General features: G+C 35.7%; 9 protein-coding genes, 1 non-coding gene and 4 pseudogenes across 16 annotated transcripts; 6 read left to right on the top strand and 8 right to left on the bottom strand.

Moving 5' to 3' along the window:
* Positions 1 to 3,238: 3,238 nt before the first annotated feature.
* Positions 3,239 to 7,308, bottom strand: LOC116118349 (SUPPRESSOR OF GAMMA RESPONSE 1-like). 4 transcript variants are annotated; one of them, XM_031404334.1, is made up of 6 exons: positions 6,984 to 7,308; positions 5,860 to 5,992; positions 5,509 to 5,710; positions 4,537 to 5,033; positions 3,770 to 4,087; positions 3,239 to 3,679 (listed from the first exon to the last, which is right to left on the bottom strand). In XM_031404334.1, the coding sequence occupies exons 1-6, from the start codon at positions 6,989 to 6,991 to the stop codon at positions 3,626 to 3,628; spliced, it is 1,212 nt and encodes a 403-aa protein (XP_031260194.1). In that variant the 5' UTR covers positions 6,992 to 7,308; the 3' UTR covers positions 3,239 to 3,625. The 4 variants fall into 4 exon arrangements, with proteins under 4 accessions (XP_031260194.1, XP_031260192.1, XP_031260191.1 ...); XM_031404332.1 differs by lacking the exon at positions 6,984 to 7,308 and adding an exon at positions 6,286 to 6,359 and having other exon boundaries at positions 3,239 to 3,670; XM_031404331.1 differs by lacking the exon at positions 6,984 to 7,308 and adding an exon at positions 6,286 to 6,353.
* A 1,624-nt stretch (positions 7,309 to 8,932) lies between these two features.
* On the bottom strand, positions 8,933 to 12,752 carry LOC116118350 (serine/threonine-protein kinase STY13). The gene is made up of 6 exons (XM_031404335.1): positions 12,498 to 12,752; positions 12,187 to 12,319; positions 11,844 to 12,039; positions 10,481 to 10,605; positions 10,242 to 10,400; positions 8,933 to 9,464 (listed from the first exon to the last, which is right to left on the bottom strand). The coding sequence occupies exons 1-6, from the start codon at positions 12,626 to 12,628 to the stop codon at positions 9,150 to 9,152; spliced, it is 1,059 nt and encodes a 352-aa protein (XP_031260195.1). The 5' UTR covers positions 12,629 to 12,752; the 3' UTR covers positions 8,933 to 9,149.
* Positions 12,753 to 22,904: 10,152 nt separating this feature from the next.
* Positions 22,905 to 24,508, top strand: LOC116118338 (annotated as a pseudogene).
* A 1,614-nt stretch (positions 24,509 to 26,122) lies between these two features.
* Positions 26,123 to 37,561, bottom strand: LOC116118339 (annotated as a pseudogene).
* Positions 37,562 to 38,355: 794 nt separating this feature from the next.
* On the top strand, positions 38,356 to 40,295 carry LOC116118351 (biogenesis of lysosome-related organelles complex 1 subunit 1-like). Its single transcript, XM_031404336.1, has 3 exons — positions 38,356 to 38,525; positions 38,623 to 38,828; positions 39,926 to 40,295. Exons 1-3 carry the CDS (start codon positions 38,372 to 38,374, stop codon positions 40,013 to 40,015), a joined length of 450 nt encoding a protein of 149 aa, XP_031260196.1. The 5' UTR covers positions 38,356 to 38,371; the 3' UTR covers positions 40,016 to 40,295.
* A 3,282-nt stretch (positions 40,296 to 43,577) lies between these two features.
* LOC116118348 (ribosomal RNA-processing protein 8) lies at positions 43,578 to 46,740 on the bottom strand. Its single transcript, XM_031404330.1, has 8 exons — positions 46,524 to 46,740; positions 46,364 to 46,425; positions 46,197 to 46,248; positions 45,549 to 45,663; positions 45,313 to 45,407; positions 44,319 to 44,425; positions 44,131 to 44,245; positions 43,578 to 44,058 (listed from the first exon to the last, which is right to left on the bottom strand). Exons 1-8 carry the CDS (start codon positions 46,683 to 46,685, stop codon positions 43,957 to 43,959), a joined length of 810 nt encoding a protein of 269 aa, XP_031260190.1. The 5' UTR covers positions 46,686 to 46,740; the 3' UTR covers positions 43,578 to 43,956.
* Positions 46,741 to 47,507: 767 nt separating this feature from the next.
* On the top strand, positions 47,508 to 51,478 carry LOC116118369 (fatty-acid-binding protein 1-like). The gene is given in 4 exon segments (XM_031404357.1): positions 47,508 to 47,826; positions 47,927 to 48,170; positions 48,274 to 49,494; positions 50,870 to 51,478. Coding segments are annotated over 3 exon segments (744 nt in total). The 5' UTR covers positions 47,508 to 47,651; the 3' UTR covers positions 48,599 to 49,494; positions 50,870 to 51,478.
* An 8,116-nt stretch (positions 51,479 to 59,594) lies between these two features.
* Positions 59,595 to 60,757, bottom strand: LOC116118340 (uncharacterized mitochondrial protein AtMg00810-like). Its single transcript, XM_031404322.1, has 4 exons — positions 60,691 to 60,757; positions 60,248 to 60,576; positions 59,892 to 60,119; positions 59,595 to 59,684 (listed from the first exon to the last, which is right to left on the bottom strand). The coding sequence occupies exons 1-4, from the start codon at positions 60,755 to 60,757 to the stop codon at positions 59,595 to 59,597; spliced, it is 714 nt and encodes a 237-aa protein (XP_031260182.1).
* An 11,720-nt stretch (positions 60,758 to 72,477) lies between these two features.
* On the top strand, positions 72,478 to 73,683 carry LOC116118355 (annotated as a pseudogene).
* Positions 73,684 to 73,799: 116 nt separating this feature from the next.
* LOC116118354 (putative glucose-6-phosphate 1-epimerase) lies at positions 73,800 to 77,623 on the bottom strand. 2 transcript variants are annotated; one of them, XM_031404341.1, is made up of 9 exons: positions 77,493 to 77,623; positions 77,096 to 77,242; positions 76,320 to 76,394; positions 75,650 to 75,706; positions 75,410 to 75,567; positions 75,180 to 75,311; positions 74,875 to 74,977; positions 74,429 to 74,528; positions 73,800 to 74,302 (listed from the first exon to the last, which is right to left on the bottom strand). In XM_031404341.1, the coding sequence occupies exons 2-9, from the start codon at positions 77,171 to 77,173 to the stop codon at positions 74,085 to 74,087; spliced, it is 921 nt and encodes a 306-aa protein (XP_031260201.1). In that variant the 5' UTR covers positions 77,174 to 77,242; positions 77,493 to 77,623; the 3' UTR covers positions 73,800 to 74,084. The 2 variants fall into 2 exon arrangements, with proteins under 2 accessions (XP_031260201.1, XP_031260202.1); XM_031404342.1 differs by lacking the exon at positions 77,493 to 77,623 and adding an exon at positions 77,356 to 77,436.
* A 29,697-nt stretch (positions 77,624 to 107,320) lies between these two features.
* Positions 107,321 to 112,503, bottom strand: LOC116118341 (putative pentatricopeptide repeat-containing protein At3g01580). Its single transcript, XM_031404323.1, is given in 6 exon segments — positions 107,321 to 107,911; positions 109,771 to 109,970; positions 110,419 to 110,521; positions 110,523 to 110,884; positions 110,887 to 112,336; positions 112,339 to 112,503. Coding segments are annotated over 6 exon segments (2,871 nt in total).
* Positions 112,504 to 120,191: 7,688 nt separating this feature from the next.
* Positions 120,192 to 124,465, top strand: LOC116118347 (OVARIAN TUMOR DOMAIN-containing deubiquitinating enzyme 2-like). 3 transcript variants are annotated; one of them, XR_004126138.1, is made up of 5 exons: positions 120,192 to 120,480; positions 121,056 to 121,242; positions 122,922 to 123,005; positions 123,097 to 123,277; positions 123,570 to 124,458. XR_004126138.1 is itself a non-coding variant. In XM_031404327.1 (5 exons), exons 2-5 carry the CDS (start codon positions 121,181 to 121,183, stop codon positions 123,593 to 123,595), a joined length of 261 nt encoding a protein of 86 aa, XP_031260187.1. In that variant the 5' UTR covers positions 120,192 to 120,480; positions 121,056 to 121,180; the 3' UTR covers positions 123,596 to 124,465. The 3 variants fall into 3 exon arrangements, 2 of the variants coding, with proteins under 2 accessions (XP_031260187.1, XP_031260188.1); XM_031404327.1 differs by having other exon boundaries at positions 123,097 to 123,185; positions 123,570 to 124,465; XM_031404328.1 differs by having other exon boundaries at positions 121,061 to 121,242; positions 123,097 to 123,185; positions 123,570 to 124,465.
* Positions 124,466 to 125,546: 1,081 nt separating this feature from the next.
* Positions 125,547 to 131,195, bottom strand: LOC116118342 (annotated as a pseudogene).
* Positions 131,196 to 140,628: 9,433 nt separating this feature from the next.
* On the top strand, positions 140,629 to 140,735 carry LOC116118375. Its single transcript, XR_004126140.1, has one exon. It is a non-coding gene; the product is annotated as a small nucleolar RNA R71 (small nucleolar RNA).
* Positions 140,736 to 144,179: the final 3,444 nt, after the last annotated feature.

Below are 144,179 nucleotides of genomic sequence, written 5' to 3' on the forward strand. Positions count from 1 at the left end.
AAACAAGAATTGAAAATTTAATTCAACAAAAATATGATACTTACCAAAGAGAACAAGAATGGGAAATTTAACAACTCAAAATTGCCACTTCGTTCTTTTTTTTTTTTTTTCGTTTTTTTTTTCTTTTGTAGAACAAAGATGGATTGAACACAGAAAAATAAATCACAAGAAAATTTAATTTTTTTTTTTTTTTTTTTTGAATCAAGAACGCAAACAAAGAGTGTTGGAGATAAATAACTTGTTTCAGCAACCAAAGCTTTGATGCCAAATGTAGATAGGAACAAGTTGTTTGTAGGAACGTGTGAGGATGATCGAATTAGAACCTAAGGAAACTAAGTCCTTAAAGCCCTAATCTTGAGATGCCACAAGGGTGATCATCCTTTGATAAGTCGAGATTCAAGCATTCAATCAAGAACACAAGATGGCAAAGCAAATAGCTTCTGAAATAAACTTCAATTGATAATAATCTGTCCCCCAAAAATAACATGGCGCCCCTTTTTATAACCAGCAAACCCTAAAAAAAAACCGTAATTGAAAAAAACGGGTTGGGCTTAAGAAAAACAAATTGGGCCTAAATAAACCTTAAATAAATAAAAGACTAAAGAATTAATGATAATTAAAACATAAAAAAAAAACCCAAGATAAAGAAACGAAATAAGTCTCCAATTAATCCTCGCTTCCACTGATCTTCCAAATCTACCCTTACATAAAAAGATAATAGATCATCCTTGGTGCTTTAAAATCTTCGAATTTAGTCTTAGAGTCTTCTAGTACAGCCTCTTTGTATTGCACTTCCATGATCAAGCCTTGCAAAACCTCTCTCATCCTCTTTGTCTTTGCCCTCGTCATTGGACCGCCAATTCCTTGCAAAGGATCTTGGGAATATTTGGGAACATCAACTTGGTCAGCACCTCGATCTCCATTACCCTTGGGTTTTCCTTGCACGTTTCAAGCTTTTTTGGCTATTCTCGACACCGAAATCCCTCCTAACACTACTTTTAAACCACTGACACCTTCTCTCTAAAACCCCTAACAACCTTGGCGCCGATTACCACTGTTCGTAGCCTCCACTCACCCCAAGGTTGGTTGGGAAAAACAACAATCAGGTGGTGAGCAAGCTAAAAGGGAGGTGATCGGTGGTGATTGGATGGGATTTTTCGGCAAAAAACAATAGCAAAAACACTTCAATTAACTAAACAAACCAACCTCAATTCAATTTAAACAACAAACCACACACAACAACAATTTCAACAAACACACAAAAAAAAAAAAAAAAACCCTTATGAGCAGCAAACAACAACAATGGGTTGCCATGGGCGAAGAGGATAAGGGTTTTGGAAGGGGAGGTGCAAATGAGTCATAGGGTGGTGGTGGAAGGAGTTGTTTTCGCCCAAATCGATCAAAAATCAACAAGGATAGTTGCACAAATCAGTGGCTGGACGAATAAGGGGAAAAGGGTGGGGTTTTGATGGTGGGACGCTAGGGGTTCTTGTGGTGGTGACCGGGGAAGGCTGACGGTTTCTTAAAACGGAAAAATCAGTTGAAGAAAGAAAACATTTGGTTAGGGCAAGGAAAAAAAGAGAAAACGAAATCAATTAATTGACTATTCTATCCTTACTTATAAAGACTTTTGACCATTCTCCCCTTCTCACAACGAAATTATTAATGGAATCGTGTTTTCGGTAATATATATTTTGAAACTTTATAGATGAGAATTTGTATTAGGCCATTATTTTGATAGAAAAAAAAAAAAAATCTTTTACACTATTAAATTACTAAATATAACCATAATTAACCAGTTATGTATGAAAATACTTTTATATAATTTTTTCATAAAAAATTACTCATTGAAATATTTTGTACATAATCTCTCAACGTATAACAAAAATTAAATACTCAAAAAAAAAAAAAAAAAAAAAAAAGGCACATATTAGGCAGAAGAATACTTTCAGAACTCATGTTGATTCTATCTTCTAAGGGGGCGTTTGGTTGGGGGGTATATCAGATTACTGGGGTTATGTCATCTTATATTATTTTGATTACCACGTTTGGTATTGTGCCTTAGATTCCGGTAATCTTTCAATACCAATAGTAGTTATCGTTGGTAATATTGGAGGTAATCTGATTAGCTTAATTTTCTTAGGTATTGTAAGATTATCAAAGTAATCTTATTTTTGTTACAATTTTATCTCTTATTAATAAAAATTTTGGACAATAATGCCCTTGTTTTAAAATCAATTTACATTAATCCACCATTACAATTTTACCCTTGTTTAATTAAGTTTTTGGACAATAATGCCCTTATATTTAAAACAAATTACAAACCACCACCACCGATAGCGGGCCAACCACTGCCAACCGCCGTTGGAAAGTCGCCGGAGTCGCTAAAAATGACCGAGAGGCTCCAATATGGTCGTTTCCGACCATATCATACTTGATCTGGCCAGATCAATTCTGGCCAGATCAATTCTGGCCATTTCTAGCCAAATCGATGGGTCTGGCCGTTAATGGTCTTTATCGGTCATATCTGGATAAGATATAGTTGTTAACGACCAAATCTATTCCGGCCAGAATAGATCTAGCCGTTAACGGCCATATCTTATTCAGATATGGCCGATAAAGGCCATGAGTCTGGCCATTAACAACCAGATCTGCTCCTGATATGGCCTTTTTTACCATCAATATGGCTAAAAACGGCCATATCGGAGCCTCCCGATGATGGTGGATTACTCACGATCACTCTAGGTGATTTTCGACGACTTCCGGCAACGGCTGACGGTGGCAAGCAGTGGCTTCGGGTGGTGGGGGTGATTTTGTTATAAATTAAAGTTTTATATAAACGGGGTATTTTAGCTAAATCTTAAATGTTGGGGGTTAAAAAAATTATTCAAAAATTAATAATAAAAATAATATTATATTAATATTTAAAAAGATGACAATTTAGTAATTTAAATAATATATCTACTAATTTATTCCTTTCAACTAAACATATTAATATAACATATCCACCAATTTATTTCAACTAACCAAACACATTTTTTTAAAGATTCTCAATAATCTTCAAGATAATTTAACTTTCTAGTAATTCAATATTCCCAATAATCCAACATTCACTTAACCAAATAGACCCTAAGGGTATAGTCCATTTGTTTAAGATCATTATATTGCATTGTTTAATTTTTAAATGGTCATCATCAGTTAACAATCACTAAGTGGAACACCAAATATTTTATGTGTCAGTAACAAAGCATTAAGTTTTTATAATGTTTACGTAGTTTATCAACACAATAAAATGATCTCTGAATCTGAGCACCTCACTGGTGCATTAACATACATTACATATGCTGCAACTGATGCTACTACACAAAAGCCACCAGGAACATTTCTGCTCAAATCAAACTCTAGGAATGATCAATAATGCAAGAAAGCTAAAGCAACTACTCCATAGCTTCATCTGCCGCAAGCTTTGTGGAGTCCTTGGATTCATGAACTGTATAGAGAACTCCCTCGAAAAGAGCAATTGATTCTTTGCCGCTGAAGAAAATGTTAGTGAAGAAAACAACTTCAGCCAGGGCCGGGAAAACATAACTTCGAAATCTATTGTCAGGGCTTGCATATTAGTTCTTCAGAAACGGTCTAACCAATCAAGAATACTCTCCCCAGAAAACGTCTGTAGATCCTTCATGACATAAATAAGGAGGTCAGAGAAAATAGTACTAAATGACAATGCCGGTAAGTTATAGACATTGATGAAAGAGGGTAAACTTACGAGCTGAAAATCTGGCGGAGTATCCAGTTCTAGGTTCTCGAGATCAGAAATTCCACAGGGTGCACTGTTGTTCCCTTTCATGTTATTTGTGTCGTACCAAAGATCGGTGTATGAGACATTATTAATTCCTGAATTCTCTAAGAGAGCAGAAGAAATGTTTTCTTCCTTGCATAACAAAGATTCTTCAATGGAATTCAAATCAGGATAGTCAACATCCTGAGATTCACCCGCCAACCATGTTATGCTCCCTAGATGGTCCTCAGGCTTAACAGCAGAAGGTAAAGGGGCAGACGATGCTTCTACAATATGCTCTGGTGCCTAATCCACAAAATTCAACTACATTAAGGACCAAAATGAATAAAGCATCTAGTAAACAAACTTGAAATCAAATCATATATGTTCTGTTTTTATCAATCCCAAATGACATGAACTTAAATTGTGTGGATAATTGAAATGAGTTTATTGCCAATTCATGGTATATCACGTTGCATCATTTAGAAACAAGTTTTTGAAAAGAAAAAATCACAGTAGTGATAGCAATCAAAATGTAGAAATGTTATGAACTGTCATTGGCTCATTATCAGAAAAAATGAAGGCTAACCTTACATGATAATGATAAACATCCAATGAAAGCTTTAGCAATTCATTTCACAAACAAGATTTTTTATAAATTAATGCAAATGGCAACCTACAAACTAAAATCTCAATTCCTGTATACGAGCTGTTGTAATATTTCACGTGAGAATTTTACAAAGATAACTACCTACCTTTACAGGTGATGTTAGTATATTACCATCAGCAGCATTATCACATGTTAAAGATTTCTCTGGCCGCGGAGGAATGGGAGGATTTGTATTTGGGGTCCTTGGACTAGTTTCAAGTGCCAAATTGTCCGAATCTTCAATAACTGGACAATCTTCAGCCTTTTCGTTTTGTTTCGGCTGCTGATAGTAAATTTTAGAAACCACATATTCACCATCCTTTTCATCTTCGTCAGTCCCCAGATGGTACTGCTGCATGACCCAATTGGCCTTATCTGGTTTGCTGCCCTTCTTTGAGCTCTTATAAAGAACCATGATTTTCTTGCAGCCCTTCTGCACTCCATTTTGTATCACAGCTTTGGTTTTACCAGTTTTGTGCCAGCGCGCATGATCTTCAGTTAAACTATGTTGATTGTGGATCTTACGACGCTTCCTTTGACCAGTAGAATAAGCATTCATTGTTCTGTGAAAGAAATGGACACTGCTTCCATCTTTCTTAGCACCTGCAACAAATTCAGACATTGTCATTTTAATAGTTTATAGACTTGCAATTTCACATGCTTGGATCCATTTGGTCCAATTTGTCAAACCAAAATAAAATTCAGTGTGATCATGAATTGGCATAGAATAACTGGACAATAAACAATAAATCTGATTTACTTGGCAAAAGCAGGCAAATTAAGTTCGTTAAGTCCAGCCTAGAGGACACAGGTAACACCAAAAGAACCTGACAATAACCAAATGTAACCGACGTTCAAATGATTCAGAGCCCTCGTGTACATGGGTGGAGTAAAGAGCAGGGGTTCCTATGCAGCAGCCTTCATAACTTTCAATTTAGAGAATTTACTATCATTCAGCTATTTTTCTTTTAGAGAGAATCATCTTATTGGTTCATTGACTTCATGTTGTTGAAATAATCATCAAAAGGAAGCACGGTCGAAATAATCAAATAAAACTGTAAGCTCGGAAGATCCTCACCTGGAAGATTTTCTGGATGGGTATAACAAATTCCTTGGTCCCCCTCAAGTGTTGGAATAAACTCATCAATAAACATGTGAGGCTTCGAGTCTCCAACACCACATTTTGCAGCTAAATGTTGTACAAGCTCTACATCAGATGGATCAAACTTCACACCAACCGGTAAGCCAGGCCATTCTTGAGAGACCTGTACAAGGACAAACTGTTGTGTGATTAATTACTCAAATGAGCAGGAAAACAACAAATTGATATAAATAATTTTGGAGTAAATACATTCTCTATGATGACATGAACAAATCTAAAAAATTTAGTAAGCTAATTGTGCAAACAAAGACAAATGTTCCAACATACATCACTGTTATCAATGCAATAATGGCAATTTGGGCATTCTCGATTTGCTCCACAGTCTTTGATTAGTTGAGAAGATGATCGAGTGGCATTTCTCACTTTCTTTGCAATTGCTCTACTGTTAACTATCCAACTCCTGCAACAAACACATGCCATAATCTCAAGGTTAATACTATACTTTCAAAGAAATCTTACAATGATTTTCATATAAAGTGAAGAGGCAAAATCTGAGGAGAAACTCATTATATTCACTCTTTTGTGTAGAGATCTTTGTGTAAGTGTAAGATTACTCTAATTATAAACCACAAGCAGCCAAGAATAAAAAAGAAAGGATAAAAAAAAAGGACAAAATTATAAGCAAAGAGTTCAAGTATGCTGAAGAACAACATAAAACAAACATCAATTGAATCTAAGAATAGCCTGCTGAACTTATTGGACCATGCCGGTTTTATTTCGGCTGCCATGTATTTGAGACTTGTTTGGCATAGATCAAGAGACACCATCACTTCTATTCACTGCATTCTATTGGGGAGTTGCAAATCCAACTTGATTAACAGGAAATTATTTAATCATCTAATACTCATTGATCTTTGCAGCTATTTTGTTACTAAAATACCAAGGTAATAATCATCCATTAAACCACGAATGAGCTTCATTCTTCAAAAAGAAATCCTACATCAAAGTTTACTCCAATATTCATCTCCTACAAACTCCCTTTATTGTCAATTTACTTATGGCAGCGTACGGTTGTCAAATAAACAGGGTACCCAGAAGTTCCTTCTTTTCTTTTTAACAAAAAAGTTGGAAAGGGTTTGTCAAATAAACACCAGAAATTGAATCCAAAACATATTTATCAATAAATTTGTAACTGAGTCAGTTCATACACATAAAAAGAAAAAAGAAAAGCAACATTTTTATCAAACCCAGCCACCCAGAACAAAAATCTCAAAACAAGAAGAAAAAAAAAAAAAAAAAATCTATTCAAGGGGTTTCTCCAATCATCTTCAAACAACAATAAAAAATGATTTTTCTTTCATAAAAAAATAAAATCTTGAAGAGAGACTCAGCTCAGTTCTCAGTATAATCATATCACAGAGACACAGACTCATCCTCGATTTCAATCTTACCTTGACATGTCTAAGAAACAACAAAGATTAAGAAACAGAGAGCGAGAGAGAGAGAGAGAGAGAGAGACAGTAAATTGCTTAACAAGTTTACAGGAAGGTTTCACTTTTCTCCACTCGACTAAGTTAACTGAACAGTGTGTGACTCTCCAAGGTTAAGAGAGAGTGTAAGTGAGCGGGAAAACTCAGTTTCGGTCCTCTTATGAGAGGCTTGTAAACCGAACCCCAGCTTCGGATAGAAGCATTTCAGACAGACGAGGCAAATCTAACGTCTTTTGTGGGTCCCAAACGTTGACTGAACCTAAGTCCGAAGCTGCCTGTTCGGACACGAACCTAAATCCTGTCTTTAGAAAGTGAAGCACTTGGCAACCTCGAAGACCGGGTCAGTGGTATTTTCGTAAATCCGTATAACCAGATTGCAGTAGGGACATGAAGCTTCCGTGCCCTCCAAGCTTAATTTGGAAACAACAGTAGAGTTTAATCTTGTGAAATTCCCACTTTTTCCAACAATAATTAATAATTGACGTTTGTATAGAATCGTCTCCACTTTCCATTCTTGTTAGCCGTTAGATTGAGATCACTGTAAACTTACGCGGCTTGAGTAGACCCCGTAATTTCCCTGTAATCTCACACTTTGTATGGCTCTGTAATTACCGCAGACTTTCCTTGAAGAGTTGCTCAATTATCACTTTTTATATAGAGTAAACGACATTTTTCCACCGAAGATTTGGCTAATCTGTATGTTCCCACTATGGTTTATAAAATCTAGATTTTCACTTTTAAATTAATAAAAAACTGTTTAATCTAACTGTTAAAAGGGTAAAATGATCATTTCAAAAACGATAAATTTTAAAATAACATTTCACTTCTCAAACTCATCTTATTGGCGATTTCAGGTCATTCTGGCCTGTTCCCAACACAGTCAACCCTTTCCAACACCACCATTACAATCCCCTCAACCCGCACATCAAAACCCCTAACCTTTCTGCTTGATTGAATCCCCCAATTGCTGGCCACCGCTCTTAGTTTCAGTGGCGCGTTTCATCCAAATTCCGACAGGTCTCGGCACCAGAAACCACCCCGACACCACCAATAATATCACCGGCTTCCCCCACCAAAACCCTCAACATCGTCAATCACAATTGCTCGCTGATTGCCACCGCCTCTCCCTTAGGTTTTCGCATGTTGTCACGCCTTTCCAACCAAATTCCGGCCGAGGTGAAATTGGGTGAAAAAATTAGGGGTTTTTGTGAGGAGGATAAATGGATGCTGAGGGTGGTGTTGGAGAGGTCCAACGGTGCCGAAATCAAGCCGGATTTTTTGCTGGGCCAAGATCTCTTGTGGGGGTTATTTGAGAGAAATTTGAGATATAAGAATTATTTTGAGAGAAAACTAAAGTGTTAATTTAAGGGTGGGAATCTGGCATTTATGAAACCTTGGGTGGGTAAAGTCGTTTACTCTTCTATGTATTCATATTGAGTCATTGACGTTACTATTAGATTTTTCCTCTTTCACTTGTGGATGTTGATGGATTATGTAAAAAGTAAAATAGATGGATGTTTTTGCCTTTGGCTTGCTGTGTACAACTTATAAATGGGAGCTGTAACGAGAAATAGTGCCTGCCACTGCTGTTACAATTTTCTGGGACCAAATAGTCGTAAAACAAGGAAACTGTACTTTTGTTGGGAATATAAAATGGGTTTTTTTTTTTTTTTTAATTAAAATAACATTACTAAGTGACAATGTAGTGACAAACTCAAATCATTTGGTCAAATCAAAGTTGCTCTCTGTCCTGGTTCAGTGGTTTGGACTACACACATTCTCATAGGATAAACAAAAAAATTAAACAGGAGTAGAAGCCTTTGGATGACCTTATTTTACAATCATAATACATCACAGCAACCTCAACTCCAATTTTCTTGATGGAGCATCTGGGTCAGAGCATTGTAATATAACCGAAAAAACGAAGTTATAATAGAGACATCAGATGCTACAAAGCTCCTATGGCCACTGAACTGGCTGATCTCAAAAGATTTGATTTCTTTTTTTTTTTCTTTTCTTATTTTGTAATCTTGATGTATTCTTTTATATTTGAGGATATAGTTTATTGATCTGCTTCCTAAAATAACATGGGATACATCCAATGACAAATTTGTGCCGTTGGAAGGATCAGTAACATTGGTTAAAGCAGAAGAAGAAACCTCTTGGCTTGTCTTCCGTTCTGGTGTTTGGGGCTGAACCTGAGTCATCTCTTACAGCCATTAGAGAGCTTGTCCCAGGAGACTCTGGTGGTAGTACAGTGTTCTCAGAAGAAAATGTCCGATGAGGAACAACAGGCTCTGATGGCGAATTTGTAGAGAGATAGTGCAGGAGCATCTGGATTATTTGGGTGAAGTTAGGTCGTGCATTGGGATCCTCTTTCCAGCAAGAAGTCACGATCAAAGCTAAATCTTCAGGGAGATCCTCAGCACTGGGCCTCACATTCTGAAACAACAAAGTAAAATATCACATCGTGAAGCCCAAAAAGAAGCTGGAAGTATGGCTGAGATATAATGAACTATGAGAAGATAAAGAGTTATCAGCCATTTAATGCCATGTTGAACAGCACGATTGGAGACCCCTACAAATGTCCTGATCATCCAACCGACTGTCAGATGAGAGAGAGATATTCACTCAACCAACTTTAGATAAAACCAAAAGGACATGCATGGGCCTCGTCAAATCAATATCCTACACAATACAGTACTTTAATGTGAAATGGAAACAATTTCACTCTTCATGAATCTTTAGCGATTGGTTTCATCTACTTTAGCAATTTTGAGCAGCTAATTCGAAGTCCTTCATGAGGGCCACAAGGTCCATCCCTGCCACCCCTTGTATCTCTGCCTCTCTGGACATGGCTGCCCATTTAACAAGTGGCTTCCTTTTAAAGGAGGTCAAGATCAAATCTAGAAGGACTTGATAATGGCCGTCAAGGTTCAACACTTTTCTCAAGGAGTACCCGTCAGTAATGTTTGTGCCGACAAGTTCCAGCCCTTCAACATGTGATGTCTCTTTGGTATCTATTAATTTTGAGTGTGTCAAATGTTTCCGTGTAACTCAATTAAATGGCAGGGAAGGGGCTGTCTGCAGCTGTTCTGGAATTAAGCAAGCATCTGGGACATTTCAAAAAGGGTGCCTTTTCAACACTAACAGAGAAAAAACACCCTCAAAAAATCCATCCCATCTTCATTATATAACAAGGCGGCCAAATAAAATTACCTTAAAAGCAGCTGCATATGCTGCTTGTAGATTTGACATGCCTTCAAATGGTAACTTATTATGGATAAGCTCCCACAACACAATCCCAAAGCTGTATATGTCCACCTTGTGATTGTAGTGCTTTTTCTCTCCGCGTCTTAATGTGACTGTGCTGTAAAGCTGTCACCAAAGGTGAATCAATATTTTAATATGGAACATCTCCTTCAGTTGATCAAGATCTGAAAAATATAGCAAAGTACCTCCGGAGCCATCCACCGATACGTCCCCGTTTCAGCAGTCATCATCTCCGTTAATGACTCTTCTCTGGCTAAACCAAAATCTGCAAGTTTTACGGTTCTGTGGTCTGCTGTCAAGATCAAGTTCTCTGGGAAAAGAAGCAAACAAAGTCATAAGAATTATGCTTAGTAGTTAATATCCTAGAAGAAGCACCTACTTCTTCTTTCAACAAATTTCACTTAGGACTATGATACTGTTAATACTATGTCAATTAAAATGAATTTCAAGATCATAGATTTATGGAACAAGATAATTTAAAAAAAAAAATATATATATATATATTCAAGAGTTGCTGCACTAGATTTGGGAGATTATAAAAAATAGCATGTTTGGAATAAATCAGAAGCAGGAAGCCTTTATCAGAACCAGCTGGAGAAATCAAAGGATGAGATTTAGAACTAACCCAGGAAACAAGAACTAAGAGAAACTACAGGATAGATTTTCAATAATCCAAAACTACCCGATAAATATTCAACAAATGTTTTGTGTAAGACAAAAGTTTCAGGCTATATGCTGATGCTAATGAGATAGTTAAACTTCATGTCATAAGAATGTTTAATAAAAGACACAACCCAGTCCCTAAAATACCAAAATCTCCATTTCTCACTTGTGAATTTGGTCTTACATTATTGGGTGCAATAAAAGTAGTAATTGTTCCTTGGCAAAAAATGAACAAGCAAGCAGAGAACAGTAGGGGATAGGGAAGTCTTTAGGGCAGATACAGAGTAATGGAGCAGAAGTAATCTATTATTCCCACCAAATTCTGGAACATGAGGAAGGAATGTTCTGACACAGTTTAACTTTCACATATTTTTGTCATAGGTGGGTAGTCCCAGAAAATCAGGAAAAGAAAATCCATAAAAAAGCAAATAAACAAGAAAAATATCCAATTTGTTTACCTATCAACATGGAAAGCGAGTAATCATGCTACAAATAAGATACACACCAGCAGTTTTGGAGTCATATTACAACAACATTGAACATCCAAAGGGACAAACATACATGCTGAGACTAGGAACTCAAGTTGAATGTTTCTCAAGGGTTACACACCACTTATTAGATCCCTACATCAGCCTCAGAATAAAAGAAAAATACAAAGGCAGAGCACAGACTGATACAATCTGCTTGTGACCAAGCATTTATATTTTTCTTATAGTTTCATGAGTTTGATTAAGATGGCCACTAAACATATACCAAAAAATACTCCAAATTTCACAAACTTAGCACCAGGCCGGCTGTCCATCAAACTGCAGCAGGACTGTCACTGCCCATTCAAGCTAAATATGGTTAACTATCAAATTAAAACAATTGTTAACAAAATCATACCAGGTTTCAGGTCACGATGAATGATTCCATGAGAGTGTAAGCATTCCATGGCACGGGCAATATCAAGGGAAAAACTAATTGCCACACGCATGTCCAAGCACCTCGGCCGCAGGTTAAGCAAATATTTACGCAATGTCCCACCCAATAGGAGCTCGGTTACTATGACCATCACAGGCTCCTTGCAAGCACCTATAAACTGGCAACACAGAATTGTCACCATCTTAGTTATCGGTAATATGATTCAATGATTTTCATATGAAATCCAGTCTCAATAACCGTTGATGGCGAATATCTTTCAATGAAAATCAAATCATAAATTTCACCTATAGGCTAATCAACAAACCTTCACTAAATTCTTATGTTGTACTCTAGACAACATTGCAACCTCTCTTGCAAACCTAGCTTCTCTCTTGGCAATTTCTTCGGGGCTATCTCCTCTATTAACGATTTTAATAGCAACATTCTGATTCTTATATCTGAAAACACAAACAAGAGTTCATAAAGTCAAAGATTGGGATAATCTCCAGAAAGAACCCAACTAGCATATAAAAAAATAAATAATAGTAATTAAAAAAAAAAAACTTCACAAACTGAATTCAATTCAGTCTCTAAATCAAAGAAGCGAAATTCGTAGAGAACACAACAATGACTTACTTTCCCTCGTAAACTTTAGCATGAGCTCCCTCTCCGATCTTTGGACCAACAAAAAGCTGCTTACCATCAACCAACCACTTGGGGTCTAAACTAAACTCTCCAGTAGAAAAAAACTCATTTGCAGATCCCATTTTTCTTCTTAACTCATCAAAACAAGAACCCAACTAACATCTATGACCCAAATCAAACTTCTCCGTGTCAAAACACAGACCCCCACATTCAGTAACAGATCCAAACCAGTAAAAAAAAGAAAAAGAAAAATGAAAAAAGAAAAAAAGAAACTATCTTTACTGAGAAAGAAAAAAACAAAACCAACCCACGAGTGTTTGAGTCACAACGGAGCTATAAAAAACGCAAGAAAGAAAAAAGAAAAGAGTGAATGGATGGGAGAAGGAAGAAGGAAGGTGGAGGATGGATGGGTTGGAATTGGAGATATTAAAATAAAGACATCATGATAACGCGTTGGTGATCTGAGAATATAAAGCCGCGGAAGACACTGAGTCTTTGTCAGAGAAACAGTATCGTTTGGTGTTGTTTAGAATTTAGAAGAAGAAAGACTATAAAAACAAATCTCCGTTGCTTTTGATTCTACTGCTAATCAAATTATTAATTATTAAATTAAAATTAAAATTATTATCGCATTGATTTTACTGTTTTATTTAAAAATAAAAATTTACCATTTTAAACAAAATAAATATACATTTTTTAAAATTAAAATCCTGAGTTATTGTTCTTAAAAATATAAAATAGATTTTGAGTATATTACTGAAGAATCTTGAGTTTGAATCCTTATGACTACTAATAAAGGATAATAACTAAAAATTTATTTGATCGTTGATTTCGTGATTTCGAAAAATTAATTGAGATACGTATAAATTAGATCAAACACTTTTTAATGCAAAAAAAAAAAAAAAAATTGTAAATTTTGTTTGGATTAGTGTACTAAAATAATAAAAAAATAATTTTTTAATGGGTTTTGTCATTAAAAAATTAAATGATTTAAAAAAAGATTATTGTATAAATAAAAATAAGAAATATAAATACGTGGAAAAAGAAAAAAGAGATTGATAAGAAAAACAAATTGAAAAAGGAGAATAAAATATAAAATGGGTGGGCCGTTACTTGGGCTTTCGTCAGAGAATTGACTTTGATTGTTTCGTACATTAAAAGCCTGACACAACTCCACCGACATGTTTGACCTTCTACTGTTAATTCACTCACGTTAACCCATTTTCACCTTTTGTTGTAATCATTAATGGTTTTTAAGATAAATAATATTTTTTTAATTTTTATATAACATATTAAATGGTTATATTTAAATAAAAATTAATTAAAAAATTTCGCATAAAATAAATAATTTAAATGCATATAGAGCTTAAATTTGAATTCACTTTTGATATTTGATTTGTACTTAAGTTTACGGAAGATAAGATTTGGTTGATAAATTTTGTTGAAAACTATCAAATTATAAATAGTATAATATAAATAATAAATATTTACAAAGTCATCGTGTTGGTTGAATTACTACAAAGTTGATTTTAGGTAAAAGAGCAATAAAAATATTGATGGTTGACATTTGAATGTTATTAAAAAAATCTTAGGTTGTTCTTCAATTCAAATATGATGAACTATTTCAATACTCAATTAAATAATAATATTTGAGTTTGACGTATTGATAAGTTTGAATTTGGGTTGAGTGAGGAAATGGGGATTGAATAAGGTTTATTTTATTATAGTTTTTTTTTTTAAATAATAATAATAAGTAAAGAAAAATGTCTATTATAGAATGTGGATGTGCTAAATACTTATAGGAATTAGTTACATAATTTGGCCTCGACACTTATAGAAGAAATTGAATTGTCTATTATTGAAGGAAATTGAACTAAATTTATGGTTAGAATGAACTTTGTGCATGCCTAACGGCTAGCATGAAAGTACATGATCAAAATAGTTATCATTCATAAATGAAAGTTTGATCAACAAAAAAATACAAAAATAAATTGAAGTTGAAATCAACAACGTGAGAAGGCTAAAATCTCATCGCCTACGAATTTGTTGTCTTTCTTTATCATAAAAAAAAAAAGATCATCACTTGAAGAACACATTGCCCAAAAACTTATCACCTATAGTTAGTTCTTTCTATTAGTTTTACCTAGTATTTTTATGAACGAAAAAAGGAAAACTAGTGTACAATAGATGTAAGTTATTTTGTAACGATCTTGTACAAACGAGTTGGCGACACATAGTCCTATCTCAAGTTCTATCGAAGATTAAATGTAGAGTCATCTTATATATATATATATATATAAAAAGAAAACAAAGTATAAAAACGATGTCGGTGAGGTACAAAAAGCAAAAAGTCTGAAAAAAAAGGGAGGTCGCTTTTAAGGGTAGGTTGTGAATGATTAATTTGTTGACGTTTTGGTTAAATAAAAGTGTTGGTCTTGAGCGAGTCAATCAGGCGGCTCCTCTTTTGGTTATGGGCCTTCACCTTAAGCTTCAAAAAGTGTTAAGACTACAATTTTAACTTCACTCAATCATACAATTTTTTAATCAGCGCGCAAATCCTTGAAATCTTTGTCTATATAATCTTATACGCTACAAGAAACAATTATTATTTTCCATTTGACTTTATTGTAGTTTTAATCACATGTTGTCCTCGAGGTTTATCTATTTTTAAGATTGAATAAGTTTGTTGTCTACTTGCTTTACATGATTCATGACTTGTTTTCCCCTTTTTTTTTTTTTTTTTTTGGATTTTTTTTGTATTTGTTTAATTTTCATGGATTTTTTTTTTTTAAGTTTGACATAAATAAATGAAAATTTATTTTTTTTTAGAAAAATATTGAGAAAATACTATATAGTATATAGAAAAAACCATACCCTTTTCAAGTTAACTATTTGTATTGTTTGAAGTTTCATTTATTAATTGATTCCTTGCATAAATAAAAATTACGACTTATAAAACCTACCATAAATGTTAAAATTAAATCGGTGGCCTCTAATTAATTACTCCCTCGGTTTCAAAATAAACGTCGTTTTGAGGGTAATAATTTTTTTCAAAATAAATGACGTTCTCTTTTTTCAATGTTTTCTAATCCACATCTTCATTCTCCAACCTGCCCCTCATTTCCTCTCTCCACCTTTTTCTCTACCCTGCCCCACACTCCTCTCTCTCTCTCTCTTTATCTATCTCTTCCCCTCATCTCCTCTCTTTCACAATTTCTATCTTTATTTTAATATTTCACACACGTGTTGCAGTGGGAAAAACAAAATTTTCCCACCTTCAATATGAGGAAAAAAGTCAATTCTCTGTACAATTTTTGATTCATTAAAAACAGTGTAAAAACTTAAAACGACACGTATATAGAAACGGAGGGAGTAGTTATCTAGAGCCCACTGCCCACCAACCCAACTCATAATTGACTATTGACCTAAATTTCAACATGAAAAAGGGGATTGAATTAATTACTAAAATTATAACTAGATAATAAGACTCTGGGTTACCCAAAGATATTGTGTTCGAGTTATACAAAGTAACCATGTGAAAGCTCAATAGACCCCAAAGATTATTTAAGATACGCGCAAACTGGTGAATGTTCAATAAACCTCGAAGATTAGTTAAGTTATGCGAAAACTGACGAATGTTCAATAGACCTCGAAGATTAATTAAGGTATGCACAAACTAACGAATGTTCAATAGATCAATGATTAATTGAGGTATGTGCAAACTGACGGATGTTCAATAGACCATAAGGATTAGTTGAGATACGCACAAACTGGTTTGGACACACAGTTATCAAAAAAATTATCATATTCACAAATATTTAAAAATCGAAAAAATTGTTATTAATTTCATTTTAAAATTATCACAAATGTCTTGTCAAACTCCCACAAAATTTATCATAAACCTCTTCTAATATTGGAAAAAGATTTTTTTTTTTTTTGGTAACCAGGGTGTCTGAGCCAGCTTGCGTACACCTCAATTATTTTTCGAGGTCCATTGAACACCCTACAAGCCCAAAAGACTAGGTAAGTCACAATGTTATTGTGGTAAGTGGTCCTAATGTTTGAATCTAGGAACTTAAGGAATTGATGAACAAAGTAAAATGCAATTTGGTAAAGTGAGTTCTTATTTAATTAATGAAGAAAAACATAGTACATCCTTTTATACAAGAAAAAATAGCTACTTACTGCTAGCTAATCCTAATCTAACTAACAAACAAAATGCTGTTTTACAACTCAGCTGGAGCTATTTAACCATTTCGGCTTAACTGACTAACTAATATTAAAACAATAAATAAAATATTTAATTTGTACATCCCCACCTCAAGTTGGAGCCTGATGAAAATCATGCAAGCCCAACTTGGAAACAAACTGATGCAACAAGGGACCAGCCAAGGACTTAGTAAAAATATCAACAACTTGAAGCTTGGAAGAAATATGTTGAGGAAGTACAAAACTAGCCTTGTATTGATTACGAACCACATGACAATCAATTTCAAGATGTTTTGTGCGTTCATGAAAGACAAGGTTGGTTGTGATGTGAAGAGCAACTTGGTTATCACACCATAAAGGAATAGGAAGGTGCAGAGGAATATGAAAGTCTTTGGGAATATAGGAAATCCATTGCAATTCACATATAGTGGAAGTAAGGCTACGATACGCAACTTTAGCAGAGGACCTGGAAACAGTAGTTTGTTTCTTAGTTTTCCAAGAAATTAAGGAAGAACCAAGATACACACAATAACCAGTAAGAGATTTCCTAGTATTTGGACATGAAGCCCAATCTGCATCACAAAAGGCTTCCAAGTTAAAAGAATTATGTGTAGGGAAAAATAAACTTTTGGAAGGACAGTGTTTCAAGTATCGAAGAACATGCACAGTAGCTGCCCAATGATTATTACAAGGTTGTTGAACATACTGACTAAGTTGTTGAACAACATAAGCAAGGTCTAGGTGAGTAAAACCAAGATAAATTAGTCGACCAACCAACCTGTGATGCTTATCATGATCAGCAAGTAATTCATTCTTAGTAGTAGTAAACTTGAACTCTTTAAGTAGAGGGGTAAAAGTAGGCTTAGCACCAAAGAGCCCTGCATTTTTAAGAATGTCTAATGCATACTTCCTTTGATAAATGTAAGTACCCTGAGAAGACCTAGCAATTTCGAGACCAAGGAAGTACTTAGTATACCCAAGATCCTTGATAGTGAACTTGTCATGAAGATAGGTCTTAACAGTAAGAATGTCAGCTTCAGAAGAGCCAATAATAATGACATCATCCACATAAACTAAAAGAGCAAAAGAGGAAGAAGCTGTAGATTGAATAAACAAACAAGCATCATGAGCTGACTGAGAAAATCCATAGGCAATTAATTGAGAAGTGAACTCATTATTCCATTGTCTAGAAGCCTGTTTCAAACCATACAAGGATCTTTTTAAGCAACAAACTTGGCTGGTCCAACCTTAGTGTAACCATCAGGAGGTAACATATAAACCTCTTCATCAAGATAACCATATAAGAATGCATTATTGATGTCAAGCTGGTGAATGGGCCATAACTGGGTAGTAGCCACATCAAGAAAAATACGGACAATAACCAACTTTGCCATAGGTGAAAAACTGTCAAAATAATCAATGCCTTCAACTTGATTATAGTCCTTTGCAACTAACCTAGCTTTGTACCTGTCAACAGAGTCATCAAGGTTAAGTTTGATCTTATATACCCAACGAGAACCAATGGCTTTCTTTCTTGCAGGTAAAGGTGTTAGCTCCCATAGCATTATTTGCTTCTAAAGCATTAAGCTCATTTTTCATGGCTTGAACCCATTGAACATTAAGTATAGCTTTATCATAAGAAGCTAGTTCTTAGATACTAGACACATTTTCCAAAAAGGACATATATGATGTATTAAAAAGAGGTGATTGAACATATGGAAAAGTAATTGGTGTATGAGGTGAAGAGGTAGAAGACATAGTAGCAGTGGCAGTGTAAGTCGATGTAGAGGAAGCAACATTAGACACAAAGTTATCTAATCAAGCAGGTTTTTTTGATAATCTGGTACTATGTCATGTAGGAGGAGGAACACCAAGAGAGGTTGAGATTCAATAGGAGAAGATGTAGTTAAGGAAGATGGTGAAATTGAGGGAGAATGAGTTTGTAATTTTGCAGAAACATGAGTATTAGTAAGAGGGGTGAAGTCATTGTCTTCAGAAACAGGAACAAGAGGTAAAGATACCTCTGTTGAAGAAGAACAAACTTGTTTGAAAGGGAAAGAGTTTTCATGAAATATGACATCTCTTGACATAATTTTTTTTTTTTTTGAATGAATGTAAAAAATTTTATATGCCTTTTGACCAGTATAATATCCTATGAAAACACACTTATAAGCTCTAGGGGAAAACTTATCTTTGTTTGGATATGTGTTTGTAGCAAAACATAAACAACCAAAAGTCTTGAGGAAAAAATAATCTGGTGGTTTGTGGAAAAGTATTTCACAAGGTGTTTTCCATTATAAAATATGAGTGGGCAACCTGTTAATGATATAAGTGGCTGTAAAAATTGATTCCCGACAAAACTTTTAGGTAGAGCAGATTGAAACATAAGAGCTCTTGCTACTTGAAGCAAGTGTTTATGTTTCCTCTCTACTAACCCATGCTGTTGTGGGGAATAAATGCAATATTTTTGATGTAAAATACCAAGATCAAGGAAAAGAGTTTCACAATCTTTGCCAAGAAATTCAGTTCCATTATCAGTTCTAATGTTCTTTATTGATAACCAGAACTGATTTTTAATCATGCTGAAAAATGTAGTTAAGGTATGAACAATTTGACTTCTATGACTCAAAAGAAAAGTCCAGGTTGCCCTACTAAAATCATCAACCACGGTTAAAAAATAATGTGCACTTGTAAATGAAGCAATTTTATATGGTCCTCATATGTCTGCATGAACTAACTCAAATGCTGTGTGAGTATGAGTTGTACTAGTAGGAGAATGTACTTTGTGTTGTTTTGATAAAGGACATATATCACAAATAGAAGTATTAAAAGTAGAACACTTGGTAATATAAAGTTTATTAAGAACAACATGTGATGGATGGCCTAATCTTTGATGCCATAGAGTTGAAGTTGTGGCATCATTATTGGCATAACAAAAGGTATTATATGTATGAGGAGTATTAGATGATTCAATCCTAGATACAAACTGTGAAGAATGGGTTTTAATCGTTTCTATAGTAAAAGAAGATTTGTCTAAAATGTATAATCTCCCAACTAACTTGCCAACTACCAACACTACTTCAGTTTGCAGGTCCTGTAAAAGACAATGAGTAGGATAAAAAATAAATTTGATAAGTGTAGATTCAGAAAGTTTATTTACAGACAACAAGTTGAATTTGAAATTGAGAATTTGTAAGACCTCATTAAGGGTTAAAACTTGCTGTAAAACGAGTGTTCCTATATGTTGTACAAAACTGATTGATCCACCTGGTAGGTATACAGGGATGGGTTTATTTACTAAAGTATAAGGATTTAACATTGTAAGATCAGTACATATATGACTTGAGGCTCCTGTGTCTATAATCCAAGATCCTGAATCTAACAATTCAATAGAACTTAATGCATGTTTTAGACCAATACTTGCAAAATCAGCAACATGTGCAAAATTGATTACAGACCCATCAGCTAGTGCTTTTCCCTTTATAAACTTTGCCAATTCTTGCTGAATTAGCTCAGATAGTGTAGCACTGCATTCAATCCCATTGCTTTTTTGTTCATTTTCAGTCTAGGGTTGTTCAACGAGGCGAGTCGACTCAAGCTCTTGAGTACGGCTCTCCTCATTTGGAATCGAGCCGGTTTGGCTCTATTCTTGAGAGAGCACAAACCGAGTTCAAGCCTGCCTCGGCTCGGCTCGTTAGGCTAGCGAGCCGAGCTAGGCTCGAATTATTAGGTGCGTTTTGGGGGTTTTATTAAGTATAGGGGATTAAACTAAAATTTTTAAAACAAAAAGTTTGCAAAAATGACAAAGAACACCCTAATGTTAAAATCCCTAAAAACGCGACTAAAATCCTTTCCCCTAAAATCAAACCAAACCAAACCATTTTAGGCAAGTTGTCGGCATCATATTTGGTGGAGAGTGCAGGGAAACAAGGAGAAAGAAGGAAAGAAATATGAGTTGGTGGAGAGTGCAGGGAAACAAGGAGAAAGAAGGAAAGAAATATGAGTTGGTGGAGAGTGAGGGGAAACAAGGAGAAAGAATGAAAGAAAGAAAGAGAAAATAGGAAAAAAGGAGAAAGAAGGAAAGAAAGAGAAAATAGGAGAAACATGTGTCATTAGAGAGAGAGAAAAGAAGAGAAAGCAAAGAGTAATAAGTGACAAAAGAGAAAAGGAAGAGAATAACTTCAGAGTTGGTGGAGACTGGAGAGAGCAAGGGAAACGGGGAGAAAGAAAAGAAAAAGAAAGGAAAAAAAAAAAAAAAAAGAGAGAAATGTGAGCATTAGTTAGGAGAGATAGAGAGAAAAGAAGAGAGAGCAAATCAATAATAAATTAGAGGGAAAAGAAGTGAAAGAGAAAGAGTAATAAATAGAGAGAGAAAATCTACATCGAATTAAAAAAAAATTGCATGTTTTTTGCTGCTCGCGAGCGCTCTAACTCGGCTCGTTAAGTTGGCTCGCGAGCCAGGCTTGAAATCTTTTTCTCTCTTTACGAGTCGAGCCGAGTCAAGAAATTAGAGGCTCGGCTCGAATTCTTCTTCTTTTTCACGAGTCGAGCTCGTTAAGCCAAAAAACTCGGCTCGGCTCGGGTCGTTAACAACCATAATTTTCACACGTCTAATGGAGTATCTGTCATGTTGCATAATCTAGGCTGAGATTTTCCCTTTTGTTCTTTTAATTCTTTGTACTAGTTCTAGATAACCATGAAGCTTAAAATAGATCCTTTCGTGGGTCCACCATTGTTGCAAAACTCACAATGCCTTTCAGACTCTTCACCATGTCCTTCCTCTGTACCCATTCTTAACAATTGCTTCCTTTTTAAATTCCATGCTTAGCAAACATAACACTATTCTCAAGATTTTCTCCAAATGCTACATGACTTCTCTTTCCTTTTCAATCCTCAAGATCATTGAGTATGCTTGTTTACAATAGCAAAGGATCCACAACCAAGATTTGATTTTTAATATGATCAAAACTATCATTTAAACCCATAAGAAATGTCATTAATCGATTAAAAGAAGTTATCTCTGCTACCGATTTAGCCACACCACAAGTACACTCTGGTATGGGAATCAAACATGTCAATTCATCCCATAATTTCTTGAGCTTCTATAATACTACACACATGCTATTCCTTGAGTAATTGAACTATTATCTATACAATAAAGGTCCATTACTTCACCAAACCTTTCTTCTAACTCCTTCCACAACTCTTTAGCCGAGGTTGTATATAAAAAAGCTTCAACAATCTCTTTCAAATTGAGTTAATATCCAAGAACTAACCATACATCTACCTCACTCCATTGTTCAAACATCCAGAAAGATCTTCATTATGTCATCTCATAGCATCTACATTCCATTTATAAGCCCTAACTTCACTTTTGCACCCAACGCAATTTCATAGAACACTTAAGAAGTAATTCTTACCGATTAGTGGAGTAGAGATAAGAATCATTCCTGGATGATTAGAATTTGCAGATACAAATGATCTCCATTTCGTATGTGTTCTCCATTTGTACTTGATTAAGCACTATCTCTCTTTCACTTTGAAGATTTGAGCTCCTTATGCCATCACCTATGCTTATCGAATCAAAGATTTACCACATAAATAGAAAAGTAGTGTATTCGTAAAAGGATCTTATACTGTATACCATGAATAGAATAAAATGCAATTTGGTAAAGAGAGTTGTTATTTTATTAATGAAGAAAAACGGGAGTACATCCTTTTATACAGAAAAAATAGCTACTTAGTGTCACTAATCCTAATATAACTAAGAAACAAAATGCTGTTTTAACAACTTAGTTATAGCTATTTAACCAACTTGGCTTAACTGACTAACTAATATAAAACAATAAATAACTATTTAATTTATACAAGTGCGTAAACCTCCTGATCGCCCGCAAACAACTTAGGTTTAAATTATTTTCTTTTCTTTTAAAGTTTTATTTTCTAAATTTATATTTTAAGAATAAAGAAAAGTATTTTATGTATTTTTTATTTTCTTGTATTTTTATTTATCTGTTAAAATTAACACCAAACGACTGAAAATTATTCCTTTTTTGTTATTCCGAAAATAATTATTCCTTGGTTGATCATATATTTTTTTCTAGAATTAACCGATTTCAAATAAATAAATAAATATTTGGAAATAAACAATAAAGGCATAATTGAAGCTCACTCCCTCTGCTGAGATCAATGTATTCACCGCAGCTTCCTCTGGGCGCGTACGCGCTTGCCATTCCCAGCCGAGACAGACAAGCTCAAGCAGAGCCGGGCAGTCTCGAAGCCTCTCTTCTCCAGCTACTCCACGATCATCACCACTCCTCTCCTCTCAAACTCCGCCAACAAACGGGTCGGTTTATTTTTCTCTTTCAATTGAAACTTTTTCAATCTTTTTGCATTTTTTTTTTGGGGTGATGTTCGGTTTTTTTTGTTTTTTTCAAAACAGAGTTGCGAAGAAAGAACGATTAATAATGCGCAAAAGGGTGTCTGATTTATTGATGGATGCAATGAATGGTGGGTGCAAGAGTCTTATTTGAATGAGAAAAATTGAGCTTGAAATTCGAACTTTGGCAGCTACAATTGCCCGATTCATAAACAGACTGATCAGTGGTCTTTTACTACTAATGCTATTAACTCTGCCATAAGGTTCGTTTTTTTTTTTTTTTTAATGGTATATACTGTTGGTTTTAGTTTTGTGTAATTTGATGTTTGTTGGATTAGAAGAGATTGATTTGGAGATGTATGGTGTGATCAGGAGTACTTTAGATGTTATGTTGCAGTGGTGTTTGGGCGGAAATAGATAAAAAATTTCTGGATGAAGCATTTGGCTTATTGCTTTCTAGAAAACGGTTTTGTAGTAAGAAAAGCTATAATAGTTATGTTTCTACATAAGTGCTTTCTATGAAGTTCCTCTGTAGGAGAGACGAAGTATTAGGAATAGAATGGTGGAGGTAAGATTACTTTGTGTGTTCAGCAGAAAGAATAGAGAACGATGAATTTTGTCTTACTTTTGGGTAGTGCAGAGGAAGTTTTGATTCTTACATTTAGGGTATTGCAAGAAACTAATAAAGGGAAAGAGCCATTTGTAGTTTATATTAATGTAATGTTTTCTTTTTTTTATCAAACCAAATGGATGGAAGGGTGGTGGATGCATATCTTCTCCTTTTTCTGTTTTCATTCTTCTTCCCTTTTCTCTTCCTATTCTTATCAAATATAGTGTGAGTCTATTTCCCCCCTTTCTGAAGATATAATGTCTGTTCTTAAACTCAAATTAGGCCATTGTTTTACAATGGACCTCAAAATAGGACTTAGCATTGGGGGGAAAGAAACTCGTGTTTGGATGGAATACATAAATTCCTGTTTTAACTACATGAATTTTTGCGCTTTGTTTATGGTAGTGAAAACATAAATTAGCTTAACACAGTTTCATTACGTTAGTATGAGATTGTTTTATGATTGCGACATGGTGATACTCCATGCACATATATGGGCACGTAGGAGTACACTCTAAAATAGTTGCAATAACATATAACATTGATGCATGTAATCATGAAATTTGTATATTAAAAGATGATGCGAAAAGAGTAAGTAATACTTGTCGAAGCATGCCAGTTTACATATGAAATCCTCATTTTGAATGGCTTTCTCCAAGATGTTTCCTATACATAATATTTCTTATGATAACTACTCTATGGGTTGTGTGTTGTAGGAATTGGGACTTTGAGAACTGGATGAAGACCATGGATTTTGACTGTAAAAGCATTAATGCAGCAATCCGCAATATTTACCAAGAATGATTTCGCAGCAGTCCTCATCCTATCGTTTGTCTTTCACACACAGAGCTAACACCCTATGTGACAATGCTAATGCTTCTTCCATTATCAGACCATTGGTAGTAACTTGTGAATTTCTGTGAACACTTCTTCGGCTGTTAAACTTCAATTATTTTGGTTGCATCTGGTGTTAGCTGGTGTGTATTGAAGTGTTTGTATTTTCTGTTTAAAGAGCAAGCACTACGTAACATGTAACGGTAATATTTATATGTTACCCAGAAAATAGATTTTGTTTTATGGATATTGATCGTTCTTGTTCTTGCTCATTGTTTACTAGTTTGTGATAAGCCAATCCTTCTACGAAACTTCACATTTGGAGCGCATAATGTATTTATTTATTGCCATTCCTGTTCCTTGACAAAGAAAAGGTTTCAGTAAATTTGTCCTATCTTAGCCCGATTGGAGAATACTTAGGAATTTGGAAATGAGTGGGAGGAAAACCCTTTGAAGTCGGGTGCATAAAAACTATTTGCAGACAGGAAAGAGGTTTGTGTCAATTCAAGCATCTTTGATCAGTCCTTTCTGGCGGCCAAAGGACCACAATAAACCCCCAAAAGTTGTTAGAAAAATACCTTGTTCCTTACAGTAGAAGATATCTTTTAAAGAAATAAAAAACACAAAAGAGAAAACAGCTGGCGCTTCAATGATTTGAAAATGTGTAGTAAGAATTGGCTCCAGGGAAGTCATCTTTGGGGATAATCTCTGGTGCTTCCAAGCTCTGTACCAGTTTTTCAGCAAGTTTCTTGCTACGGTTAGTTATCATCACTTTATTTCTTCAATTAAATTAATTTTCAAGCTTTCAACTTAAATGGTTTTCACAAATAAACTACTATCTTTTTCCGCTGTGGCGATAAATTTCCAAAGGCATATGGACTAGCTCAACATCTTTTGTCTCTTGTGGCTGTAGTTTATGAAATTTGAAGACTGATTAAGTTGCAGCCCAGTGTCAGTACTGGAAAGCCACAGATGAGGCCTTTCACGTGGCTGACGGCTGAATGTTAAATCCAGATTGCAATGGACACACCCAAGGAATATTAATCCACATGTGAATATTGCATATTACCTACAGTCGAGAAGGAGGATTCCAAAAATAATATTACATATACCAACTATTCATATAAACCCTGATATACAATATGATTCAAAGAAAAAAAAAAAAAAACCAACGTAAATGAATGATAGATAGCAATCATGCATCACTGTCACTGACTATGGGTTTATATGAAAAAAATTCATTTGAAAATGCTCGAGTAACATTCTTGTTATTCTTGATCGTCAACTAACTTGCAACTCACTCAATAATTTGACTAATACAATTCTTGTAAAAAGAAAAATAGCCTCAAATTTCCAGACTGTAGATTTAGTTTTGGTAAACTTAAATAATTCATGGTAGATGTTATTGAAATTTGTTAAGAACACAAAAGAAAAGAAAAAAAATGAGAATGTTTTTTTGGCTATAAGCAGGAACAAAATTTAATGAACTTCCTCCAGAAGTTGCCTATCATTACATTACAAGTACAGAAACCACTTTGTCGGAGATTGATACATAAGCTAAAGGAGCATCTGTTGTCTTTAGTTTCAGCGACGTTTGTATAAACAAGGTTTTAACTCAGGCCATTCAATTTCCTTGCTCTTTGAATTCTTTCTTCTAGAGAGCAAACAATGCGAAAATCACGAGTATCAAAAAATTAAATGGCACTCATTTATCAGATAAATTGAAAATGATATGATAACAGAGACGTGTTATAAAATAGCTGCTAACCTTTTTCTGAAGTGTAACAAAATAAACATCTTATTTGATAAGTCCTGTAATAATGTACCAGTAAGCACGGGAAAGTGATCAATTACAGACAAATTAAAGGAAAAGAAAGTGACCTTTAACTCAGATGCACCCCAGATCACAAACTGCATTTGAGAACTCCTTTGGGTCTGCTCCTCCGGTATTTGGATCAAATCTGCTCTTCACCTCTGCTATCAAAAGCCAGCCACTGGATAAACCATTATCAATTAAATTCTGAATTGAAACCACAAAAGTAACGCAAGATAGATTGGTTACAAACTTTGGCTAAGAACTCTGTGCGCTTCCGAAGGTAACTGGGAAAGTTTGTTCCCATCAATGAAAGCAGAAGACAGCAACATCTACAGATGAAGAGTCAAGGGGTGTCTGCCAGTAAGCATAAACAAACAATTACTAGTGAGCGCATCTCACAAACTGTAAATGAACACTAGAATTTTTTTTAACTGAAATGGAAAAAGAAAAAAAGGAACTTCCAAGCATATTTGTAAGCCTCAACTTCAATATTTCTTAACCCAGGAAAAAACTTCGGAAGTCATATAGAAGTTTAGCAATTGATGTTTCTAGCTTTCAGCAATATCCACAGTCACCAAAATCATAAGTTTTATAAGTAATAGAGGACACAACAACAATGAAAACAAGACATAGTTTAAAGAGTATATATATTAGAAATAATCATTGCTCATCCATTAAATGACTCTCTATACTTATTTCTTAATCATAGGCTCTCTAACGTTTGAGCATAGAAACTAGATCACAGAGGAATGACATTTCATAAGGAATTCATGGATGAGTCTAGTTTCTGAATTCGTGCTTGAATAGGGGTGATATAATAGTTAGACACGTTGACACCTAACATGTCGGTAGGTATGAATACCCTAGAGCCTGCAAGACTAATAACTGGACATGTAAGCAAAACTATATTTTAGCACCATTTGCTGCGAGGCTTGTATATAAATATATTAAACAAAGAGGATATCATGGATTCATAATAATATACCGGTGTACAAGTTTCTCACTCTAATATAACATGAGAAAATGTGAACATAACATTTAATGGCAAGATTAATCCTGCCTCAACAATAACAACCAAAAAAAAAAACAACGTTACAAGTTTCAACTGATTTGTCTTATATCGGGAAAGTAATTAATATTACTTTTATCGCTGGTCTAAAGTCCAAATGACAATTATTCTGTATGTTATATGAGCTTTAAAAGAAAAAAGAAAGACGTACATTTGCATATCACAAGCAATTACTGAGATCATTTGAGACAAGATCAAAAGAAAAAACTTTATTCTTCACATTTTTTGCCACCGTGCATCCCCTGAACACAAGTAGCACAATGTTGATAGAGCCACCGTTAAGACATATAAGTGAACATCAAGATTCAATCACAACTAAGAGTGGTAATTATCCTTTGCAATTTAGCAGCATTTGATAGATTTCAGCAAAACCACTACCACAACCAAATCAGCAACAACTAAAGAAGGCTGTGACCTTCAGCCATTCTGCGATTTTGTTACTGGAAGCTCAGGCCAATGCACATTTGTTCTTGATATCCTGAATGATACTGCCGTTAAGAAAAAAACAAGTTAACACTCTTTTCTCCAAATACACAGTCATCCAAAGAGATATTCCATTCAACACAATGTTTGTTTGAAGCTATCTATTTAGACCAGAAGACAGTGAGAAAAAGTAAGTCAATACATACAGTCAAGTTTCGGTGGAGTGAAATCATCAATAGTTTCGGTGGAGTGAAATCATCAGATAGTCACAGTACAGAAATCTGAGGAAATGAAGTCTCGTATCTGAGGACTCTTCTATGGTCTCAAGTCCATTCAAGGGACTCTTCTAAACTTTGATGTTAAGGATATTCAAGTCGAATATATAACAGCTTAGGCAAAATTATATGTAAGGACTAGATATTTAAAGATATTAATATTATTTTGCATTATGAGTTAAGGTATAATTCAAATGCTAGACCAAACAAATCTTCTCATCATACCATAATTAGACCATGACAAACTATGACAACTTTTACATACAATTCCTGAGAGAAACTTAAATTTGCATTGGAAAATCTTACCATATCAAACAATGAAGGGTTTTCACTGAATAGTTAAGTGCTTCTTTTTCCACTGACAAAAGAGAAAAAAACCAATTGGAAAGATAACGTAACCCAATAAAAATTAAATCCTGTGGCTGTTAAAACAAGATAGTGTACTAGAGAAGAAGGGTATAATTACTTGCAATATATAAAGCTTTTCGTTAGCTCCTAAAATGGCCCCCAGATAACCTGCTCGCATCTGCTATTAAAAACCAAAACCAAACCCAATATCATCATTCAAAATATTCCGAAAACACACATACGATATTAAAAAGAGTTAAAGAGAGAGACCTTGTCGAGGAAAGCGAGGACTTGGGTGGTTTGGAAGAAGGAGAAGCAGAAGGTTGATGTTGAAGGGTTTGTTTACCATGCTTGTGATTGTCTTTGAGTGTTGATTTTGAGGTTGGCGTTGCCTCCCTCTCTTGCGCTTTCTGCTTCCTGGCTCTTTCATGGCGATTCTGCAAAAACAAAACGAAACCAAAACCCCTTCTGGGTTCAAGAGTTGACACCTGAAGAAGAGGAAGAAAATCTTTGTGTTTGTTCTTTTTTATGGGCCTAATGGTTTGGGCTTCCCAAGTTGCCAAATCCAAAAAGTTTGAAAACAAAATTTCGAAACAGATGTGACAACTATCAAGCCTATAAACAAATACAGTCATACAAAATAATAATATAAATGCTATAATTAAAGAGTACAGTATAAGAAAGTACCTCTGTGTAGACCTGCAAAACGGGTTTGGACCTATGGGTCAACCCTAAACCCGCATAAAAAATATAGGGTGTGGGTCTTTAATATTAGACCCGTTTTTCTTCTATTCGTACCCGGCCCAACCCGTTTTGCCAACGGGTCAAGCAGGTACACCAGCGAGTGCCCGCGGGCACCCGTTTGTTTTTCCCCTTTTCATTTTGCAGGGATACCCTAAATTCTAAATTGGGGTTTGGCCATGTTTTTGCCCCAAATCGCAAAATCCCTAACTCTCTCAAACTCATCGTTGCTGCTTCTTCTGTCTTCGTTTCTCATCAGCACAAAAGGACTCTGCAAATAAACCCAACAACAAAACAAAAACATAAATCACACAAATTCAAAAATCCAAAGGAAAAATCCAATCAAATAAAAACAAATATCCAAAAACCCAAAGGAAAAATTCAATCAAACCTGTCCAGCTAAAGTGCCGTCGTCGTTTTGCCCTAGTTTCCTCTTCTCTGGCTCCGTTCTTTTACCTTCAGACATCTTCGATAGTTGTGTATAATCTGAGGTGTATTTTTGTAAGTCTCTTGTATTATATCTGTGAAGAGAGAGGCGGAACTCGGAAGTTGATATTCGTGGCAGTGATGAGTCATTATGTCGATTTGAGATTTGCTCAAATATCAGTTATCCGGAGCCTGCGATGGAGGATGCGTTGCAGCTTGCGGGGCAGCAGGTGGCGTGTGGGACGTGGGGAGTGGAAGTGGAGGTGATTAAAGTTAGAGTTAGGTTTTGGTTGGGATGAAGACTGAAGAGTGGAGAATCTGCGACAGAAGTTTCAAAAACTAAACAGTAAAAGAGGATACTCAGATCTGTTCAATCTTTGCCTGTTTGCAGAGTCAATTCATTCTTAACCTGTTGTTTTTCTTCTGTAAATTTTTTATTTTTTCAGATTTTTTTACGTGGGTTTATTTGGTTGATGAGGAATGAAAGGACAATCAATAAAGTTTTTTAAACTTTTTCTTTGTTAGGTTCTAGGTTTCTGTTTGGCTGGTGAGAAAACTTGGGAGAAAACGTGGGTTTCTTTTTTCTGTTTGATTGGTGACAAATTTTGCTCAAAAATGAATATTTTAGGACGATTTGGGGGTGTAACTGCAAAAATCTAAAACTGGAGTGAATAGTACTGGCACCCGGGGGTCCACCCATACCCGTATAGGGTAGGGTGTGGGTCCAAAATATTGGACCCATTTAAATCGACCCGTTTTGGGCCCGTACCCGTGAGACCCGACTCGTACCCGACCCACCCGCCCGTTTTGCCAGGTCTATCTCTGTGTGGTCGAGTGGTTAATAAAGACTCTTGGGTGTATTACTCAAGAGATTCTGAATTCGAGTTTCTTCTCGATTGTTAATATGGGTAACCACTGAACTCTTACCCGATTGGTATTTCTAGAGTCTTGAGGGATTAGTTGAGGTGTGTATAAACTGACTCAAACATCTCGGTCATAATATATGTATGTGTATGTGTGTGATCCGATCCGATCCGATACCCATAGAAAAAGAAATACAGAAGAAAAATCATTTTCAAGAGTTTTTATTTTTATTTTTATTTTTATCGTGCATAACATAATTAAATTAATTTATAATTGAGCTTGGATGTGAATAACGTGCTTAAAGATTTTGTCAATGGAGTAATGTTGCAGTGGCGTTTGGCGGAAATAGATAAAAGTTTCTGGATGAAGCATTTGGCTTATTGCTTTCTAGAAAACGGTTTTGTAGTGAGAAAAGCGATTAATAGTTATGTTTCTACATAAAGTGCTTTCTATGAAGTTTCTGTAGGAGAGAACGAAGTATATAGGAATTAGAATGGGGGAGGGGAAGATACTGTGTGTTCAGCAGGAAAGAATGAGGAGAATGATGGAAGTTTTGATTCTACATTTAGGGTATTGCAAAAAAACTAATAAAGGAAAGAGCCATTTTGTAGTTTATATTAATGTAATGTTTTCTTTCTTTTATCAAACCAAATGGATGGAAGGGTGGTGGATGCAATACTCTCCTTTTCTGTTTCATTCTTCTTCCCTTTTCTCTTCCATTCTTATAAAATATAGTGTGAGTCTATTTCCCCTTTCCGAAGATATAATGTCTGTTCTTAAACTCAAATTAGGCCATTGTTTTACAATGGACCTTCAAAATAGGACTTAGCATTGGGGGGAAAGAAACTCGTGTTTGGATGGAATACATAAATTCCTGTTTAACTACATGAGATTATGCGCTTTGGTTAGGTAGTGATAACATAAAATTAGCTGATAACACAGTTCATTCTAGTTAGTATGAGAGTTGTTTTATGTAGCTGATATGGTGATTCTCCATGCAGACATATATGGGCACGTAGGAGTAACATCTAGAAATAGTTGCAATAACATTAATCAGTGATGAGCATAATCATGAAATTTGTATAAAAAGATGATGCGAAAAGAGTAACTAATACTGTGCGAAGCATGCCAGTTTATACATTGAAAATCCTCGTTGAATGGCTTTCTCAAGATGTTTCTATCATAATAATTTCTTATGAAACTACCTATGGGTTTGTGTTGTAGGAAATTGGAGACTTTGAGAACGGATGAAGACCATGGATTTTGATGTAAAAGTTAATGCAGCAATCTGCAATATTACCAAGAATGATTTCGCTGCTGTCCTCATCCTATCGTTGTCTTTCACACACAGAGCTAACAACCTATTGACAATGCTAATGCTTTCCAATTATAGAACAATGTGTAGTAACTTGTGAAACTTCTGTGAACACTTCTTCGGCTGGTTAAACTTCAATTATTTTGATGCATCTCGTGTTAGCGGTGGTGTGTATTGAGATGTTTGTATTTTCTGTAAGAGCAAGCTACGTAACACGTAACGGTATTATTTATATGTTATGCAGGAAATAGATTTTGTTTATTGGGTATTCCTTCGTTCTTGCCTCATTGTTTACTAGTTGTGTAAACCAATCCTTCTACGAAACTTCTCTTTGGAGCGCATAATGTACTTTTTTATTGCCATTCTGTTCCTTACAAGAAAAGGTTTCAGTAAATGTTGTCCTTCGGCTGCTACAGTTTTCAGATCTTAGCCCGATTGGAGAATACTTGGGAGTTGGAAATGAATGGGAGGAAAAAAACCCTTTGAAGTCGGTGCATAAAATACTTCCTTAAAATTTGCAAACAGGAACGAAATTTGTGTCAATTCAAGATCTTTGATCAGTCCGTTCTGGCGGCCAAAGGGCCACAATAAACCCGCCAAAAGTAGTTATAAAAATACACTTGGTTCTTAACAGTAGAAGATCTTTAAAGAAATAAAAAACCAGCAAAAAGGAAGAAACAGCTGGCACTTCAATGATTTGAAAATGTGTAGTAAGAATTGGCTCCATCTCTTCAAGGAAGTCATCTTTGGGGAAATCTCTGGTGCTTCCAAGCTCTTTTCCAGTTTTTCAGCAAGTTCTTGCTATGGTTAGTTGATCACTTTATTCTTCAATTAAATTAATTTTCAAGCTTTAACTAAATGGTTCACAAAAAACTATCTTTTTCCGCTGTGCGGATAAATTTCCAAAGGCAATTGGACTAGCTCACAATCTTTGTCTCATGTGGCGTAGTTTATGAAATTTGAAGACTGATTAGTTGCAGCCCAGTCTAGTGTACTGGAAAGCCACAGATGAGGCCTTTCACGTGGCTGACGGCTAGAATGTTAAATCCAGAATTGCAAGGACAACCAAGGAATTTATCCACATGTGAATCTTGCATATTACCTACAGTCGAGGGAAGCAGGATTCAAAAATAATATAACATATGCCAACTATCATATAAACCCTGATATACAATATGATAGAAAGAAAATAAAACCAAGTAAATGAATGATATATAGCAATCATATCACTGTCACTGTCATTGGGTTTATATGAAAAAAATTCATTGAAAATGCTCGAGTAACATTCTGTTATTCTAGATCGTCAAATAACTTGCAACTCACTCAAATAATTGACTAAATACAATTCTTCTAAAAAGAAAAATAGCCTCAAATTTCCAGACGTAGATTTAGTTTTTGGTAAACTACATAATTATGGTAGATGTTATTGAATATTGTTAAGAACACAAAAGAAAGAAAAAAAAAAATGAGAAGTTTCTTTTGGCTATAAGCAGGAACAAAATTTAATGAATTCCTCCAGAAGTGCCTATCATTACATTTCAGTTCAAGGTACAGAAAACCACTTTGTAGGAGATTGATACATAAGCTAAGAGGAGCATTGTGTTTAGTTTCAGCGACGTTTGTATAAACAAGGTTTTAACCAGGCCTCGATTTCCTTCTCTTTGAATTCGCTTCTCCTAGAGAGCAAACGATTCGAAATCATGAGTATCAAAAAATTAAATGGCACTCATTTATCAGATAAATTGAAATGATATGAACAGAGACATGTTATAAAATAGCGCTAACCTTTTTCTTGAAGTGTAACAAAATAAACATCTTATTTGATAAGTCCTGTAAATAATGTACAGTAAGCACGGGAAAGTGATCAATTACAGAGGCAAATTAAAGGAAAAGAAAGTGACCTTTAACCAGATGCAAACCCCAGATTACAAACTGCATTTGAGAACTCTCTTGGGTCCGCTCCTCCGGTATTTGGATCAAATCTGCTCTTCACCTTGCTATCAAAAGCCAGCCACGGGATAAACCATTATCAATTAAATTATGAATTGAAACCACAAAAGTAAAACAAGAAATTGGTTACAAACTTTGGCTTAAGAACTCTGTGCGCTTCTGAAGGAACTGGGAAAGGTTGTTCCCATCAATGAAAGGCAGAAGACCAAACATCTACAGATGAAGAGTCAAGGGGTGTCTGCCAGTAAGCATAAACAAACAATTCTAGTGAGCGCATCTCACAAACTGTAATCAACACTAGAAATTTTTTAAAATGAAATCGAAAAGGAAAAGAAGGAACTTCCAAAGCATATTCGTAAGCCCAACTTCAATATTTCTTAAACCCAGGAAAAAACTTCGGAAGTCATATAGAAGTTTAGCAATTGATGTTTCTAGCTTTCAGCAATATCCAGAGTCACCAAAATCATAATTTGATGATAAGTAATAGAGGACAACAAACAATGAAAACAAGACATTAGTTAAGAGTATATATTAGAAATAATCTGCTCATCCATTATATGACTTTCTATACTTATTTTCTTAATCATAGGCTCTTAACATTGAGGCATAGAAAACTAGATCAGAGGAATGACATTCATAAAGGAATTCAAAGGATGAGTCTAGTTTCTGAATTCGTGCTTGAATAGGGGTGATAATCAATAGTTAGACATGTGACTCTAGCATGTCTTGTAGGTATGAATACCCTAAGCCTGCAAGACAAAAACTGGAAATGTAAGGCAAAACTATATTTTAGCACCATTTGCTGCAGATGCGTATATAATATAAACAAAGAGGATATCATGGTTCATAATAATTACCAGAGTGTACAAGTTGTCATCTAAATATAACATGAGAAAATGTAAACACTAACATTTAATGGCAAGATTAATCCTGCCTTTACAATAACAATAACAAAAAAAAAAAAAAAAAAAAAAAAAAAAAACACTGTTACAAGTTTCAACGATTTAGTCTTATATAGGGAAAGTAATAATAATACTTTATTCATGGTCTAAAGTCCAAATGACAATTTTTCTGTTATATGAGCTTAAAAAGAAAAAGAAAGACGTACATTTGACATATCACAAGCAATTACTGAAGGACATTTGAGACAAGATCAAAAGAAAAAACTTTATTCTTCACATTTTTTGCCAGGGTGATCCTGAAACACAATGTAGCACAAAGATGTTGATAGAGCCACCGTTAAGAGCATATAAGTGAACATTAAGATTAATCACAAATAAGAGTGGAACTCTCTTGCAATTAGCAGCATTTGATAGATTTCAGCAAAACTCACCACAACCAAAATCAGCAACAACTAAAGAAGGGTGTGACCCTTCAGCATTCTGCGATTTTGTAACTGGAAGCTCAGGCCAATGCGACATTTGTTCTTGATATCCGAATGATACTGCCAGTTAAGAAAAAACAAGTTAACACTCTTTTCTCCAAATACAACAGTCATCCAAATAGTAATTCCACAAAATGTTGTTTGAAGCTATCTATTTAGACCAGAAGAGCACTGAGAAAAAGTAAGTCAAATAATACAGTCAAGTTTCGGTGGAGTGAAAAATCAGATAGTCACAGTACAGAAATCTGAGGAAATGGATGAAACATTAGATTTACTATAAAGTCTCAAATTTGGTCTCGTATCGAGGACTCTTCTATGGCCTCAAGTCCATTCAAGGGATTTCTAAACTTTGATGTTAAGGATATTCAAGTCGAATATGAAACAGCTAGGCAAATTTATATGTAAGGACTATATATTTAAAGATTTAATATATATTTTGCATTAGAGTTAAGGTATAATTCAAATGCTAGACCAAACAATCTCTCATCCTACCATAATTAGACCAGATGACAAACTATGACAAACTTTTACATACAATCCTGAGAGAAACTAAATTTGCATTGGAAAATCTTACCATATCAAACGATGACGGGTTTTCACTGAAAAGTTAAGTGCTTCTTTTCCACTGACAAAAAAGAAGAAAAAAACCAATTGGAAAGATAACGTAAACCAATAAAAATTAAATCCTGTAGCTGTAGTTAAAACAAGATAGTGTACTAGAGAAGAAGGGTATAAATACGTGCAAGTATAAAGCTTTTCGTTAAGCATCCTAAAATGGCCCCCAGATAACCTGGCTCGCATCTGCATATTAAAAACCAAAACCAAACCCAATATCCATCATTCAAATATTCCTAAAAATCACATACGGATATTAAAAAGAGTGTAAAGAGAGAGACCTTGTCGAGGAAAGTGAGGACTTGGGTGGTTTGGGAAGGAGAAGCAGAAGGTTGATGTTGAAGGGTCTGTTTACCATGCTTTGTGATTGTCTTTGAGTGTTGATTTGAGGTTGGGTCCCTCTCTTGCGTTTTCTGCTTCCTGGCTCTTTCATGGCGATTCTGCGAAACAAAAACGAAACCAAAACCCTTCTGGGTTCAAGAGTTGAAACCTGGAAGAGGAGGAGTAAATCTTGTGTTTAGTTCTTTATATGGGGCTAATGGGCTTCTTGGGAACCCAAAGAAGTTGCCCAAATCCAAAAAGTTTGAAAACAAAATTAGAAACATGTGGAAAAATATCAACAATATATAAATAGTCATACAAAATAAAATATAAATGCTATAATTAAAGATACAGTATAAGAAGTTCTTGTGAAGCAAATCAAATAATAAATTAGAGGGGAAAAGAAGTGAAAGAGAAAGAGTAATAAATGAGAGAGAGAAAATCTACATCGAATTAAAAAAAAAATTGCATGTTTTTTGCTGGCTCGCGAGCCGGCTCTAACTCGGCTCGTTAAGTTGGCTCGCGAGCCAGGCTTGAAATCTTTTTCTCTCTTTACGAGTCGAGCCGAGTCAAGAAATTAGAGGCTCGGCTCGAATTCTTCTTCTTTTTCACGAGTCGAGCTCGTTAAGCCAAAAACTCGGCTCGGCTCGGGTCGTTAACAACCATAATTTTCACACGTTCTAATGGAGTATCTGTCATGTTGGCATAATTCTTAGGCTGAGATTTTCCCTTTTGTTCTTTTAATTCTTTGTACTAGTCTAGATAACCATGAAGCTTAAAATAAATCTCTTTCGTATGTCCACCATTGTTGCAAAACTCACAATGCCTTTCAGACTTCTTCACCATGTCCTTCCTCTTGTACCCATTCTTAACAATTGCTTCCTTTTTAAAATTCCATGCTTTAGCAAACATAACACTATTCTCAAGATTTTCTCCAAATGCTACATGCACTTCTCTTTCCTTTTCAATCCTCAAGATCATTGAGTATGCCTTGTTTACAATAGGCAAAGGATCCACAACCAAGATTTGATTTTTAATATGATCAAAACTATCATTTAAACCCATAAGAAATTGCATTAATCGATTAAAAGAAGTTATCTCTGCTACCGATTTAGCCACACCACAAGTACACTCTGGTATGGGAATCAAACATGTCAATTCATCCCATAATTTCTTGAGCTTCGTATAATACTACACAACATGCATATTTCCTTGAGTAATTGAACTAATTATCTGATACAATAAAGGTCCATTACATTCACCAAACCTTTCTTCTAACTCCTTCCACAACTCTTTAGCCGAGGTTGTATATAAAAAAGCTTCAACAATCTCTTTCGAAATTGAGTTCAATATCCAAGAAGTAACCATACAATCTACCTTACTCCATTGTTCAAAATCCGAAGATTCTTCATTAGGCATCTCACATTTCCCATTTATAAGCCCTAACTTCACTTTTGCACCCAACGCAATTTTCATAGAACGACTCTAAGAAGTAATTCTTACCGATTAGTGGAGTAGAGATAAGAATCATTCCTGGATGATTAGAACTTTGCAGATACAAATGATCTCCATTTCGTATGTGTTCTCCATTTTGTACTTGATTAAGCACTATCTCTCTTTCACTTTGAAGATTTGAGCTCCTTATGCCATCACCTATGCTTATCGAATCAAAGATTTACCACATAAATAGAAAAGTAGTGTATTCGTAAAAGGATCTATACTCTGATACCATGAATAGAATAAAATGCAATTTGGTAAAGAGAGTTGTTATTTTATTAATGAAGAAAAACGGAGTACATCCTTTTATACAAGAAAAAATAGCTACTTAGTGTCAGCTAATCCTAATCTAACTAAGAAACAAAATGCTGTTTTACAACTTAGTTATAGCTATTTAACCAACTTGGCTTAACTGACTAACTAATACTAAAACAATAAATAAACTATTTAATTTATACAAGTGCGTAAACCTCCTTGATCGCCCGCAAACAACTTGAGGTTTAAAATTATTTTCTTTTCTTTTAAAGTTTTATTTTCTAAATTTATATTTTAAGAATAAAGAAAGGATATTTATGTATTTTTATTTTTCTTTTAAGTATTTTTATTTATCTGTTAAAATTAACACCAACGAACTGAAAATTATTTCTTTTTTGTTATTTCCGAAAATAATTATTCCTTGGTTGATCATATATTTTTTTCTAGAATTAACCGATTTCAAATAAATAAATAAATATTTGGTAAAATAAACAATAAAGGCATAATTGAAGCTCACTCCCTCTGCTGAGATCAATGTATTCACCGCAGCTTCCTCTGGCGCGTACGCGCGTGCCATTCCCAGCCGAGACAGACAAAGCTCAAGCAGAGCCGGGCAGTCTCGAAGCCTCTCTTCTCCAGCTACTCCACGATCATCACCACTCCTCTCTCAAACTCCGCCAACAAACGGGTCGGTTTATTTTTCTCTTTCAATTGAAACTTTTTCAATCTTTTTGCATTTTTTTTTTGGGGTGATGTTACGGTTTTTGTTGTTTTTTCAAAAACAGAGTTAGCGAAGAAAGAATCGATTAATAATGCGAAAAGGGTGTCTGATTTATTGATGGATGCAATGAATGGTGGGGTGCAAGAGTCTTATTTGAATGAGAAAAGAATTGAGCTTGAAATTCGAACTTTGGCAGCTACAATTGCCCGATTCATGAAACAGACTGATCAGTGGCTTGTTACTACTAATGCTATTAACTCTGCCATGAAGGTTCGTTTTTTTTTTTTTTTTTTTTAATGGTATATACTGTTGGTTTTATTTTTGTGTAATTTGATGTTTGTTGGATTAGAAGAGATTGATTTGGAGATGTATGGTGTGATCAGGAGTACTTTAGATGTTAATGTTGCAGTGGCGTTTGGCGGAAATAGATAAAAAAGTTTCTGGATGAAGCATTTGGCTTATTGCTTTCTAGAAAACGGTTTTGTAGTGAGAAAAGCGATTAATAGTTATGTTTCTACATAAAGTGCTTTCTATGAAGTTCCTCTGTAGGAGAGAACGAAGTATATAGGAATTAGAATGGTGGAGGTAAGATTACTTTGTGTGTTCAGCAGGAAAGAATGAGGAGAACGATGGAAGTTTTGATTCTTACATTTTGGGTATTGCAAGGAAGTTTTGATTCTTACATTTAGGGTATTGCAAAAAAACCTAATAAAGGGAAAGAGCCATTTTGTAGTTTATATTAATGTAATGTTTTCTTTTTTTTATCAAACCAAATGGATGGAAGGGTGGTGGATGCATATACTTCTCCTTTTTCTGTTTTCATTCTTCTTCCCTTTTCTCTTCCATTCTTATCAAATATAGTGTGAGTCTATTTCCCCCCTTTCCGAAGATATAATGTCTGTTCTTAAACTCAAATTAGGCCATTGTTTTACAATGGACCTTCAAAATAGGACTTAGCATTGGGGGGAAAGAAACTCGTGTTTGGATGGAATACATAAATTCCTGTTTTAACTACATGAGATTATTGCGCTTTGGTTTATGGTAGTGATAACATAAAATTAGCTGATAACACAGTTTCATTCTAGTTAGTATGAGATTGTTTTATGATAGCTGATATGGTGATATCTCCATGCAGCATATATGGGCACGTAGGAGTAACATCTAGAAATAGTTGCAATAACATATAATCAGTGATGCATGTAATCATGAAATTTGTATATTAAAAGATGATGCGAAAAGAGTAACTAATACTTGTCGAAGCATGCCAGTTTTACATATGAAAATCCTCGTTTTGAATGGCTTTCTCCAAGATGTTTCCTATACATAATAATTTCTTATGATAACTACTCTATGGGTTTGTGTTGTAGGAAATTGGAGACTTTGAGAACTGGATGAAGACCATGGATTTTGACTGTAAAAGCATTAATGCAGCAATCCGCAATATTTACCAAGAATGATTTCGCAGCAGTCCTCATCCTATCGTTTGTCTTTCACACACAGAGCTAACAACCTATTGACAATGCTAATGCTCTTCCAATTATCAGACCATTGTGTAGTAACTTGTGAATCTTCTGTGAACACTTCTTCGGCTGGTTAAACTTCAATTATTTTGGTTGCATCTCGTGTTAGCTGGTGTGTGTATTGAGATGTTTGTATTTTCTGTTTAAAGAGCAAGCTACGTAACATGTAACGGTAATATTTATATGTTACCCAGGAAATAGATTTTGTTTTATTGGATATTCCTTCGTTCTTGCCTCATTGTTTACTAGTTTGTGATAAGCCAATCCTTCTACGAAACTTCTCATTTGGAGCGCATAATGTACTTTTTTATTGCCATTCCTGTTCCTTAACAAAGAAAAGGTTTCAGTAAATGTTGTCCTTCGGCTGCTACAGTTTTCCAGATCTTAGCCCGATTGGAGAATACTTGGGAGTTGGAAAATGAATGGGAGGAAAAAACCCTTTTGAAGTCGGTGCATAAAAAACTTATTTGCAGACAGGAAAGAGGATTTGTGTCAATTCAAGCATCTTTGATCAGTCCTTTCTGGCGGCCAAAGGACCACAATAAACCCGCCAAAAGTTGTTAGAAAAATACCTTGGTTCCTTAACAGTAGAAGATATCTTTTAAAGAAATAAAAAAACAGCAAAAAGGAAGAAACAGCTGGCGCTTCAATGATTTGAAAATGTGTAGTAAGAATTGGCTCCAGGGAAGTCATCTTTGGGGATAATCTCTGGTGCTTCCAAGCTCTTTTCCAGTTTTTCAGCAAGTTTCTTGCTATGGTTAGTTGATCACTTTATTTCTTCAATTAAATTAATTTTCAAGCTTTCAACTAAAATGGTTTCACAAATAAACTAATCTTTTTCCGCTGTGCGGATAAATTTCCAAAGGCATATGGACTAGCTCAACATCTTTTGTCTCATGTGGCTGTAGTTTATGAAATTTGAAGACTGATTTAGTTGCAGCCCAGTCTCAGTGTACTGGAAAGCCACAGATGAGGCCTTTCACGTGGCTGACGGCTAGAATGTTAAATCCAGATTGCAATGGACAACCCAAGGAATATTAATCCACATGTGAATCATTGCATATTACCTACAGTCGAGGGAAGCAGGATTCCAAAAATAATATTACATATGCCAACTACTTCATATAAACCCTGATATACAATATGATAGAAAGAAAATAAATTAACCAATGNGTTCCTCTGTAGGAGAGAACGAAGTATATAGGAATTAGAATGGTGGAGGTAAGATTACTTTGTGTGTTCAGCAGGAAAGAATGAGGAGAACGATGGAAGTTTTGATTCTTACATTTTGGGTATTGCAAGGAAGTTTTGATTCTTACATTTAGGGTATTGCAAAAAAACCTAATAAAGGGAAAGAGCCATTTTGTAGTTTATATTAATGTAATGTTTTCTTTTTTTTATCAAACCAAATGGATGGAAGGGTGGTGGATGCATATACTTCTCCTTTTTCTGTTTTCATTCTTCTTCCCTTTTCTCTTCCATTCTTATCAAATATAGTGTGAGTCTATTTCCCCCCTTTCCGAAGATATAATGTCTGTTCTTAAACTCAAATTAGGCCATTGTTTTACAATGGACCTTCAAAATAGGACTTAGCATTGGGGGGAAAGAAACTCGTGTTTGGATGGAATACATAAATTCCTGTTTTAACTACATGAGATTATTGCGCTTTGGTTTATGGTAGTGATAACATAAAATTAGCTGATAACACAGTTTCATTCTAGTTAGTATGAGATTGTTTTATGATAGCTGATATGGTGATATCTCCATGCAGCATATATGGGCACGTAGGAGTAACATCTAGAAATAGTTGCAATAACATATAATCAGTGATGCATGTAATCATGAAATTTGTATATTAAAAGATGATGCGAAAAGAGTAACTAATACTTGTCGAAGCATGCCAGTTTTACATATGAAAATCCTCGTTTTGAATGGCTTTCTCCAAGATGTTTCCTATACATAATAATTTCTTATGATAACTACTCTATGGGTTTGTGTTGTAGGAAATTGGAGACTTTGAGAACTGGATGAAGACCATGGATTTTGACTGTAAAAGCATTAATGCAGCAATCTGCAATATTTACCAAGAATGATTTCGCTGCTGTCCTCATCCTATCGTTTGTCTTTCACACACAGAGCTAACAACCTATTGACAATGCTAATGCTCTTCCAATTATTAGAACATTGTGTAGTAACTTGTGAATCTTCTGTGAACACTTCTTCGGCTGGTTAAACTTCAATTATTTTGATTGCATCTCGTGTTAGCTGGTGTGTGTATTGAGATGTTTGTATTTTCTGTTTAAAGAGCAAGCTACGTAACACGTAACGGTATTATTTATATGTTATGCAGGAAATAGATTTTGTTTTATTGGGTATTCCTTCGTTCTTGCCTCATTGTTTACTAGTTTGTGATAAACCAATCCTTCTACGAAACTTCTCATTTGGAGCGCATAATGTACTTTTTTATTGCCATTCCTGTTCCTTAACAAAGAAAAGGTTTCAGTAAATGTTGTCCTTCGGCTGCTACAGTTTTCCAGATCTTAGCCCGATTGGAGAATACTTGGGAGTTGGAAAATGAATGGGAGGAAAAAACCCTTTTGAAGTCGGTGCATAAAAAACTTATTTGCAGACAGGAAAGAGGATTTGTGTCAATTCAAGCATCTTTGATCAGTCCTTTCTGGCGGCCAAAGGACCACAATAAACCCGCCAAAAGTTGTTAGAAAAATACCTTGGTTCCTTAACAGTAGAAGATATCTTTTAAAGAAATAAAAAAACAGCAAAAAGGAAGAAACAGCTGGCGCTTCAATGATTTGAAAATGTGTAGTAAGAATTGGCTCCAGGGAAGTCATCTTTGGGGATAATCTCTGGTGCTTCCAAGCTCTGTACCAGTTTTTCAGCAAGTTTCTTGCTACGGTTAGTTGATCACTTTATTTCTTCAATTAAATTAATTTTCAAGCTTTCAACTTAAATGGTTTCACAAATAAACTATCTTTTTCCGCTGTGCGGATAAATTTCCAAAGGCATATGGACTAGCTCAACATCTTTTGTCTCATGTGGCTGTAGTTTATGAAATTTGAAGACTGATTAAGTTGCAGCCCAGTGTCAGTACTGGAAAGCCACAGATGAGGCCTTTCACGTGGCTGACGGCTAGAATGTTAAATCCAGATTGCAATGGACAACCCAAGGAATATTAATCCACATGTGAATTATTGCATATTACCTACAGTCGAGGGAAGCAGGATTCCAAAAATAATATTACATATGCCAACTACTTCATATAAACCCTGATATACAATATGATTCAAAGAAAAAAAAAAAAAAAAAACCAACGTAAATGAATGATAGATAGCAATCATGCATCACTGTCACTGACATATGGGTTTATATGAAAAAAATTCATTTGAAAATGCTCGAGTAACATTCTTGTTATTCTAGATCGTCAACTAACTTGCAACTCACTCAAATAATTGACTAAATACAATTCTTGTAAAAAGAAAAATAGCCTCAAATTTCCAGACTGTAGATTTAGTTTTTGGTAAACTTACATAATTCATGGTAGATGTTATTGAAATTTGTTAAGAACACAAAAGAAAAGAAAAAAAAATGAGAATGTTTCTTTTGGCTATAAGCAGGAACAAAATTTAATGAACTTCCTCCAGAAGTTGCCTATCATTACATTTACAAGGTACAGAAAACCACTTTGTCGGAGATTGATACATAAGCTAAGAGGAGCACTGTTGTCTTTAGTTTCAGCGACGTTTGTATAAACAAGGTTTTAACTCAGGCCATTCAATTTCCTTGCTCTTTGAATTCTGCTTCTTCTAGAGAGCAAACAATGCGAAATCACGAGTATCAAAAAATTAAATGGCACTCATTTATCAGATAAATTGAAAATGATAATGATAACAGAGACGTGTTATAAAATAGCTGCTAACCTTTTTCTTGAAGTGTAACAAAATAAACATCTTATTTGATAAGTCCTGTAAATAATGTACCAGTAAGCACGGGAAAGTGATCAATTACAGAGGCAAATTAAAGGAAAAGAAAGTGACCTTTAACTCAGATGCAAACCCCAGATTACAAACTGCATTTGAGAACTCCTTTGGGTCCGCTCCTCCGGTATTTGGATCAAATCTGCTCTTCACCTCTGCTATCAAAAGCCAGCCACTGGGATAAACCATTATCAATTAAATTCTGAATTGAAACCACAAAAGTAACGCAAGATAATTGAGTTACAAACTTTGGCTTAAGAACTCTGTGCGCTTCCTGAAGGTAACTGGGAAAGTTTGTTCCCATCAATGAAAGGCAGAAGACAGCAACATCTACAGATGAAGAGTCAAGGGGTGTCTGCCAGTAAGCATAAACAAACAATTACTAGTGAGCGCATCTCACAAACTGTAAATGAACACTAGAATTTTTTTTAACTGAAATGGAAAAAAGAAAAAAAGGAACTTCCAAAGCATATTTGTAAGCCTCAACTTCAATATTTCTTAAACCCAGGAAAAAACTTCGGAAGTCATATAGAAGTTTAGCAATTGATGTTTCTAGCTTTCAGCAATATCCAGAGTCACCAAAATCATAATTTGATGATAAGTAATAGAGGACAACAAACAATGAAAACAAGACATTAGTTTAATGAGTATATATATTAGAAATAATCATTGCTCATCCATTAAATGACTCTCTATACTTATTTTCTTAATCATAGGCTCTCTAACGTTTGAGCATAGAAAACTAGATCACAGAGGAATGACATTTCATAAAGGAATTCAATGGATGAGTCTAGTTTCTGAATTCGTGCTTGAATAGGGGTGATAATCAATAGTTAGACACGTGACACCTAACATGTCTGGTAGGTATGAATACCCTAAGCCTGCAAGACTAATAACTGGACATGTAAGGCAAAACTATATTTTTAGCACCATTTGCTGCAGAGGCTTGTATATAAATATATTAAACAAAGAGGATATCATGGATTCATAAAATAATTACCAGAGTGTACAAGTTGTCCATCTAAATATAACATGAGAAAATGTGAACACTAACATTTAATGGCAAGATTAATCCTGCCTTCAACAATAACAACCAAAAAAAAAAAAAAACACTGTTACAAGTTTCAACTGATTTAGTCTTATATAGGGAAAGTAATTAATATATACTTTATTCACTGGTCTAAAGTCCAAATGACAATTATTTCTGTTATATGAGCTTTAAAAGAAAAAAGAAAGACGTACATTTGACATATCACAAGCAATTACTGAAGGATCATTTGAGACAAGATCAAAAGAAAAAACTTTATTCTTCACATTTTTTGCCAGCCGTGCATCCCCTGAAACACAATGTAGCACAAAGATGTTGATAGAGCCACCGTTAAGAGCATATAAGTGAACATCAAGATTCAATCACAACTAAGAGTGGTAACTATCCTTTGCAATTTAGCAGCATTTGATAGATTTCAGCAAAACCTTACCACAACCAAAATCAGCAACAACTAAAGAAGGGCTGTGACCCTTCAGCCATTCTGCGATTTTGTTAACTGGAAGCTCAGGCCAATGCGACATTTGTTCTTGATATCCTGAATGATACTGCCAGTTAAGAAAAAAACAAGTTAACACTCTTTTCTCCAAATACAACAGTCATCCAAATAGTAATTCCACAAAATGTTGTTTGAAGCTATCTATTTAGACCAGAAGAGCAGTGAGAAAAAGTAAGTCAAATACATACAGTCAAGTTTCGGTGGAGTGAAATCATCAGATAGTCACAGTACAGAAATCTGAGGAAATGGATGAAACATTTAGATTTACTATAAAGTCCTCAAATTTTGGAGTCTCGTATCTGAGGACTCTTCTATGGTCTCAAGTCCATTCAAGGGACTCTTCTAAACTTTGATGTTAAGGATATTCAAGTCGAATATATGAACAGCTAGGCAAATTTATATGTAAGGACTATATTATTTAAAGATATTAATATATATTTTGCATTATGAGTTAAGGTATAATTCAAATGCTAGACCAAACAAATCTTCTCATCCTACCATAATTAGACCAGATGACAAACTATGACAAACTTTTACATACAATTCCTGAGAGAAACTTAAATTTGCATTGGAAAATCTTACCATATCAAACGATGACGGGTTTTCACTGAAATAGTTAAGTGCTTCTTTTCCACTGACAAAAAGAAGAAAAAAATCCAATTGGAAAGATAACGTAAACCAATAAAAATTAAATCCTGTTGCTGTAGTTAAAACAAGATAGTGTACTAGAGAAGAAGGGTATAAATTACGTGCAAGTATAAAGCTTTTCGTTAAGCATCCTAAAATGGCCCCCAGATAACCTGGCTCGCATCTGCATATTTAAAAACCAAAACCAAACCCAATATCCATCATTCAAAATATTCCTAAAAATCACATACGGATATTAAAAAGAGTGTAAAAGAGAGAGACCTTGTCGAGGAAAGTGGAGGACTTGGGTGGTTTGGAAGAAGGAGAAGCAGAAGGTTGATGTTGAAGGGTTTGTTTACCATGCTTTGTGATTGTCTTTGAGTGTTGATTTTGAGGTTGGCGTTTCCTCCCTCTCTTGCGTTTTCTGCTTCCTGGCTCTTTCATGGCGATTCTGCAAAACAAAAACGAAACCAAAACCCCTTCTGGGTTCAAGAGTTGAAACCTGGAAGAGGAGGAAGTAAATCTTTGTGTTTAGTTCTTTTATTATGGGCCTAATGGTTTGGGCTTCCCAAGTTGCCCAAATCCAAAAAGTTTGAAAACAAAATTTAGAAACATGATGGAAAAATATCAACCTATAAACAAATACAGTCATACAAAATAATAATATAAATGCTATAATTAAAGAGTACAGTATAAGAAAGTATCTCTGTGTGATCGAGTGGTCCAGTAAAGATTCTTGAGTGTATTATTCAAGAGATTCTGAATTCGAGTCATTTTTCGATTGTTAATATGGACAGACATTGAACTCTTATCCAATTAGTTCTTCCCAAGTTTTGAGAGATTAGTTGAGATGTATATAAAACGACTCAAACACCTCGATCATATATATATATATATATATGTGTGTGTGTGTGATCCAATCCGATACCCATAGAAAAAGAAATACAGAAGAAAAATCATTTTCATGAGTTTTTATTTTTATTTTTATCGTGCATAACATAATTAAATTAAATTATAATTGAGCTTGGATGTGAATAACGTGCTTAAAGATTTTGTCAATGGAGATTAGTGGGTGAGGGTGTGTATATTCAAAGTAATCGTTTTTGGTGTGTTAATTTATTAATGCAAATAATGTGATGTTCACATAAAAATAGTCAGGAATTAATTTGTTGTATTTATATATACACTTTCCTTAAGATTAAACAATGAGATTAGTCATTAATTACCAGGATTTTATACTTACGGATAAATCAATGACGTGAAAAATTGAGCAGTTCAAGGCCTCCCTCTGTTCTCTATATAAACAACTCATGCTGTGTCCTGAAGTTGCAGCCCGACCAACACAAAAAAATTTAGCATCTCTTTCTTTCTTTCTGTGTTCCTTTAATCCTTTCATTTTGATTTTGAAGAATGACAACCACATCTGAGGACGTGATTGCAAAAACTGAGGAGGAGGTGGCAATGGAGATTGAACCCCAAACCGGGCTTTCCTTTCCTGTTAAACTGGATGATGGGAAGCAGCTGACTTGTCTTGGTTTGAGGAAGAGGTCTATGCTCGGCATTGGCATCAAGATTTATGGCTTTGGTAAAAAAATTTCTAGCCACATTCTTTAATTTACTTCAAACTTTGCGTACAGATATCAACAGGAGAGAATCATGAAACTGATAAAAACTCCAACTTGCAGGGATGTATGCAGACAATGGGAAACTTAAAGAAGTTCTGAAGTCAAAGATCGGTAAAGCCCCGGAAAAACCCACAGAAGAAATGTATCAGGTGGCAATTGATAGTGATGTGGAGATGACGGTGAGGCTGGTGATTGTATTTTTTAAAGTCACCATGGGCATGGTAAGAAAGAATTTTGATGAAGGTCTTGGAGCATCCATAAAGAAACTCGATGGCGGGAAGAAGAATGATGAGCTAGCAACCAAGTAATTAACTATTGCGTCCATCCATGGCACTTCAATTACACATTTTTACTTAGCTATTGCGAGATCTTTACCTGAAAATTTGATTCTGCTGTGTTGATGATAGGGTGATGGGTCAAGCATCAGATGACTTGAAGCTACCATCTGGTTCTGTAATTGAGATTTCTCGTCTTCCAGGACACATTCTTGAAACCAAAGGTTGGATACAAAGATGAAAATGATAACTGTTAAAAATTTACATATCCAATTACATTTTACAGAAATTTAACAATGTTTGTTTGGTGGATGCAGTGAAGGGTGAGCTAATAAGCAGGGTGGAGAGTGAACTTCTCTGCAGGGCGTACATTAACATGTACCTGGGAGACGATCCATTGGACAAAGAGGCCAAAGAGAAATTTGGAACGTCCATGCTTTCTCTCTTCGAATCCTGAACTGAAACAGATCCTGGAATTGAAGGGAATAAGATCCAAAGTCTATAGAATAAAATTCCAAGTGTTGTCAATTCTGAATTTTCTGTTTTCGTGATCGAATATCATGCATTTGTTGAATGTAGAAATCATATAACTCAGAGCTAAAAGATTTCTTTCCGGATACTCATTCACTTGACAATGTTTGCATACAGATAAATGAGGGGATTCCTCACCATCACAAAGAGCCTTGAAAGATCATCGACTCAAGGAAATTTTACATCAGAAAACAAAATAAATTTGAGTAGATTAAGCTTGAGCCGAAAGTGGTATTTGTTGATTCTCATTGTCATATAACAAGAATTATAGTGTTAACTTTAGCTTTTGTTAATTCTGTGTCATATTCAAAGTGGTTTCCACATGATCATGTTTATTATACCAATCATATAATTTACTGCTTGGAGAAGGCAAGTGGATTTCATCACCTGGCCGCATTTTATGTAATCTTCACAACACTGCTAAAAAAACTGGAGTTTCCGTTAGAAAAAATTCCTAATTGTGGGCTTATATTAATATATGTTAGTTTTGATTACAACGGAGTAAATTAATAGTCCACTAATATACTAATGGGTTTAATGAGATCATATTAAAGTTTGATCCATTACACTTCATTTGATTAATCTTGACTGACAACAAAGTGTGGGTCTTAGGATTATTGGGCCTTTAATGGGAGGGCCTAATAAACTATTATTAAGTTGGTTAAGTCCCCTTTCCAAACTATATAAGATAACTGAAACCCATTTTGGAAGTTATCATCAGGTTGCGTCATTAGAAAAGAAGACTTACGCTCTTTGCCTTTTGGGAAAAACAATCGCTGCTCTTTTAAGAAAGCCAAGGATCAAGAATCATGACACAAATAGGTTTGTCTATAACCCTTTACTATTAATTCAATGTTCTATCATTAAGTGTTTATCTTTTTGGGGGGATGTTTTCAATTTAATTCTATTCACATTGAGATTTGAGTGAATTAGAATTCATGTTTTAATTTTTATGACATGTGGTATCAAAGCCAAACACTTTAGATTATAGGATTTGAGTTTTTCAAAATTGAAATCAAGTTTTTTTTTTTTTTTTTTTAATTCAAGTTTGTGTAATTAGGTTTTTCTTTAATTTTAGATAATCCCAATTTGGGGTTTCTATAATTTGAACCCATAATGGGGTTTTCTAGCCATTAAGAAGGCCTTTTCTGCCCATTAAAGGTGATAAAGGGGCGAATTTTGGCCTCTAGAGTGTAAATATTGCGATATGTTTTTTTCCAGATTGCAGGGGTGAATATGCATTTTTATAAAAATTTTGGGGTAAAATATACAAAATAGAAGGGGGCAAAATGAAATTATCGTATATATCGGGTCATAGCGACCCATGACCTAGTTAAATTGGGTCAACCAGACCCAATCAAACTGGTCAACCTGTGGCTGAACCAAATCGAGTCAACCCGATCCAATTAAAAATGGGTCAACCCGACCCAATCAAATCGAGTAAACCCAATCTAGTCAAACTGGGTCGTTGACAGCGTGTGTGGAAGTGCGAAGGCGCGTGGAAGTGTGTTCAAGTGCATGGTAGCACGTGCGGGCACGTGAAAGCGCGTGAAGAGTATAAATTTTAGGAAACAAAGAATTGTTCACTGGAATAAAACGCAACAATATTAAATTAAGATTGTCAGAGATAATAAAGTATGTATCTCATGAAATCTTAATTTAGACAATATATGTTTTAGTATCATTCGAATAATTTTGGTGGGTTGTCAGAATGTTTAATTGCCAAAGTGGTAAATTCATTGAAACTTGTAAAACTATTTATTTGGAAAATGATACACTCTTCATTTTAATGCACATAATTTTCTGCTCAAAAGTGATTATTATTTGTGTTAAAATTGATGATAGCATAAGGTTAATTTAGGAAATGCATTGCTCTTGAAAATACAATCACTCAAAATGGTTGTTTTTCAATTGACATGTATTTTCCTATAAAGTGGAGGTTGGACAATGGCCTAGAAGGGTTTTTGCCCAAAGGAGATAATTTTTTCTAGATCATATGTTCACATTTATTGTTATTATAACCTTGTGTTTGGGATCTTTATTGCATGTCATTTTTTCTACCCAAAGGAGAGTTAATGGTGATGCATATAGTATCTCTATGTGAAATAGCTTATACGGTTTGAAGCTATTTTTGATTATTTATTGCCGATGATACTGATCTATTGTATTGTTTTATTTCAAACAATCTCTATTACAGTGAACAATGATAATGCAACCATTGAGGTCCTGACTAGTAGTAACTATAAGAGATGGAAGCAAGACATAGATTTTGCTTTGGGGATTGCTGATATTGATATGGCTCTGCGAGAGAATGAACCACCTGTGCCAACTGTGGAAAGTAGTGTTGCAGAAAGGGATTTATATGCTAGATGGGAGAAGTCAAACAGGCTGAGTCTAATTGCAATGCAGAGAACCATAGCTGATTAGTTGATGAGTGGTTTACCTGAGACCACTAATGCTAGGGTGTTTCTCACTGCTATTACTTAGAGGTTTCAAGTTTGTAATAATGTTGAAGCTGGCAACTTGATGAGTGCATTAACTGAAGCCAAATATGATAGTTCCAAAGGAGTGAAAGAGTTCATTTTGAGAATTGTAGATATTCAGTCGAAGCTTAGAAACCATGAGATCCCAATCAACGATAACTTCATTGTTAATCATACCCTAAACTCGCTACCCATAGATTTCAGTCAGATCAAGACAACTTATATTGCTTAGAGTCAGACTTGGAGTATTAATGATCTGATTACCAAGTTTGTGGCTGAAGACAATGTTAGTGTATGCTCTAGGAACCAATCGTATTGTTGGTTTCATGACATTATATCTTGTAAATGTATTATGAATAAAAGAAAGTGTTCTTATTTCACATGTTGATTTTCTGCTTCATTTATATTATATTATATTTAATATTGCATATGAAATGTCCAGATGACACAGATCTTCAGAAGATCAAATCATCAAAGAATTCCCTACGCAAGTAATGTTAATTGGGCAATAGAATTGCATAGTAGGCATGCTGAATGTCTCCATTGAATATCATGTGACGGTATTAGTGTAGGTGATTATAAGAAGTATGTCACTAAGGCATTAGAATGGATAAACGGTTAGTGAACTGTTTATCGAATATGACCGATTACGATTAATCACATGGATATGGTCAATGATGCATCGTAGGATCGTGCTAGTGTACCACTGATCCTTAGACCTGAGACATCACGGCTGGATTCAACATAGGATGCATATGGTTCATATGATGTATAAGCACGAGACTAGTCATGTCTTGTGTAATAAGCCGGTTTGGTCATATGTTATTCATGTGCGAGGACAAGTGATGGTCAAGATGGGATCCGTTAACTCAAAATAGTCCAATCTCAAGTTCCCAGACGAATGTCAATAAACATTGGAAAAGAGAAATCTCTGGCAGAGTATAATGAATGTCAGATGAAAAGTAGTTTCATGTTGACGAGTTCCATTATATCGATTGATAATTCGATTAAAGATTAAGTTAAAGGTCTTGACATACCATGAACCATTCTTAATTAAGATTAGATAACAGAGGGATTTGACTACACGGTACGTACGATCAGAATAGGTTTATTGGAGTTTACACTTCATTGTGGTTTAGGTTATGGAACATTGCTAGATGTCTACCATAATCAGTGAGAGTTTCAATTATAAAGAATTATAACGAAACATATCAAAATCAGATATTAGGCCCACGGCTAGATCATAGTGAACCAAAATGGTCACACATAAAACCAAGCTCAAGGAGAGAGAGTAATACATATCATTAATCAGATTAATGATGTTCAGACGTAAACAGTTGCCTCCGAATTAATGTATTTGTGAGAAATGATTATCCATGGATATCTAGCACTAACCAAGGGTAATAAGGATTTATTAAATATTATTATTGAATTGGATTCAATGATGGGGGCAAAAGTGCATTGGTTTTATTCTAAAGGGTTAGAATATTTAATGGAATTAAAATTTGGTCTAATTATGAATTAACCATAAAACCAAGGACTTGACATAAATGTTTATTCTCAAGTTAATTTTAAATTGCTCGAGGCCTTCTCAAAACAATTTAAAATTACACTTTGTGCCCATGGTATATAAATTAAGTTTTATACCATTTTAATTCAATTGAATCAATTGAAATAAAAAGCAATCTCTCACTTTCTCTCTCATCTTTGGCTTGGGTGGACTTCATTTTGAGTTTCGTCATTCTCTTTTGAAGAATCTAGACTCCAAGTTTCAACATCAAGCTTTTAATAGCAAAAGGAGTTGTTAATTTTCTATCATTTTCTTACATTAATATGTTAATGTTATAATGTTTTGTTTTCTACCTTATGTCCATCATCTTGATCATCATTTTCTCTCCATGTCCATGTCCAAAATGCATGAATCCCAACAGAGGAAAAGCTGAAGAAGGAAAGATCTGAAACTGCTAATCTAGTTGCACAGTTTAAGACCCACAGTAAGGGAAAACGGAAGAAGAAGAAATTTAAATCTCATGGCCTAAAAAACGATAAGAGTTTTAAGAAACGAGATTTTAATCAGCCTCAGAAGAAAGTAGATATGAAGGACAAGTGCTATTTCTACAAGAAGAAGGGTCACATGAAGGTTAACTGTCTTAAGTACAAGGGCTGGTTAGAGAAGAAGAATAAAGAACAAGGTAAGGCACTTGCTGTTGTTTGTTTTGAATCAACTTTAGTTGATGCTCTCAAAGATAGTTGGTGGATTGATAGTGGTGCAACTGTTCATATGACAACAGCATTACAGGGGCTAATCAAAAGGCATGATCCAACTGAGAGGGAGTCCAAACTAAAAGTGGGGAATGATGTTGATGTTGAAGTGTACTGTGTAGGCACAATGAAGCTGATTTTAGACTCTGGATCAGTTTTGTATTTGGAGAATACTTTTTATGTTCCCTCTTTTAGAAGAAATTTAATTTCTGGTTCTTTACTTGATAAAACTAGTTATAGACTTGTTTTTGGTAATGGAAAAGTTGTTTTGAGTTTTAATTTTGAGGTTATTAGATCTTACGTATTATTGGATGGCTTGTATAGAATGTATTTGGATCCTAATCAATTTTATTATTCTTTAATGTTGAGAGCGTTGGAGTTAAAAGATCTTTGATTAAAGAAAGATCTTTATTGTTATGGCATAAAAGGTTGGGACATATTTCTAGAGAAAGAGTTAATAGGCTGATGAAAGAAGATCTTGGAGATTATGAAGATCTTGGAACGTGTGTTGACTGTATCAGAGGTAACTTGACCAAGTCTAAGAAGAAAAGTTCAACTCGGAGTCAAGGTCTTCTTGAGATCATCCACACAGATATTAGTGGACCCTACTCGTCCACCTTATGTGGCAATAGATACTTCATTACCTTCATTGATGATTTTTCTCGATATGTTTATGTTTTTCTGATTAAAGAGAAGTCTAATGCTCTTGAAAAATTCAAAATTTTCAAGACTGAAGTAGAAAAACAAATGGGAAAAGTCATCAAAGTGGTTAGGTTTGATCGAGGTGGGGAGTATTATGGCAAATATGGTGAGATAGGACAGCAGATGGGGTCTTTTGTTAAGTTTTTACCAGATTGTGGTATTGTTCCTCAATACACAATGCCTGGGAATCCTGAGTAGAATGGTGTAGCTGAGAGACGCAATCGCACTATTAAAGAAATGATGAGGAGTTCAAATTTCCTTGAGTTTTTATGGGGTGAAGCAATTAAGATTGCATTATACATCTTAGATAGGGTTCCTAGTAAATCTGTGCCAAAGACTCCATTTGAACTCTAGACAAGAAGAAAGCCTAGCCTGAGACACTTTTGAGTTTGGGGTTGCCCAACTGAAGTGAGGATTTATAATCCCATTGAGAAGAAGTTGGATCCTAGGACCATTCGAGCCTATTTCATTGGTTATCCTGAGCATTCTAAAGGATACAAGTTTTATTGCTATTCTCGGGGTACCAGGGTGGTTGAATCTATGACTACCAAGTTCTTGCAACTTGATGTAGCTGAGGGTAGCAGTACTCAACCCTTGGAGAATTGTGAAGCAGGCTCATCAAGTATTGTTCCCTTATCTATTGGGCATGATGGTATGTTTTCAGAACTTGTTTTAGTGGAGAATCAACAGGTTCTAGAGATTCTTACAGAACATGAGACTGTGCAAAATGAAGTTGATGCTGAAGAACCTATTGTAGATCCTGTTGTAGAGGAATTACCTATAACAGATAATATTGCTGATGAACTAGTTATTGAGATTCCTCTTAGGAGATCAACCAGAGAAAGATGTTATGCTATTTCTGATGATTATTATGTCTATCTTGGTGAGGCAGAATATGACATTGGTGTGTCGATCCAACAAGCTATAATGAAGCTCTCTCAGGTCAACAATCCGATAAATGGTTTGTTGCAATGAGAGAAGAAATGAAGTCAATGGTAGACAATGAAGTATGGGATCTTCTGGAGTTGCTAGATGGTTTTAAACCCATAGGTTGTAAATGGGTTTACAAGACAAAGAGAGACTCTAAGGGAATAATTGATAGGTTCAAGGCTAGATTGGTTGCTAAGGGTTTCACCCAGAGAGAGGGTATCGATTTCAATGAGACATTCTTTCCTGTGTCTACTAAAGATTCATTCAGAATTATAATGGCCTTAGTAGCTTATTTTGATTTGGAACTACATCAAATGGATGTCAAAACAACCTTTCTGAATGGAAATCTTTATGAGGAAGTTTACATGATGCAACTAGATGGTTTTGTAGCCGAAAATAAGCAACACATGGTATGGAAGTTAAAGAAGTCAATCTATGGTTTAACTTCTAGGTAGTGGCATCTCAAGTTTGATGAAGTTGTGACTTCATATGGTTTCACTGAGGATAAGTTTGATCAATGTGTGTATATGAAGATTAGTGGGAGTAAGTTTGTATTTCTGGTTCTTATGTCGATGACATCTTACTAGCCAAAAATGATTTTAATCTACTGCATGAGGCAAAACAGATCTTGTCTAAAGCTTTTGACATGAAAGATCTTGGAGATGCTTCTTTTGTTATTGTTATTGAGATTTACCATGATAGAACTCGTGGGTTGCTTGGGTTATCTCAAAAGGCTTATATTGAGCGTGTGTTGAAGAGATTCAACATGTGAAATTGCAAGCCTAGAGATGTACCTGTGGTGAAAGGAGACAAGTTCAGCATCAAGCAATGTCCTAAGAGTGATTTGGAAAGGGCATCTATGTAGAATATTCCTTATGCTAGTGCCATTGGGAGCTTGATGTATGCACAAGTATGCATGAGATTAGACATAGCTTTTGCTATAAATGTCCTTGGTCGTTATCTTTTGAATCCGAGTTCTGATCATTGGGTTGCGGCCAAGCAAGTTATGAGATACTTGCAAAGGACGAAAGAGTTCATGCTTGTATACAAAAGGGCTGAAAATCTTGAAGTAGTTGGATATTCTGATTCAGGATACATTTTCTTGCTCGCAGGTGGGGCCATATCGTGGAAAAAATGTTAAGCAGACTTTGATAGCCTCTTCAACGATGTATGCAGAATTCATTACATGTCATGGGGTAGCTACTTAGGCTATATGGTTGAAGAATTACATTACTAATCTAGGTGTGGTTGATTCCATCTCTAGGCCACTAACGATCTACTGTGACAATAATGCAGTTGTGTTCTTCTCCAAGAATAATAAAATCAGTAGCAAGTCAAAGCATATGGAGATAAAGTATTTTACAGTTAGGGACCTGGTTAAAAAGGGAGACATTGTTGAACAATACATTAGTATTGATAGTATGTTGGCTGACCCAATAACCAAAGGACTTAGACCCATTTCTTTTAAAGGTCATGTTGAAAATATGGGTATTTTAGAGTCTTTTGATACTTTGGGTTAGTGGGAGTTATTGATGTATGGCTGTTGATTTTATGCTATACTATTTATGATGAGTTAGCGTATATATATATATTTTTTGGCATGATCATTGTATATATATATGCACATATAAATTGTTAATATACAACACTGTGTCTCAAAAATAAGGTTTCTCTTGAGAATAACAGTTATAAGGATATGTTTCATATATGGAAATTGCAGTATTATTGACTGAAACATATTGGTTTCATTGGAAGCTGTGTAGCTTCGTTGGAAGCTATGAGACATCTCTTGTTGTTCTTTAAAGCATAAAGATTAAAGAGAGTTCTTAATTAGGACTGATAGAGTAATAGCACATGTTTTGATCATTGTTTTAAAACCTGGACTGGAAGGCAACTCGTTCTGCTGCCCAAGTCAAGGGTTAACCGGTTGGACTGATGATGTCAGCGACAATTTTATTTTAAAAAATGACATATTAATCCCTTAAAGTTTAATATATTACAAAAATTCCCCTAAAAAAGTTCAAATTAGTCCCTAAATTTTTTTATTTATTTTAAAAATGCCCAAAAAAATTACCAATTAATCCCTAAACTTTTGACATATCTCCAAAACACCCTTATAAAATTATAATTTTGAAATATTGCAAAACCCCCCTAAGACCTGAACTGGATCGGAAAAGCTGCCACGTCTGGCCGGTCCGGTCTGATTTTTAAAACAGAGGTTTTGATCACTTGTTGAGGTGCTATCCTTGCCACACTAGCAGATTACTGATCCATGTGATTTGATTTTTAGTAATTGTAATCATGGATTGATCTTATGGATTGATCTTATGTCGTTTTAAGATGTAAAGATTGCCTTGGTTCATCATTGATTATCATATTGACTGGATTGTTGGTTGAAGTGTTATCTCTGGACTATGTTGTTTTCTTAAAATAGTGGCCACTTTAAAGTTAAAAATTATATTTATTCGGGAGTCAAAATTGTTTTCTTTTCTTTTCTTATAATAAAATAATTAATGTTGCCCAAGGGGGAGAATGTTAGAAAAAATTCCTAATTGTGGGCTAACATTAATTATATGTTAGTTTTGATTAAAACTGGGTAAATTAATAGTTCACTGCTATACCAATGGATTAATTTGGACTGACAACAAAGTATGAGCCTTAGGGTTTATTAGGCATTTAATGGGAGGGCCCAATAAACTATTATTAAATTGACTATGTCTCTTTTCCAAACTATATAAGATAACTGAAACCCATTTTGGAAGTTTTCATTAGGTTGAGAAATTGGAAAGGAAGACTTACGCTTTTTGCCTTTTGGGAAAAACAGTCGTTGCTCTTCTAAGAAATCCAAAGATCAAGAATCATGAAACAAATAGGTTTGTCTATAACCCTTTACTATTAATTCAATATTCTATAGTTTAAGTGTTGATCTTTTTGGGATGTTGTTTTTAATTTAATTCTATTCACATTGAGATTTGAGCGAATTAGAATTAATGTTTTAATTTTTATAACGGTTTCCACTTACAGAAATTGTAGATCGAAAATATATTTTCTTTATCCATTGAGATTGGGAGGTTGCAGTCCCTTTATATTTTATTTTCTTTGCGTTCATAGTAATTTTATGTTTTCTGCAACACTTACTTTTCTCATCTTTTACTAATATTTTATATTTAATTGTTGATTTCTATAAAAAGAAAATGGGACGAAAAAAACAAAAGAAAACATTTGTGATAATTGAACTACAATTTTTGTGTTAATTTAACCACCACTGGGTGACCTAATGGTAAAAGAGCAAAAGAGGATCTAACATGGTCTCCCAAGTTTGAGTCCCCTTGATGATAAAAGAGCAAGAGGAAGATTTAACATGGTCTCCCAAGTTTGAGTCTCCTTAGGGGTAAAAGAGCAAGAGAATGATTCAATATGATCTCCCAAGTTTGAGTCCCCACGGTTACTAATAGGGGTGTCTACTGGAGCTTGTACCTAACCGGTAGTTCCAGGGTCTTGGAGGATTAGTTGGGATGTGCGTAAGTTGGCCTGGATACCTCAGTCATTAAAAAATAAAACCTACAATTTTTGTCATTTTAAAAAACCTCAGGGGATTCTATTAATAGCATTAGCCTAAGGGAAGCCTGTTGGAGTTCCACACTGACGAGACATGCTCAAGCCAACTGGTTTATAGGAGAGGGTAATCCTCTCATTCGACAAGACCTTATTGGGTGAGAGTCAGACCCATCTCAAATTCTATCATGGTATCAGAGCTAGACCTAGCAATGAGTGCTTGACCAGGCGGGTTGTTATATTTATTGAGTCGCTCTCAGCATTTTCGCGCCATTAGGCTCTGTTTGTTTGTGTACCGAGGCCTTGTGTGTAGGTAAAAATCGTATTTATGGTCCGTGTTTGTATTGAGAATCTGTATGTTGGAGAATTTTAGGTGAATATTAACAGCTTGTAATCTTTCTTTTTCTTTGTGCAGATTTACAGATATGGGATGGCTTCATTGTTGTATAGACTGCAGAACACTGTGAGAAGCATTATCACAGGTGGTTATGATTTTTCTTACCAATTTTCTTATCAGTTTGTTAGATATACTAATAATTAGGAATGAATTACTAATAAATAAATCTAAAGATCGATGTTAAAGCTTTTGTAATCTTTTTGCTTAGTTTGCTGCTGTTGCCTGTTGGAATACTACAAGTGGCTTCTTATCTAGTTCTTTTATAAGTATCCATTGAAAAAGAATTCGATACCATTTCAAAGCTAGCTGTTGATTAAATTGGAAGCATTTCAAAAGAACACCTTCATATGGTTTATCTCAGTTGTCTTGTTAGCCCAATAGTCCATTTTGTTAAACAATCCAAAGAAATAAGAAAAAGAGGAGACTAGGGTTTCATTGATACTGCACAATGCAATTGAATACAAAAGAATGATTTAACCTAAATACAAAGAGACTATATATAGGCTAAACAAAGGAAACTAAAAAGACTATTCTACCCTTAATAAACAATAAAACAAAAATAACCATATAGTTCGTAACATCTCCCCTCAAACTCATGATGCGGCAGCTACAAGCATCGAGAGTTTGCCAACTAGAAAATGAAAACGGGAAATAGAATGCGACTTGGTAAAGAAATCTGCAATCTGCAAAGAAGAAGAAACAAAGGGTAAGGTAATGGTGCCATGCTTGTGATGATGACGAGTAAGGTGACAATCGATCTCAATGTGCTTAGTTCGTTCATGAAAAACCGAGTTGTGAGCAATCTGAATAGAACTCTGGTTGTCACAATACATAGGAGTGGGATGAGAAAGAGAAACTCCCATATCTGCAAGTAACCAATGTAACCAAACAATCTTTTTGGTAGTAGATGCCATAGCACGATATTCTGCTTCGGTTGAAGATTGAGAAACAATAGATTGTTTCTTGCTCTTCCAAGAAATAAGAGAATCACCCAAAAAGATACATAAACCAATAACAGACTTGCAATATGTAGGATCATTGCCATGATCAGCATCAGAGTATGCACGCAGCTCCAAGGAAGAGGTGGATGGAAGTAAAAGACTCTGAAAGACTCTACCCTGAAGATACCACAAAATAGTAAAATACGAAGAACAGTTGCCCAATGAACTGTAGTAGGAGAAGCAACAAACTGACTAACAACATGAACAACATATGCAATATTTGGATGAGTAATAGTGAGATATACCAAGCTCCCAACAATAGTACGATATAAAGTAGGATTTGACAAAGGTAAACCATCAGAAGAAGAATACTTTGCGTTAACCTCAATCAGAGTATCTACAGTCTTATTATCAGTAAGTCTAGCCTGCTCAAGAATATCTGCAATATATTTCGACTGAGAAAGAAGATAACCTCTAGGTGAGTAGGCTACCTCAATACCTAAGAAATATCGTAGAGAACCCAAATCCTTCATTTCAAACTGTCTAGCTAACTTTGTCTTCAAAACTGAAATACCATCAATGTCATCACCAGTAATAATCATATCATCAACATATAAAGACAGAATGATACGATCTGCATCAGTACACTTAACAAAAAGAGGAGAATCATGACTACTAGAAGCAAATCCAAGGGAAGAGATCACAACAGAAAATTTCTCAAACCAAGCACGAGGTGCTTATTTAAGACCATATAACACTTTCTTGAGCTTGCAAACATACCCAGAATCATGTGAAACACCAGGAAGGGGCGCCATATAAACTTCTTCTTGATGATCTCCATTCAAGAAGGCATTTTTAACATCAAGTTGAGAGATATGACACTGACGAACCGAAGCTACTGCAATAAGAGTACGAATAGTAGTCATTTTTGCAACAAGAGCAAACGTCTCCTCATAATCCATACATACTATTGAGAGTACCCTTTTGGAACCAACCTAGCTTTGTATCGCTCAACAGATCCATCAGAATTAGTCTTGATCTTATACACCCAACAACAACCAACAACACTCTTACCAGGAGGTAGAGGAACCAAATCCCAAGTACCTATCTTATGCGAAGCAGAAAGTTCCTCATCTATAGCTTGCTGCCAAAGAGGATCAAGAATTGCCTCTTTATAGGAAAATGGCTCATAGAAACAATGAATAGAAGCTAAAAAGGAAGCAAAGGATGAAGAATAACAAGAATAAGCAAAATCTAGTAACTTTGTGGACTTACGAATGCGTATGGATTGACGTAGAGGTGGATCCACAATCTCAGATGGAGCTTGAGGGACCATAGGAGAAGAGGGAGCTTCAAGTGTGCTAGAGAGTAAAGTGTCAGTACCTGCAGAATGATCAGTACAAATTGGTCAAGTATAATGTAAAGGTAACAGGGTATGAACATGAGAAGGGGTATTTGAAGTACTAGGAACATGAGATGACAAACTATCAGAATCCTCAGAAAAAGGATCTATACAAATAAGGTCAGATCTAGTCAAGTTATGAGTAGTGGATGGAATAGAAAAGAAAGGTATATGCTCAAGAAAAACAACATGACGAGACATATAAAGTTTCTGAGTTATTGGATCAAAACAACGATACCTCTTTTGACCTTCACCATAACCAAGAAAGACACAAATAGCAGATCGAGAGACAACTTGCTGTGTTCTACATGAGGACGAAGAATGAAACAAGTACAACCAAAAACTCTAAAGAAAGAATAATCAGGGGCATACCCATACAACTTTTCGAAAGGAGAAAAACCTGAAATATGAGAAGAGGGAATTGTATTAATCAAACTTACAACAGTAAGAACAGCTTCACCCCAAAATACACTAGGAACAGAAGCAGACAACAAGAGAGAACGAGCAGTTTCAACAATATGCCTATGTTTTCTTTCAGTACCACTCTTTTGCTCAGGAGTATCTGTACACGAGGTTGGTAACAGTTCCATCTAAGGCAAGCAACTCACAAAATTTATTAGAAGTGTATTCCCCACAAAACATTTAAAACATTGATAACAGCAGAATGTTGAGTTTTGAAAGAGCTCGCAAGGCTGTGTATATCTCAAAGAATTCAGAATGATGTTTCATTAAATAAACCCGACAATAACGAGTATGATATCAATAAAGGAAACATATATCAAGACCCTCCTTTGTGGCAATAGGAAAGGTCCCCATACATCAGAATGAATCAAATCAAATGGAGAAGAAGAAACAGAAATACTTCGATTAAAGATAAAGCTGAAAATTTTGCCAGTTTTCCCACTACAATCAGAAATATACACAGTTTGCAATTTCCTAAAGCCCCTGTGGATGCCAAAAGTCTAAAACGAGAAGACGAAACATGACCTAGATGAGAATGCCATAAATAAAACTAGAAGAAGAAGGATTTAAACGAAAAGAAGACAAATCAACACTACAGCCGCAGCATCAACACTAATAGCAGCAGCAACTGACACTTTTAGCTCATCCAAAATATATAGTCCCCTTTTCCTACGGCCTGTCCCAATCAGCTTCCGAGACTGCAGATTTCACTGCAAGAAACTGACATTTTGCAACCAATTTTTTAGAAACTAACAGAATTAGTTGCAAAAAGGCTACATTTACCAACTAAATTGACATTAGTCGAGCAAGGAGGATTACATTTTGGGGCCCACAGTTCCAACTTGCATCTAAGTTATTTTTTGCGACTATTTGTTAGTACAGAACTGGTTGCTTTAGTGACTAATAAATTTGTTGCAATTTTTTTCGGATAATTTTTCCCTCCAAAATTTGATAATTTACATCAAAATATTATATTTTGCATCTACATTTTTGGTTACAAAAAACACTTTTTTGCAACTACCCCTTAGTGGCTAAATTAGTTGCGAATAATTAGGGATTTATTAGTAACTATTATGATTAGTTGTAGAAAAATGAAATTACCAAAATATCCCATATTTGGACAGTAATTACAAGGGGCCTAAAGTATATACAGCAACTAAATTGATTTAGTTGCTAATTTAACTTAAAAATTCATATTCCCTCCAAATTATTTGTTCCGCCAGACCTAAATTATAGGCAACTAAACATTAATTCTTTACTGACTAAATTTTTAGTTACAAATTGACTTTTTGCATAATAGAATTATATTTCAAAATTAATAACTAATTAGAACCCTAGGTTTTCAAGTTATTTACAGAATACCCTAACCTATATAAAGCAAGCATTTTTGTCAATTTCATCTCTTCTCCACGCATGTTTGCCCTAGCTTTTCCCCAAATTTCCAAAGGCATAACCCAAATTTCATATCTCTTCTGAATGCATGTTTGCCGTCGCTGTTGCCTGAATTTCCAACTACAGAACCTGACTTCATCTTTTCCCCACGCATCTTCATCTCTTCGATCTAACGCTTTTTCATCTTAATCTCTGTTGGCCGAATTTCTGAACTGCAGAACCTGACTTCATCTCTTCTCCACGCATCTTCATCTTTAATTGATCTTCTTGGCTTCCTTCATTCATCCAATACGAGGCAGTCCCTAACCTCCTGTAAGTACAATTTTTGATTCTTTAGTTCTCTCACATGGTAATATTGAATCTGATTTCAAATTTTTAGAACTAATGTATTTTCGTTTATTGACATTGCATTGATTTTCGTTTATTATACGCGTCCTTTCTTTGTTCACTTAGAGTTGTTGTGTGTTTGATAAGAAGATTGAAGTCTGTGGTGTGATGATAGAAGTGAAGATTGTGTGTTTAATTGCTACTGCATATTGTTATTTTTGATAAGAAGTTGAAGGATTAAATTACTACTTTTAGCAACTGGGTCAATCTTGATTTTGAAGATTGATGTCGTTCTTGTTGTTTGTTTTGATTTTGGGTGCAGATAGTGTGTGCAAAGAAGTGGAATGGGACGGGGAGATTGCCAACCTTCTATGAATAACACTTTCTTTATGAATGTGTTGTGATCCTAGGTGGATGAGACCACTTCGGATGACACTAATCAGTACAAGTTTCTTCCTTGCGAATTCCTAACTGTGAGCACTTCGGTCACTCTCCCCCTATATAGATAGACATGTTCAATTGTAGCTAGTCCTATGTTTTCATTTAATCTGTGCAAGGCAAATATCAATTTCTTATGTGTTTGCAATGTTTATTTATGAAGATTGGAAACTTCTTCATAATTGTGATTGTGATGCTATGAAGTATATTCTGTTCAATCTACTTTATGACTGTATAGAGATTTCCATTAAATCGATGAATCATAGATAAATAATCCCTAACAATTGGTGGACTAGATCCTTTGCCAATAGAGCGCACAAGTTTGAAGTTGGCGATGCCAATATCTTGCAGGGGCAAGTAAAATGGAGTCAAATCCTACCTAAAAGGAAAGTATATAATAATAGTTTTTTTTTCTTTTAATTCATGTTGATGGTGCATGTTAATCACAGTCTAATTTGTTAAGGACCTGAATATGTTTAGATTTGGTCTAATATCTTAAAATGAGATGTAGAAACACTTGGAAGGTTTGATGCAAATATCGTATCAAAGTTAAAGATGTGACTTTTTATTTTTTTAATGCCGCGTGCTTGGACTTGTGATATGATCAATTGCCATTCTTTCTGTTTAATAGCGTAAAATTAGTTTATGGTTTTTGTTGATGCTGATAATTTTACTGCATTCTTCACAAAAAACTGCAACAAAAGTTTCACAAAAACTGCAGTCAATCAACTGCTCCACACAATGCACAAATCAGCTTCACACAATTCACAAAGCTGCATTTCTTCACAAAAACTGCAGTCAATTGACTGCTCTACTCACTGCACAAACTGCATTTCTTCACAAAAAATTGCATCAAAATGTTTCACAAAAACTGCAGTCAATCAACTGCTCCATACACTGCACAAATTAGCTTCACACACTGCACAAACTGCATTTCTACAAAAAATTGAAGTCAATTAACAGCTTCACACACTGCACAAATTGCATTTCTGTAGAAAAAAACTACATTCATTAACAAAAAAAAAACGCACTTCACAAACTGCATTTCTACAAAAACATATCAATCAACAGCTTAACACCCTGCACAAACTGCAATTCTGCACTTCACAACCTGCATTTATTTATTGCATTTATAAGGGGTTATATCTATAAGATTTCAGGGCAAGAAATGTGATTTCCAGATTTCTTTTGTTTCTTATTATTTTTAAATTTCATGTATGCTTTACCAATAGTGCTTCTTGAGGTAGTATTTGGGAAGTGTGTGATTAAAGTATTGTTAGTTTGAATGCTACATTTATGCTGATTGGGCAAAGGTGCTTGCTGCAAACAACTTCAGTTAGTTTGTTAATCATTTGGATATGGGTGATAAATTCAGGAACTAAGCACTTTAAAGGACTTTAAAACTAGGTAGCAGGAACATGGGGATCAATCAAAAGCAATTTTCATTCATTTATTGCCCTGTTGTTGCCTTCTTATTCATAGCCTCTTGCAAAATTATGTGTTAGAGAAAATGCAACAGCCTTATCTTTCCAATTACTTAGCATGTTTATGCATGGATCTGTGAATGTAAATCTGTTGCTTATATGTGTATAAGAAAAACTTTATATCAGAAATTTCCTTTTAGTATTAGATTGATAATGTTTGAGATACTTGCTTCTCTACTCCATCAGAACTTATTTTTGTTGCTGCTGTAGTATTCTTTTATGTTGCTATTTAGTTTGTGGTTGGACTTATTGATTATGCATTCAATTGATGGTAGGAAAAAATGATAGAGCTGCAAGAGGAAACACAAGCAGGGGAAAGTGAGAAACAAAGCTGAGATATGTGAGGAAGTTCTGGGTAAAGCTTCCGGATTTAACAAGAATTTTGCATTTTCACAGATTGAGCATCAATCCACTGCAGCGGGAAGCTGAGTTAAGGTGCATTGTGCAACAACAAGAAAGTAAGATTAAACAGTTGGAGGACCACTAATCTTATTTGATCAACAAAAAGAGAAAATAAAAAGCCTTAACACCAACAATTGGTCCTGTTAGAGATGATGAAGCAGCTAACTATAGCCCTTGAGCTAGAGAAATATGATAAAGCTCCAACTGGACAGCACTTGCCTTCTCGAACTGATGAAGACTCGTCCTCATCAGCTACAGCTATTTCAAATACCGAAACTGGTGACACTTGACATGCTAACGGTATTGATGGTTATTTTTGTGTTGTATGGACAAAAATATTTTGACATGGGGGTAGAACCATCTTTTTAGCATTGTTTGCATATATGTGTTAGATGTGTACATGGGTGGGCATTTTTTTGTAGTTATGCACAGATAGATAGGTAGAGAAAGGAAAATGTGGGTGCATGCTGTTCTTTTTATGCACTGTGATAGTGTATTTTGGATTTTTATTGCTCATCATGCATAAAAATCCATGTATGGACTATATATATATATGTATGAAAATATGATTTTGATTTAGTGATCAGATTTTTATATTGTGTCATTTTTTGTTCATGTTGAAGTATAATGTAGGTCAATACGAAATGCTCTAAAAAAAAACACATTTTGCAACTAATTTTTTAGTAGCAAAAAGTCATTTAGCATAATTGCATTCCGTTGGAGGTCAATATGAAATGCTCTAAAAAAACACATTCTGCAACTAATGTTTTAGTAGCAAAAAGTAATTTAGTATAATTGATTCCATATTCAGCGTCTAAAAAATAGTCGCGATAACATTTTGGATTTCACATTTACCGTCTAAAATGATAACAATTAACCACCTAATTTTTATCACTAAAAGATACATTTGGCCACTAATAAAATAGTCACAAAAACTTATTGGATTTTACATTCAGCGTCTAAAATGACTATAATTAACTACTAAATTTTGGTTACCAAAAGATACATTCGGCCACTAATAAAAGAGTCGCGAAAACCTATTGGATTCCACATTCAGCATCTAAAATTACTATAATTAACTACTAAATTTTGGTCACCAAAAGATACATTCGACCACTAATAAATAGTTACGAAAACCGTTTGGATTCTACATTCAGCATCTAAAAGAGTTACAATTAGCCACTAAATTTTAGTCACAAAAAGATACATTCGTCGACTAATAAAATAGTTGCGAAAGCCTTTTACGAAATTACCCTTATGCCTTTGACGTCAATTGTGTGGGATTCGCGACAAATTATTAGACACTAAAACTGACATTTTACAACTAATTGATTAGTCGCTATACAATTTTACCAAATTACCCTTCAACTTTAGCGTCTAAGTGGGGGACTATTTTGAACAGCATTTACCGACTATTTTGATAGTCACAAAAAAAAAAACTTTTTGCGTCTAAACCATAAATAGATGCGCTATGAATCTGTGACCAGCCTACTGCAACTAAGGGGGCGACAACTGAATTTAGACTCTAAAAATGGCTTAGCGTCTAATGTGACTTCTGCGTCTAATTTTGCTAGAGCCAGAATGCCAGTTTTCTTGTAGTGCTTACACATAACAAGAAGAAGAGGAAAAGGTGACAAATTACCAGAATCACATAACTGACCAACAGGAGCAAGATTTAATGTAAGTTGGAATGATAAACATTAGGGAGAGACAAGTGAGGTGTGACGATAGAACCAACACTTACTAAAGGCATAGGAGTGCCATCAACAGTCATGACAGGAATAGAAGCGAAGGAGACACAAAAGCAAAAGATGAAGAATCTGGAGACATATGATGTGAAGCACCAGAACCAAGATCTATACAGAATGTGGCATACCTGAAGAACTATGAGGGAACTAACCTACGGAAGACGAAGCAAACGTAGCTTGTGGCTGTTGATAATAGCTTGAAAATACACATTTAGTGAGTGATTTTTGGGGATTAATATGGGAAATTAGGCTTAATTTAGTAAAGTTGCTTAATATTTTCATAATTGCCTTTTACAGGATCGCGGGTGTTTTTGAGTTTTTTTTTAGGTTACTAGTGCTTAAATGTTATGCTCGGATGAAGAATCATGTTGAAAACAGAATGAGTGATGAGTGGAAAAAAAACGGATCAAGAATCGGAGTTGAATTGAAGAAGTTATGGAAGTTGAAATAAAGAGAAGTTCTAGATTACGTTCCAGCTTGAGCATGTCTTGGTATTTTGATAATATCTTGAGCGATAGAACTCGGATTATAACAATTCTTGGACCGTTGGAAAGCTGATTCAAAGGGCTACATTTCATATGTTTACCACTTTTCCAAATTTCATCATTATCAGTTCAAAATAACACCATATCTGAAGAATAGTGGAATGATACGGGAAGAAGGGTAGCAGCTACTGTGCCGCGACACACTTTTTCCAGTAGCTACTGTACTATAGCACAGTGCCGTGGCACAGTCACGAATTTACTAACTTGTTATCCATTTTAGGTAGGAGAATAGGGTTAAGGGTTCTAAATCAAATCAAATTAAGGAAAAACAAAACCCTAACCCTTGTGGGATATAAATAGAAGTCTTTTAGCATTATTTGGGGATTCTTGGGTGAGAAGAAGGGAGAAAAATCTACAGAGAAGAGAAGTAACAGAAGTTCTCGAGCTTTGATTCACAATATAGAAAAGTTTTCCTTGTTCTTTTCTTGTAAACTCATGATGAATGTTTTAATAAAGATGATTGTTTCTTTCATGTTTATTATGAACTAAATTTATTCTCTAGGGCTAAGATGTAGCCCAATCTCTTAAATATGTATTGATCTTTGATTGTTAATGTTTATTAAGAATTCTCCCTAAGTTTTACTATTTTTCCTAATGCTTTTGATTCTTAAGGGCCCAAGAATTGAATGAACTAATGGACTAAGTTGAAATCGAGAGATGATACTTAGTTGGTCTACGGTATCAAACCATAGGTTGAGCGAACGCTAGAGAGGTTACTACGACTTGTGAGGTTTTGGTAAACTCCATAGAGCGTAATGATCCCCAATTGCTTAAATTGATTAGAGATAATTCGGATTAGTAATTAGGGGTTAATTGTAATTGTTCGAGAGAAAGTTATTGGAAATTTAGGAGTTTGACCTGTAGGAAAGGCTTAATCAAATTAGCATGAGAGATCGATGCATATGAATAGGAATTGGTGTGAAGTCTATGCCTAGGTTAGTCATCTTGTTTTTACCCAAAAGTTTATTTTAATTGTTCTCTTTTAATTTCAATTGTAATTTTATTTAATTTAGGGTTTCCTTGATAAAATTGGATTGATCAAATAGAATAGGATAGTTTATTTGGTAATTGATAATAGCAATTTCCTTGGGTTCGATATTCGTATTTATACACTTTATTGCTTGCACGATTTCATATATTTACGAAAATCCACAACAGCTATAAGGAGAGAAACTTCTAAAATTGCTCAGCTAGAGTACTAGGATCGGTGAAAGGACCTGATAAACTCACTGAGTAGTATTAGACTGTGGTGGTTTGTAACCCTGGGTGGTCTATAAGCATAGATTGTGACTGGTTGCCAGTTCCAAACTTGAGATTGCTGCTGCGATTGATTCGCTGTCTCAACTTAGGACACTGAGTCTTTTAATGACCTTTTTGCTTACAGAAACTGCACTCGTCGAAGGCAACCTTGTGTAAGGCTTATTTTGATTATTAAAGAGTGGCTTAGAAGGTACTGCAACACAGAAGGATAGAAGTAGAAAGAATCCCTTTCAGAATAAGACTTAAGACGTATTCTTCAGCCAATAACTCATAACAACTGAGTCAATGAAGGAAGGGGAGAACGATGCAAAATTGAACCTCTAAGTCCTTCAAATACTATGAAGTGCCGTTAAAAACTATACCAACATTGTTGCTCTCTACGAGCAATATAGGCACCATGCCTTTAATTTTGCAGATTCTGTAAGAGCCAATTGATCCAAAGATTGTCATAGCAGATAAAACCATGAATAATCATATTTCTGCTGAAGAGCTCGTATGTCATTCTCCATGATACTGCTTTGCAAAATTTGATTGAGTAAATAACTTTTGCAGATGATCCTAACCTCATTTGCTGTTCATACTTCGCCAACTGTGACCTATGCAATGCTTAACAGAATTGTTAATCCAAGTGATAATTTTTGCATTGTTTGCTTCCCAGGCATCTATAAAGCAGTATAACCCTCATCAGTATTCCTAGGTTTCACAGAAGTTCCACAACATATCCCCACATCTTTCTACCCTTAAGAGAATTTCTCATCACATAACTCCAATACGAATAATTTTCATCTAACCTCACACTTACAAACTGAAGCGAATTGTCTCTTTCAGTAGCCAAATAAAAAAACAAAGAAAAGCAGAATGCAAAAGAAGGAAATGAAATACTAAATTGTAGAAACTGAACGAATACCCTCTCGAAATTGTACGGTCACTCCAAAAAAAAAAGGAGGACGAAATACCAGTTGGATCCACGTAAGCTGTGTTTAAGATTAGCCTCGTCCCATGAACCTGTTCAGATACCATGTAAACAATCCAAAGAAATAAGAAAAAGAGGAGGCTCGGGTTTTATTGATACTGCACAATGCAATTGAATACAAAAGAATAATTTAACCTAAATACAAAGAGACTATAATAGGCTAAACAAAGGAAACTGAAAGACTATTCTACCCTTAATAAACAATAAAACAAAATAACCCTATATTTCTTAAACATTATTAATGAAAATTAATTTTGTTTCCTTGCCTCAGTTATGGATGGAGCTGTATGTCAAGTTTTTGTTTCAGGCACAATCAACCTCACGCCTTGAAATTGCCCTTCACTTGACATTTAGTTCCAAATGACTTCCTCACAGATAAACTGGCATCTTGATGCTTCTAAAACTGAAATCGATTCTAGGGCCTATGTTTGGAATATGAATTGGATCGGAGTCTTGGACTTTGGGGCTGGCAATTATTTTTAATTTTATTCACAGGTTCTGCTTAGAACCAGCTTCAGTTTAATTTCTATACAATAAATAATAAAAGCAATATTTGACCAGTATAGAATCCTATAATCTCAATACCGGCAAATAACTGGTAAGGACTTTCTTAGAGAAGTGTCCGTAGATTATGGAATAAGCAAACCCCCTACGTGCAGAAAATCCAGTAACTATCCCCGTCGAGCCTTTCCTAAGCATTCAACTGCCTTGGACCACTCCTGCACAAAATCCTCAGATTCACCAATGGTGGCGACAGATTGTGGGGCAGGCACCAAGGTAAAAAGAACCTCATGCACTTCTCCCTTTTTTTTTTAATTATTTTTTGATCATCGGGAGTGTCTAGGCTAGCTTTGCGTACCTCAACTAATCCTCTGGAGCTTGAAACTGTTGGCTGGATAAGGTTCATGGTTATCCCTATTAAGCCTAGGGAGACTAAAACTCAAAAACTCATGTAACCTTTTTTTGCTTTTTGACCACCGGTTCATCTAATGATGGTTTACTTCTTCATGTTTGGAGTACATTTGGAGTGTACTCGAGATTTACGAGTAAACAAACTGGTTTGCAAGGGAAGGGGAGAAAACACGGGCTTGAGCTCAAATGTTTCAAACCTCAAAAAATCAGACAGCTCATCAGGAAAGTCGGGAGTGGATCAAATTGTTATGCTTGTGTATATGAAGTCTTTTTTTGATAATTAAAGACTTCAAAGCTCTTTTACATTGTTTTAATCAAATAGGTGAACGATTTTTCATAAAAGCTTACTTCATAAGCTTTATTCGAATAAGCTGTATCAAACAGATCCTAAATATGAATGATTCAGGATTCTGGAGGATTAGTCGAGGTGCTAAGCTAAAAAATATGAATATTCAATGCTAGTCTATGACGGAAGATGAAGAGAAGGTCTCTCTCTGTTCAATAACACCATAAATGTGAGCTCTGCTCTTGATATGTGTGAATTCACTTCTTTTTATTAGATAAAACTTCTGATATATGAGTTCATAATTCATCTCCAATTCTCCCTTTATTGTTGAATTATCAGTTTGGCTTCATAAAATTTGTTAAATCAGGGGGAGATTTACAGAGTTAAGAATAGAGATTAATTTATTAAATTCTCTTTTCTAATGGTGATACGACGGTGGGTGAATGAGACACATAAAAATGTCATCAATGCTATTATCTTCCTTCCCTATATGAATTCATGCTTTGCTATGAGTTGCATCCCAACCAGCACAGCACAAAAACATTCACCATCTCTTTTTTTTCATTTTGAAGAATGACAACCACAACAGAGGATGAGATGCCAAGATTCAATGCTTTCAATTGATGAGAGTTTGGAAAAGAGAAAGTGAATTGTGAGAACGGAGCCAGGCTGCTCAAGGAAACTAATGAGAAAGATGAGGAGCTGGGGTTTCCTTTCCCGTCAAGCTGGATGATGGGAAGCAGCTGAATTGTGTGGTTTGAGGAAGAAGTCCTGGGCATTGCAGTCAAGATTATGGCTTGGGAAATTTCTATCAATATTTCATTTATTTGGTTCCAATATTATGGAATGCATACAAATAACAACGGAAGAGAATCTTGAACTGATAGAAACTCTAACTGTAGGGATGTATGCGGACAATGAGAAACGGAAAGATGTTCTCAAGTCAAAGATAGGGAAAGCCCCAGCGAACCCGAGAGGAATTGTATATGGTGGCTATTGATAGTGATCTGGGGATGACGGGGAGGCTGGTAGTGATTTTCAACCTCCCCATGAGCATGGTAAGTGTTATGCCTAAAAAGTCACGCCCATGTCAGCTCATTTAATATCTTCTTGTACCAGCTGCCAAAACCCATATCTCCAAATATTTCTCACCAGTTATATCTCCTTTCAAGAGATGAATGGACGAGAGTCTCCATGTGTCAAGGCAGCTTGCAAAACACTCATTACATGAGTGTTTGGGTGAATAAATGGGCATTTCTCTTTTCGAAGAAGGGGGGCGGGGGGCTGGGCTGAGATTTGAGCTTCATTTTCATTCTCTCTTTGTAAACAAGTATTTTCATCTTTATTGTTTTATGGGCAAAATTATAGAAATAGTCAAAGATCAATAAAATAACAGTGGATGTAGGAGTCGCTTGTTGCATCCGAACCACTATAAAAACCCCTCTTACCAATCTTTTATTTAATTTTTCTGCAACATATATAATCTCAGCTCCATATTCAATCTCATGGATCCATCACGTGTGTCTCCTCAGTCAGCTCAGCGTTCCCACATGCGAGTCATTGGCGTCCAAAATCAAGCGTCAACAGTAAGAAAAAATTTTGATGGTGGCCTTGGAGCATCCATAAAGAAACTCAGTGGTGAGAAGAAGAATGATGAGCTAGCCAGAGCAATTAACTGTACAGTCCATGCCACTTCAACTGCATATTTTTACTTGGAAATAGCGAGATTTTTCCCGAAAATTTGAGTCTACTTTGTTGATTCTAGGGTGATGGGTCAGGCCTCAGATGACATCAAGCTCCCAGCTGGTTCTGTAATTGAGATTTCTCGTCTTCCTGGACACATTCTTGAAACCAAAGGTTGGATACGAAGATGAAAATGTTAACTGTTTAAAATTTACATATCCAGTTACACTTTATAGAAATTTGACAATGCTTGTTTGGTGGATGCAGTGAAGGATGAGCTGGTGAGCAGGGTGGAGAGTGAACTTCTCTGCAGGGCATACATTAACGTGTACCTGGGAGACGATCCATTGGCCAAAGAGAAATTTGGAACGTCCATGCTCTCACTTCTAATCCTGCACTGAAACAGATCCTAGTATTGAAGGGAATAAGATCCAAGTCTACTTTGTGACCGAGCAATTATTGAATAAATTCCAAGTGTCGTCAATTCTAAATTTTCTGTTTTTGTGATCAAATATCATGCATTTGTTGAATATAGAAATCATATAACTCGGAACTAAAAGATTTCTTTTTGGATAATCTTTCACTCGATAATGTTTCGATACAGATAAATGCGGCATTCCTCATCATCACAAAGAGGCAACACTGATAATATTTATGTTGCTCAACCCTGTGATACTTTGAATGATGTTGCTAGCTACTACATACAGCTGGCTTAAATAACACATCATAGATGATACATGGACTAGCGGGTGTATGCATATTGCTACATTAAATAAGATAAGTTATGTAAATTACAAGGAGTTCTCCATCTAATCTCCATCGATGAGCTCAGTGAAAGCCATGAAGAACCCTCCGAGGATCCAACTGCCCACTGCAATAACTCGATGACACGGTAGAGAGTTCTTGTCGGCCCTTCCACTCTTCAAAGGGTTTCAACATTATTGAAGTTTCAATTGCAGCAGAATCCACGCATAACATGGTTTTGTAATCCTCATCCCCCATATCTGGCAGAGCTTTAGCCTTTTTGTCCCAAGGATTCCATACAACTGCAATGCGAGGTTTTCGAAATTTTTAAGGGACAACCTCAGTAAACCAGGTACATGACAAGAAATGAACTTAAATATAAAGAAACTGTAATAAGATACATTACTAGTGAGAGAAATGTCATGGACCTGAGTCTGGCATGCCATCTTTCCTCAGCTCAAAGGTTCTCTTCTTTTCATGGTCTATTATGGCAATCTTTGTTGGGGTGCTCAAATACACTCTGTCAATCTAAAGGAAACAAAAAACAGGTCCTGAGAAATTCAAAAGCTTGAAAATACAAACGCCATAAGGGGTCTGGCATACATATTTATACTAACTACACTAGTATGATGATGCTTTGACATATTTGACCTTGGTAAAAAACAGAATGTTATTATTAAAAGATGTCAATGCAAGGGCTGTATACATAAAAAGTTAACTGCTCTAATCAAAACATGAAATTAGAATGACGAGAAATGTCAAAACAACATCAAATTGCAGTTCATCAGCAACCTTATGCTCATGTGTTTGGTGACATTTTCCCATTCCAAGTTCCAAATCAGATGTAATGCAAAAGAAGAGAAACAAGTAGTACCTCGCCATCGAAGGTAATAGCATCTGCCTGCTCTGTGAACCTTTCTTTATGCATCAGATTATCAAAGTAATCAAGTGTCTCCAAGCCCTCGACACGCACTTCACTGCAAATTAAATATCATCAAGCAACTCTGCTGAAAAGGAGAAGAATGAAATATTCTCCAAACTCAGATAGGATAAGAAATGTGTAATTAAAAGTTGATCATAACATCAGCACAATTCTAGACGCCGATCGACAATAATAACAAACATCAAGTCATCACCATAGCAAACAAAACCAGTAGCTTCTGAATTTATTGGGAAAACCTGATGTCTGATACAGATAAGTAATTATGCAGTGCAAATGTAAAGGAAAAGGCCTTGCTGTCCACATTTCTCACACGAGGGATCAAAGTCAACTTGCCAGCACTGAGAGAAATACGAAGACGCAACTCAAAGCTGCAAAATAACCAGGAAGAAGATTTATAGGTCAAATAGTGGTGTTACCCCTCCACATCAATTCTTCTCTGGTACTGATCTCAAATTCACAAACATACCCACGTGGCCAGGTCTTTAGATCCTCTTCTGTGGACTTTAATATCAGATCGACAGATGACTGGTTGTTAGCTGGAGGCAAAGGAGAAGGGTCATCATCCAATGACCACATTCTGTTCCTTGCAAATCCATGTTGCTCTAGAGAACCTAGATTTCCAAACTGCATAGGCAGTAATATATTAGGAACCATAGTTGCAAAAAGGTAGCTCATAAAGTTTTTGTTAGGCTCACTGGTATTCAACCTGTGGAAAGCAGACAGGTATGCCTCCCCTGATGGCTTTAGGTGGTTTCCAAAATGCCTGCAGAACAGATAAAGCCACCATGTTAAAATAAATTATAAAAGGAACTTCTTTTGGAACCATTGCTATGGTTATTGTAAATTTCACAAACAATGGAAACTTCTCTGAGGTCTGCTTGAGGAGTGGAATAAATTTGTTCTATGAAACAAGAGTATCAAAATGAATAATGAAAAAGAAGGTCTGAATTTTCCATGCAACAAGAGAGTTAAATGCATGAAAATGATCATCAAAATCAAGGAAATTTTAAATCAGAAAACAAAATAAATATTAGTAGGTTAAGCTTCGAAGCGCAATTTTTCCTTCCTACTGTCATATACTACGCCAGACAGCACATGACAAGAATTACAGTATTGACTTTTGCTTTTAATTTTCTCTCATATTGAAAGTGGTTTCCTCATGATCTTTATTATCCATCTAATTCACTGTTTGAAGAATGCAAGTTGATTTCATCACCTAGCCACATTTTATGTCCTCTTTAAAACACTGCAAAAGAAGCTGGAGTTTCCAATTGCAGAAATTGTGGACTAAAAAGATATATAGAATTAAAGTACAAGGGCTGCTAACTTTAAGATCATCAATTCCTTATAAACAAATATGACAAGAACTAATTTACCTTGCTGCTTAAAAAAAGCAGTTCTTCTCTTCGTTCATTCTTCCAAGAAACAACCTGCCCGCCATACAAAAGCACCTGAGACCATTTTTAAGTCAAACAGTTAGTTAGCAGACCAACAAGGTTTCTCACTTTACATCAATTCAATGTTAATACAAAATTTTAAAAGAACACGGGAAAATTTTACCATATTGAAAAGTGAAAGACAAATGTAAAAAACATTTCCATAAATTACTTAAGTTCTAGATCATGAAGTGTTTCATAACTGTATTCGCAACCAAATCACATAGAAAACAAATGCAACTTGACCTTATACACCCTCTTGAGTTTCTCGTGTTGCAGCCTCAGACAGCAATATTTTAGCTCAATAATCAAATATGTAGCTAAAAGAAGGGGAGTTTCTTAAGATGCCACTTTTAATCCTCAACATATATTCTTTGATTTAGCACAAAAAAAAAAAAAAGAAAAAAAAAAAAAAGAAAAAAGAATAAAACCTTTATTTCGCTCTCCTAAATTCAACCGTCTCTCATACAACTTTACCAGTTTGCAACACCGATTAGTTGAAATACCTCTAATCCCTTTCTAAATTCTGAAACCATTTCAGCAATCTACAGACCTTCAAACCCAAAACCCTTCTTTCAAAATCGAAACAATATCATCAACAACTACAAGTAATATTACATCCAGAATAAAGAGTAAATAAAACCAGAGAAATTCATGCTAAAACCCAACACCCCCCCCACAAAAAAAAAAAAAAAAAAAAAGAAACTAAAACAGACCTCAGCAGATGACCCAGTTGGCTCAGTCAATATAATTTTGGGCAATCCATCTTTATCGTGAACTATATTCAATGGCATAGCTTTTGGCCTCAAGCTTGCTGCTATTCTGCTTACAAATGGGTTCACTTTGCCTTTCTTCCACTCCAGCTGCAAGCCACAAAGCACGACTATAAATTAACAACCCGCAACAAACAAACAAACAAAAAACCAAGCAAACACATAAAAGATAGGGAAAAAAATAAAAATAAAAAACAAATCACATGAACAGTGGTCTCTGACAACGATGAAGTAACCCAAAAGAAATTGGATAACAAAGTTTAGTAAGGAACACAGATGATGAAGGAAACCAACATGAAAAAGATAACAGGAAGCAAACAAAATGAAACATTGAGCTTACGTTTGGTGATAATATTGTTATTAGTATAAACAACAATATTATTATTAATTTATTATAATCCTTTAAGTAATGTTATCGGCTTCGAGTTTGAAGAACAACCCACCAACTGCGTTCTGGGAAAGTCCTTTGTTTTGTTTCAGGGATATATATAATATTTTTCGAACAACCAGTAGGAGTACCGGTTCATAACAACCGTCGGATCAAAATGGTATTTTTTCTTTTTAGTTTTCTGTAAAATTAAATATATACAGAATTATGGGTAAAAGAGGGGAGATGGGTCCATGGCTACAAGCCTATAGAAAAGAAGGATATCCAATTAAAACCACCAACTGAAATGTACTTGTTCATCTTCTTCCTTGGATTCTCTGGCATTCTGCTTTATGCTTCCTCTGTCTCTCTCTTAGTTTTTATCTGTTCCTCTGTGTTTGCTCCTACGTTCTTTCAGTGCTCTCTATTTTTTAGATGAGTTTTCACCGTTCATTTTTGTCCATTATTTGTTTGAGGGGACCGTGGTAAAGTATGAGAAGGTTTTGTAGTTTGATGGGATGGGTGATCACGACCTTTCCTTGTTGGCGCATAAAGAGGGGTACCAAAATAAATTAATATTATTTTCAAGAAATACTTTTAATCAACGGTCCTCATTTATCAAAGACTTTCCATTCTCTTTTTAATTTCACAACTATTCATTATTGAGAGTATCTTCTGTCTACTTCCTCACACACATCAAACAAATGCTCTGTTTTTATATTTTTAACAATTATATTAATCAAATATCCGGAAAAGAATAATATCCATAAAATCCAATTGGGTTTTAAATGTTTTTGTTAATATACACGTGCGGGGTGATTATATCACACTTTAAGCGTGTGATCTTTCATATTATATAAAAAAAAGAATTTAGTATCTATTATACTATATAATGATACAACGAGGATGTTTGTTGTTGATTTGTGTACACTTTAATTAATTTTTTATGACTCTAAAATTACTAGTTAAATAAAAGTTTCAGTGATCATCTCTATGAAAGGTCATCGCTCATGAAGACTTGAATAGGATTAACAACCAAAGAAAGATAATAAAATGAATAGAAGTTATCTTTTATTGATGCAATTGGAATAAGAAAAAGAAAATTAACGAAATGATTTAACTTATTAGAAGAAATTGAGACTATGAAAAATAAAGGTCTTCGTATTGACCACTAGATTACTGGGTTGTGATAAAAAAATTTGTGGCCATAAAGAGAAGAGGATCCCAAATTCAGTTACCTTAATTACATCTTCATCATGCCCACAGATAATAATCTTGTTAATTATCTATCACAAGAAACGACAGCGTTTGACTTGAAGTCCATTTATTTTGTAGAAATTATGACGCGTGCCGAATGATATCAGTGTTTACTAGTGTGTAACAGAAACTGCCAGTTGGAATGCAGAATGCCAAAGGCCTAAAAAATAATGTAACTTGTCGAGATTTATCTGGATGGCAAAAAAAGGAGTAAGCTAGCGAAGACAAAACTTTGTGTCACAATCTCAAACAAAGGAGGGAAGATATCCAATACAGAACTGCCATTTCTAACCAGGTAGAGATGGAAAGTAAAAGATGGGTAGGATTCTATTCTCTTTATTTTTTTATTTAGTGGATCCTGCCTGTCAAAGTTGATATCAGAAATAATGTATAATATGTTTATAGTTTATTCTCATTCCGTAACATTATCGAATTTAATACTTTTCATATTATAATATTACTGAACCTTGTGATTCGTGGATCGTGTAGGAGTTGATAGCATGACGCTGGTTTTTGGTTTATTTTCTGTTGAAAATCATCTCCAGGAAAATTCTTGTCCAGATACTTCATCCTCAGTAATGGACGCATCCAATTTCTGCGCTATATATGGAACAAACAGAAGCAGTCAAATGGCATTAAGAGCTCACAGATGTATCAGACCAGAAAATCGAAACAAAAGGAATAACTATGAAGTCAAAATTTATTTAAATAGTAATGAACTTTCTCTGGAAAACATTACAACTGGGGGAACCTCATTATCAATTGTCATTGTGATTCAAGCAGCAAAAACTTGGTGCTTGGAATTAGTATAAGACGGCGCCTAGTCCATAAAGAGAGTGAAAGAAGTATAAACGGGAAGGTCTTCAGAACGAGCTCAAAACTTTCTAGCGAAACATAATGAAGTCATATAAAGACTTTTGATGATGGACACGTTTTGCCTGAATTTGCTGACAAAAATGTCAAGTTACTGATCTCACACTGGTTGATGGAAAATACCACAAGGATTGCAGTCCTCCAAGGTCAAAGTCTATGCTGGGAGTTTAACTAAATATGGAATTTCCATAATTGTCAAAAGCTTCGTTGGGTCAATATCTCAATGCTTTCTTTGCATACGGCAATAGCAACGGCTGTCAGATTATTTACATGCAGCCTCATGGTTGAAAAATCTTCTTATGTACTTTTTATACTCCACCCCACCCTCCAACCCTTTGAATTGCTGTAAGATCAGGAGGAGACTGCACATAACAGCCACTTAATGGAGCATGACGAACCTTTGAAACGTCAAATTTTGATCCACGTCACCCATCCATATGTAGGTCAGATTGTAAACATAAACAATCAAATAAACATCGTATGGGCCAAAAATCATATTGGACTTAATGAGGTCCAATGGCATCATTGATATGTAATGACCCAAACTCTTAGCCCAATCCTGATTGAGCTGATGCTTAGAATACATTGGGAACTGCCTGCTCTATGAGTTGGGCCACCCCCTGAGTTAAGTTGAATTGGGTCCGACCCATTCGCCCACAATAGTCCATAACAAGGATCTGAATCCTGACCAAACTCCTCTTTTAACAAGATCCTGTATCTCACTCAAAGAAGAAAGCTTAAACTAATAAAGGCAACAAATCTAATCTCTTTCCGAAAAAGAGAACTCACCTGCCAAGTAGGACTCAGAGTCCCATTAGGATTTGGACCCCTTGAGTTCACTATATAAACAGAGGTTGACCTCTCTCATTAGGCATTGAGAATTCACCCTTAAGTTCCAGCTAGAGGTGGAACAAATGGGTCGGGTTAGGTGGGTCAACCCTAACCCGGCCCGCAATGAAATGGGTTGAACCTGGCAGCAACCCCTGGGCGGGCCGGGGTGCAAAATGGCAACTCGCAACCCGGCAGGTTGCTGTTTTGTCTCTTTCAAAAGAAACCCGCCAACCCACCGGGTTGGCTGTTGTCAACCCGGTGGGTTGACTGTTATAGAATAACGGCCAACCTGTCGGGTTGACAACAGCCAACCCGGTGGGTTGGCCGAAAAAAAAAAATTTAATTTTTTTTCCAAATTATCCCTTTACCCTTGAAATATAGCCGTTCGTCATTTTTCTTTCCCAATTTTTTTTTTTTTATATAAATTGGCCCTAAACTCTCACATTTTTCTCACAACTCAAATTCTCTCATATTCTCTAATCTCTAATCTCTCAATTATTCATTTATTCTCTTAATCTCTTTGTTATCAATTTGCTCGTATTTTAATTTTTATTAGTTTTTGCAATTTTTAATTCATATTTCCAATTTTCCAAATTCCAATTCCCTATTCCAATTCTCTTTTTTCGTTAATTTTTATTTCTTCTACATCATTTTTTTTTTCAATTACAATGGATAATTTTTTCTCTCCCATCAATTACATGATGAAGGAAACTACTATCCTAGTCCTAGTCCCGTTGATTTTACTAACATAAATGCAGGAGGAGATTCAAAGTCTTGTTTCCCCTTCTCAGAATCCGATACACCTCAAAATATGCCCCCGATTCCAACAGCTCCCGTGGTTCTAGAAGTCGTCCTCATAATCATCGTGCTCATCCAACTTCATCTCAGCTGAGGCGGGATCATCAACTGCCGTCGAAAGCGAAACAGACACACATCAGACGTTGGGCGCATTTCGACAAGTTTTACGAGACAGAAATGACGTTCAAGTCAAGAAAGCGAGATCAAATACTGTGAAAATATTATAAGCTGATTCAGGTAATGTACTAGTACATTAAAAAGGCATTCTAATAAACATATTAATCAACATGGATAGAGAAAGCAATCAAACTCAAATAACTATATGGGTACTAATTGGCGTATAATTCTGATGTATAAGGAACAGTTAGCTTTATATATGTTCAAACTGATCAACCTATTAATATGGCTGAAGATAAATATTTTGAAAATTGTTCAAAATTCATTTTTTCCAGGATTTAAAAGTTATTCTAAAACTGCAACTAGAAATGATTTAATAAATGTTTAAACAAATGAAATTAGAATTAAAAATAAATACATACTTGTAATGTTAGTGTGGCTCTAACGCCGATATTTAGAGTGGTAGAGCTAAACAAGATTATATTTGTGTGACTAGTCATTATTTTGATAATAAGGTAAATTAAATAAATCTTTATTAGGATTTAGATTATGGATGTTGATCATATGGTGAACAAATTTATAATAAATTTTTGAAGTTTTAGAAGATTATATATTGTAATACTGCTTCATACTAGGTTACTCATAGAAATACATAAAGTAAAATGCATTTAATTAGCAAAAGTAAATGGGCCCAAATTTTATTTTAATACAATAATCATCTTCTTTATACAAGTAAGGTATCATTTGAAAAGTTATCAAAAAACAGTGGACAGTGTAGCTATTGCTCCTCGCTTGCCAACGCCCATTCGACCGCGTCCTCACCTAGATCCTGCAACAAAAGTAAACAACGGGGTGAGCACAAAATAATTTTTAGTAAGTAAATCCTCTACTCGTCTATCCCCTAACTCTTTCTCTTAATTCTTTCCTTACACTCTTCTCCTCTCATTTATTTTCTTTTTCTTTTTCTCTTTCACATAGCTCTCTTTTCTATTAACTTTCTGTTGTATGTCACAGCCTCATCTTACCGAGGCACGCTAAGTGGAGATCACAAAGCACCCACCCACTCTTGTGACTTCTACTCATTCTGTTCCTCTCTCTTTCTCTTATTTTCCATTCTTCTTACTTGAATGTCAGGCCTCATCTTACCGAGGCACCCGGGTGGAGTTCACAAAGCACCAACCCACTCTTCGTGACTTCCGGGTGGAGTTCACAAAGCACCAACCCATTCTTAGATTTTTCTCATTCTATTTACTTTTAGATTAGCTCATTCACAAAGTTCTCTACTCTTTCTCAAACTACTTCTTAGCACAATTAATGCATAAGGATGGTTCATGCTTAAAGTTTCTTACTTAATGCACTTATGAAATGCACAAATGCAATATTGCATCAACATATTCATTCTGCACAGTCACACCAAGAAGACATAACTTGAGTTATACACATCAGATTGATACGGTTTTGGTCTCGTTTTAAAGCTTAAGACAGGGCTACAACTTTTATGTTTTGGTCTAAACCCAGTTCAATCCGTAAGATGCCCAAATATCACTTAGAAATTCACGGTTGTGACAGGGCAGTTTGGTAACATGTTTTCACTTAGGCATTTCATCAAACATTATTGTTGCACAAACAACCCTAATTCAATTATCATTCTATTATTTCTCAAACCATCCAAAATGAAGAAAAACTCTCTTGTAGCATCACATACCTACATGGCAAACACACTCCCAAAATTTCTCCATTCTTCCAATTTCACCCATCATCAATCATCACATATACTCTCATATTCAAATATATCCAACAATAAGCAAATACATCATACATCTCTCTCATTTCTCAATAATCCCAACATATGCATATTTAAAAGAAATCTCTACTCACTTGAATTCTAAATTTTAGCTTGATTTGATTTGAGTGGAATTTACTTACCTTGTACTTGATAGTCTCTCCTAAACTCTCTACTCTTGTTGGATTCCAATCTTCTCTTAACCCTAAGCAAAAACTTCATAAGAACTCAACCTTTACACAAATAAATCATAGATAAGAGTATGAATCCTTACCTTTTGATACCTAGAATCAAAGCCCTATGAAAAAACCACTTAAAAGCCCCACAATCCTTGGAGGATTGAATGAAAATTTGAGAGAAAATGGGGGAGGAGTGTGGCGGTGGAATGAAGAAAATAAGGGTTTCAAACCCTTAACACTTTAGTTTATAACCACACTTTCCCATTATGCCCTTATTCTTTCTTAGAAATTCCATCTATGTCCCTTAGTCAATGCCATAAGCCCTCATTTTTAATGCATTCTCTATGAAATTCTATCTCTTTTCACTCCCCAATTTCAACTAATTTTGAGTGAAAAGACCATTTTACCCCTAATGAAAGTTTAAGGATTTTCTTCACATCTTTCTCAAATAACTTTACAAAAATTCAACTAAGGGCCAACCAACCAATATTCACAATATATCAACCCAAATAAAAGCAAAGCAATAAACATTCAACAATACATCATAACTTACTACGTACCTCAAGTGGGGCGTTACAGATATTGTTCGTAAAGGATAGTTTAACTTTAGATAATGCAAGTTCTAATAGTAAAGCTATAGATTATTTTCAAAGTAATTATCCTTTATATAACAATTTGAAGTTTTTTCACCACCGTTTTGCATGCCATGTTATTAATTTAATTGTGAAAAGTGGTTGAAAACATTAAAAAAAATATTAATAGAATTAGAGATTGTTTAGCTTGGATACTAGTAGTAATAAAGAAAATGTAAAAGAAATGCTGATTTCAAGATGTTTGTATAAATAAAATATGTCTCCTAGAACTTTTGCATTAGACATGCCTGTTAAATGAATAGTACTTATTTAATGCTGATTCATGTTTACCTTATGCTAATATAATGAGTTATTATGTAGCAATAATAGAGTCCTCATTATTTGGTAGAAAATGATTGACAAATAGCTAAAATTTTCATTCTTTTCGTAAAACTTTTTACCAATCCACTTTACAACTTTCTAGAGTGTATTATCCTACTAGTCCATTGGTAATACATACAATTATAAAATTTTTCGAGTTATTTATAAAAAACAAGACATGTAATTTTAAATGCACCAATAAGGCAATGGAAATTTTTTAAAAAAAATATTGGAAACCCATTCCTTTTCTTTATTGTTAGGTGCTATATTTGATCTTAGAATTAAATTAGCAGTTTAAAAATGGTTTTGACATTTATGTGAATTTTACAAACTGAAGTATATGCCAATCAATAGAGAGGGTAAAAAATACACTTTTCGAAGTATATTTCCAGTATGAAACAGGTATGGGAACCCGCAAAGAGGTAAACATCCAGGGAAGCTGCATCAAAGAAACAAATGAAGACTTCTACTCTTAGGGTGCACTGAATAGGCCGAAAGGACCCGAATCCGAAGCACAACCTCCTCTCAGACTCCACCAACAACAACAAAATGTATTGTCTTCTATGCAGTCGCAGAGTAATGAGCTTCAACAATATTGGCAACCCTGAAATGTTACCAGTAGATCCACAACAGAGAGCCAACATTGATCTCTTAGACTATTAGAGAGCCATAAATGTTTTTTTTTCCGGTTTATCAAGACTTGCCTTGGATGTTTTTGCTGTTCTTGTCTCAACCGTCTCATCCGAACAACATTTAGTACAGTGGAAGAATTTAAATGAAAGGAGCTAAACTTTCACAAAAAATGATTGAAGTCCTCCCATGTCTTCGAGATTGGAATGGTCGCGCCATCAGCAATACGATTTGTCGACGATACTTTAATAGAATCTTTTATTTTGTAATATAGATGATACGGATGGGAAGGTCCTAGTGAACCCCAATTAGTTTTGTTTTGTATTGTAAATTAATTGTCAATTATTGCACTCTTTTTTCCTTACCAAGTTTTTGTCCTACTGGGTTTCTTGGTGAGGTTTTTAACGAGGCAATAATTATATAATTTCTTATTTTATTTTTTAATAAATGAATAAATTTATTATCTTATATTACAATTTTAATGTATTAAATTGAATTAATATTTGGAATGTTAACAAAAAAAATTTAATTTAATTTAATTTGATATTTGAAAAGAAATTAACAATTAATTAAAAACAATTACATTTATTCATTTATATATTGTTATTATCATTAGAAAAGTTAATTAAACATTTAAACTTAACAAATAAAACAAAAAAAAAAAAAAATCAAAAAGAGGGTTAACCCAGCCTAACCCGCAGCCTAACCCGACGGGTTAGGGTTGGCGGTCCGGGTTGGGCCAGCCAATTCCCTAACATTGGCGGGCCTAACCCGGCCTGCCAATGTTACCGGGCGGGTCAGGACCGACCCGCCATTAAAGGCAACCCGCTGCGAGTCAGGTCAGGTTGGGCCGTGCGGGTTGCTTTTCCACCTCTAGTTCCAGCTCTCATATTAGCAAACCCATCGCCTACTTCAACTTCCCTACATTGCTAAAGCTCCCCCTTGGTCGCAGGAATATCCTCCGCAAGTCCATCAAGATCGCCAGTGGCTCGCATCACAAGATTCTGTCTTCAATTCAATTATAAATTTTAGCGTTTACAATTTGGCACCCACTGTGAGGCCCTATTAATCAAATGATCCAAAGCGACCAACCATTCGACTCTCTTCCATCCATCTAGCTGTCATGGCCAACCACACGGAAAACGCAGTGTCGGACGTAGTGGCCCAGATCGAAGCGCTTACCGCATTAGTGCAAGAAAGCAATGATAAGTACCAAGCCCTGGAAGCCTAGAACATCGCCATTCGTGCTGAAAATCAAGCTCTCTAGGATAAGGTAAGTCAATTCTACTCTTTGGATTGGTCACTTAACCAGGATCATGCATCTGCCTCTCGACCCCCCATTCAACCCTGGCAATTGCTCCTAAGCCCGAATAGCGGCACCATCACTGGTACCTACACAAACAGAGACTAAACACTACCACAGCCGTGGCCTAGCAGACCTAAAAAGAAAATATTCACCCCTCTACGAACCCAACCATCGAAACACACACCAGAACCGTGCCTACCCAGTAGCTAAACACTCACTTCACGCTCTAACAAACACACCTTATGCAATCACTGACTGGTACTACTCTACAGACCATATCGCTTGACATGGCCATCCACATCAACCTAAGAGTGTTCCCCCAATTCCTCCAGAACCTCAACGCCCTTACACCAACTACCCTAGAACAAACCTTAACCAAACGACTAGCTGAAATGGAAGCCATGATCCAACGGATCCCAAGGGTGCCAGCACCCCCAAAAAAGAGTCAACCCAGAGCTATGTTGAGTCACCATTCATGGATGTCATTGCCCTTTTAGATATGTCCTGCAAATTCACCTTCCTCAACATGAAGTTGTACAATGGTATCACCGACCCAGATGACCATATAGCCTCCTACAAGCAAATAATGTTTGTTGCTGCCATACCAAGAGACTTCCGAGAGGCATGCATGTGCAAAAACTTCGGCTCTAGCCTAATAGGACCCGCACTACAATGGTACACCAATCTCCCCCATCACTCTATTGCTTCATTCGCCCAGCTCACATACACCTTCGTGGAGCAATTTGCTAGTAGCAAAAAACTAGAGAAATTATCTAGCGACCTTTACTGGATCTAATAACATTGCAATAAGCCTCTCCAAGAGTATGTGAGACGTTTCAACCGAGAAAATGTCTCAATCTCGTATTGTAACCAAGAGACAATAATTGATGCCTTCAGGAAAGGTTTACTCCTAGACAAAGAATTATACAAGGAACTCACCAAATTTAATTACAATACCATGGATGATGTATTGGGCCGTGCTTGGATTGAGATAAGGTGGGAGGAAAATGAAGCTCATAGAGCTAAGCAAAGCGCCTACGATGATTACCGCTCTTGGCACCCTGATAGACGCCGTGACACTATACCAGCAGAGTCCTATCTAGTAAGGAGAGTTTTTGCACGAGACAACAGATGGCAACTAGATCGCCCTCCAGTTCGGCACGGTGAGCCCAACACACCACCCAAGTACAAGTTGCCCAATTATAACCTTAACATCAAGCTGGTGGAAGTGGTAGTCGTGATGAAGGAGATGGGAAACGTGGTCAGGTGGCCAGCCAAATTGAAACACCCTGGAGCAAAGTGGGACAGCACCAAATGGTGTGAATTTCATGGAGACCATGACCACAATACCGTTGATTGTATTGTACTTTGCCTTGAAGTAGCCGAGCTACTGAAAATGAGGCATCTCCGTGAATTCTTGATAGATAAAGGGAAGAGCATAGTGACGAACAAAGACTGCCAAATCACTCCTACACCAAAAGCCCCTCTAACAAACGGAATGTGTGGAGTTATCTCGGGTAGGGGTGTTCAAAAAAATGCAAAAATCGAACCGAACCGAACCAAAAAACCGGTTAACCGAAAAAACGGTTCGGTTACGGTTCGAAAAATTCAAAAAACCGAATTTTCGGTTCGGTTACCGGTTCGGGAAAAAATAAAAAGCGGTTAACCGAAACCGGTTTTACAAAAAAAAATATATATATATATATTATATATTAAATAAAAATAAATATTATATATTAAATAAAAAATAATAATATTATATATTATATATTAAATAAAAAATAATAATATTTTTAATGTATTGTTAGTAGTGGTCAATGGATATATATGAATGTCTAATTTTTATTTGGATATGTATTATTTATATTTACAATTTAATTTAGGAAAAAATAAAAAAAATAAGTTTTATAAAAAAAAGGGAAAACCGGTTAACCGAAAAACCGGTTTTCCCTCCAAACCGGTTCGGTTTCGGTTCGGTTCAAAAAAGCGGTTAACCGGTTTGGTTAACCGCTTTTGAACACCCCTAATCTCGGGTAGATCAGAAGTCAGTGGGGTAAGTTACTCTTCATCAAAGCGCTACGCCCGAACTGTAGCTAATCCACAACACTAACACTCAAGACTAACACAATAGAGAGCTACCAACTGACCATAGAATTTATGGATGACAAGGCAACATCACTTCTGAATCCCCACCACACTTGTAATCACTCTCCAGATTGCCAACATCATTGTTAGAAGAATCTTAATAGACCCCAGCTCCTCAGCAAACATCATGTATCTTGAAGCATTCAAGGTGATGGGATTGGATGAGTCTAGCATCAACCATCGCCCAACTCTCCTCGTAGGCTTCAGCTTGGAGCAAAAGGACACCATCGGGGAGATTGCTCTGTCGGTCTATGCCAAAAGGATCAACCATCAGACCACCTTCATGATATTAGATGCCCCCTCCCCCCATAATGTGATCCTTCGTCGGCCATGGGTTCACGGCATGCGGGCTGTTCCGTCAACTTTCTATCATATTATCAGGTTCCTCACCAAACGAGGCATCAAAAAGATTAAGGGAGACTAGAAGGCTTCTAGAGATTGTTATCAAAATGTCTTCAAGACAAACCGAGACACCATGTAGCAATTACAGACACCTCCAGTTGGAAGAGCAGAGTCAGATTAACCAACTATGGAGGAGTTGGATGAGCTCCAAATTCACCCAGAGTTTCCGAATCGAGAGACAAAAGTAGGAGCTCAATTCTCACTTGACATCCGAAGAAAGCTCATCGATTTTTTGAAGGAGAACCAAGAGTGTTTCGCTTAGTCTGTAACGCCCCACTTGAGGTACATAGTTAAGTTTTGCTGTCTTGCTTTAATGTTTATTGTTTTGCTTTTATTTGGGTTGATATATTGTTAATATTGGTTGGTTGGCCCTTAGTTGAATTTTTGTTAAAGTTATTTTGAGAAAAATATGAAGAAAATCCCTTAAACTTTCATTAGGGGTAAAATGGTCTTTTCACTCAAAATTAGTTGAAATTGTTATTATGGTCATATTAGTTGAAAAATATGAGGGCATTATTATAATTGACTAAGGGACATAGATGGAATTTCTAAGAAAGAGCAAGGGCAAAATGGGAAGACACGTGTTAATTGTGAGTTAATAAGGGTTTGGGTCTAGAAAACCCTTCATTCTTCTTCTCCACCGCCAACTTCTTCTCACCACTTCCTCTCAACTCTTTTTTTCAGTATTTCAAGATATTTCAAGAATTTTAGAGAGCTTTTTGAGTAGTTTGGGATAGAAACTTAATCTAAAGCACCCTGAGGTAAGGATTTTTGCTTTAGATGTGAAGTTTTGCTTATATATATATATTGACGTCTTAGGGTTTTATTGTTTAAAGTTGTAGAGAAGAGACAAGCTATCAAAGGAAAGGAAAAGTGTTAGTGAAATCTCTCCATTACAAGGTAAGTAAATCCAACCAAGTTGAGTTTTGAATAAGCTTTTGAGCAGAGATTTAGAGATTGAGTAGAGATGTATGCATGTATAAATATGTATTATGCTTGTTGAGGAATTGATTTGAGATGAGTAGCTAATTGGTGGTTGTTGGATACACTTCATGTATGAGAAGTGTTTTAATGTGTATTGAGAAATGGAAATTGAGATGAAGTTTGAGAGATGTTGTGTAAACCTATTTGGAAGTGCTTTTCTTGACAGGGATTATGATTATATGAAGGAGTTTTCTCCCATTTTGGATGGCTAGAGAATGAAGTAGAGTAGTAATTATAGTAGAGTGTTTATATGCACATGAGTTGCTTGATAAAATGTCTAAGTGAAAACATGTTACTAAACTGCCCTGTCATAGTCGTGACTTTCTGAGTGATTTTTGGGCATCTTACGGAATGAACTAGGATTAGACCAAAACATAAAAGTTATAGCCCTGGCTCTAAGCTTTAAAATGAGGCAAATATCGTAGCAATCAGATGTGTATAACTCAAGTTATGCCTTCTTGAGTGTGACCTATGCAGAATGACTGTTTTTGATGCAACATTGCATTTGTGCTTTTCATGAATGCATTAATGAGCATGAATCATCCATATGCATTAATTATGCATTATAGAAAGAGTAGAAAAAGAGTAAACAACTTTGAGTGTGAGCTTTATTAAGAGAAAAGAGAGAAAAAGAGAATAGAGTAGGTTGTGCGATGGGGAACCCGTGAGTAATGGGTAAAGTATTCCCGCATGTACGCCGTATTGAGAGAGCGGCATGAGTATGAGAGAGAGAAGTGGTGTAGCCCGTGAGAGTGCATGCGGATGAGGGCTATACCCGAGAGTACCCGAGAGAGAGTTTATACACTCACATGGCCAAGGGTTCCGAATCCATGCATAACTGAGTCCGATCGGATAGAATGAGTAGAAGTCACGGAGAGTGGGAGCGAGTCCCGGCCGTGCCTACGGTAAGATGAGGCCGTGACTTACAAAAATAGAGTTAGTAAGAGTTAAGAGAAAGAGAAAATAGAGAGAAGTATAAAAGAGAGAGTAAATGAGAATTGTAAGGAAAGAATTAGAGAGAGAGTTACGGGGATAGATGAGTAGAGGATTTACTTACTAAGCATTAGTTGTGCCCACCCCGTTGTTTTCTATGTTTTTGCAGGATCTAGGTGAGGATACAGTCAGATAGGCGTCGGCGAGCGAAGGGAAATGGCTACACTGTCCACCTTGTTTTTGATGCTTTTGTATATGATACAACTTTTTGTATAAAGAATGTATATGTTTAATAAAAGAAAAATTTGGGCCCAACTTTTTATGCTATCTTACATGTATTTTTACTATGTATATTTTAAACGAATATGAGTAGAATGGAGTTGTTACATAGTCTTACTCTGGCATGATCGGGATCAACCCTAAAGCTATCATGCACCGACTATATGCCGACCTGAACTACCTTCTCGTGAGACAGAAGAAAAGAAGGTTCGCCTTAGAGAGAAACAAGGTGATCAATGAGGAGGTGGAGAAACTACTTAGCAATGGCTTAGTTCGGGAGATCCATTACCCAGACTGATTGACGAATGTGGTGGTAGTGAAGAAGAAGAACGAGAAGTGGAGAGTTTGTATCAATTTCACTAACTTGAACAAGGCGTGTCCTAAGGACTTATTCCCACTCTCCCACATAGATATGCTAGTGGATGCCACCGCCGGATATGAACTACTCAGCTTTATAGACGCCTTCTCCGATTATAACCAGATATTGATGTATCCAGACGATCAAGAGAATACCACCTTCATTACCGAACAAGGCATCTACTGCTATAAAGTGATGTCGTTTGGCCTGAAGAATGTTAGAGCCACCTACCAACGACTCGTAAACAAAATGTTCTCCAACCTACTAGGAGATTCTATGGAAGTTTACATCGACGATATACTGGTAAAGCCATTAATTGTCTAGCAGCACCTCAACCACCTTCGGCAACCCACTCTTCGTGACATTCGGGTGGAGATCACAAAGCACCAACCCGTTTTCGTAACTATTGGGTGGAGGTCACAAAGCACCAACCCATTTCTCATCACTATCGGGTGGAGATCACAAAGCACCAACCCGTTTTTTGTTTTTCATATTTTTCTCATTCTCTCTACTCTTAGAGTAGTTCATACACATAGTTCTCTACTCTTTCTCAAGCCACTTCTTAATGCACAATTACTCTTTTCCACTAATACACCCATAAAATGCCAACATGCAATGTTGTAAGAATTAAGGTTTACTACTCATGGAATTTCATCAAACATCTAGTGTGCATACATACACTCTACTTCATCTATAGTTCCATTTCTCTCTTGAACCATCCAAAATGGGAGAAAACTCCCTCACAAAATTATAATCCCTGTCATAAAATAACACTTCCAAATAGATTTATTAATTTCCTCCAAGTTCATCTCAATTACATCCTCTCATCACTACGTATTCATCACATATTAACACTTCTCATCAATGAAGTGTAATCAACAACCATAAAACAAATACTCATCTCAACCCAATTTCTCAATAGCATAACATACACATACATATATGAATCTCTACTAAATCTCTACTCAAAAGATTTCTCAAATTTTAACTTGGGTTGGATTTACTTACCTTGTAATGGAGAGATCACACTAGCACTTTCCTTTCCTTTAAAAGCTTGTCTCTTCTCTACAACTTTACACAATAAAACCACAAGAGTTTAATATACAACTATAGGCAAAACTTCACATCTAAAGCAAGAATCCTTACCTTAGGATGCCTTAGATTAATGTTCTACCAAGATCCAACTAAAAACCCTCAAAGATCCTTGAAAGATGGAATGAAGAATTGAGAGGAAATGGTGAAAGAGTATGGCAGTGGAAGAAGAATGAATGAAGGGTTTACTAAGCTTTAACCCTTTGTAGCTCAAAATATATTCATTCATTCCCATATTGCCCTTGCTCTTTCTCCAAAATTCCATCTTTGTCCTTTAATTCATTACAAACACACCCCCACTCTAATATATTCTCCATAAAATTTTCTTACATTTTACTCCCCACTTTTCTTGCTAACTAAGGGTAGAAAAGTCATTGCCCATTATGGAAGAATTCTCTAGAAACCTCACTGCACATTTTATTCGGCTCTTCGCCCCGGCGAAAAATTACAGAACCTACCTCTTTGGTTGCAGAACCTCGTCGCCGCGGCAAAGATTATTCTTCGCCCCGGCGAAGTCTGTAACACCAAGATTTCGTCAAGTCTTTACAATTTCAAGGCAACCAGTCAATCAAACCAATACATCCATTCAACCAAGGGCCAACCAAACAATATGAACAATATACCAACTCAAATAAGAGCAAAACAATAAACATTAGCTACGTACCTTAAGTGGGGCGTTACAACTTATCTGGCAGTATCAAAATTCGCCACATCGGTTGTGCTGATCCGAGAGGAAGAAAGAAAGCAACCACTAGTCTACTACACTAGTAAGTCCTTACTTGACGTAGAGACTCGATACAACCAACTTGAGAAACTGGCTCTTGCCTTGATCATAGCTGTACGTAAAGGTGGAAAAATAACCCACTCGGCTTGCAGCAGGTTATGCAAAAAGACCCAGCCCGCCTTTTGGCCAGAAAGGCTGGCCCAACCTGGCCAGCCAACCCTAACTTGATGGATTTTGGTGTGGGCCAGGCTGGGTTGACCTTGAAATTTTTTTATTTTTAATTGTTTTTTTTTTCTTTTGTGTAATTGTTTTTAGCTAACTTTTCAAATATCAATAATTCAATTAAATTAATTATTTTTTGTTAACATTTCAAATATTAATTCAATTTTAGTACAATTAAATTGTAATATAAGAAAAATTAGATTTATTCATTTATCAAAAAATAAAATAAGAAATAAGAAAATACAACAATTATTACCTTATTAAAAACCTTACCAAGAAAAACCCAATTAGGAGAAAAACTTGGTAAGGAAAAAAGAGTGCAATAATTGACAATTGATTTACAAGTTACAAAGTTATAATTTACAAAACAACTAATTTGGGGGTTGCCTAGGACCTCCCTCATCCGTACTATCTATATTACAAAATTGAAATGATTCTATTAAAGTATCGCCAACAACCTCGTATTGATCCTGATGGCGCGACCGTTCTCGGTCTCGAAGACATGTGAGGACTTCAATCATTTTTGGTGAAAGTTTAGTCCTCATTTCATTTAAAATTCTTCCACTTGCACTAAATGTTTGTTTGGATGAGACGGTTGAGACAGGAATAGAGAAAACATCCAGGGCAAGTCTTGATAATACCGGAAAAATACATTTTCTGATTTTCCAATATTCTAAGGCATCAAAGTTGGCTCTTTGTTGTGGATTTGCTGGTAGCACATCGGGGGTTCCCAAATATTGGTGAAGCTCATTACTCTATAGCTGCATGGAGGACAGTACATTAGTTGTTGATGCTTTTGAAGAGGAGGTTATGCTTCAGGTTTGGGTCCTCTTCGGCCTATTAAGTGCACTCCAAGAGTTGAAGTCTTCATTTGTTTCTTCTGATGCTACTTCCTCGGGTATTTCGCCTCTTCATTGGTTCCCATATATGTTTTCATATTGCAAATATATCTTTGCAAAACACTCTCTTATCTCTCCTAGTTGATTGGCATATGCTTCATCTTATAAATTTTCACTTAACGTGTCTAAACTATTTTCTAAACATGATAATTTAATTCTAGGATCAAATATGGTAGCTAAACAATAAAGCAAATGAATGGGTTTCCAATATTTTTTAAATTTTAATTCCATTGCCTTTATTGGTCCTACTAAAATTTCATTGTTTTTGTTGTTTTTAAATAAATTTGAAATTTTTATAATTGTATGTATTACCAATGGACTAGTAGGATAATACACACCAGAAAGTTGTAAAGTGGATTGATAAAAAATTTTAAGAAAAAAATGAAATTTTTGAGCTATATGTTAATCACTGTCTACCAAATAATGAGGATCTGTATTATTTGCTACAAAATAACTAATTAAATTTGCATAAGGTAAACATGAATCAAGCATTAAATAAGTACTATTCCATCTAATAGGCATGTCTAATGCAAAAGTTGTAGGAAACATGTTTGATTTTATACAAGTATCTTGAAATTTAGCATTTCTTCTATTACTACAAGTAATTCAAGCTAAAGAATCTCTAATTCTATCAATATTATTTCTAATTTTTTTCACACTACTTTTCACAATTAAATTAATAATGTGACATGCACAACGTTGGCGAAAAAACTTCAAATTGTCATAAAAAGGAAATTTTATTTTAAATAGCTCTACTATTAGTACTTGCATTATCTAAAGTTAAACTTATCACTTTATGAACAACATTATAATCTTCTAAAACTTCAAAAATTTTATCATAAATTTGTTGACCACTATGATCTACATCCATTAATCTAAATCCCAAAAAAGATTTATTTAATTTACATTCGTTATCAAAATAATGACTAGTCACACAAATATAATCTTGTTTAGCTCTACCACTCCAAATATCAGCGGTTAGAGCCACTCTAACATAACAACTATGTATTTTATTTTTTAATTCTAATTTCATTTTCCCAAACAATTTACATTTTCATAACAAAAAAGATTTATTTAATTTACATTCGTTATCAAAATAATGACTAGTCACACAAATATAATCTTGTTTAGCTCTACCACTCCAAATATCAGCGGTTAGAGCCACTCTAACATAACAACTATGTATTTTATTTTTTAATTCTAATTTCATTTTCCCAAACAATTTTATTAAATCATTTCTAGTTACAGTTTTAGAATAACTTTTAAATCCTGGAAAAAATGAATTTTTAATAAATCTTTCAAAATATTTATCTTCAGCTATATTAATAGGTTGATTAGTTGCAGTATTATATAAAGCTAATTGTTCCCTATATACATTAGAATTATAATGCCAAGTAGTACCCATATTAGTTATTTGAGTTTGATTGGTTTCTGTATTTTCATGTTGAGTAATATGTTTATTAGCATGCATTTTTAAAGTACTAGTACTATTACCTATATCAGCTTTATAAATACTTCCACAATACTTGCATATTTGCTTTCTTCATGTGAACTCCATTTTTTGTCTCATAAAACTTATCGAAATGCACCTAAACGTCTGATGTGTGTCTATTGTCAGTTTCGACTATAGTTGATGAACCCACTTCTGCTTGAGATGGAGTTAGACGAGGACGATGATTACGAGGACGACTTCTAGAACCTACAGGATCTATAGCAGCATGGGGAGGAAGTAGGGAGGGGCACAAAGCCCAGCCCCGAGGGGACCTGCCCCGAACGGGGCAGATTTTCCCTGAATTTTTTGGGCTTTGGGCCCAAGATTGACCCCTAGAATTCGGGGTCGGGATAGGTTTTGGCCCGGCTCGCCCTGCCCCGTATATTATATATATTAATTTTAATAATTGAAAATCAATCATATATACCTATAATAATTTTAATATTTGAAAATCAATTATACATTATACAATAACAAATTATAATTGTGTAAATATTTTATGAAACTATATACAAATAGGTAATAAATAAAACTAGATTAAATATAATAAATCATTATATATATATATATGTTAATACTATGAAACAAAAGTTATACATTCGACATTATATATGGTATACATTTAACATTATACATTATATATGGTATACATTTGACATTATATATTATACATTATACATTGTATATTATATATGATATATACTATACAAGTATAATGTATATAACATATATATGTTTTACATTATAATTTATACATAATATGCTATTATCTATAATCTTACGTTAATACATAATATATATGTAATATATTATTTGTTGTTTTGATTGATTATAATGAATCAATAAATCACTATAATTTTTTTTTTTTTTGTTCCTCATTGAATCATTATTTCAATTCTATTACCTAATTGACTTTGTTATATTGTGAATTGTGATAGCTATTTATTTAGAATTTATTATAATATATACGGTAGTTATTTATTTAAAATTTATTATAATATATATGTATAATGTATCATATATTATATTATATATTAAAGAGACATTATATATGTATACTTATTACTTAATACAATAATACATAATATTATACTGTTAATATATAATATATTTATATATATGTATAATGTATTATAATTATCATTTTGATATTGAGATTCATTATAATCATTAATCAGGGGCAGATCCAACACTTGTTGAGGACTTGAGGGTGGGCATTTGAACAAAAAAATACTAATATGTATAATTTCTGGATTTTACCCTACCCTAATAGAATTGTTAATTATATATTTAATTTTTTTTTTGGTCTTTACGTTTAATAGGTATATTATATATTTAACTTTTTTTTTTTGGTTGGTATATATAATATGGAGAAAAGAATAATAAAAGTATAAAACTAAGGATACAAAAATACAAAAAAACCCCCAAAAGGGGAACAGGCTTTTTTCGGGGATTTCCCGAATTCTCCAAACGGGCTTCGGGCCGGGATTGGGGAATCCCCCTGTGCTTTCGGGCCGGGGCTGGAGACAGGAGTCCCTTGCCCGTGCCCATCCCTAGGAGGAAGGGAGGAAATATTATAAGGTGTATCAGATTATGAGAATGGGAAAGCGGGACTATTTGAATCTACTGCATTTACGTTAGTAAATTCAAGGAGACTAGGATAATTTCCTTCATCATCAAAATTGATGGGATGGAAATATCTATCCACTGTAGTTTAAAAAAAATTGGATATAGAAGAAATAAAAAATTAAATAAGGAGAATTGGAATTTGGAAATATAAATTGAAAATTGCAAAAACTAATAAAAATTAAAATGAGAGCAAATTGGCAACAAAGAGAATAATTGAGAGATTTCAATAGAGAAGATGAGAGAATTTGGGATGTGAGAAAATACTCAAGTTTAGCCCTATCTATAGAAAAAAAAAATGGGAAAAGAAAATGACCAAAAAGACCCCTCCAATTGCTATAAAACGACTATATTTCAAGGGTAAAAGGGGTATTTGAAAAAAAAAATTAATTAAATTTTTTTGTCCAACCTAACGGGTTGGCAGTGCCAACCCATGGGTCAACCTGATAGGTTGGCCGTTAGGCTTGCAACGGCCACCCGATGGGTTGAAAACCCCCAACCCGATGGGTTTTTAAAAAAAAAATATACAACCCGCCGAGCCGCCGGGTTGGTCTATGAAGACTCGGCCCGCTCGGTGGGGTATACGCGGGCTGAGTTCTTGATGCAAGCTGGGTTAGGGTTGACCTGCCTAACCCGACCCATTTGTTTCACCTCTAGTCGCATGGAAGCTACAACCGTACTTTCAATGCCACCCAATCACGGTTTTGACCTCTTACCCATTGAAAAAGATACTCCATAAGCCAGATCTCTCGGGTCGACTCATCTAGTGGGTAGTAAAACTGAGTGAGTTCGATATCTCCTTCCAACCCTGCATCGCAATCAAATCTCAAGTGCCAGTTGACTTCATTGCTGATTTTGCACCTAGCACTTCCATTCAGACAGAGAGAGCTCTTATATCTGACTGATCATGCACCTTCTAGGTGGATCCTAGCAATGGATGGCTTAAGCAATGCCAACAGCATTAGATTGGGTTTGGTACTCACCTCTCAGAGGGAGATATTCTACAACAAGCTATTTGGTGTGGCTTTAAAGCAACGAACAACGAGGCCGAATACGAAGCGCTGATCACTAAGTTCTCACTTGCCAAAGGAATGAGAATTAAAAAGATAGAAGTGAAATCTAACTCACGATTGGTTGTGAACCAACTCCAAGGCTTTTATCAGGCACGGGACACCAAGATGACCTCATACATAAACTTAGCCAAAGAGCTCCAATCATCTTTTGAAGAATGCACAATCACCCAGGTCCCAAGGATCGAAAACTCCCATGCAGATGCCCTTGCAAGCCTCGGTTTGGTTATGAAGACCTAGAAACCAACAATGATCCCATTGATACACCTACATACATTAGCAATTGCCTCAGACTCAGTCAAAGTTGCTTTAATCTGTCGGACGAGTCATGAATGACCCCTATACTACATTACCTAGAGAACAACGAACTCCCCACAGACAAGAATGAGGCACGGCGGCTCAAAGCTAAAGCAACACGGTTCACCATACATGAAGGCCGCCTACTTAGGAGATCATTCTTAGGACCATACCTTAAGTGTGTCACCCCTGAGGAAGCTAAGTACGTGCTTGCAGAACTCCACAAAGGCTAGTGTGGCAATCATGCTAGGGGACGGAACCTCGTCAACAGAGCGTTGACAACTGGCTACTATTAGCCCACCATGCACACCGATGTGGCCAAGTATGCCAAGAAGTGTGATAGTTGCCAACGCTTCGCTAAAGTATCACATCTACCTCCAGAACGACTCAGCTTCATCCTCACACCTTGGCCATTCATGAAGTGGGGGATGGATATCATTGGCAAGCTACCAATCGCACTGGGTCAAAGGGTGTACATGCTCGCGGTCACCGTCTACTTCACCAAATGGATAGAAGCACAAGCCTTTGCTCAAGTCAGAGATCGTGAAGTAAAGAGCTTTGTGTGGAAGAATGTGATCTATCAGTTCAGCTTGCCAAAGGAAATAGTCAGAAACAACTGCTCCTAGTTCATTAGTTTAGGCTTCTAAGATTTTTGCAGAATGTAGGGGGTAAAGTTAAGCTTCACCACGCTATGCTACCCCTAAGCAAATAACCAAGCCGAATCCTTAAACAAAACCATTCTCCAGACATTGAAGAAGAGATTACAAAAAGTAAAAGGTGTTTAGATGGATGAGCTCCCTAGGGTACTATGGTCTTATTGCACCACGACGCAGTCGTCTACAGGAGAAACCCCCTTTTCCTTAGCTTATGGCTTGAAAGCTGTCATTCTAGTAGAAGTGGCTATTCCTTCGGCTCGGCTCCAATGGATGAATGAAGACACCAACGAGCAACAACTTTGCCACAATCTCGATACCACCGACGAACTAAGGGACCAAACATTAATATGCAATGCCATATACCAACAAAAAATGGCGCGACACTACAACAAGAATGTTCGAGCCAGAGTCTTCAAAGTTGGCGACTGGGTCTTGCGCCAAGTGTTCTATAACACAAGAGTACTAGGAGCTGGCAAGCTAGGCCCTACATGGGAAGGACCTCACAAAACCACCAAGGTTTTTGGGAAATGAGCATATCAACTACAAACACTGAAGGGTAAGAACATCTCCAATAGTTGGAACACCACCATCTAAAAGCTTGCCACTTTCAGACTAATCGGCCTGGCTTTGCCGCCACTAGCCTAGTTATCTACAATGGGGGACAGGGTGGGCCTATCCATTCTCCCCACTTTTGTTAGATTTTTTTCTTTAGTTTGAATTCTTTCATCATCCAATTAATATAAGTATTATTCAATTATCAAAGGTGCTTAAGCATGTTGATGAAAAAACGCCCCAAGGGTCGTATGAGACACTCCCTTCACAAAGTTATTTAACAATAAAAAATCTGCAATACTAAGAAAATTTCATACATCAAAAGAAGAAAATGAATGGAGCCAAACTCTTACTATAAAAAGCCCCATGGGCTATGTTTCATAGTGCTTAGTGCTTTCGGCACTTACAGATAAAATGTGCGCTCGACACTCACAAAAATTTGAAGGAGCTTAGAAATCAAACATCTTTAGTAGTTGAGCTACTCGATTCGGCAATGTCCCTAATGGATTGACTCTTTGGTGCGACCAATCCCTCGTTCGGCTCTTTTGATCCATCACCCAGCTCCCCCACTCGAGTCTTGGGAGAACCTAGTCCACCTTCGCAATCATCCGGCTTAAGTCCAAGCCTCTGCTCTGCAAGGAAAGCTTTGTACTCTACAATATCCTCATCCGGCTCCCATTCGCCCTACCTCCCAGCCTTATACTCCTCTATGAGCTCCGAGCGAGTCTTTAAGACCGTATCAATGGAAGCAGTCTCTAGCCTGTCAAGAAGGGAGGCTCTCTCAATCTCCCACTCGACTCGAGCTTTTTGCAACTGTTGAGTAAGGTCCGCGCGGCTCTTCTCCAGCTCATTTTCTCTTTCCTACTCAGCTCGGAGCCTGCTCTTTAGCTCAGAGGTGGTATTAATACACTACTTGTTGCACCACTCCAATTCCTTGTTCCTTCTCTCTCCTGTAAAGCAACCAGCTTTTGAAGATGGGCGCATCCAGAAAAAGCCTGCAACCATGAAAAAACGTTGGAATTAGACTAAGTGAAAAGGCAAATGGTACGGGATAAAACGAGGTTAATTACCTAGAAGAACCGAGCCATCGTCCACTCGGCTGCTTGCGCTGCGCCATGCCACCCCAGCTAGCACTCGTCCTTTGGAAGTGGAAAAGATTCCATTATAGCCTTGACAAAGGACGTATCGAAGTATGCCGAGGCGCTAGACGGGATAATGATCTTCATGCTATCATCATTCGACACTACAACGGTAGCGATCAAAATCACCTTTTGAGCAGATGGAGAGACACGGGTCAGATTCGTCTCAACTGGTGCCGAATAGCTCCCATCTGGCTCAGTCCTCTTTCACTTCCTCGTCAATTTGATTTGGTGCTTCTCCCTTATCTCCTTAACCGTTGGAACCTTGAATTTGCTCGACATCCTCTCTTTTGCAGGGCACAATTCCTTAACGGTTAGTAGATAACGTACAGATCTACCAAAGACAATGAGGTTGCTGTATCGAACCAATAAGAAGTACAACAACAAGTTCCCGAGCAGAACCAAGATACCTTGTTGCACCTTCGGAACGTGGCTCCACTATGGACTCCTTCGCAGGTTCGCCTCGTATAACACTTAGCGATAATTTATCTCCTCTTCTCATGAAGCTAGGATCACTCAGCTCTTCTCTTCGGCATAAATTCCCAGCAAAGACTTCTTGTAATTCAAATCTACAAAAAAAAGAAGCAATGAGATTCAATACTCCTAACACTTAGCTAAAATAAAATCTCCTCGCTTGTTGTTTGCCTAAAGAACGGGATGCCCTCGGCGCCGCCTTCCCCAACGACCAACTCGCCCCTAACAAAAGGGTAACCATCCTTCAATTTCTTGTCGTAGGTCTTCAGTTCGGTTATTAGATGCCTCCAGCCGTGCCGAAGCATGAAGAGGTACCTACCTCTCACTTTATCATGCTCCTTCAGATATAAAAAAGATCCATAGCTCTGAATTCTATGTGGAGCCATGCGCATAGACATTCGATAGATATGAGCAACTCCCACACGTTCGACATCAGTTGGCTTGGGGTGATACCATAGTGGCTCAACACCTTACGCACCAACTGAGGAATGGGGAAATACATCCCCTCTACCAGAGTCTGCTCATAGATACTGATCTAACACAACACGGACCAGTCCACCCTTTCATGCCTGGTTGGCAACCCCATCTCGATAGAAGTTGGTATCTTGTATAGATACCTAAGCTTTATAAACTCCACCGGTTCAATTTGGGATGACGGGTTATTTGCCAACATCCCCATTCTAGGATGACTCTGCTCGTCCCTGTTACCGCCACTGGTTGAAGAAACTTCGCCACCACCAGGTTGGCAACTTTTTCCTATTCATACTCGCTACTAGAACCTCCATTAGTTGACTCGGCGTCACTTGGCTGTGCGGCACAACCACTTAACGTGTCCCTAGGATGAAAGGCAATGCTTACTCCCCTAGATGGAGCTGCCTCATCGCCTTTCGGGATCACCACCATGGTTGTTGCATCTTCATATTCGTTCCCTTCAGACATCACTACTCGGCTCTGTCAGTTTCAACCCCTAACCAGCTCGATGCTATACAAATACTGAGAGCTGAATCTCATTTGGCTCGGACCGACCCAATTTGACTTCGTCTTCTCCAAAACCAAAGTAGACTCTTTATCTTCGTCCCTCTCTCAGAATGGATCGAAAAACCACCTCACCTCAAAAAAAAAAAAAAAAAAAAAGTAGACTCTTTATCTTCGTCCCTCTCCTATAATGGACTGGAAAACCACTTTGTCTCCAAAAAACCAGCGTAAAACTCCACAAAACCACCCTTTTTCCAAAAACAGAGAACCCAAACTCAAAAATAAACCAAAATCCCTCAAAATAAGCCCCCAAACATTTCACTCCCTATTTTTTTGACGTAAAACAACAAAAAAACCAAGAAAATAAGCTAAAGAGCAAAGGATTGTCGAGTTCAATGGCCGAAAATGAAAATCCCTATGCTTTCTCTCTCCCAAAACAAGTCTTAGTTCAAAAATGTGTTGAAGAAACAAATCGTCACCGCCTTTAAAGGACTCAATTCTGCCAAGTGACAGGTGGCAGAATTCTATTGGCTTCTAGAAGGCGAAAACTTTTCATTTCCTAGCTCTCTTATCTTGCATGTGATCCGTACGAGACAAGACATGCAAGGGTCCTGACCACGTCGACCCATAATCCGTCAACCTTGCCAAACCGGAACGGCTCAGATGTTCTCAAAAAGATGCCTTGATAGAATGTCGAGAGTCTACACCTTCACACCCTCACCTTTTCGAGATCTCGACAATTACGTTGATCGGTAAAGGCCACCGATCCACGCTTAACTAGCCAACAACACCCAAAATGGAACGGGCTAAGCTAGCACTGGATAATTGCACATAAAGGATCCAAACGACAAACATTTCAGTTGGCTTAGGTAAAGCGCTCCACACTGAACACCGCCGAACCAGGCAAGTACGCCTTTACTTAGAAACTCCACATGAAATCCTTGCGAATTTCTTTGTCGTTCGGCTCGGCCATTGATACCGAGCCGATTTAGACGTGTCCCCTTAACACCTTTGATGGCCTAACTCTCCACCCAGGAGCAACAACCTATTCACATCCCAAATGTGAGTAATTGAATCTACTCTCTAAGCTAAATACCCTTTAGCTTAGAGGGTGAGGGACAAACTGTATGGGCCAAAAATCATATTAGACTTGATGAGGTCCAATAGCATCGTTAATATGTGACGACCTAAAGTCTTGGCCCAATCCTGATTGAGCCCACTCTTAGAATACCTTGGAAACTACCTACTCTATGAGTTGGGCCACCCCCAAGTTAAGTTGAATTGGGTCTGGCCCATTCACCCACAACAGTCCATAACAAGCATCCGAATCCTAACCAAACTCCTATTTTAACAAGATCCCATATCTCACTCAAAGAGGAAAGCTTAAACTGATAAAGATAACAAATCTAATCTCTTTCCAAAAAAGAGAACTTACCTGCTAAGTAAGACTTAGAGTCTTATTAGGATTTCGACCCCTTGGGTTCACTATATAAACAGAGGCTGACCCTCTCATTAGGCATTGAAAAATCACCCTTAAGTTCCAGCTCTCATATTAGCAAACCCACAGCCTACTTCAACTTCCCTACATTGCTAAAGCTCCCCCTGGTCACAGGAATATCCTCCGCAAGTCCATCAAGATTACCAGTGGCTCGCATCACAAGATTATGTCTTCAATTCAATTGTAAATTTTAGCGTTTGCAAATATAGATCTTAGAACTTCATGATTTTCACAAACAAAATAATTAAACAATTATTGGGAGAAAACATACCTAACCCTGAAGCCATGATAATAAACCTTTGAGGTAAAAATTGATTTCTCCTCTCTTAACCCTTTTACATAGAATGCTAAAATTAATGGGGAAAAACATTAGCTCTTATGGTAAAGGGAGGACCAGTTTATATATAGAGAATAACAATTAATCTGATACATCTATCAAGTATCCATTAAATGGCTATGATTCATTACTCAATAACCACATGTAATAGTCAAATTTATTTGCACATGTAACTAATAAAAAAATATTGCACATGTAACCGATAAATTTAAAACAACTAGTAACTGCCAACATTTTGAATTAAATTCAAATTAGTGGACAACTGATGAGTCACTTCTAACAGTCTCCCACTTGGCTTATCTAATAAACCAACATAAGTGGTTAATGATATAACATCAAGCATGCAATAACAATGAGAACCTTTCTTTATGCCCATCACAATCACCTTAGCATAACAAACTACTAAATGTGAATCATGTCGATTGTATGTTGTTTATGTAAAATATTTCCTTTCATGCACCATTACAAATAGTTGTTCATCATACTCGATCTATAAGTTATATAAACATAATGGTCCACGATTATGGCTTAAAAGACTATCATATTTTCTTTGTCAATTATGTATACATCAATACAAGAAACATGAATATATATATATATATATAGATATATAGATATCCTATATATTATATATATATATATTCAAAAACACAAATTATTGAGCTCAGAGTGTTAATGCATCAATTATTATAACTAAGATCCATTTTATCTACATGTTCTTTAAATGTCTTTGGTTGCAATCCTTTAGATAAGGGATCTGCAATCATGAGATCTATCCTAATATGTTCAATAGACACTCGTTGTTTCTGAACCTCCTCCTTAACGGCAAAATACTTTAATTCCATATGTTTAGCACCTCTTGAGTATTTGTCGTTCCTGGAGAAGAAAACTATTGCGGAATTATCACAATAAATTTTCAGGGGCTTGATAATGGTGTCAACAATCTCAAGTCCTAAAATAAAGTTACGTAGCCATAATGCATGAATTGTAGCCTCAAAACATGCGATAAACTCTACTTCCATAGTTGATGAAGTGATGACAGTCAGCTTAGCACTCTTTCATGAGACTACTCCTCTAGCTAATCAGAACAAATAACCAAAAGTAGATTTCCTATTGTCTAGGCATCCAGCAAAATCTGAATCTAAATATCCAATTATTTCTAAACAATCGGATCTTCTATATGTGAGCATATAATCCGTCGTTCCTTGCAGATATCTCAAAACTTTCTTCGCAACTTTCCAATGATCAATTCCCAGATTACTTTGATACCTACCTAACACACCGACAGTAAAACTAATGTCTAGTCTAGTCTAGGTTTGTGCGTACATCAAACTGTCAACAACCGAAGCATATGGAATTGGTTCCATTTTCTTTCGTTCTACATTGTTCTTTGGGCGTTGCATGAGACTGAATTTATCCCCTTTTTGCATAGGGACAATGCTTGCTGAACATGATTCCATGTGAAACCTCCTCTATAATTCTCTCAATATATCCTTTTTGAGACAACCCCAACGATACTTGTGATCTATCTTAGATCCTACTGATCTTTTGGTATATACATCAATCAATATGTTTTCCTTAAATCCAAAGATGTTATGGTATCATTAAACTTAAGATACCATTGTTGAGAAGCTTGTTTAAGTCCATATATTGGCTTCTGAAACTTACACACCATATGACATTTTCCTTCAACTGAAAAGCCTTCAGGTTGGTCCATATAAACTTCCTCCTCAAGATTTCCATTAAGAAATGCTGTTTTCACATCCATTTGGTCCAACTCTAAATCATAATGTGATGTGTTTGTGAAAGCTTAGAGTGAGTTGTAATTGTTCTAAACAACACAAACATACAAAACACACTAAAGTACATGAACTAGATAAAGTAAAGATAAATTAAAGATAATACACAACAAATAACAAGATAAAGTAAAGATAAGTGCCAATGATCTCCAAAGCGTAAAGGCTACACCACCGGCTATGAAACATCACTAACAAGATAGAAGCCAAATTCCCAAGGCTTAAAGGCAACGCCACCGGCGAAGGGTCTCCAAAACGTAAAGGCATGGCCACCGGTTTTGAATTCCACCACCAAGCATGGCAAGAACTTGGATAAAGGAAAAATGATAAAACTCTCTCAAGAGCTCTCACATTTTCATTTCTAAAAATTTAACTCTCAACTTGTATTACAATGAATGAGAAGACCCCTTTATATAGGGTTACATTAGATTCCACATAGGAGAGAGAATTACAAAGTCAAAGTCAAGATAATAATAAAATATGAGACACATTTTGATTAGCCACCCTAAATGTCCCCTAAAAGCCAAAATGCCTACAAATATAAGTAAGAACCTTTAACCTAGAAATTTCCCAAAATGGTAAGGAACATGGAGCCATCAAGGATGAAAACCTTGTCTTTGCTAAATCGGGAATGTCTTGAGCTACCCATGTTATAATCTTGTCCACTCCATTAAATGCCTCCATGTGCATATGTTTGATTAGCCTTTGTTCTCTCCATTTTAACTTGAAAATCTTAGCTCCAACAATTCAAACTACACCCAAATAAATGGATTGGGCGTATTGGATCAACAATTTGAGGGGCTTGGATGAAATGGGCTTAACTTGAGCTCATCTTGCTGCATTCCTTCTCCTTGGGCTGAGTTGACTATGGGTTTGGATTTGTCTTGCACTGTTACTTCAACTTAGGCCGATTTGCTTCTAGAATTATGAATGGCTTTTCCTATTAACTTTGCTTGGCTCATATAAAGATTAATGGACTACCTTGAATGTGAATTCGCATCATAACGAGCCATTAATGCCATAATAATTCTTAAAGAATCCTTTTTAGAAACTATGGAAAAAGTCTATTTATAATCAATGCATTCTTTCTGAGTATAACCCTTGGTAACAAGTCTGGCTTTATATCATTCTATGTTGCCATTTGAATCGCGTTTGGTCTTAAAAACACTAACTCTTTTTGGACCTTTAGGCAACTCAACGAGATCCCAAACTTTATTTTGTTCCATGGATTTCAACTCTTCATTCATGGCATCAATCCACTTATCAGACTCATTACAATTTATGGCTTGTGAAAATGAAACCGGATCCTTATTAATTCCAATGTCAAAATCTAACTCTTGCAAGTGAATCACATAATCATCTGAAATTGTAGGTCTTCTTTGTCTTTGAGACCTTTTTAATGATGATTCTTGTGATACTTCTTTGTTAGACCTTAATGGATTAGGTTCTTCATGGAATGATTCTTGATTTAATTGTTGTTCGTTATTGTTGAAACGTTCTACAATAGGAACAACATCCATAGTAGATTTAGGTAAGAGAGTGTCCACCCTTATCTCTCTGCTATCTATCTTCCGTTGTTCATCACTCCCACTAATCTCATCATTTTCAAGAAATTTTGCATTACCAGTTTCCACAGTTCTGCAACTATGGTTAGGACAGTAAAACCTATACCCTTTGGATTTCTTTGGATAACCAATAAGTATCCACTGATTGTTCTAGAATCCAATTTCTTTTCATGTGGGTTATAGATTCTTACTTCCCCCGGGCAACCCCAAACATGCAAGTGCCTTAAACTAGGTTTCCTTCCATTCCATAACTCAAAAGGAGTTTTGGGAACTGCTTGACTAGGAACCCTATTCAATAAGTACACGACGGTTTTTAGAGCATGCATCCACAATGATAAGGGTAACGAGGAGTTAATCATCATACTTCTAACCATATCCATTCATATTCTATTACGCCTTTCTGCTACACCATATTGTTGAGGTGTATTTGGCATAGTGTATTGTGCACATATGGACCGCTTTTCAAGAAATCTTGTAAATGGACATGAACATTGTCCTGGTTCATTATACTTCCTGTAGTATTCACCACCTCTATCAGAACGTATGAATTTCACATTTCTATCTTATTGCCTTTCAACCTTATTAATATATATTTCAAGGGCATTAATTGCTTGAGACTTCTCATGCAACAAGTGAAGATAGCCATAACGTGAAAAATCATCAATAAATGTGATGAAATACTTTTCTCCACTAAAGGTTGGAGCTTCAAAAGGTCCGCGTATATCAGTGTGTATAATTACAAGAAGCTGTGAACTTCTTGTGGCTCCTTTCTTATTGTGTCTGGTTTGCTTTCTCTTAATGTAATCCACACACATTCCAAGATCAGTAAAATCTAGATTTGAAAGAATCTCATTCTTTACTAACCTTTCTATACGTTCTTTGGATATGTGACCCAAACGTCTATGCCACAAGAAAGATGAATTTTCATTTAATCTACCACGCTTAATTCTAGAATTACGATGTATTGTGAGTAGGGTTTCAGCAAAAATACGATCAAGATTTAGTTTATATAAACCATCACAAAGAATACCAGATCCAATAAAAATAGTATTCTTATACAAACTAAAACAATGTTCTCCAAACCTAACAATAAAACTAGAAATGTCTAATTTTGAAAGAGAAACTAATGTACGAGAAATACAAGGAACATAAAGGGTTTCTAATAGATCTAGGTGATGGCCGATATCCAAGATGAAGTGATAAGTCCCTATTCCTTCGACCAAAGCCTTCATTCGATTCCCCATAAACACAAAGTTCTCATTTGGACTTGTGGTCCAGATCCTAAGGAATCCCTACATTGTATTGCAAATATAAGTGGTAGCACCAGAATCAAGCCACCAAGTATTATAAGGAACTTCAGTCAAATTTGATTCGAAACATACTAAAGCACTTGGCTTACCTTTCTTTTTGAACCAAGCCCTGCGTTTATGGCAATCTTTCTGATAGTGCCCAAGTTTCTTGCAAAAATGACATCTATCGGCCTTGCGTTCCTTCTTTGATTTTTAGAATCATCCTTAAACTCATCCTTTTTCGATCATTTCTTCTTGATTCTATTTGTCTTCTTTTGACCAGCTTCATGCTTCACAACGTTAAGTGAATGACCTTCTTGATTCTTCAACCTTAATTCCTCCTGTACTAACTTACTGGACAATTCATTTAAACTCCACTTATCTTTAATAGTGTTGTAGTTTACTTGAAATGTCCCATACTCAAGATGCAATGAGTGAAGAGTAAAGTGAATTAAAAAATCATCATCAATGGTCAAACCTAACCTCCTTAATTTTATCGCTATGTTCGTCATTTCAATAGATGATCGTCCATACTTCGAGAGCCGTCATACTTCATGGCTGTCAAAGAAGACATCAACGTTGCAGACAAAGATTTATCTGTAGAACGAAATCTATCTTCCACAAAACTAAGGTATTCTTTAGATTGTTAGTTTGTGGAAGAGAGTCTTTAATGTTGCCAGCTATTGTCATCCGCATAAACATTAGACAAAGTTTATTTGCCTTATACCATTTTTTGTGATAGAATTTCTCTTCATCAATGTTGGTATCAGTAATATCAGCAGGTTTCTGTTCATCGAGAGCCATGTCCAAATCTAAAACTCCCAAATTGAAATGAACTTGCTCCTTCCATTCTGAGAAATTCAATCCGTTAAACATGACAACGGATGATGCTTGAGAATGTAAAGAAAGAGAAACTGAAACTGCAATTAAATACTCACCATTAGCTTAAATAAAAACATATCCAGAAAATATAATTGTAAGATATATCAAAGTTCTCCTTTAAATAGATACAAGGATATATCATCATTCAACATGCCTATTTTTCTTTATGGGTGATTACATATATTTTTAATTAATTATATTTACTATCTTTGGATATGTAAATAAAATCAATGAAAAATATCAACTCACCTCTTTATATTCTTTATGCATAAAAACTGACTGACCTTTGGGTATGTCTAAATTTCTTATGGATAACGAATCTTAAAAATTCTAGGCATCAAAAGGACAACTTGAAAATTTACATATTTCAAATTTAACACCGTACTAGTTTGGCCACTTTGGTGACTTACAAACTATCATAATATCAAACATAAGCTTATGCACATAATTGAAAATTATAAAACCTTTTCTGCGTGGGAGCATAACCCTCCTCTCTCATTTTCACCTCCAACTGTCTCGGTAATTCATAAATCTGCTTGCACTCTGGGTGGAGTCTATCATCATAGACAAATCTATGGGCCTCATTCTTAAACTTCAACCACATTATTCCCAAAAGTCTTCTTAAAACCCTTCTCCTTTATTACAGCTCTAAGCTTTGCCACACTACCCCATCTCTCATCCAGAGCATATATATTTGATAACAGGATGTAATACCCAGCACGTTTAGGATCTAAGTGGAACAGATTCTTCGCTGCAACCTCCCCAATCTTGATATTGTGATGAATCCTACAGGCACCAAGCAAGGCTCCCCAAACATGGGGCCCAGCTGGAATTGGCATTTGGTTAATAATGTCCAGGGCCATGGATAACTCTCCCTTGCGGCCAAGAAGATCAACCATTATCCCATAGTGCTCCGAATCAAGACCCAGTCGGTATTCATGCAACATCATATCATCCCAATCCCCTCTTCAACCAAACCTGCATAACTACAAGCAGATAAAATTGAGAGGAAAGTAGCACTGTTAGGCCTAACTACAGGACTCCTGGCCATTTGATGGAAAACTTTTAATGCTTCTCTTCCTCGCCCATGAAGTCCATAACCAGAAATCATAGCACTCCAGATAACATCATCTTTATAACTTATCCCTTCAAATATTTTTATGGCATTGTCTATGCTACCAGATTTTGAGTACAACTCTATGAGTGAAGCCCCAACAAAAATATTGTTGTCAAATCCTTTTCTGACTACATAACCGTGAAGGCAGAAAGCTTGCTGAAGAACTCCTAATTCTGAACAGGATGCAAGAATCTTCACCATTGCAATAGCATCAGGTTGAGTATCATCTGATAGCATGTCGCGGAACACTTTCATTGACATGTAAGCCATTCCATTTAGAGCATACCCACCTAACAAAGCAACCCAAGAGACCACATCTTTATTTGTCATTCTACGAAAAACATCAACAGCTTCCTCAGGCGAAAAGCATTTCATGTACATATCAGTTAAAGCTGTGGATACGGAAACTTGTAACTCAAAACCTTTCTCAGCAGCCAGTTCATGAATCTTATTGCCCTCTTCTAAATTACAAGAAGCTGCACATGCTTGTAAAGCAATAACAACCGTAACTGCATTGGGTTCAAATCTATTCTCAATCATGTCATTGAAAAGCTTTAGGCCTTCAACAGCAGCACCATTTTGAGCATAGCAAGAAATCATTGAACTCCCTGATATAACATCTTTCTCCGGCATCTTCCGAAACAAATTAAAAGCATTTCTTGTAGAACCCGTCTTCGCATACAAATTCAACAATGAGTTACACAAACTTAAGTCACTAACATCAAACCCCTTCCTGATCACAAAACCATGCACACACCTCCCAATCTTAAAACTCATCAACTGTGCACAAGCAGAAATCAAGCTTACAAGTGTCACCCTATCAGGATTCACATTCTCAGCCATCACCATTTGATGAAAAAACATCACAGCTTCTTCAGGAAACCCATTCTGTTCATACCCAGTAACCATTGAAGTCCATAAAACAATATCTGGTTCAGAGAACCCTTTAAAAACATTCAAAGCACAACCCATTTGCCCACATTTTGAGTAGAACTCGATTAACCTAGAACCAACAAACATGTCAACCGCATTCCTCGCGTTCTTCACAACAAACCCATGTACCATTTTGCCATGCTTAAGCGTACGCAAACCTGCACACGCCTTTAAGACAATGGGTATAGTAAAATTATCAGGTTCTTCTCGAGTACTGAAAATCATGTTATTGAAGAGATAAAAAGTATCCTCCCATCGTTTCTCTCTACAATAACTCCTAAGCGTGGCGTTATAGAGGTAGACAGTTTTTTGAGGCGTTTCATCGAACACTTTGTGCGCATAATCGATAAAATTGATCAATAGAAATTCGCGCACAGAACATTGAGCTTTGTAGCAAAAAAGCTGTGATGGGCAAAGCCGGTTTTGAGAATTAGAGAATGTAATTGTACCAATGATTTGGCATTGTGGCACGAATTAAACAAACTAACAAACAGATCCGTCCTTGTCAATATAAGTCCCATTTCCATTCTCCAGATTTTTATTTCTACTTTTTAGGGAAACAAATAACTACAAGATTTTTGAAATATATACCATCTCAATATTGTTTCTTCATCTATTTCAATCCAAACCCTATTAATTTTTCTTTTTATTTTTCATTTTTAACAGTCCCATCTTAGCTGGCTGCTTATTTTATTACTATATTTATATGAAAAAGGCAACCGACACCAACGTTTTGCACTGAATTTTTACATTGAACAATATGTCTACTGAATCAGACGAACCACGTATTATGTTAATAAATATTTCACGAATGAACGACCGTCCATAAAATATGGACGACCAATGAACTCTCGTCCATATTATATGGACGACCGTCCATAGTAGAGGACGACGTTCATCTTTCAATATTAACAAATTTTAGTTTAATAAAAAAAAAATTCTTTTAAATTTTCAATTAAAATGTTTAAAATTTAAGCTTCCCAAAACAGGTTTTATTTTCTTTGCATTTTGTTTATAAATGAAAGATAAAATTGAAAAAAATAAAAATAAAAATGGAATGGACTGTCTTCCACTCATTTGGATGGCCGTCCATGAAATGCTCAGACAATGTCCAACTGCGCCTTCATACTTTTACTTAAAATCAATTTTTTTTTTCTTTTATTTCATCTAAAAATTTTACACTTTAAAGATGAATATTTCACCTTAATTAAACAATGGACAGGCATCCATCTAAAAGGGACACTTGTCCACTGAATATAAAATTTTTTGGACCAGCGTCCATTATTTTTCTTTTAAATTTTTTTGAAAAATGAACATCTATCCATATAATATGAACGGGAGTCCATTAAATATGGGCGAGCGTCCATAAATGTTGAACGGCCGTTCATTCATGAAAGATTCTACCATGTCGCGTCTGACTGGTTGTCATGTCATTCGATACAAAAATTCGGTGTAAAATTTCGGTGTCCGTAGCATTACTCTATTTATATTGTATTTATTTTATTAATTTTTCTAGGATTGGGATTTTGGATTTTTTAATCTCAATTTTTTAATTGTTAATACAAAAATCTATACCAACTAGAGTGATTCGATCGACCTTGGCGGGATCAAAACTGATGTGTACGTGATTACGGATAATTAGCAATGAATAAGTAATGAATGCAGTAGAGTAAATGGCAAAGAGATTTTTAAAGTGGTTCGGCGAAATAAACTCTTGAGTTTACGTCCACTGTTTTTGTATTTGCTGTGAGAGTTTACAATAGTAATTTTAGAAATACTTTCTAACCCTTTTCTCATTGTTTGAGGGGGTTTATATACAGAGTTTGCACAAAAGAAAGAGCGAAAATAAAAGGATTATAGTTGAATTGAAATGTAATTTCGATATTCTCATGATTGGGCGTTGTGATTGCGTAGCGATTGTTGTCAATATGATCTCTTTCAAGATATCTGAGATCCAAAGTTATCTGGGAATTGGTTGAATGATCGCGCAGATTGTTTGCGACTAGCTTGTGTTAGGTCGAGCTATAGCTCGACGAGCTTATGCTAGGTCGAACAATCGGTGGAGTCGAGTTGGTTCTGGGTTATGCTATAACCTCATGATACTCTAAGCTTGATGGAAAAATCACACACAACATCTGCTCCCTAGTATTCGATGCTTGTTTCGAGCTTCAAAGACTATTGTTCGATTTGATATCAAGCTCGGCGTGGTCAGTAAGTCATCAGACGTTGATTCGGTCGAGCTTCAAGGGTCGAACCCATGCTCGATCGACATACTTTACACTTGGATCTTCTTTCCTCTGTGACACCTGTCAAACTTGGAATATGAATGGTCAAGACAATTATGTAAATTTTACGCGGTCATGTTGCATTAAATACGGCAACCTGTGACAATCATATTTCATCGCGCATGGGTGACTACAGTTGTCCATGCACGGAGTTGAGGTGATGTATGACGACAATTATGATCACAACAGTCTGACAATTTATCGCCCCTTGGAAATGGCTGACACGTGACCACGTCCAAGGGTTAGGATTGTTCAATAAATGGAGGGTTGAAATTCACTGTAGATTGACAGCTAGATCGAAACCTATCCTTTTGCCTCCCATGCAAGCTACCATAAAAGTTAACGAAGCCGTCAAAAACTTACTCAACTTGCAAAAATTCCCTGAACCAAACACAACCTAACACAACCTTTAAGTAATTTTATCAACTTCGAGTTTGAAGAACAACCTACCAACTACGTTCTAGGAAAGTCCTTCATTTTGTTTCAGGACATATATATATATGTGTGTGTAATATTTTTCTTTTCCTTTTCGCACATTACATTGACGGGAACAACCAGTAAGAATACTAGGGGTGTGGAAATCCGGTTAATCGAACCGGATGAGGTGTTTTTTGAATCAAACCGATTTTTCGGTTCAAGCAATATTCTGAACCAAAACCAAATTGGAATATCATATGAACCGATTTTTAACCGAACCGATAATTCGGTTTAAAAAAAGGTTAACCAGTTTTAAACCGGTTTCATACAAAATCTTAAATTCTAGAACAATTTTATAACAGAACTTATTCACTATCTCCGATTATTCTCACAACAAAAATCAACAAAATTTAAAACTGCAAAATAATCCCAACTTTCTTCCCAATCTTTTAACACTATTCTCCTCAATATTTTAACTTCCCAGTTGCATTTACAAGACAAAAATCATGGATTCATGAAGGAAAAACCAAAGAAAATAAAAAACTTAAAACTAAGAAACCCGTTTGCTATAGATCCGATGGTTAAAGAAAATGAGAGATGAGAGTGGGTTGGTTAAGGATAGGTGTATAGATGTGGGGAAGAGAGACTTGCAGTTGTGCTGTTGCGGATGGTGGTGGGGAAGCTTGTTACCGATGAAGGTGTAAACGGTTTCCCGATACCAGATCGCAACCAACCGGCAAAGGCTTCGATCTAGATTACCATACGTCGTCGACAACCAAACACAACTTAGCATCTGGATTTAAAATGTGAAATAATGGCTTTTGTGGAAGAGAAAAATGGTGTTGGTAATAATAGGAGGAGGAGTGAAGATAAGGAGGGGCCAAGTGGGACTGTGAGAGATGGTGGGTATTTGAAAGCGTGAGTGGAGTCTTTTAAATTTGGCCGAACGACTAACAAGTACCTAAGATTTTCCGTAACGACAAATGGGTACCCAAAAGGTTTGGAATCGACAAATAAGTACTTTCCGTTCTATACCGTTAGTGATTTCCGTTTCATAAAGGGTAATACTGTCATTTTGCCCAGCCACCAAATTTTTAACTTTCAAAAATCTCTTCGAAATCTGGAGCAAAACTTACTTTAGAAGCTTCACTTTAAAAATTGACACGTGTCCCATTAGTTGACTTTGAAGGAAAAAAAAACAAAACTTGGCTTGCCTCTTCGTTTTCTTTTCATTTCTCTGTAACTCACTCTCATTTCTCTAATTCTCTGAAGGAAGGTTGTGAAAGAAGTTGCACCATTGTTTGGGACCATCATCGACGACGACGACGACTGAACAACGAAAACTGAACAGAGGCCGACGACGACAACAACAAAGACGAAAACTGAACAACGACGATGGCTGAACAGCGACGAAGTTGCGCCATTGTTTGGAGACCATCATCGACAACTATGACTAAACAACGAAAACTGAACTGAGGCCGCCGACGACGACAACGACAACGAAAACGAAAACGAAAACGACAACTGAACAACGATGACGACGAAGACTGAACAACGACAATCGAACGAGAGAATAGTGGGGTAACAACGACGGTGGAGGACGACTGAACTAAGGCCAGCGTTATTAACAGTATAAATCATCGACGACGACTGAACAACCAAAACTGAAGGGTAAAGTTTCTTCTTGGTTTTCCTGTTTGTTCTTCGGTTTTTTGTTATTTTAGTGCAGTTCTAAGTTTTTGGTTTTTCTTACTTGCATGTTTGGTTGTTTTTAAAGTTTTTTGTTAGATGGTTTGGTTTAGGGTCGTGGGGTAACTACAACGATAAAGGATGACTGAATTAAAGTTTTTTGTTTGTTTGTTTCATTTTTGGTTTTGCATGTTTGGTTGTTTTTAAGGTTTTTTGTTTGTTTGTTTGGTTTAGGGTTTGTTCTTAAAAGAGTTGGTTATATGCTAGATTGTGTAATGAATAAAATCCAGCCAAACGGTGGGGCTGGTTTGCTTGACTTGATTATTGGGAGTGTGGATAGCTTGTCTTATATATTTTTGGATTGCAGGATGAACTTACAAAAAGATTTTTGGTGTTGTTAAAGTTGGTTATGTTTGGTGTTGTAATTTTGCGATGTGTATAAAAATCTGTTATATGTGTTAATGGAAGACTATCGTCTTGATATGGTGAAATTTTGTTAACTGAGTCAAATACTATGGTCTTGATATGTGTATAAAAATCTATAAAAATCTGCTATATGTTTTAACTGAGTCAAATACTATGGTCTTGATATGGTGAAATTTTGTAGAAAGTGAGAAAAATTACCACTAAATTTAATCCTTCTAACCATTCCAGTTATGTCAGGAAAAAGACTTAAAAAGTTGCTTGATTTCTATAAAAAAATGGTCATAGTATGGTTTAGCACACCTCTTCAACATTCCGTTAGCAACAAGTAAAACAAAATATTTGCCAATAAAACAGCATTTGCCATTCCATTTCCCAACCACCTTTTTCTCTGAATATTTGCTCCACATAAGCACAACTCATGAGTGAGAAATTTTTAATCATTTCTTTCCCATGTTATATATACTGTATGTTGCTGTGATTTAATTGTCTAAGATCTGTTTGGCTGCTGAGAACCTTGTTTATAATTTCTGTTCGTGAGAGAATTTTGCCTGTTTGAAGATAATTAAATTTACTAGTATTAGACTTATAAACGCACTTAGTTGTATATGTGAATGTTTGTTTGGCTGCTGAGAAAATAATGAATGAATTTTAAGATTTAAAGCTTTTTAAAAAGAATGCATGGAGAAATAGGCTGCCAATAGTCTTGTTTTTAGTCTCTCTTTGTGAAGGAAAACTTTGCTTTGGTGTTGGTAATTAAATTTACTTATATTAAACTTATATAAACGTTATCTGTATGTGCGAATGATTTGTTTGGCTGCCGAGAAATGTCACGGAAATAAAAAAAAAAAAAAAAAAAAAAAGCAGGGAATGAAATTTGAGATTTAAAGCTTATTCTGAAGAATATGTCGAGAAATGGTCTCTTTTTTTAGTAGTCTGATCTTCTGGACTACTCGCTTAGAGAACTAGACATTTCGGGCTGGCAGCCTGTCCGTAGAATCTTCTAGATGCAAGAAACTTGTGTTTACCATAATTGGCTTTGCTTATTAATTTGAAGGGAGCCTATCAAGTGCTTAGAATAGTCAAATTATTTCTAGGTTTCTGATAATAGTTTGATGCAGTTCCTTTTGTGTGGATTGCAAATTTGGCGACAGAAATACAGAAATAGGAGTTTAGGTTACCGAATTGTAGGAAGTAGTTTAGTTTGTTAATCTTAGTTGTGCTTATGACTTTTTGGTTTGACTTGTGGTGTTTTGTGCGGTGATTTTAAATGATTTTGTTTTGCTAAACTGTTGTCATTTTTGTATCCAGAATGGATTCTGCAATTAAGCATGCTGTGGTGGTGAAAGTCATGGGACGTACAGGTTCAAGAGGGCAGGTGACTCAGGTTAGAGTCAAGTTTTTGGATGATCAGAATCGGTTCATCATGAGGAATGTGAAGGGACCNGATAGAGAAGAGGAAAATTTTGTGCCTATTTTTGCAGCTATGGTGTGCATCTGGAAACTGCTCAGTTTTTCAACCTGATTTGAAGTTTGAAGTTTCAGTTGTATATCATATTTTCATGTACCGAATTCATGGTTTCTGTTTAAACCATGAAGAATTAATTGATACTGAATGAATTGATGTTAATTATGAATGCTTTCTTTTAAATTATGAAAAATTTCAATTTTCAGCCACATTTGAATATATTGATACTGCTTCTGCCAAAATCAGGGATAAATTGATCATTGATCACTTGCAACATGAGGGCATAATTGCAACATGAGGGCGTAATTGCAACATGAGGGCATAATCTAATTCACCATAATGATGTAAAACAGGGAAAAATTTGTCACTTGAAACATGAGGGAAAAATTTGTCACTGGCAACATGAGGGCATAATGTAATTCACTATAATGATGTGGGTATTTATGTAATTGAATTAGTTGACTAATGATAAATTAATAAAAAACTAAGCTGTCAAACTTCAAAGGGTATTTTAGTATTTTCATTATTACAAAACGGAACTCTATAATAGAATAGGACGGAAGGTGTCGATTTGTCTTTTTGAAACCTTTTGGGTACCAACTTGTCGTTACGTTTAACCTTGGGTATGTTTAAGTCGTTCCCCCTTATGTTATTTCTATTTTGCATATAAAAGTGTTTAACTTTGGGAGATAAAGTAGTCAATTTACTTGTTAAACTTAATAAATTCATTATGATTTAACAAAAATGATATGTTTTCATTTTATAAATTTTAATAATTTATTAAAGGTTTTTAATTAAAAAAGGCCAATGACATCCTCCCATCCAAACTTTGCCTGGTAATAATTTTAAAACGACAATTACCCATCAGAATATGTTAGTAAAATCCATTTGAAGAGATATTATTAATGTTCTTTCATCTTTAAAATATAATTTGATAGGAGAAGTAGCTAATATTTTAGTTTTAATTAATTTTAGAAGATATTTTGTCAAGGCGAATTAGAGATGCAAAAATCCAAATTTGATTCTAAATTAACACCAGTAGAAACGAATGATAACACGTCCACGGGCTTTAACATCAAATTCAAATCACAGAAAAGAAAAGAAAATCAATAAATAATAAAACATATTGTATGCAAGTAGATAATCCAGAAGTAAACTAATAGAAAAACCATCTTCCTTGGCAGAATAAGTTTGATAGATTTTTTTGACCGTTTCAAAAAACTATCAAGAATTGTAATTCTTAACTGATTTTTAACCGTTTCTGATTGGTAATTCTTGATCGTTTTGAATGATTCTTAATGAATTGGTTATAAATAAATTTTGTAAATCTTGTTGTTGACTATTGTAGCCTCAATCGTTGATAGTTTTTAACTGTCAATGATTAAGTATATATAAAAAAAAAAAAAAAAATTGCCTAAAACTTTTCCCACCCATTTTTCATTAACTATTCCCATTTCACTCATTTTTGCAAACCCTCATAGTTGACCTATTTTTGGCACTGGAAAAAAAATTCACGTTTCTACCAATCCCGTTCAGTGGATGACGACTCGTTCACTGACTTTGGCGCTTACTTTGTGCCTATTCAGATAGAGATTGTTAACTTCAATAAGTTCTTGACGAGGTGTATCCCTAACACCCAAATATAGGGGTGTTCAAAAAAATATAGAAACCGAACTGAACCGGGAAGTGAATTGGTTTTTCGATTATCCGGGAAACCGGTTTAGTTTTGGTCCATAAAAATACATAAAACTGAATTTTCGATTTTATTAAAAAAATTTAAAAAGTAAACAACTTTTCCTTACAATTAAAAAAACAATTTAAATTAAAAAGTCCCTAAATCTAAAATTAAAGAAACTCAAAACCCCAAACCCCAAACCCCTTTTAAAAAAAAAAAAGTAAAAATTAAAACAATTTTGCCCAAAATTCAAATTGTTTGAACCCTCTAATTAACTACAGCCGCCCTCACTTTCTACACAAAATCCCCGAACCACCGCCGACGAGGCCATTTCTCTCCACTTCTCCACTTCTCCACTTCGTCCGCCTCTTCTTCTCCAATTCCTGCCTGAAATCCTTGACTTCTCCACTCCGTTCGCCTCGTCTTCTCCATTTGACGGCTGAAATCTGGACTTCTCCATCCGTTCGCCTCTTCTTCTCCATATATTTCTTCTTGCTGTCATAGTGAACTCAAGAGAGTTTTGAAGAAAAATACTCAATTGGTAAACTTCATGTTAGCTCTGTTTTTGAATTGTATGGTACTTTTGCAATTTCAGTTTTTGAATTATATAAATTCAAAGTCCCATCTCACGTTTAAATGAACTTTGCCTTAATGGGTCCATAGCTGATTCTTTAAAATACCTGGATTCAATGCAAGAACTGAATATTTCTGTTGATGAAGATGCTTTTGTTGCTTTGGTTGTGCCAAAACGATGACTAATATGAGTGTTAGGCTTGGTAATGCCTTCTTGAGTATGTTTGTGAGGTTTGGTGATTTGGGTCATGCGTGGTATGTGTTTGGGAAAATGTGTGAGAGAGATTTGTTTTCTTGGAATGTTTTGATTTGTGGGTATGCAAAATCTGGATTTTTCGATGAAGTGTTGATTTTGGGAGAGATCAAAATCAGCTTGATCTTTAAATTGTGGTTGTTATTTTTGGCACTTGTTTCAGAAATTATCTGAATTGAGTTATCATCAATGTATTTTATAGTGGTATGATATATTAATACACGAAGATTTATGGTTTTTTTTTTTTTTTTTTTTTTCCCTTCTCTGATTTCACATCTGGGCTGTTGAAGAGAAGAAAGGGTTTGTGAAGAGAGAGTTAGGGCATTTCGGTCATTGTGAAGCTGATCTGTTTGGGAACAATGAATCTTCAGATTGTGTGGAAACTATTGATAAAGAATGTGGTGAATGATGAGTAATGAAGGTGGCCATTACTGTTCGAAAAAGAGTGATGATATTTGCGGTGATGTTTGTGGCCAGGTATTTTTCTTTCCACTTTTTAAATTTTATTTATTTATAATGCTTTCGGGAATTTTTTATAAAATCAACAGTCCAATTGATTTATATGATTATTTTGTGTTTGTAAAATGGTTTCTGAGAGGGAGAGAATATAAACCTTAAAATTTTTGGATCTAGACAATTTATTATTGTGTTTTGATACTTTAAACGATGACTATATGTGAAGATGTTTTTGTAATGGGTGTTTTGCTTGTGAATATCGTTGATTTTGCTTATTTAAGTGCTGCTGATTATCTGCTTGTTACTCAAGATGGTATACTTATTATTATTATTTTTTTAATTTTACTTTTTGTGTTTGATCTTTTGTGTTTTGGTTTTAATGGGTTTTGTTATAAGTTGAGGGTGAATTTTTGGGTTTTCGTTTGTTTTATGTTTTAGTTAATGAGGACTGGAATGTTTTTGAGTTTTTAGGGCGGCTCGTGTTTTGACTAATTTGTATGATTTAGTGTACAGTAGTTTAATTTTGAATGATTTGTGAGAGTAATGTAGTTTTCTTAATTAGGTTTTGACTAATTTGTATTGGTTTAGTTTACTTTTGACTACTCGGTTCATCTTAACTTCAAGTAGACATATCAAATTCTTACGTTGTTTCCTTATAATTTCCGCATAAATTTTGAATTGTGTTAATCTTTGGAAATATTGACTTTGATCTAAAAGGAATGATACTGTTTAGTAAACGTTTAGTCAGTTTCTTGATGGTATCTCAAACACTCCTATAATCGTGTTTGAGCTGAGCTGGCTTGATAGATGCCAGAGATTTCAGCCCAACCTTCTTCTTGTGGAGACTGGGGATTCCAAGTGCTTTCCCAATTTTTGTTTTAGCCTATAACCAGATTGACCAATAAAGAGTCTTGATGTATCAAACTGAAAAAATGGCCTTATGTGTTATTGGTGAGTGTATTCTTTGTTTGCTGGTTCATCAGATGGATGTCTTAATTTTTCTTTTTTTGCATTGTCTTTTAATTGGCTGAGTTGTTGACCATTGTGCGAGAGCATTTGTGCACAATTACATTTCACATTTATGGTCTTTGTAATTAATATTCATGCTGGTTGTGTTTTTTAATCTTCTGAGGTGTTGTCTAGTGAGTAGTGCCTTAGAATGTACTTGTGCATCCATTTGTACAAACACAAAAATGCACATATACAAATGGATGATTTTTATTTTGTTCACTCTAGGAGTATTGGGCTTCCATCTGTGCCATGTAGAATAAAATTGCACATGTTTCTGAGATAGATCCTGAAAGAGCCAACACTATATGAAGACTAGGCCATAGGTGAATAACCTTACAATTTAGTCTGTGGAGGCCTTAGATGATTGCAGTTGATATTCTGCTTTGAAGGGAGTTTATGTGTGTGCACGAAGGAGAGTTTTTGTAAATTCTTGGCGGGTTTTAATTAGCAAGTTCTTCTGTTTAGTTTTTTATCTTCTTTTGTATATTCTATGTTACTGTGGTTCTATTCTGAGGTTAAGAAGTTGTGAAATTTGAGATTTTTTATGTGTTTATTTGGTTATCCTTTTTGTATAGTTAAAAGGGTGTTTTTCAGGTTATTGCTTCATGGAATTGGTTTCTTGTTTCCTTTGTTCATGCTCTTGCTTAGAATCTTGAAGCATATAATGATTAATTTCTGATTGTTTTCAGGTGCATATATCCTTGTGAGATGGACGGGATTATAGTTAGAAGGGTGATTCCCTCAGACAACAGTTGCCTTTTTAATGCTGTTGGGTAAAGACCAAACTATAAAATTATTGTTAGTTATAATGAAACGAGTTTTTGTTTCTGTTTTTTCATTGCTTTTTTGTTTCTTTATTTACAGATATGTAACGGACCATGACAAAAATAAAGCTCCAGAATTGAGACAGATTCTTATCTGTTACATCTTATCTTTGCTGCTAAACATGTGTAGTTAAAGATCTCAAACATAATTCGATTTCTATTCATGTGTTTGCTATGATTTATGGGGGGATCTTCAAGCTTATGTGCTGTTTTGAGAATTGGTGGGATGAGTTTATTGCAGTTAAATATAAATGTTCAGATTTTATGTGTTGGAATATCTACTTAGCTTGATACATCTAATATATGTGCTACTTGTGTCATGTGAGATTAATGATGCGTAGAAGTTATGCAAAGTGCCTTTATTTGTCTGTCGCTCTTTCATTTTAATTATTAGTTTGAAAACAAATGCTACAAACGTTATTGAACAGACCTTTGAATGAGTGATATAATTGACATATTGTATTGCCTTTTCTAGTTGACTTTCTGAACACTGTGATTTATGAACTTTTGAAGGCTATAGCGGCAACTGTGGCAAGTGATCCTGTAAAATATTCTGAAGTTTTTCTTGGAAAGCCCAACGAAGAGTATTCTTCCTGGATTCAGGACTCAGAGAAGTGGGGAGGTGTGTTGAACTTCTTTTCTTTGGGCATGTTTTGGCGGTCATTAGACAGTTGAAAGAAGACGGGCCTAAATCATTACGAATGCCATTAATGATTCATCTCAGAACTGCTAGCGTTTCTTGTTTAGCCTTATATATGGGAAGCATCTAGCTTTGCCATATTTCTTACATTTGGGTAAAGAGGGTGACTTTCATGTTTACACCATGGAAATGTTCTGCATGTATATGTGCTTGTGTGCTTGGTTTAGTTGATGACCTTTTGTACTTAGTTTGCAGTTCATGTATATGTGCTGCATGAGAAAGAGCTTACTGTCCTGTTGCCGAATTTGTGTGTTATGTGACAGTTCACATTGAAATTGCAGTATAAGAGCATAGCACAAGTAAATGAAGATGCACTGAAGCAGATGGAAGTCGCTCATGAAAACTTCAAAGACCGTCAATGATTGATTAAAATTCTGTCAAATCTTTGACGGGTTATAACTGTCAAGAATCTGTTAAGAAATTCTTGACAGTTTAAAAAGGGTCACCTTCCTCTCTTGATAGGAGTTTCAATGACTGAGTGAAAAACTATAGGAAACCTCGTCAAGAAATTGGGTTTTTCTAGTAATATATATAAAAAAAACCATACCACTATTTTTCAGCTTTGGGCATGCATATACATTGATCTTTTTCAAACTTGTGAAGGGCGAGGCACTTGAATAGATGCTATTCAAATTTGAGGGAAGCTATAAATGAAGAAATGAGTATACAGTGGGTTCAGATTTTTCATCTCTCGAAACGTCTTTATCCTTAAGACTTGGAGCAAGAATCAGTCATGTCAAGTTCCTCCAATTTAAAACTTGCCAATTGGTGTAGTATTATTCTGATCTTTTTCACTCTTTCTTTAACTTATGTGCGCAATGGGAAGTTAATTTTCATCTTTGAGGAGATGACCTCGTCACCATACGGGAGATATTGTAACATTTTCACCCATGATGTAGTTTGAGTTAAGTAAAAAAATACACCTAGAAGATTTTGAAAGTTACAAATTCACTCAATTTTTCACTTGAAAAGTGAAAACTAAAATACTTAAAATTATTGTTTTTAAGTTTCTTATTTGAATTGATGTATGATTTTTAATTTTCGTATTAACCAATCATGTATAACACGATTGTATTGGTAAATTGGCTTTAAATGGATCGAACTTTACCTGTAATGTTAAGGGTTTGAACCGTATTTAAAATAATTTGTGATGAAGTGTACTTACTAGGGATGTGCAAAAGAATTGGCCGAAATCAGAACCGGTAGGTACCCGGGTTTGATTTTAGTTCCTATCTGGAATCGGTCCTCACCGAATAGGTTACGATTCTAAAATCAGGAATCAGCTGGTTTGGGTTTCAGTTCTAATTTCAGACTGCAAGAACCAAGAATCCGAACTAAACCCATATATGATTGAAAAATGAGGGGTCAATATATAAACGGTGAGGGGATTGCAGAAACTTGCAGAAGAAAGAGAAAAAGTTTTGAAAAGAACGAGAATGAAAGAGAAGAGAGAAGAGAGAGGAGAGAGAAAAATTAATAAAATATAAATTAAAAAATTTAATAAAATATTAATATATTTATTTTGTGAATAATGCTGGGCACTTGGAACCGAACGAGAAAAACCCAGGTTCCAATTCCAAGCATTTAGGAACCGATTGGTTCTAGTTCCATGGGATACCTGCCCACCTTTAGTACTTACTCGAGCCTCGATCAGAATCAGTCTCATACTTTTGGATATGAGTAGACTCAAGGCTTTCACAAAATAATAAAAAAAAAAAAAAATAATAATAATACACGTTTCATTTTAGATTAGATGTTACACATCCAAGTTCTGCTTCAGCCTCTCCACATTAATTGTCGGTCCGGAAAAAGGGTAGAAAAACGTTTTGAGTAGCTTCATCCTCCCATTCCAACCCTTCCCACCAATGTTTATCTCCTCTGATAACAAATTCATGTTTGTTTGTGATTGCGCGACTGGAATCAAGTGGAAGCTTCTTAAGTAGTGGACATTCATATATCTCCATTTGCTGCAGAAGTGGGAAAGACAAGACCTTCCGGTGGATGCTCTTCAATTTTGGCAGTATTCGTAGTGAACACTCGTTGACTTTTGCAAATGGGTTCAAGTTTCCCATTATCTGTTGAACTTCACCAAACTTTGAGATATCGATTATTTCTTCCATAGCAAAGCAATCAGAAACATACAAAGACCTGAGATTGGGAGCAAGAATAAGCCACGTCAAGTCCCTCAATCTAAAGCAAGACCATAAATGTACTGACCGCAGGTTTTGAAAACCATGAGGTTCTCGTATCTCTTGGACTTTACATATAAAGTCAATCTTCACCTCTTCCAAATCTTCACAATTGAAAAAGTGTAGAGTATCGAGATGCTTCATAGTTGCTAAAGACCAAACATTAAGGGACTTAATATTCTTTAAACGTCGAAGCCCCAGAGATTCGATCAAGTTATGTAACTTACGGGAGCTAAACAAATTTTGGACTGCAGAGTTACTCCCTAAGTCAACGCTTAGTGTAAAACCCATTCTAATAATATATATATTCCCTTTGGTTTTGTTTATAAGGAGGGACTTTTCTGTCAAATTTTAAAGTTTGGTTGGTGGTGAAAACGAAGAAATGGAAACTGTTGGGTTTGCATGTTGCAAGGGCACAAAATCTGGATGTTTTTGTAATGAAAAGATGATGTGGCAGGGTTGTATTAGAATTAAGAGAATTTGGAGGCTGTTGTAAGAAAAAAAAAATTTGTTTTATATAAATTTGGGCTGCTCGCCCAAATGAAGGAGAAGAAAGTGGGGAGAAGAAAACCGAGAAAAAGAAAAGAAAGAGAGAAAGGAAGAGAGAGAAGGGAGAAAAGAAGAGAGAAAAGAAGGAAGAAGGAAGAGAGAACGTTCGGCCGAGAGGAGGAAGGGAAAGAAAAAGATAAATGAGAGAGAGAAAGTGAGGTGAAGAGAAGGATGATGCTTGGGGCAGCTGAGTATTTCGGGTTGAGCTAAATTTTTTTGTGTGAGTGGTTTCTTTAAAACTTTTCCAAAATCTAGACCTTTTTCGATTGCTTGTTAAGTGAATATATTATCTCATGCTGTTTGATACAACTTACTGTTGACTGTGGCTTTCCTTGCTTGCATGTGTTTGGCTGAACATGGAATGAGTGAAACTGCATCAGATCTGGTCCTAATGAAATATACTTGTGTTGCATGTCACTAGATCTTTCCTAAAAACACAAGACTCATGTTTGTATATTGATGTCTTGTTGAGAGTCTTGTTATTTTGTGAAACTAATTAAAAATCCTCCCTTCATGCTTCGGCCAGGTTGTAACCAGTGTTAGTGTACGTAAGTTAATCAAAAGCTGATTTGTGCTGCTGGATAATATGCTTGGGTGTTTTTTTTAGCTGGACAGTAGACTTGATGGTGTTGGAAGCATGCTTTAAATAATGAATAAATGGGCCTGCTGTGATTCTTTTTCTTTCTCTTATTTATATAAGTATAACTCGCCTGAGCCGGTTGTAACTATTGCACTAGTTTTGGTCTATAAATATGTGACTTCATGCAGCATATTTTTGGTATGAAAAGGGATGGTTTCGTGGAATTTTTATAATGGAATGTGTGCTTATAATGAGATGGAAATGGCGTTATAAAGAGGAATAAAATTTCGGCTGGTTAACATGCTTGGAAAGGCTGAAATTTTTGCTCTAGAATAAAATAATCACAAATGTTTTCTTGCTTGTTCTCGACATGGGGAAGTTTCTTTTTACTTGTAAATGAAGTGCTGTAAATGAGGTGTTTGGCTTGGTGTAATATAAGTGATTAAAAGGCAGGTCAAAGGGAGTTATTTAATGTCCAAGAAGATTTTATTTTGGTTTATTTTATTCAATTATTTGTGAAAATACCCGTGAAGGCACCAAAGAAAATTTTAAGTACTTTGTTTATTCATGTTTATTTTATTCTAATATGAAATATTATTATTATTATTATTATTTGCTCTTTGGTTTAATTATAATTATAATGTGTCATGAGTTTTGGCTTTTAAAAGTGATATTTGTTCATGATTAGTATCGGACATATGCTACGATCATGTGATGTTGAAGTAATTTTTTAATTTGGGTTAAACCGTCAGTTTCTGAAACATGTTTAGAAAATTACAGTTTCACCGCTATATGTGATTTTGAATATTATGTCATATATGCATGATTTATAAGCACTTATATAATATGCTCTTGACTTATATTTTACTTGAGATTATGAATGAGATATTTGTGGTGCTACAACCACCCTACGAAGTATCCATCCTCCAGTTTCAGGCTCTGCCCATGCGATGCAGGATTCGTTGGGTATTGAGATATTCGGTCTTCAGGCTCTGCGCATGAGTATTGAGATATTTATTGCTCTACCTGGGCGTTGAGTTTGTCCGCCAAGTATTGAGATGGTTTTCTTCAGGCTCTGCCCGCGCGATGATAGATCTTGTCGGGTATTGATATGTATTTCCCAGCTCTGCCTGTGTGTGGGATGCCCACCAGGTATCGAGATTTTTCCCCAGGGTACTAGTTGTGGTGAGAACCTTTAGTATCAGTTTACTATTTCGAAGCAGGATATCAGTTTAAAGTTTTCAGATACCAGCCTACAGTTTTTCAGTATCAGTTAATAGTTTCAGTTTTCAGTATCTGATGGATAGTTTGCATTAGTTATATGAAACATTTGATGTTTGTAGCATGATTTATAGAAAACATTGTCTTTAGAAGCATAAGCATTTACAACTATTCTTTAAGTTCTCATACAAGAATTTTCAGATTTAGTGATGAGCTAGGATTCAGAAATTGTTGTCAGTTTAATTGATCAGATTATAATACTTAGAATAATTAGAAATGAGTTATGCATGCATACATGGATGATTAGCTGCCACCATAAAAGAATGTTCATGGAATCATGTTGTTTTCTGTATTTTATAAGAACCATTGCATGCCATAACTTTTGTTTGATGAATGTTTTGCAAACTTCCCCTTTCCCCCACTCACTGAGTATTTTAGCTCACCCCCTTTCAAAAAAAATGTTTTCCTCCCCCCAAGTTTACAGGGAGATCGTGTCGAGCAGTGAGTCACCGTTCAAGGTTGTGCCACGCGTTGACATCTTTTTATGTGGGTTTTACATTTACGTCGTATTGTATCTTTAGACTTTCATTTCAAAAACTCATATTTCCCATCATGTATTTCTTTTTTTTTTTTTATGTTTCGGAATGTGTTGTATAAGTGGAAAACCTGGTACCACAAGTTTCCCTATATTTTTCTTTTGTAAAACGAAAGATGGTGTACGCCTTTTTTTTTTTTTTTGAGATGTTGGAAATGAAAATACTATGATGTTAAGTAAGTTCTTTAACAGTTTTCACAGTTTTTCTATATGACACGTCTTGGGTATCCAAGTCCTGTGGGAGCGCCAGGATCCTACGGGATAAGGAAATTCGGGACAGGTCGTGTCACTTAGCACATCCCAAACTTCCAAACAAAGCAATTCCTCCACCAAAAATTCATTTCCGCCAAACAAAATGCTATCTTCACCAGCTTGACTCCAAGAACCACAACAAAACATTCTCAATACGCGTAACATTGAAAACTCAGATATCAATTTACGTACCAAGATCAAGTGTGTAGTCCAAGTTCAAACATTTAAGATTAACCAAAGCCTTTAACTCTTTTGGCAACTCTTCTAATTGAGTCCTTGAGAGATCAAGATGTTGTAGTGAAACCAACTTCGAGATTCCTGATGGTAAATCGGTGAGAGGATTAACTGAAAGATCTAAAAGTTTCAGAGAAGACATAGATTGAAAGAAGTCATTATTTATCATCTCCAAACTATTGGAATTCAGAAACAATGTAAGGAGGCGAGAGCATGTAGGAACCTCTGATAGGTTCTTTATTTGATTTTTCATTAAAGATATCCTTCTCACCCCTGTCCATTTGTCAGCCTTTGGTGCTTCTTTTAGTCTGGCACCTGCATGGACCAAAAAGTTTTCCTTCTCCTTCTCAACTTTACATGCTATCCACAAAGCCATATCACGTATCACATCATGCATTTTCACTCTATCATCAACACCGGATACTTCTTCCAATAAACATGCATTAAGAAGAATACCAATAAAGTGGTATCCTTGATTTCGAGCTTCAATTCCCTCATATTCATCTAAAAATCCCTCACCTATCCAACAATCTATTAAGTTCCCTTTACGAACAATAAAGTCTTCAGATAATAAACTACAGTATAAGAAACAAGATCTAACTTTGTCGTTCGGCAAACTGTCGTAAGTAAACTTTAAACGAGGATACACTTCATTCATACCTGGAAACTCAGAGGCTGATCTCTTTAGGACTTGAATGGCATATCTCCATTCTTCCGGTGTCTTCTTGAAAGCCATTGCTCTGCCAATAGTAATGAGTGCATGCGGTAAACCACCACACTCTTTGGCTACAATTTTGGCCAATTCAAGAATACCTGGATGATTGTTAAGAGTGTCTTCTCCGACCTTTGATTTAAATAATTTCCATGCTTGCTCATTTTCCAAAAACTCCACTCTAAAATGTTTATGTGCTTCCATATGGCCACAAACCTCAACAAAACGAGTGGTAAAAACTATTTTTGATCCATTGTTTGGATCTGGATGGGGGATTCCTACTTTGGTTAAATCAACTCTCTCCCAAATATCATCCAACACTAAAACAAATTTCTTCTTACTCAAAATCTTGAACAAGTCCTGAGCTTTGTAAAGGAGACTTTTTCTCTTCCACGACTCGCTTGACAAACCTATCTTTTCCCCAATCTCTTCTTGAATCTTCTCAATTTGGTGGTCCTTAGACACCACTACCCAGATCACAACATCAAAATCATTTCGTTCGTTGCAGTAGTTGTTGTTGATCTGAGTCAATAGTGTAGTTTTACCAACCCCTCCTGCGCCATGTAGCCCTATAATTCCCACTTGCTTTTCTCCAAGGCATCTCCAAACTTCATCAAATATGGATTGCATACCAACTATCGTTGGATCAATTGGTATTTCATTAACCGACTCTTTTAATACCCTCTCAGCCACATCTTTGAAATCTCGTTCATTCTTTAAAGTGGCCACAGCTCGCAACTTTTCAGCCACTCTTATTCTAAACTTGTAGCTGGATTTGCAGTTCCTGGAACAATAGCCACCGAGACATAATCTATCAATTTCTTGAGAGCTATCTTTTATTATCTCCTCAACTTCAGTTCCCACCGCTTCCACCCTTGAAAGCCAACCTTGCACTTGATCCAGCCGTTTCATTTCATGTTGCTCTTCAGCAATCATAACCCTCTTCGTTACATCGTTCCTTGCTTCAATCAATTTTCGGTACTCGGTTTGCAAGTCACCAAGGCTGTCTTTGAGCTCTCTTATGTAAGCAGTTTTTGCAGCAGTGCAATCCAGGCAACGAGAGAAAGTAGCATCACCAGAGATTGAGACAGAGAAGATGTTACCCATGATTTGTGTAAGGTTTCAGGGAAGAGAAAGAAGTGACTGTATGTTAGGATTGTGGATTCAGAAGAGTTAAGAAGGTCAAACAGAGTTCGTCAACCGCCGAAGTGGTCTGCAGAATATGGGGTCTAGAGAAGTCTCGGCTGGTGGAAGAAGAAAGTAAGAATATTTATGGAAGAAGAAAGTAGCAGAATTTATTATTAATTTATTATTTAGAATGTTTGGTTGGTAGTTAGTTAGTAGCTTGGCTATGAAATAAATAAAGTGTAGTAGGGGGTTTGTAGTCATTTCATAATTTTGGTTGTTATCCTGCAGGTGTTTCGTTGTTATCCTGTAAGGCTTATTTAAGGTCTGGACTCTTATGAATAAGGAAGGGAGAATTAAATTAATCTCTTTTCTCTCTCTATATTCTTGGAGGCTTGTTCCCTCATATAGAACAAATTAACTCTAACATTTGGTGCTTTCGTTCCCTTCAATGGCAGAATGAACTCGTTCGAAAGTTTTAGATGAGCAAGTACGTCAACTTATGGCTGCCGAGGTTGCAATGGTGGAGAAGTTGGATTCCTTAGAACAATATTTTAAGGATTTGGGTCTGAAGGTTTGGGTCTTGGATGGGAAGTGGGAGCAGTTTCAACGGCAAACACCGTCAGGAGGGGGTGTGTTGTTGACAAGGGTTGATGGCAGTGCATCCTTCGAGGGTGTGAGTAGTTCGCGCGCCACTTCTTCCGGGATTCCAAAGTTTTTTTGCTTAGAGGTTCCCCGATTTGATGGTACGGATCCAGAAGGTTGGAAATTTAAAGCTAAGCAATTTTTCAATTATCATGAGACGCCACCAGAGCAACGTTTGACAATTTCTTCTTTTCACATGAATGGCCCTGCCTTGTCATGGTATCGTTGGATGCATGCTAATGGTCAGTTGAGAACGTGGCATTCTTTCCTTCAGGATCTACAAACTCGTTTTGGTCCGTCAGATTTTGTCGACTACCAAGGGCAATTGGCGAAGCTGTTTCAAGATGGTTCTGCTGCAGCTTATCAACATCGGTTTGAGGAATTGGTCAATAAGGTTTCAGGTGTCTCTGACTCTTTTTTACTTAGTTGTTTTGTTTCAGGGTTGGGTTCTGATATTCAGCCAGAGGTTCGCTCTTTTCGACCACTCTCATTGACGCAGGCTATGGGGTTAGCAAAACTGCAAGAAGATAAGTTGAGAGAGCTTCGACCACCGTTGGTCTCGCACATGGGACCCTCCTCGATCGAGCCTTACACCATCTAGTCTACTGCCATTATTGCTTGGACCACCACCCCGCATCGACAATCCCATGGTTGTTCGTTCTTCCACGCTTCCGGTGAAGTGTCTCACCGTGGCTTAGCTTCAAGAACGTCGCGGTAAAGAGTTGTGCTTTAATTGTGATGAGCGTTTTGCGCCTGGTCATCACAGTAAGGCAAAATTTCATCTTTCAATGGGGGAGGCGGAGGACTTTCATTCTCCTGCTTTGGAAACTGAGGTGGGGGATAACTCTAGCGAGGATCAGGAGGTTACTGCTATCAGTCTCCATGCGTTAGTAGGGCAAAGGAATCCCAGTACAATTCGTATGCATGGTACTGTTCTTGGCCGGTGTTTAGAGGTACTTATTGATGGAGGATTGATGAGAATGCAAAATGTCATATTTATCCCCCTTAATGTCTAGTATTTTATACTTATTTATTGCCTAAACGTACTCATTATTATTCTATTTTGATTTAGGATGCAAATGGAGGCGTTAAATGCAAAACGGAACTAATTAGGTGAATTCAGACAGTTTCAACATCGCTTCGTAATCTAGGCATAACTCTCTCAACCAAGCTCCGATTGAGATGATTCGAAATGTTGTGGAACCCTAGGAAAGAAATATACAACTTTCATGTTTTGAGTTTGGAGAGATAATCGCTGCATTAAGGTTGTAATCGAGCTTGAAGTTGACGCACCTGCACTACTGACGTTCTGGAACATTCCCCCTTGTCATGCAAGTCAAATATGCAGTTTATTATTGGAAGATTTGAAGACCTGGTGCACACAAGTTACAGCTGGAAACACCACTTTCCTATTTTATATTAGGACTTTATTTTATTTTCAATTAATGAGATTAGGATAAATGTTATTTTAGGATGTTAGAATATTTTTAAGAGATTTAGTAGATTAAAAAGATTTAAATTGGATATTTTAAAAGAGGGAGAGGGATCAAATTAGGGACAGAACAGACACGCCTCTCTTTCCTCTCTTCTGCAATTTTCTCTTTTGAGTTTTTTCATGATAGTCATGAGCGGCAAAATTTTCATAACTTGGTCAAAGGAAACGGAGGCCTCGGAATTAATAAAACTATGAGATCTAATCTGTTTTTTTTAGTGTTCAATATATGTTTTGAGTATTGGATGTTCTTCTATGCCTATTTTCATGATTGTTTCATTTAATTACTAGGAGACCTACTAGTTTATTATTTGTTGCAATCTATTGTTTAATTAGATATCAAATCCGTAATTGTTTGATCCCTCTAATTTGTGAGTAAATAAGAGTTAAGAATTTGCTACGTCAGGAATTACTAATTCTTAAGAAGAACACTCGACTGAATTAAATACAACCGCTTGTGTTTGTGTTGTTCAGCTTCATCGATCTCTCTAATTTTTAAGGCGGCCACTAGATTAAACCTTTAGCGCTTGTCATGGGTTGTTTAGTAGTAAGATTAATTAGATCGCTTGTTTCCTAATTAACTACAACTAAGGAGAGATAGAGAGATAGTTCCAACGGTGAATATTCAAGGTATGAATTGATTTATATTTGCATCGATGATCAGTTGTATAATTTCGATGGTGGATGTTGACTTAGACCAAGGTTTGTTATTTTGATTGATTTTCATAATTTAATTTGAATTGTTTTTCCTGAAATTGTTTCCGTTTTACTCAAACACCCCCCCCCCCCCGCCTTGTTCACGTAACATAAAACTCGGCTAGACACTCTCTGTGGGAACGATCCTTACTCACACTACTACATGTGTTTTTAGGTTTTAATTTTGGTTGCCTGCGACAGCACACCAAGGATCGACACACAATTTTATTCAAGAATGCGCAGCCACCCACCTTGGCTTGCCAATTCTTGGTTTGGCGAAATTTCAGGTAATGATTGGCAATGGAGATACCATGGGGTGTTTGGGTATGTGTGGGGATGTTGCTCTTAATTTGGATGGTCATGAGTTTGTGGTGGATTTGTTTGTTCTTCCTTTTCGGGGTGCGGATATTGTCTTGGGTGCCTAATGGTTAGCCACTTTCGGTCCGGTTATAATGGATTATAAGGAATTGATTATTTCTTTTAATTGGGATAGTGCATCATTGACATTGAAGGGTCGCCCTCCACAACGAGTGGAGCCGATTCAATTGCATCAATTGGAAAGTTTGATGTGTGTGGATTCCATTGATATTTCTTTTCACTGTTATATTATTCCAGCAGGGGATTTTCCTTTGTCGCATATGTTCACAATGACAGATATGCCTCCACCTATCCAGGCTATTTTGGCTTAGTTTCCTGATGTGTTTGAGCCTCTCAAGAGTCTTCCTCCGTTGCGTAACAGTGACCATTGCATTTGTTTGCAACCACATGCCGCACCAGTACAAGTGTGCCTTTATCGCTACCCGCATTTTCAAAAAGGGGAATTGGAACGAATGGTTTCTGAGATGCTTGAGAGTGGATTGATTCACCCTAGCCGTAGTCCTTTCTCATTGCTGGTCTTGCTGGTTAAAAAGCGGGATGGTTCGTGGAGGTTTTGTGTTGACTACCAAGCTCTGAACAGAATCACCATTCCAGATAAGTTGCCTATCTCGATAGTAGATGAGTTATTGGATGAGTTATTTGGAGTTACAATTTTTTCCAAAATTGATCTCAGGTCAGGTTACCATCAGATTAGAATGGTTGAGGAGGATATCGAAAAAACAGCTTTTCGCACTCATGATGACCATTATGAATTTGTGGTATGTCATTCGGCCTCACCAATGCCCCAACAACTTTCCAAGGTACCATGAATGAGGTGTTCCGACCATTCCTTCACCGGTTTGTCATAACCTTCTTTGATGACATTTTGGTGTATAGCCGTGACATTGTAGAACATGTACATCACCTCTCTGCTGTCCTTCAGTGCCTTCATGACCACCAATTTTTTGCTAAGCGTGAGAAATGTTTGTTTGGTGCTCAGAGTTTAGACTACCTTGGCCACATTGTTTCGGGCGCTAGTGTATCCCCTGATCCTTCCAAAATTAAGCTATGATTGACACAACCCGTCCCGAATTTCCTCATCCCGTAGGATCCGGGCACTCCTACAAGACTCGGATACCCGAGACGTGCCATGTAGAAAAACTGCGAAACTTATTTAAAGACATNTGACCCAAATTGTATGAAAAGTATCCTAAATCCTATCAAAATTCAATGCAAAATCAGAGTGTAAAATATGCTTATCAGTTAGGCTAGGGTAAGTGGCTCCAAAGAAAGGATAGGAAAAACAAAGCAAGAAAACTTGGTTTTCCTCATGCAAACACAAAGAGCAACATTAACATAACATATTCTTTCTCAATCACCGAAGAAGAGTATCAACCCTTTTTATAACCCCCAAACTTATGCATTTCTTATTTTTGTACTAGAAGTGCAGAAGTAAATCAAGAACATTAATTAAAACTATATACAGAGTTTTTTTTCTTTTTCTTTTTTTTTTTAGAATCCAAAAACAACAAGATATTTACAACACTATTGGGGTCACTTGCCCCTTCTTATTGCCCTTTTTACAACCCCCAAACTTGAACTTTTCAATCCATCACTTATTCACACACCTCCAAAGCTCTTTTATGCTATACACAAGGTTCAAAACTCTCCTAAAGGGTATGATAAAGTGTTTAGAGTAAAGGGGTTGGACAATTTAGTTGCACGAAAGAAAAAAAACAAGGCAAAAATATCAAAAGGCTCAAACGGGTGACTAGGGACAATTCATTCATGGGTTGGCTAGAAAGGCTCAAACATTCTGAAAAATTGCCTAAATCATTTCGTCAACAATGTCTAATCCTAGAATTTCGCCTCAAGCACCTCTCAACTAGGTTCTAGAGTCTACCAACATTATCAAGACTTCACATAGCTACATAAAATGTTTCTAAGCATGCCAAAAGAATGAACATGGTGGTTGAACCACACAACGAACCTCAAGCTAAATCAAGTCAACCAACATAAACTTGAAGCAATCCTTCACATATTCCATAAAAAATATTCCAACAATCAAAATCTCACCATGGACTTATGCAAATCATCTAAGGCAACAAAAATAACAATAAACATACAAAATCATAACTCACAACACAAAAACCATAAAACACACAAAGACAATAGTCAAATAAAACACACAAAAATTTTCAAATTTTTCTCTACCCCCAAACTGAAAATGACATTGTCCTCAATGTCAAACAATAATGAACATAAGAGTAGAAAAACAAGCTTAAGGTTATGAGATACTCCCCTGATTAATCTATGAAGATCGAAATGGGCACAAAATCTAGACATCCCTTTATTGTTTTTTTCATCAGTAGTATCTGTCAAAACAAATAAAAACTCAAGGGTCCAAAATGTGTTAGAAAACCTCAGAAAATATGGAAAAATTACATCTCAATCTCAAACCTTAACAAACTAACCCTAAAATCTAAAAGTACAAAAACAAAGTAAACAAAAAACCAAGAAATAAAATGAGTTCCTGTTAGAGTAGGTGCCCTAGAGCCAATCAATTATTGTAAAATTGACTCTGTAATAAATGTTTATTTATCAATAAAAGGCATATTCTTCTATATCATGTATGCAATGATATATGTCCTTAGGATGGTAGAACCGTGACAATGGTATCAAGTGTTTCAAATCTTGATAGTGAGAACCCTATGATCACATATGGTGGCCATTCTAGAAACGTCCGTAGCCCCAGTATTATTCTGACCAAGGACACAAATAATACGGTAAGGCTATCATAGTGTTGAACGACCTTGTCGAAAGGCAATGACTGATCTCACTTGTCAAGGTTGTTTTCCGACAACCTGGTGCAACGCATGGGTGCTTGCTAAAGGCAAGTTCACTAGACAAACCCACCAGAGGATTCCGTATGGATGGTAACCCCAGTGTCTATGGAATAAATCCTTTAACAGATGGTGGTGCATGTGATCCTTAGACTTGAGATCACCGGAGTGCCTTGTGTACCAATTGGTATAGTTTGACACTAGCCCAATATAGTTCTATTCAGTGCTATCAATACGGTAGTGATTGGCTACATTGAGAAGTGTATCGAGACTATGGTGGATCGACAAAGGATTCATCACTCCTGGGTATGGAAGAAGTTATCTCACTGGGTAATTCAGTAAATGGCAATGACATTAAATCTATGGCCACAGTGGGATTGAGTTGATGCTCAATCCAATTTAATATTCCTGTCATTGGTCCAGTAACTAAATACAAACATGTCGAGGATATCTGAGGTTGACACTATTTATGTACCTCAGTCTCTATGAGATAATAGTTGATGAAAGGATTTTATTACACAGTAACCATACCGTTGACAGGCTGTGGTTTCGCTAAATCCGAATCTATCGAGTGGCCATATGCCTTGCTAGGGGCTAATCTTGGTCTGTGTGTAGTGAGATGATTAATTGGTGTTAATCACGATACTACACACTGCAGATATGATGAGCAGCCTATGGGTCACACTTAGAAGATAATTTAAGAATCAATTTGTGAGAAGGGTATTTTTGTCTTTTAGGACGAAAAGGTATTTTGATAATCTCACAATGCAATTAAATTTGTTGAGGTTATTGCATGTATTTAATTTTAATATTAAAATTAAATTAGTGAGATTATATTTAAATATATCTCTGTATATATTTAAATGAATTATTATTATTAATTAAATATTAATATATTATTATATATTAATTGATTTTAATTATAATAATAATTAATTAATTAAAATACCATAAAGGGTGTGTTTGGTTGCAATGGTAAACTAGGGTTGGAGCCCATGGCTATTCATAAGTGGAATAGGGTTTTAATTGTTGCACTATATAAGTGCAACTTAAAATTAAAACATAAGACAATTATTCATTCAATTAAAACCCTAGCCACCCTATCTCTCTCTCTCTTAAGAAGAAAACTTTTCTTGTTCTTCTTTCTTGATTCTTAAAGCCCTTGATTGTTCTAGCAAAATAATCAAGGGTTTTGCGGATTATCTTCGTGTGAACTTCTGTGAGTGTGATCCTACTTTGGATCGATTGGCGAAAAATCACGTGAACAATAGATGTTAAACAGTACCATGAATAGTATTTCTGTCCAAAATCAGAGATATTTGAAGGAACCTCCAAACGTACGTAAGTATTCTAATCCTTGAATGGATTTACTTTATACAGATTTTTGTTTATAAACATATAAATGGTATAATCTATACTCGGATCTAGGCAAAGAAAGGTAATTGATTTACCGAATGAATTTTTGTTTTTCCGCTGCGTATGGTAGATCAATTACTTACAGTTCCACTGTACAAAAATAAAATAAAACATAAACAAAAATAAATGTGTTCTAGGCTTCATTCTTCTTCATTCTCTTCATCATCTTCGTCCATGACATCATCAGGATTTTGATCTTCATCGTCTTGCCAATCTTGCCATTGGAAGTTGGACACATCTATGCCCAGACTGGTGCAACACAGACACTGCATCTCTTACAACATTCGTATTTAATCTCCCATCCATTCTTGGCATTTTCTATTCTGTTCACGCTAGCTTGAAGTTGTTGCAATTGCTCTTTTGTTGTAGGTGAGGGTGCAAGTGTAGTTGTAGTTGATCTTGGCCTTTTTGAGCTTGAGCTTTCTCTTTCAACAATCAGTTTATCCTTAAGTCTTTAGTAGAACGCTACTGTCGAGATTTGGTGCATGATGAATTAGAGGTTCATCATCTAACTTCTGAACCCAGCCCTTGTACAAATTTCTATGATGAGATGCGGGAAAGCATAGTTCTCTCTTACTGGTTTGACTGCATGCTTTATATTCTCCATGATGATCTCGCCTACATCCATCTTGATTCCAATTGCAATGGCATAAAGCAGAATGGCTTTATCCACATCCACTGAACTATAATGCCTTTTTTTGGAATCATCCTCGAACTAATGAAGTATTGTCAAATCCTAGCCATGTCAAATCAATCCCCTTCAACTTTCTCCTTCCTTTCCTAGTGATTTCCCAAGAAGTTCCTGACTTTGCAATGACCTTGATTATATCATCAAAATTAACGTCCTTCAACTTGAATTCCTGATAACCATCATGGTCCACTGGGCTAATTCTATAGAATTCCTTGAAAAACTTTGCGTAGGAAGGCATATTCCTGATAACATCCAAAAGAGGTAAGTTAATGTTAACTTTAGAAAGCATACCAAAAATTTCAGAAAATTGCTTATCCTGTTTAATGTCCTTTAGTCGATTTGGATAAGGAATTGGAGGTCTATAAGGCTCCATCGCCTTATGGAGTGTTGGTGAGAGGAAATCCTTTGTTCCTTCATCCTTGTTGATTGGCTTGGATGATTGAACATCCTTCTCTTGCACTTCTTTAGGATTTTCTTGTCTATCACGCTCCTCATCCCAATTTCATGCATCATGATGTAAGTCATTATCAAAATCTTTTTTTAAAATGTTGCCACTTTGAAGGACTGTAATAGCCTTCACTTGCTCAGATTGACTTGGCAACTTTCCTTATTGATGTCCTTGTAGTTGACTCACAAGTTGCCCAACTTGCACTTCTACCCTCTTCATAGATGCTTCTAGAAAATCCAACCTCTGATTATTTCTCTCCTGATTTTCACTGCTAACTTGAATGAAGGCATTCAAGCTTTCTTCCAAGGTTCGATTTCTAGGTTGGTTAGGTGGTATGGCTTGGTTTGGAAATTGACTAGGCCTTGGGTTTTGGGTAAAAGCAAGATTATTATTAGTCTTCCAGGAGAAATTAGGATGATTTCTCCACCCAGGATCATGAGTGTTTGAATAAGGATCATTCCTAGGCTTAGGTTGGTAAGACTCCATCAAATTCGCTTGTTCTTGTTCATTCCCTGCAAAAGAGTCATCAAACAAAGAACAAGTGTTAGCACCATGCCCTGAAACACCACAAACTCCACATAAGTTTGACTTGCTTAGTCAATTCAGCAAGTTGCATAGCCATCTCATTTGTGATGCTTAATTAATGTACTCCAACACTTCTTCCTCTCATGCTCTTTTGTTGGGAATTAGCACCCAACATCTCGTATAGCTCAAATGTTTTTGCAGTAGTTTTCTCACCCATTGCTCCACCAGCAGCGTTGTCCACCACATATTGATATTGTTGTGTCAATCTATCATAGAAAAACTGGTTTTGTAGTTGAAGTGGGAAATGATGGTGAGGACATTGGATGAGAAGCAACTTAAATTTGTCTCATGCCTCATGAAAAGGCTCTCCTTCCATTTGAGAAAACATTGTAATCTTGGTCCTCAAGTCAGTGGTTTTTTGACGAGAGTAAAATTTGCCCATGAATTTATTGTAAACCGCCTCCCATGTAATCAATGAACATGTTTAAGAGTTATAAACCAAGCTTTAGCTCTATCCTTCAAGGTGTAAGGAAAACATCTCATCCTCAATTGATAAGGAAAACATCTCATCCTCAATTGATCCTCGCTGAGTCCTTGAAATGGAAAAGTTTGCACAGTAGCATAAAAATCTCTTATGAACGTCAATGGATCTTCATTAGAGACTCCGTAGAAGGAAGGCAACATGCTATAATGGATATTTTTCAACTCATAATTCCTTGCTGCTTCGCCCAATTGCATGCAAGATGTGGCAGTCCCAATGATTGGCCTTGCATATTCTTTCATCATCCTTTGGTTCCCTGTTGGCTCCATACTTTCCGTTTCCTCAAATCTTCTTGGAATTTAATGGATCTTCTTCAAAGATGTCCTCGGAATGTAGCTAATGTTCTTCAACTGACTTCTACAAATTCTCCCTTATCCTATGAATAGGGCAATTTTGAAATAACCAAGGGGCATCAAGCAAACAATTCATCAAAAGAGATTCATCCCCGAATTTAAAGAAACAAAAGCCCTTATCATTCTTCATAACTTCAAAGAAGCTAAACTCTTTACCAAGGAAAATGGGAGCTTCTTTTCGATAAATGCTCCTACCAAGCAATTTGTCCATTTCCGTCTCCCTTTCTGCACAATAGATATGGACGAACATACAATTGCAGTACTCCCATTATCGTCAAACAAAGGATCATGAAATGTCAACGGAGTCTTCTCACTTTGTTGACCATCAGATATCACATTCGTCCAACTCAGGCCCGGCTTAACCCCTAGGCAGGTAAGGCACCTGCCTAGGGCCCCCAAAAAAAGGTGTTAAAAAGGGGCCCAAAATTATATTTTAAAATACTTTTTAATATATTTATAATTTTTTTTCATCAATCCCACCATTTAGCATTTACTCGCCTATGTCTCCTTCTACCCAAAATGATTTTTTTAAGAGTTTTTTAATATAATTATAATTTCTCAATTCCCATCAATTCTCCCATCCAATCAACCATGCCTATCTCTTAAATTTAAAACACAAATGACTGCTCACTTTTCCATTGCAAATTGCAACTCTCCAACTCTCAAATGTCAAATCACATCTCCTCTCTCCCCCAAATCACCATCTCTTATATAAACCTCATTTCATTCAAGGTTTTCTCATATTTTACTCTTATTATTCCACCTTAGTTTACTTTGGTCTCTCCTTTCTCATCTATTTTATTCTCTTGTCTTCATTTCTCATCTATTGTCTAAAATACATAAATTTATGAAGTGAATGTAATTTATATTATTATTTTTATGCAAGGTAATATTAAGAGTTTTAAATCATTTTACTGTTAGCATTGTTAATTGATTTTACTTTATATTTGATCAAGTGATTTACATTATTATTTTTATACAGGGTAATAATATAAGATTTTTGAGTATTAGCACAGCAAAAATCAAAATCAGGAGTATAAATCAGGTGCTAAAATTCCTTCTTAATTTTTATAATTATTTTTATTTTAGCAAAATAATATTAAGAGCTCTAAATTATTTATTCTTTGAATATAGATGTCTACTAGGAAGTGTGAATCTGGATTTGAAAAACGTAAGAAAAAAAAAAGAATAGAAGAACTAATTCAATCCCAAAAAGGTGCACTTGATAAATTTGTTATTAATACAAAACACCAAATGCTAGAAAAACCAAATGAAGATTTAAATGAAAAATAAATTGAAAATTGTGAAGAAATTCTTAAAGGTAACAATTCAAATTCATCAAATACTAGTGAAGAGTCTCATGAAAATTTAGAAGAAGAAATTCCATTCGACAAAAATGAAAATATTAATGATGAAGATGAAACAACTATTAAAAATATTTATGACCCGGCACACTGGAATAATTTAGATACAAATTTATGTGATTTATTAGTTGAAAAAGGTCCAATTAGACAAGTTTTAGATTTTCCGAGAGATGAAAATTCTAGACGCTTTTCTACAATTTATTACATTTGAAAATTACCAAATGGAGAAAAACATGATAGAAAATGGCTAGTATATTCAAAAGAATTAAACAAAGTATTTTGTTTTTTTTGTAAATTATTTAGTTTAAAAGCAAATACAATTCAATTAGCAAATGAAGGGTATGGAGATTGGAAAAATCTTAGTGCCAAGCTTAAAACTCACGAAATAAGTAATGAGCATGCTATAAATATGAACATTTGAGTTGATGTTGAGATGAGATTGCTTAAAAACAAAACAATTGATAAATATTTACAAGAGAAAATAAATAAAGAGAAGGAGCATTGGAAGAATGTACTATTAAGAATTATAGCGGTCGTAAAAAATCTTTCAAAAAATAATTTGGCATTTCGTGGTACAAATGAGAAGATTTATCAAGAAAATAATGGAAATTTTTTGAGTTTAATTGAAATGATTGCTGAGTTTGATCCAATAATGCAAGAACACCTTAGACATATTCAAAATGGAGAAATTCATATTCATTATCTTGGTCATAATATACAAAATGAGTTGATAAATATTTTAGCATTAGAAATAAGAAATGCCATTATTAAAAAAATCAAAGAATCAAAATATTTTTCAGTTATACTTGATTGTACCCCAGATACAAGTCATCAAGAACAAATGTCACTTATATTAAGATGTGTAGATATTTTAATAAGTCCAATAAAAATAGAAGAGTACTTTATAGATTTTATAAAAGTGGATGATACTTCTGGTCAAGGCCTTTTTAATGTTCTCACAAGTATATTAAAAAATCTTGAACTTGATGTAAATAATGTGAGAGGACAAGGATATGACAATGGGTCTAATATGAAAGGTAAACATCAAGGTGTGCAAAAAAGATTATTAGATATAAATTCTAGAGCATTTTATACACCTTGTGGTTGTCATAGTCTTAATTTAATTCTTTGTGATATGGCTAATTCATGTGCTAATGCTATTACATTTTTTGAAGTGACACAACGTATATACTCATTATTCTCTTCTTCTATGGAAAATTTTGCAAGATCATGTCTCTAATTTGACACTTAAGCCATTATCACAAACACGTTGGGAAAGTCGTGTTGAAAGTGTTAAAGCAATAAAATTTCAAACTCCACAAATAAGAGATGCTTTATATCAATTAGCAGAAACTAGTGAAGATCCTAAAACAAAAAGTGAAGCTATTTCTTTAGTAACGTATGAGATTGAAAATTTTGAATTTCTATTAGGCATGATATTGGTATGAATGTTATTTGCTGTAATGTGGTTAGTAAATATTTACAATCTAAAAATATGGACATTGTTGTTGCAACAGATTAGTTGAAAGGTCTTGTTTCATTTTTAAAAAAATATAGAGAAAATAAGTTTACATCTTCTATGATTTCTACTAAAA

This window comes from Pistacia vera, unplaced genomic scaffold (assembly GCF_008641045.1).
Source record: "Pistacia vera cultivar Batoury unplaced genomic scaffold, PisVer_v2 Contig840, whole genome shotgun sequence".
Taxonomy (NCBI): Eukaryota; Viridiplantae; Streptophyta; class Magnoliopsida; order Sapindales; family Anacardiaceae; genus Pistacia; species Pistacia vera.

Coding starts and splice junctions, on each gene's coding strand:
- LOC116118349 (XM_031404332.1), bottom strand. CDS start 6,359: ATGGTGTCTCTTGATCTATGCCAAACAAGTCTCAAATACATGGCAGCC. Junction 5,993..6,285: donor AAACCGGCATGGTCCAATAA/GTTCAGCAGGCT, acceptor TGTTTGTTGCAG/GAGTTGGATAGTTAACAGTA. Junction 5,711..5,859: donor ATTGCATTGATAACAGTGAT/GTATGTTGGAAC, acceptor ATCACACAACAG/TTTGTCCTTGTACAGGTCTC.
- LOC116118350 (XM_031404335.1), bottom strand. CDS start 12,628: ATGGGATCTGCAAATGAGTTTTTTTCTACTGGAGAGTTTAGTTTAGAC. Junction 12,320..12,497: donor GCTAAAGTTTACGAGGGAAA/GTAAGTCATTGT, acceptor TTGTGTTTTCAG/ATATAAGAATCAGAATGTTG. Junction 10,401..10,480: donor ATCGGTGGATGGCTCCGGAG/GTACTTTGCTAT, acceptor CTTTGGTGACAG/CTTTACAGCACAGTCACATT.
- LOC116118351 (XM_031404336.1), top strand. CDS start 38,372: ATGTATTCACCGCAGCTTCCTCTGGCGCGTACGCGCGTGCCATTCCCA. Junction 38,526..38,622: donor CAAACTCCGCCAACAAACGG/GTCGGTTTATTT, acceptor TTTCAAAAACAG/AGTTAGCGAAGAAAGAATCG. Junction 38,829..39,925: donor CTATTAACTCTGCCATGAAG/GTTCGTTTTTTT, acceptor TTTGTGTTGTAG/GAAATTGGAGACTTTGAGAA.
- LOC116118348 (XM_031404330.1), bottom strand. CDS start 46,685: ATGAAAGAGCCAGGAAGCAGAAAACGCAAGAGAGGGAGGAAACGCCAA. Junction 46,426..46,523: donor CCTCCACTTTCCTCGACAAG/GTCTCTCTCTTT, acceptor TTAAATATGCAG/ATGCGAGCCAGGTTATCTGG. Junction 44,426..45,312: donor TTGCTTGTGATATGTCAAAT/GTACGTCTTTCT, acceptor GCTTACTGGCAG/ACACCCCTTGACTCTTCATC.
- LOC116118340 (XM_031404322.1), bottom strand. CDS start 60,757: ATGGCGCCCCTTCCTGGTGTTTCACATGATTCTGGGTATGTTTGCAAG. Junction 60,577..60,690: donor GCTCAAGAAAGTGTTATATG/GTCTTAAATAAG, acceptor GTACTGATGCAG/ATCGTATCATTCTGTCTTTA. Junction 60,120..60,247: donor GTACTATTGTTGGGAGCTTG/GTATATCTCACT, acceptor TGGTATCTTCAG/GGTAGAGTCTTTCAGAGTCT.
- LOC116118354 (XM_031404341.1), bottom strand. CDS start 77,173: ATGCCATTGAATATAGTTCACGATAAAGATGGATTGCCCAAAATTATA. Junction 75,707..76,319: donor TGCTTTTTTTAAGCAGCAAG/GTAAATTAGTTC, acceptor TCTGTTCTGCAG/GCATTTTGGAAACCACCTAA. Junction 75,312..75,409: donor CTAAAGACCTGGCCACGTGG/GTATGTTTGTGA, acceptor GTTATTTTGCAG/CTTTGAGTTGCGTCTTCGTA.
- LOC116118347 (XM_031404327.1), top strand. CDS start 121,181: ATGAAGGTGGCCATTACTGTTCGAAAAAGAGTGATGATATTTGCGGTG. Junction 121,243..122,921: donor GCGGTGATGTTTGTGGCCAG/GTATTTTTCTTT, acceptor GATTGTTTTCAG/GTGCATATATCCTTGTGAGA. Junction 123,006..123,096: donor TGCCTTTTTAATGCTGTTGG/GTAAAGACCAAA, acceptor CTTTATTTACAG/ATATGTAACGGACCATGACA.